General features: G+C 36.8%; 4 protein-coding genes across 15 annotated transcripts; 2 read left to right on the top strand and 2 right to left on the bottom strand.

The window, feature by feature from the left end:
• Positions 1-200: 200 nt before the first annotated feature.
• Positions 201-32,177, top strand: LOC120635767 (zinc finger protein 726-like). 5 transcript variants are annotated; one of them, XM_039906913.1, is made up of 11 exons: positions 201-498; positions 2,235-2,348; positions 5,210-5,516; positions 6,353-6,558; positions 7,375-7,577; positions 9,395-9,502; positions 11,929-12,150; positions 21,241-21,468; positions 29,601-29,712; positions 30,517-30,621; positions 31,943-32,177. In XM_039906913.1, the coding sequence occupies exons 1-11, from the start codon at positions 367-369 to the stop codon at positions 32,102-32,104; spliced, it is 1,899 nt and encodes a 632-aa protein (XP_039762847.1). In that variant the 5' UTR covers positions 201-366; the 3' UTR covers positions 32,105-32,177. The 5 variants fall into 5 exon arrangements, with proteins under 5 accessions (XP_039762847.1, XP_039762848.1, XP_039762849.1 ...); XM_039906914.1 differs by lacking the exon at positions 11,929-12,150; XM_039906915.1 differs by lacking the exons at positions 11,929-12,150; positions 21,241-21,468 and adding an exon at positions 17,789-18,013.
• A 2,529-nt stretch (positions 32,178-34,706) lies between these two features.
• LOC120635674 lies at positions 34,707-87,963 on the top strand. 8 transcript variants are annotated; one of them, XM_039906763.1, is made up of 9 exons: positions 38,869-39,247; positions 39,608-39,788; positions 60,198-60,314; positions 79,228-79,344; positions 80,357-80,509; positions 81,735-81,860; positions 82,418-83,008; positions 83,668-83,867; positions 86,530-87,963. In XM_039906763.1, exons 1-9 carry the CDS (start codon positions 39,060-39,062, stop codon positions 86,570-86,572), a joined length of 1,716 nt encoding a protein of 571 aa, XP_039762697.1. In that variant the 5' UTR covers positions 38,869-39,059; the 3' UTR covers positions 86,573-87,963. The 8 variants fall into 8 exon arrangements, with proteins under 8 accessions (XP_039762704.1, XP_039762701.1, XP_039762697.1 ...); XM_039906764.1 differs by lacking the exons at positions 38,869-39,247; positions 39,608-39,788 and adding exons at positions 41,389-41,538; positions 42,842-43,079; XM_039906770.1 differs by lacking the exons at positions 38,869-39,247; positions 39,608-39,788 and adding an exon at positions 34,707-34,809.
• Positions 87,964-90,276: 2,313 nt separating this feature from the next.
• Positions 90,277-93,164, bottom strand: LOC120635549 (probable metabolite transport protein CsbC). Its single transcript, XM_039906565.1, has 3 exons — positions 92,982-93,164; positions 92,697-92,832; positions 90,277-91,541 (listed from the first exon to the last, which is right to left on the bottom strand). The coding sequence occupies exons 1-3, from the start codon at positions 93,162-93,164 to the stop codon at positions 90,277-90,279; spliced, it is 1,584 nt and encodes a 527-aa protein (XP_039762499.1).
• A 2,178-nt stretch (positions 93,165-95,342) lies between these two features.
• LOC120635548 lies at positions 95,343-110,730 on the bottom strand. Its single transcript, XM_039906564.1, has 4 exons — positions 110,653-110,730; positions 110,346-110,455; positions 107,720-108,881; positions 95,343-95,762 (listed from the first exon to the last, which is right to left on the bottom strand). Exons 1-4 carry the CDS (start codon positions 110,728-110,730, stop codon positions 95,343-95,345), a joined length of 1,770 nt encoding a protein of 589 aa, XP_039762498.1.
• Positions 110,731-121,896: the final 11,166 nt, after the last annotated feature.

Below are 121,896 nucleotides of genomic sequence, written 5' to 3'. Positions count from 1 at the left end.
TATCTATTTAATTTAGGTTGGTTTTGACTAATACAGATAGACATAATATGGTATAATCAGTGAGCTTGGAAACATGTTAAAACAAAGATACTGAAGATTCAGCGCAGACATAAAAATGTCGGTTTTTGACTTTTCAATCTGTGAAAAAGCTCTCACCAAATTCTTTACTCTGTGTTTGACACTTTGTCAATAAAAAAAAATATCAAAATGTTAGAATCGTTTTGTTGGAAAGCGATTGTAAATCGTGTATTTATTAAATTTCTAGTAATTGTTACAGTGTGAAAACTCTCTTCACCTGCTTCTCTGGTAGTAAGAGATATGTAAAAGATGGACTATAAGTTTTAAAGTGCTAATATTAGTTGAAATATGAACGCCGTAAAAAGTGAATTGGACAATGTATGCCGCGGTTGTTTATGCGTCGATCGCATACTGATGCCGCTAAACAAGAATGTTGATTTATTTTTTATACTACTGGGCAACGAACTTTCTATATCCGAGGTAAGTCAAAGTCAAAAATATCTTTATTCAAGTAGGCCCATAGTTGGCACTTTTGATGCGTACATAAGAATTACACGGTAGAGAGATGATGGCGATAACCACATTCGTAAACTGAAAACGAGGGTTCCAAACGCGTCCTGGTCTAAGAAGAAGCCCACAGCAAACTTAGCCGGGTGTTTTTTTTTGTTATCACCATCTCACAATGTCATTTAAAATTATTAGAAGAGGTTAGAGCAATAATTCACACCCAAGCTTTTTTATACATATTACATAGTCCTTTATATTATAATAGGAGTTTTCTATAAGCTTACGTTTAATACAAACTTTGAACTTTTTAAGAAACATCTCCAAGATGTCAACGGGTAGTTTATTGTAGAATTGTATGCAATTTCCTTTTAAAGAACTATGAATTTTATGTAACCTAGTATATTGCACTGTAAGTAAAAAATCACTACAGTTTATATGTTACTTATCGTAAAAATTAGTATACCATCTTGCAAATGTTAATCAGATTCAAGATCTCTTGAATCCTTTCACAGGGACCTAGGATGCGTTGACACTTCATTTTTACCATTATTGTGAGGTTTTTGTCATAACTACATTTGTGGACTTAAAACATAAGCAATGCATTCCAAATGCACACTAACAACAAAAAAAAAATTGACAGTGAGCTAACATCACATTAACCTATTACCAGCCCACTCCAGGGCACGCTCTCCTCCCACAATAAGAAGGGGTTAAGGCTGTAATCCAAGCTGGCCCAGTGGGGATTGGTGGACATAAAGTATATGAGCATATACAGTAAGCTATAATATTACTAGCAATTTTTATCCATTTGTTATGCTATAGCTTAATATAAATAAACTGTGAGATGGTGATAACAAAAAAAAAAATTACCCGGCTAAGTTTGTTGTGGGCTCTTGTTAGACCAGGGTTTGAAACCCTCGTAGCTTTAGGTGTAAGTTGGCGTACGAAGTTATCACCATCCACTTACAATTATGTAAACATATATGTATGAACGCTTCATAAATGCCTGTGATACGACATGAATAAAGAAATTTTGAATTTGAATTTAATAAGTCTTCTATTATAATAAGGCTATTGTGTGTGTGCCTTAGTTTTAAAGAAACTTTACAAAAAAAATAAGAAATCACAAAAGTATCATGCGTCACTAAGGGAATGTAAAATGCTGGATTACATCCACAATCACTTGCATCTTGGTTATACTTTGACTCGCGACTTACTTTGACTTACTTTGTCTGGCCAAACTCTAGATGAGGGACAACTCTATCTGTGCGGGACTTGGATTGTTAAAGCCATCCTTAATATTATAATAGGAATTTTCTATAAGCTTATGTTAAATTAAATTTAAATCTGTTTATATAAATAAAAAATACATAGTTGTTTAAATCTCAATTACATTACGCTAATCTTCATAATTATCTTCATTAAATTGCGCTCGAAAGTGTTGAATAAATATATATTAATTAATGTTTAATGTAAGGAAGAAAAAAAAAAAATCAAATATTTCTATGGTGTTAATTATTAGAATTTATAGGAATGGTCCGGATGAACTTCCGCCTAGTAGTTTTTGCACGTACCCTAAATGTTATAACGTTTCAATTTGTTTCTGATTTGCTTCAGATTTTTATTTTCAATTTCTTCTAGTAAAGGTCTAGGTAATTTTTCTAAAAAAAAAAAAAAAAATGTATTAAATATTGTAAATGTTATTCCAGGATTCCAAATACTACAATATTCTCCTGTGCTGGGAATGCATCGCACTATTGAAGAAGGCTGAAGTTTTCCGCAAGAGAGTGCAGTCGGCTCACAGATATTTCGAGAGAATATTGGTAATATGTTAATTATTTTAAAAGCATTGCTTTATTCATAACTACAGTAGGCTACCTAACACTTGACTAACACTTGGCGACCTGGGCGGCCTGCTAAGCTTCTTTAGTGAGCTCGGCTGGCTGCAGTGACCCAGGGGGGAGCCGTACCAGTGGCACTACGTACAACGGAAGGTTCCGGCCGACCAAGTACGGAGACGAGCCCAGAGGAAGAAGAAGAACTACTGTAGGGTAGGTGAACCTTTTTCCATTCCATGGGAGCTCTGGTTTGGTGCTTAGCCATAGGAATAGGCTGTCAGCTGTACGTACAGGGTCCAAGTTCCAACTACTAATCATATGTCTTTATAAACAAAAAGTGGATATAAACAGTCGACTTACAAGAAATGGTCATAAATTAGTGACATCTGCATATCGTCTGCGAAAGGTGCAGAAGTCATTTGTGGAATGGAGTATACGCTTTTATAATATGATTCCTAAGGTAATTTTGGACCTACCAATGCATAAGATTCAAGAATGTGTTAAAACACATTTATTACAGCGAGGTTATTATACAATTGATGAGTTTCTTAATGACAAGGTTGCTTGGAAGCATCCAGCTCCGCTTTCATCTCTCACAAGATAGAAAAATGAATGTTAAAATGTAAAATGTAAATTTTTGATGTTGGAAAAGAGCAACTGCTGAGTTTCTTGCCGGCTTCTTCTCGGTAGAATCTGCCTTCCGAACCGGTGGTAGAGTCACTACACACGGACAGACTTGACGTTTCAAAAGTGCTTGTATTAGGCCTACTAGAAATAAATTAATTTTGAGTTTTTTGAATTTTATGAATATGACTATGTGGTCCTCATTTGTGAATTTACCAAAATACATATAATATATGATGAAATGTTGGACCTCGACTTTTAATCCCCGAGCACAACACCATCTCAGAACATCGATTTAGGCTACGTGATAATCCCTGGTGCTGATGTGAGCCTGGAGTGATAGAAGACGTGGTACATGTCAGTATCTCGTGCCCGCAATTTGCAGCGCAAAGACAAGATATGGCAGCAGAAACAGAACACGATATCACGAGAAGCCATTTAAGAAACCTTCTCACAAATGGAAAATACATGAAATTTTATTATCTTCTGTGAGGTAATAATACAAGCAGTTGGCAAATCAAATAGCAGTACTGCTAAATGGCTACCAACATTTGTAAATAAGTAGAACCTTAACCAGAGTATTTTGCAAGAAAAAAAAAAGAACAAGAATTTTTTATACATATATATGTATGAAATATATCAATATCGACTGGGAATATTTAACATTGCTAACTCTGTATTTATTTTATTACTCCTATTAATACCAATAAATGAGGGGTTTGCTGCTGTCCGCTGAGGAGTTCTGTCCTCTATCTCCAACCACTTTCATCGGATCTGCACAAAGTTTGGGCAAAATTAAACACATATTATAACCTCTATAGTACAAAAATATTTATTTCAATCGGTTATAATTTGTCGGAGTTATGGTGTAAAATCGTCAAACACTTTGATCCCCTCTCCCAAAGGAACCGAGCTTAATGTCGGGATAAAAAGTATCCTATATTACTTCTAACACTTCCAAGAATATGAGTATAAAGTTTCATGAGGATTGGTTTAGTAGTTTTCGCTTGAAAGCGTTACAAACAAACTTACATTGACATTTATAATATTAGTAGGGATACTTATTTGGATTTAATTAATTACGACAATCGTGAGCTGACAATCATGGTCTCTGCCACCATGTCAGAGGATAACTGAGTGCGAAACAAAAAAAAAAACACCAGCTCAGAGGAGAATCTTCCTATTATTATGGTCTAGCGCATCACAATAGATACTTAAAATAAGTCTTGCGTTTATTGCATTGCAACACATTTAATAAATCATAGCTACTATACAATAAGGAAAATTAGGAAGGCCACAGGAGTAACGGAAGTCCCCAGAAAAATTAAGAGGCTAAAATGGCGTTGGACTGGCCGTGTGGTTAGATCCTCGAAAGAAAAATGGACTAAAGAAATTATATCTTGGTACCCTAGAGATGGCAAGAGAAAAAAGGTGGGAAGAAGACCTGCCAAAGGGATGGCGCAGAATAGCCAGAGACAGAGCACACTGGAGAATTCTAGAGGAGGCCTATGTCCAAGGACAGCCTGACTAAGCGCGCTGGTGTTACAAAACAATTTTTTTAGGAATAAATATCACTTAATAAAATAATAGATTTAGTGACTAGTATAAGCAAAAATTTATTTAGTCCGAGAATAAAGGTTATTTTTTTTTATTTTACGATTGATGAATTTCTTATCGAAAAGGCTGCTCGGACAAAGGCCAATCCCATCTCTCTCAAAAAAAAAAAAGTCTGAAGATCGTAAACTGTAAAATAATGTTGAAAAGAGTAGTTTCTTCCGTCTCTTCTGGTTAAATCTGCCTTCCGAACTGATGTTAGTCACTACAGACAGTCTGACTTTGACTTGTTTCCAAAGTACTTATGGATTAGGCCTACTTGAAAAAAGGTCTCTAGCCATAATATATCAGTAACAACAAATATTGTGAGACGGACATTTTTCCTGTCAAAATTGGCACTTTTAGGAAATTTATTATGGCAGAATAAAAATTATAAGCTTTAAAGTTTTCGTTTTAATTTTTTATTTTTTTGTATATTTCGCTTGGTATGTATTTATTCCTAAGCAATTGTGGTTAATGTTATCGTATTATATGTATAACTAAGTTGCGGAAACTTCATTGGTTTATGTGACATAAAAATACGGCATTACTTTTATGTGTAATAGTACTGTTTGTTTCCCTTGAAAAGCTAATAAATATATAAATAACCTGTATACATCTTCTTCCAGAGCAGTCCAATCACGATACGGGCCTTAACAAATCTCAATACTCACAAGAAGGACGACTACGACTTAATATATGTGGAAAATGAGAATTTCGAACCCAAAATAAAACCTGAAGCATTAAAATTTGAAATTCCGATACCCATATCGAATGAACCTGATAACAGCTGTCATATTAAAGAGGAAAACTACGATGAAGACGATGATGACGACGACAATAACTTTGATTACGATGCGGAGGAGGCGAAACCCGATGTGTCTTCCTTCGTGAAGAAGGAGAAGAAAAAAAAGAAATACAAAATCAGCCCTTTGGGTGAGTATTTTTGATCTCATTTAGTTCTCTCAGTGCAGTTTACTAGGCTACAAAATTGCAAATTCATTTAAGGGCAATTGTATATTAATTATTTTATAACAAATTACCAAATGAAATCTTTGAGATGTCTCTCAATAAGTTCAAAGTTTATATAAAACGTAAGCTTACAGAAAAATCCTATTATAATATTAAGGATTAATTAAACGATAAAAAAGCGTGTGTGTGAATTGCTCTAGCTTCATAGCTGAATATAAATTTACTGTGAGATGGTGATAACAAAAAAAAAATTTTACCCGGCTAAGTTTGTTGTGGGCTCTTCTTAGACCAGGGCGCGTTTGGAACCCTCGTAGCTTTAGGTTTAAGTTGGCGAACGCAGTTATCACCATCCCCTTACAATAATGTAAACATTTATGTATGAACGCTTCATAAGTGCCTGTGATAGGCCTACATGAATAAAGAAAATTTGAATTTGATTTTAAATAAAATACAGTACAGTACACTAGAGTACATTACAGTACAGTACAGTACACTACAATACAATACGATACGATACGATACGATACGATACGATACAATACGATACGATACAATACTATACTGAAAGCTATAAACCCAGTTATTAAAATATAAAAAGATAAATTAAATAACAAAATAATGATAATAAGTAACAATAAAAATATTGTAAACGCACGTCTGTCATAATAATTACTCTTTCTAATAGCAAGCTTTCTAATGAATGAAAGTGTATTCATTCATTCATTCATTCATTCAAGCTCATAGTTTCTTATACCTGAACTTTACGAAATCATTAAAGAGCCATCTAATTTTATTTCTAGGTAAAAGAATAAAGACAAAATCCATCAAGTACACAGAGGAGGAAATAAATAAATACATAGAACAAGTCGACTACAGTCTGAAGGATGTGTTAGCGATGAGGCACGAAAAGAAACCCAATCGGATTAAGAACATGGAAACTCGTTGCAATGTTTACATAATGAAACTGCTGGAGACGCAGAAGAAAGATCTGAGTAAAAGACTGAAGGTGAGGAGGCACAGTACAGTGCCCGGGTCTCCTCCCACAATGAGAAGGGGGGGGGGGGGGGGGGGGGTAAGGGCCGTAGTCCGACCACGCTTATAGACTTGCGCTTGACAACGTCTCCTCCCACAGTGAGAAGGGGTTAAGGCTGTAGTCCACCACGCTGGCCCAGTGCGGATTGCTGGACTCTTTTTTTATACTTGATAGACTTGCGCTTGACAACGTTTCTCCCACAGTGAGAAGGGGTTAAGGCCGTAGTCCACCACGCTGGCCCAGTGCGGATTGCTGGCCTCTTTTTTTTTTTTAATACTTGATAGACTTGCGCTTGATAACGTCTCCTCCCACAATGAGAAGGGGTTAAGGCCGTAGTCCACCCCTTCTCATTGTGGTAGGAGACCCGTGCTCTGTAGTGGGTCGGTAAAGGTTTCATGTGAAGAATGTTCGGATATCAGATAGAAGCAGGCGTTACTTTGCGGAAATCCATGGTATATTATGAAAATTAAGCTTAATTTGCTATACTCCGCGAACAGCAGGAGGATCTGTGTGGTGTAATTTTAATTTCTTCGATCCTCATACTCCACACCGAACTGATCAATTAATCAATTATTCATTGTAAAGTCAACATCTCCTGAGGATGCTCCGGTTTCGGAGCGAAACGTGCGTAGAGGGTACATTGCCGAGGATCAGTTCGGTGTGGAGTATAAGGATCGAAGAAATTATAAATTACACCACACAGATCCGCCGCCTTTTCGCGGAGTATAGCAAATCATGGAATTCTCGAAGTGACGCCCGGCTTCCGTCCAATCGTGTTATTTACTCTAGGGCGACGGCATAACGTGCTCGGAGTGTGATGCTGTAGTGCCGGACCAGGAGTCCATGAAGATGCACTGGGAGAGCCACCCGGTTTCTCTTCTCCGCTGCCACTTCTGTGGCCTTCTCAGCAAGTCGCGCAAGAACCTCACCTACCACACTGAGGCGCGGCACTCCATCATATACAGCTGTACGCTGTGCAATATCGAGTTCAGGTAGGACTCCTTCAGAATTCACTTATTTCATACTAGCTGTTGCCCGCGACTTCGTCTGCGTTTGATTTTGTTTTTTGATGTGGCGTTCAATTTAATGTAGTTCTAAAAAATTTGAAGTACTCAGTTATTGCTAAGCCTTAAATGAAGGGTTTGCTGCTGTCCGCTGAAGAGTTCTGTTCTCTATCTCCAACCACATTCAGATCTACACAAAGTTTGGGCAAAATTAAACACATAATATAACCTCTATAGTACAAAAATAATTATTTAAATCGGTTATAATTTGTCGGAGTTACGGTGTTAAATCGTCAAACACTTTCATCCCCTCTCCCAAAGGAACCGAGCTTAATGTCGGGATAAAAAGTATCCTATATCACTTCTAACACCTCCAAGAATATGTGTGCAAAGTTTCATGAGGATCGGTTGAGTAGTTTTTGCGTGAAAGCGTAACAAACAAACTTACATTGACATTTGTAATATTAGTAAGGATAGGCCCAGTTTATAAGCACTTTTGAAACGTCAAGACAGTCTGTTTCTGGTGACTCTACCACCGGTTCGGAAAGCAGATTCCACCGAGGAGAGCCGGCAAGAAACTCAGCAGATTGCTCTTTATCAACATCATATACAGTAGTATGGTATGCCATATCGAGTTCAGGTAGGACTTTTTTCTTCGAAATTCATTTATTTCATATAGGCCCAGTTTATAAGCACTTTTGAAACGTCAAGCCAGTCTGTTTGTGGTGACTCTACCACCGGTTCGGAAGGCAGATTCCACCGAGGAGAGCCAGCAAGAAACTCAGCAGATTGCTCTTTTTCAGCATCATTTTCAAGTTTCTATGCTGCGAGAGATGACAGCGGAGCCATTGTTTTAGTTCCAATATTACCTTGGGAGTCATATTATATAATCAACGCTTCAACCGATTGAATTCCACTGCTGGACATGGGTACATAGTTTTGTTTGTTTGCCTCCAGCGGCTCCCAGCGACTCGCCTGATGACATCTGTCCACCTTGTTTGGGGCCGACCTACGCTGCGTTTACCAATGAGGGGTCGCCATTCCGGCACCTTCCCTTCTAAGCATATGAATACAATAAAAAAAATATAACATAACAACGTATACAAATTGTATACGTTCTTTTGTATTATCAAAACTAAGCTTAATTTGCTATACTCAGCGAAAAGCATGAATGAATGAATGAATGAATGAAACATATGAATGAATACACAAAACAAAAAGTACATAAAAAAAGAATAATATAACAAAAGAACGTATTGGATAGAAGCAGGCGTTACTTTTCGGAAATCCATGATATATTATCAAAACTAAGCTTAGGTTGCTATACTCCGCGAAAAGCAGGAGAATCTGTGTGGTGTAATTTATAATTTCTTCAATCCTTATACTCCACACCAAACAGATCTTCGGCAATATACCCTCTACGTACGTTTCGCTCCGAAACCGGAGCATCATCAGGAGATGTTGACTTTACAATGAATAATTGTTAGGTCATCAGGAGATGTTGACTTAACACCGGAGTCATCAGGAGATGTTGTTGGTGTGGAGTATAAGGATTGAAGAAATTATAAATTACACCACACAGATTCTCCTGCTTTTCGCTGAGTATAGCAAATTAAGCTTAGTTTTGATAATATATCATGGATTTCCGCAAAGTAACGCCTGCTTCTATCCAATACGTTCTTTTGTTATATTATTCTTTTTTTATGTACTTTTTGTTTTGTGTATTCATTCATATATTTCATTCATTCATTAATTCATTCATTCATTCAATGATTCATTAATTAACTATAATATTAATTCGACAGAGCCCTGCCGGAGTACTACCGCCACGACCGGGAGCTTCACAGGACACTAATATGCGACTACTGCGGCAAGAAGTTCCAACAGAAAAGCGGCATCGAACGGCATATCAAGTAAACATCTATCTTTATTTTGTATCGCGTTAGAGCGTGACAAAAATGTCGGAAAAAAAACAGTATTACAAAAAGCCTGCCAAGGTGTTTTGTAATATACATTAACTTTTTTTCATAGTTTAAAATATAAGCACCACAAAATATATAATATTAAACAACAGTTAAAAATCTGCTGGCGAGAGATGAGTCATTGGCCGTGGGTGCGATTCCCACAATTGGCAAATGTTTGTGTGATGAACATGAATGTTTTTCAGTGTTTAAATAATAATTAAATATATAAATATGCTACGACAATACAAACATGGCCATCTAGCCCGAAAGTAAGCGTAGCTTGTGTTATGGGTACATGTATTTATTTATGATTGTTTGTTTCATCACACATGATTTTTTTAAATGTCTGGGTATTTTAAGTATTTAAGCATCTTAGTACCCACAACACAAGCTACGCTTACTTTGGGGCTAGATGGCGTTGTGTGTATTGTCGTAGTATATTTATTTTTATATACATATATATCTTCGAAATTCCATTATTTCTTATTTATTCTTCTGACAGTTGGCCTAGACTCATCTGATCTCCAGCAATTCGTGCTGGATTAATTTCCGACAAATAGCGTAGATTACTCTTTACGAAATTCCGAACAACTACGGCATTCGGCGTAAACTTTCTCATCATCATATCAACCCATTGACGGACCACTACAGGGCACGGGCCACCTCCCACAATAAGAAGGGGTAAAGACCTTAGACCACCACGCTGGCCCAGTGCGTATTCGTGGGCTCCACACACCTTTGAGAACATTATGGAGAACTCTCAGGTGCAGGTTTCCTCACGATGTTTTCCTTCACCGTTGAAGCAAGTGATATTTTAATTGCTTAGAACGCACATAACTTAGAAAAGTTTGAGGTGCGTGCTGGGATTCGAATTCGACCCCCCGAATGTGAAGTCGAAGTCCACTGGGCTATCACCGCTAACTTTCTCAACGTTATTCTATTTATTTTTCCCGCGCGCGTGAAATCAAATCGGCGCATATATATATATATATATATATATATATATACCTATATATATATATATACCTATATATATAAAAGAAAGCTGTGTTAGTTACACCATTTATAACTCAAGAACGGCTGTACCAATTTTTATGATATTTGTTTTCATGGATTCTTAGACCGGGATAGGATAATGAATATTAAAATAAAACTATCATAAAAAAAAAATGATCCGCGTTACAAAGTTCGCCGGGACAGCTAGTATATATATATAAAAGAAAGTTGTGTTAGTTACACCATTTATAACTCAAGAACGGCTGGACCGAATGAATTTTTATGATATTTGATTTTTTGGATTCCTCTTTGACCGGCATAGGATAATAAATAGGTATTAAAATATAAAATTCATAAAAATAAAAAAAATTATCCGCGGTACGAAGTTCGCTTGGACAGCTAGTATTACAATACACAAATTTCTTGATTCAAATCATATTACAACACATTATTACTTATCCAAGTTTAATGGTTTTCAGAACAACAGACAGAACAACTTTACGTTTAGATAACAGGTACCTACTGTAATAAACGTGAGAGTGATGTAAAATTAAATGATAGGTTACCAAAAGACGCCACTTACAAATCCCCAAAAAGTATTTACATAATTCTAAAACATATATTATGATCTTTATATCAGATATAGGTATTTGCTGGAAACAAATGATGTAACGCCTAGACTGTCCTGTGACAGGGTCACAGGACAGTCTAGGCTGTCTGGGCAGTCTAGCTTGGCCGTGAGTTCGATTCCCACAACTGGAAAATGTTTGAGTGATGGACATGAATGTTTTTTAGTGTCTGGGTGTTTATATATATATTATACGTATTTATGTACATTATTAATAAAAAAATATTCATCAGTTATTTTGGTACCCATAACACAGGCCAAGCTTACTTTGGGGCTAGATGGCGATGTGTGTATCGTCGTAATTTATTCTATTGTTTATACTCTCGGAAATATTAAAAATTATAATCGCCCCTAACGGTTTTTATTTTTTTCAAAGTTTCCAGACATATAAACGTCACATAAGCATTTGACTTTATTGGTACAACCGAAAAAACATTTTATGGTATTTCGCAAAATTTTAAGAACTCAATAGGTTATCTAATTAAATGTCTTGTGAGTTACCCAAACAAATTAAATTCGCTTTAACCGAGTTGTGAATCTTTTTGGAGACGTATACATGAAATAAGTCTTGGGAATGTAATTCAAATCGAATTTAAACTTATTTTGGCATACGACCTTAATGGGTTCATTTTATATCATTTCATACATTTTCAAATCTTATATGTTATTTAATCGACTGTCGTGAGATTCACCCAAAAGAATATAAATTCGCCCTTAAAGGGTTGTGAATTTTTTTTTCCAATATTTCCAGACGTAAGCACTTACCAATGAAATGCGAGGTATGTAAGCGGAATTACAAAAAAATGGCTTTTCTGAACAACCACATGGCCGTTTGCCACCCGGAGGTGAAGTGGAAAACGGTCAAGCGCGAGTTGACATACTGCGTCGAATGCGACATGCATTTCGGTACGGAGTTCCTATATAAACGTCACCTGAGAACCGCCATTGCCCACCGACCTAAACCCAAAATCACGTAAGTTCCCGAAGAGGCGACCTAGCATGGGTTTTGGTTTTCGTACCTAAAGCTAGGTCTTGCATGTGCAAGCCTCATTATCTCATAATAGGCATGATGACTGTAACAAAGTATCGCTAACTTCATACCTCATTGAAGGTAAAAGACTGACGCGCGCATAGTACCTACATTACGCGACTTTTGTCTTCTGCATGTGATGTATCTACTCGTATTTTCTTACAGTAAAAACTTTTTTTTTTTATTTATTTCCTTAAAATGGCAATGGTTTACTTAAACATTGTTTTAATCTAATTATACAACGTGTAACGGAATTACGAAATACTGTTGAAGTTTGCATAAGTATATTTCATAAAGGAGTCATCCTATGAAATATTAAATCAAAATAAGCATATTTATTTTTTCATACAAACTAATTCAAAACATTCGAAGTGTTCACTTATGACAACCCTATTGAAGGTAAAAGACTGACGCGCGCATAGTACCTACATTACGCGACTTGTGTCTTCTGCGTGTGATGTTAGGGCTGTATCTACTCGTATTTTCTTACAGTAAAAACTTTTTTTTTTTTCATTGATTTCCTTAAAATGGCAATGGTTTACTTAAAAACTATTAGCTGTTCAATGTCACAGAGAGGGAACAGTAAATAATGTACTTTTAAGCCTCTGTAGTGTTATTTCGGTGCACATTTACACGTTGTATTTGATTCGTGTATTATGAAAAACTTAATGGACGTTGGCTGAAACACTATCGAGTGTCCTGATTTCCATATTCCATATTCGAATCGAGATTGGTATTTATTTTTAATAAATAAAACTGCCAAATCGAATCAATCGAAACCGCCTTGACAGGGGAAATGCTGAATCAAAATATAAACATAATTTTGTACCGCTTAAACTTCGAAATTCATCCGGTTAGCGGTTTCACGAAATTTATATGTAAAGAACCTTCAGTTTCTGCAAAAAAAATATATATTTTTTTAAATAATATATATATATAAATATTACATATTGTAGATACTTCCGAACATCATAGGGCAGCTTTTATAAATTCATTATTGTAACGGCACTAGATAGAATTTGTAATTTTAATACATAATTTAATTTATTTATGAATTTAGTTGCAATAAATTGCTGGTGTGTCTTATGAATAAATAAATAAAATTAAAAATAAAATGAAATTAATCATCATGCCTATTAAATTAGGCTAAGGCTAAACTAAAGTCGCTTAAATCCTGCGTCCTAGGCTTGCAGAAAACGAGAGTTTTTTTGTTTTATATATCGATATTTATTATTTCGATACATATATACACTACATTGATGTGAACTACCAAAGCTTTGTCATGCAGGCTACCTTTATTTAAATTAAGCTAAGAGTAAACCAAAGTCGCTTAAAACCTGCGTCCTAGGCGTGCAGAAAACAAGAACTATTTGTTTGATATATCGATATTTATCATTTCGATACATATACACTACATCGATGTAAAGTACCAAAGCTTTGTCATGCAGGCTACCTATATTTCTATTAAGCTAACTCTAAACCTTTTTGTCGTAGAACATGCGTCCTAGGCTTGCAGAAAATAAGATATTTATTGTTTGATATATCGATATGAATGACTAAAGCTTGGTTTTGTAGGTTTCTTATGTTTAAATTGAGCTAAGACTAAACCATGTTGTCGTAGAACATGCGTCCTAGGCTTGCAGAAAATAAGATATTTAGTTTTTGATATATCGATATTTCTGAACAATAAATATTATTATGATACATTTATCGATATAAATTACTAAAGCTTGGTTTTGCAGGCATAATATGTTTAAATTGAGCTAAGACTAAACCATGTTGTCGTAGAACATGCGTACTAGGCTTGCAGAAAATAGATATTTATTGTTTGATATATCGATATTTCTGGGCAATAAATATTATTATGATAGATTTATCGATATAAATTACTAAAGCTTTTAAATTATGTTTAAATTGAGCTAAGGCTAAACCAAAGTTGCTTAATACCTGCACCCTAGGTTTGCAGAAAACAAGATATTTATTATTTGATATATCGATATTTTTGGGCAATAAATATTATTATGATACATATATCGATATTAATTCAAGCTAAGGCTAAACCAAAGTTGCTTAATACCTGCATCCTAGGTTTGCAGAAAACAAGATATTTATTATTTGATATATCGATATTTTTGGGCAATAAATATTATTATGATACATATATCGATATTAATTCAAGCTAAGGCTAAACCAAAGTTGCTTAATACCTGCACCCTAGGTTTGCAGAAAACAAGATATTTATTATTTGATATATCGATATTTTTGGGCAATAAATATTATTATGATACATATATCGATATTAATTCAAGCTAAGGCTAAACCAAAGTTGCTTAATACCTGCATCCTAGGTTTGCAGAAAACAAGATATTTATTATTTGATATATCGATATTTTGGGGCAGTATTTATTGTTTTGACACATAAGATAATGTATCGATATAAAATATTGGGTATCGAAAACGTATTAAATACGATATAAGACGTCGTGCAATACAAAATAGGGCAGTTAGAAGGCAATATTAAGTCCTAAGAAATTTATAAAGTAATACTACTCTTATAATACATAATCGCGCTTTTGCCTGCAATTTCACTCGTTGTTTCACCTACCCCTAGTGCGAGTAGGTAGATCTCGAAAACGTTAATGGTTTTCGATCGTACTACCAATTTTGTTAAAAGTATTTGTTTAATTTGTTTAATTTCCGATATCCTTGTAAGGACGGTCCAAAATTGTTTGAAGCGTCGTTCTAGTCATGTATTAGAAGTTAAATAAAATATATAACTATTCTTGATAGTTAAACAAGAAGTTCATCTTTATTTCACTGATAAAAATATGGTTCTCTGCAATAAATGCAATACTAACTGATACAAAACGGCACAATTTTATCGTTTTCTGTCAACTATTTGTGACTAAATATCATTTATTGATATCCGAAAAATAGCTATTGTACCATAACGCGAGAGGAATAATTTTAGATTTTTGTTATGAATATTGGTGTGCTTGAGCATTTGATAGAGCTAAAACACCCTAATGGGTTATGGTTAGAATATTTGAGTTTTGATGTTGTCGAAAAGAAAGTTTAACTACACGAGAGCATTAAGAAAAGGTTTAAAACGATTAAATTAGTATGGCAGCGATTTCTCGCTAGGGGCGCTGTGAACTAAAAATAACTATCAGTACACGTATTAGGTGTTCTCCTTAAGGGGCTCGAAGAAGCTAAAAGCAATGTCAGCGAGGCGTAGTTATTTCATATTTATGTACGGTCGAGCATTGTGCAATTATTCTTTATAAAATATAATATAATTAATATTCGGAATTAAAAAAAATCCTGTTTAAAGTTACAGGATTTCTTTTTGATTATAAAGCTCTGAACTACATTTAAGAAACTAATAAAAGTATATATAAAAAAAAAATATCTGTATTGTATTAGGTACCAGGACTGTCTATGTTTTAAAGAAAATTATTGAGACACACTTACTTACGAAAATCTCTTTTTATTTTGTGTTTTTATTAATTTACTTACACTTGTTTTTATTTATTAATAAAAAAGCTTTACTCTAAAGTGCGAAGTCAAAGTCAAAAATAACTTTATTCAAGTAGGTGGCACTTTTTATGCGTACATTACATGAGAATTACACGGTAGTGAGATGATGGCGATAACCACATTCGTAAACATAAAACTTAGCCGGGTGTAGTTTTCTTATCACCATCACACAGTGTAATATATAAATTGTAAGAAGAGCAACCTGGTTAGAGCAATATTGAAAAGATTGTTTATATTATAAGGGAAGTTTTTTTGTATTCCACTACAAGTTAGCCCTTGACTGCAATCTCACCTGGTGGTAAGTGATGATGCAGTCTAAGATGATAGCGGGCTAACCTGTTAGGGAGTATGGTAGTCATATCCAGTGGCATGGGTTATAACGATTAAATGGTTATATAATCTGCATACCCTGTGCATACCCTCTATGCACGCCCTGGTCATACCCCTAATCGGATTCTCGCGACATCGCACCGGAACACTAAATCGCTTAGCGACACGTCTTTTTGGTAGGGTGGTAACTAGCCACGGCCAAAGCCTCCCACTCCCACGATTATACCCTTCCGATGGTCACGCGGTCAATGTTTATTTTCTTGAAAGATTCGGTTTGATAAAACACAACGGCGTGTTAATTTCTTAAATTAACACTCATTATGTTGTACATATTTCTAGTTTTTATCGTAATAGCACAAGTCTTTGAGTTGCTGTATTTCATATCTTAATTTAAAGCAAGTAATACAATGCAATACTTAAACAATAAAGTAAAGTAGGATGCGACCCTAGTCGCATTCTGAGCATGTCATGACAAGTCCCGACCTACCAACTACTAAATTTAGAGCAAAAAAACTCTGTATTGGTGTTTAAAGTTGGTTTATTACATTGGTGTTTAAAGTTGTTTTTAGTGGTCGTAGATAACACCTTTTTGCGTTAAGGAATATTGTCATAATCTCTACCAAAACTCTTACGAAAAAAAAAAAACGAAAAATGGCGCAATGGCGGTTCTAATATGACGCTTATATTAAAGTCCTTTACGAAATCGCCTTTAATTTTGATAATATTTTCAATTTTTTATTACAACGTTGTCGATTAAATATCGTCATAATAATAATTAAATAGTTCAAACAAACTGAAAAAACACGCTTGGTATAAAAAACTAAACTAATTTCTTTCTTTTAGTTTATTCATAATAGCGTTTTTTTTTAGTTTTTCTTGATCTATTATTTTTATTAGAGCAAAACTAATCGGTAACCCATCCACCATTAAAGGGATAATTTTTTTTTTTATTCAGTGTGCCCGTCTCTCGAAATGCAAGTTTTAATTATTATTTAAAACGGGCCATTAAAAAGTAATAGCTAACGCCCTCTACCATCTAGTAGCTTAATGTTTTCTGTGGAATTTGTTAGGTACGCGAACGCCATAGGTTTTTTACATTTGGGTCTAGATGGCGCTGTAGTAATTAGTAAAAAATCTTATTTTTTATAGTGAAAATTGGAATAATCTTTTCAGATTAGTGTATTGTCATAGGTCCTCGATATGTCTACAAAGTTTGAAAGCAATCTGACCGTTTAAAGTGGGTCAAAATCGCGCCCAAAGAAGTCGGTTACAAACAAACATACAAGTGTAGCTAATATAAAGCGTGTAATAAAATACTTGTAATTTCACACAATATAGACGAAACAATACTTCATTTTAGAATACGCTGCGAATATTCTAATTTTCTAGCTATGTTATACATGGGAATAAAATTCTAAAAAAGCTGGACAGATTTGAACATCTTTTTTCGTTGTTTGCCTGGATACAAGGGTGGGTGGTTTAAAAAAGAAAAATATCTCACATTCCAAAGAATCATCCATGATCCAATCATCATTCCAATGCATTGGATAGAAGCAGGCGTTACTTTACGAAAATCCATGATATATTATCAAAATTAAGCTCCTATACTCCGCGAGAGCAGGAGAATCTTATTTAATATACTAAACCGTCGTCCTGAAAAGAAGTTCAAGGTCATCGTCTCATTCATTCGTTATACCTTTAATATTTTCAGACGCTACCATTTACCGATACAATGTGAGATATGTAAGAACGTATATAAGCGAGAGAGTACCTTGGACAACCATATGGCTGTGCGCCACCCGGAGGTGAAATGGAAAACGGTCAAGCGTGAGTTGACCTACTGTGTCGAGTGCGACATACATTTCGCGACGGAGGATTTGTTTAAGCGACACTTGAGGCACTACGTTAGGCATCGAATTAAACCACGCAAAGAACAGTAAGTTGTCCGGAAACGGTCCAAGCTAAAAGCTGTTAAGTTTTACGGAAATAGTGCAAGCAAGTAACTGTTCTGTTTTCCGGAAATAGAGCATGCCAGTAACTGTTGAGTTTTCCGGGAATAGACTTGCAAATGACTGTTAAGCTTCCCGGAAATAAATAAAAGATTTTACCTGTAATATCACTCGATAAAAAACACCTACCCGTAAAAAGTTGGTTCGCCATAACTGGATTGCAATGATAAATACATTTTTGGTTGTAGGTTTATAATATTTCGAAAAAATATCAATTAAAAAAAAATCGCGTGTGTACTTGTATACCTACGGCAGTAATTCGTTATACTTCTTTGGCGATAATCACAAATGTTTTAGTTTAAGCATTCAAATAAATAACTGAGTAAAATGACATCAAATACTAAAAATTATTATGCCTCAAAACCCCCACACACTTGATTCCTTCAATGTAAACCAATAAAAAAAAAAAAACTATTAATTATCTTGGAGAAATACGTGGTCAAGCATACATATTCCTATATTCATAGAGTGTTTAAGTCTGTTCAAAATACTAATACACACGTGTAAAATAAATAAACTTTTTTTTAAGATTTCATAAGATTCGATTAAAAAACAGGTTTTCTTTACATCTCCAAAGACATGGTATGCGGTTTGTCCAGTAATATTTTCATTGAAAGGAAAATGGACGTGTCTCAGGTTGCCTACGTATCAACAAAATTTACTCTCTCGCACTCGAAGAGTCGTTTTCGAGTATGGAAATACTTGAACGTCGGAGTAAAATGGTTCTTATTTGTATTGTGTTAAAGCTCACATTTGCCTACAATACTTTAGCATTTGACAGAATGTTTGTTAAACATTCTTTCAAATGCCCGATAGCGCCCGAATGTAATATAAGCATATCGTCCTAGAAAAGTGCATAAAACCTTTGTGGGACTGAGTATAGTAGGAGAGATATACTTTTATAACATGATACCGATGGTGATATTAGATTTACCTTTAGTGTAAAGAATGGTTTAAAACACATTTATAACATTGAGGTCGCTATAGTATTGATGGATTTCTTAATGGCAAGATTGCTTAGAAGCAATCCGCTCCGCTTTCATCTCACAATGATTGTTAAATTGTAAAAAAATGTTGGAAAAGAGCCACTGAGTTTCTTGCCGGCTCCTCGGTAGAATCTGCCTTCCGAACTGTTGGTAGAGTCACTACAAACAGACATACTTGACGTTTCATAAGGGCTCAGGCCTAAAAGGCCTATCAAATAAATGAATTTCGTGTTTTTTTTAAACAGAATTACCGTAGTTATCTGTGACTTTAAAATGAGCGATACCCCATTTTACTATGACGAAACGAGACAAGTTTAACACTCGAAAACGATTCTTAATCGAATAAAGCTCGCCTCGCCTCTGCTAAAGTCTCCCAATATGAAATTTAAGAATTAAACTGATTTTAGAAACAAGCTTTTCGAATCGGTGTTCATCCTTATATTCGTCTTGTATTTTCTTGTAAGAACTGAAGGCCTCGTTAATACAGCGACTGCACTAACGGTTCTAATCTTTACTTAGCTTTAGTGGGTAGTTACAAAATCGGTAACTTCTTGGTACGTCTTGCAAAAACTTTATGTCGTCGCGGAAGTGAGCTGCATGTGTAGCTTTGCGCAGGTAGTCAACTGTACCTGATTGGCTGATATCGAAGTTTTTATTAGTCGTGGACCTTTTTGTTACAGAGCTCGTCCGGGTAACTGTACAGTCTAATTAAACTTTATGTCGACGCGGAAGTGAGCTGCATGTGTAGCTTTGCGCAGGTAGTCAACTGTACCTGATTGGCTGGTATCGAAGTTTTTATTAGTCGTGGAGTTTTTGTTACAGAGCTCGTCCGGGTAACTGAACAGTCTAATTAAACTTTATGTCGTCGCGGAAGTTAGCTGCGTGTGTAGCTTTGCGTAATCAAGTGCACCTGATTGGCTGATATCGAAGTTTTGTTTAGTCGTAGAGTTTTTTGTGACAGAGCTCGTCCGGGTAACTGTACAGTCTTATTAAACTTTGTCGTCGCGGAACTAAGCTGCGTGTGTAGCTTTGCGCAGGTATTCAACTGTACCTGATTGGCTAAAACCGCTGGAACCATTCTTTATGCATACCCTGGTCAAAAACCCTGTGCACGCCGCTGCATGCCCTGCGAAGTTTCACTGTGAAGTTAAGTTTCACTGTTGTTCGAAAAATCGTAATGTTTAATTCGGAGTGTAATAAGGTAACGTCTCTAACGCTAACCGCGGACTAAAGTCCTCCGGGTGCGTTCATGTACCTCAGAGTGTCCGTTGTATAATTCCGAGGACTTTCAATACTCGTTACCATTTCGCTTGAAAACCCTATAACAGTCGTAAAGGTAATTCTGAATACATAGGAATTGCGATCTTATTCTTGCGGCGGTAAGTTGCTATTTTGATTGAACAAACGTTTCGTAGGCAATTTATCAAGATAAAAGGGGTGCAACTTCTGAAAGGAGTTCTATTATCTATTCTATGTTCATACACGCGTACATATGACGCGAACGTAGCCCCTCAGTATAACAACAGTCAGTGTAAAGATTGTTGTTTAAGTGTTTCGCTTTAAATTAAAACTTATTATTATTATTGAGATACCAAAACGTGCTTATAAGAACAATGCGATGTAGCGACTGATGTATACAGGATGTTCATAAACGGGTTGATACCTTTCACTTTAAAAATAAGTGCTTATAGAAAACATAATGATACCCAGCGACTAATATATATAGGGTGCCCATAATAAATACACAGTTACAAAAACGACTACTTTTATAGCCCCAAATCGTCAGAACTGTGAGAAAAGTTAGAGTTAAAAGAAGTAGTATTGTGCTCTGTTTAAAAGTTATTCCACCCGTACTACTACCCGTACGTCGGTTTGAAGAAAAACTACTCCAATTAGCCCCATTAAGTGCCTCAAATTTTTAATATATATTTGTATATACTATACTTAGTATCTGTAAATTTGAATTTACTACGTTTGTATATTTTTCGGAGTTAGAAATTTTGAGACCATAAATTTTTAAATTCTCAACTTTAAATCAATTCAAAGGTAAATTAATTCAAATAGGCCTATAGCACTTTGTGGATATAAAACTGGTAATCGAACCGAAGGCCACCCTCCCAAAGGCGCAAGGTCTTCAAAACTACAGATGAGAAATATTTTATTTGCAGACACAACCATTTACCCGCGATGTGCTATATTTGTAACTTTGAGTTCAAACGAAAGAACTACCTGGCTGAGCACATGAAGCTATTGCACCCGGAGCATAAAGAGGTTAAGAGGAAAATAGTCAAAGAGCTAGCCTACTGTGTCGAGTGCGACCTGCAGTTCGCGAGCGAGTACTTTTACAGGCGGCACCTGAGATACGCGGTCGCGCACAAGCGCAGGATAAGAGCTAAGTAAGTTTATCCAACACCCTGTATAAGATAAGCGGCATTTAAAAAAAAAAATTAGGTTTAAATAAAAATCATCCTGTATAAAATCACAGCTTTCATAAGATTACACAGTATGAGGTAACACCCTTCGTAGGTTTTCACGATGCATAAGCTTACACCCTGTATGAGGTTACTACAATGCTACATCCTATACAGGACATTAAAGACCCGTATAAATATGACTAAGTATACCATGCTTTTAAAGACCCGTATCGAACTAAAATTCAGTCTAACGTTACATTGGTTTATAAAGGCTTTGTAGGGGTACACTCCGTATAAATTTACCCACAGTATAAAGTAACACGCTGTATAAGGTAAAACGCTCTATAAATTTACACCCGTATAAAGTAACACGCCGTATAAAATTACAACTCAAACTTACACCTGTATACATAATACTATACAAAGTCCAAAATATAAAGTAAAATTGATGAATTAGTAAAAAAAAAATGGTGTACAAAGAGCATCCTATATCGAGTGTGAGCGGTGCGGTGCGGCGTCGGCATCAATTCAAAAAATTCGAATAGGTATTTAATTTGATCAGCTTCTTCTAAATTTCTAAAACATCAATTATTCTGAATATTGTTCAATAGATCGAATAGAGTAACGGGGGTGACGATGTAAGATGATAAAAAATCACGGTATACCTTCACCAAATACGAATATGGTTCAGAGCTCAGATAATATTCCTGTAACCAATCTAATATCCATTTTCTATATTTAATCTATCCACATTATTTACGTTGCAACGTTGTTATTGTCAAAATATATCCATACAAATAACAACTTTGCAAAGCTTCCATCAACAGATAACAGGTACCTACATTGTGTATAGAAAATGGACGTAAAACATTTTCTACTTAACTTTAAATAAATATTTTTGCGTACAAACTAAATTCATAACATGTAACAACAAAAAAATTACGTTATCCTTTTATTATCAGAGATTAAAAAATAACTAGAGTAACAATTTAAAAAAAAATAATAGTCCAAAAAAACTAAAAAAAAAATGCTTCGTTTATTTATAAAAGCGTAATTGTTAGTATTTCTTAAAGTACTATTTTTATTGTAGCAAAATTAATCGGTTAACCATTCACTATAAAATTTTGTTAATATAAGAGAAATCGGCTATAGATAATGGTTGGAAATTAAAATTAACATTTGTAACATTCCAGCCTTATCGACTGTAGATGAAATTTATATTAATTAACAAAAAATATTATTTTGCAAATCGAAAAATGGAATAATTTTATCAAATTAGTGTACTGCCATCGGTTCTTAATATATCTACAAAGTTTGAGCGATCAGACTGTTTGAAGAGGGTCAAAATCGTGTCCAAAGTCGGTTACAAACATACATACAGGTGAAGCTAAAAAAAGCGTGTGAAAAGGCGTAATGTGTCGAAGGTAGGCTCACTCACTCAATAGTAAAAAGAGAGAAGAAGAAGAAACACTTTATTGCACGTAAACATACATATAGGAAAAGAAATATTAATGAAACAGTAAACAATGTAGACATGCAAAGGCGGCCTTATTGCTGCAAGCAATCTCTTACAGGCAACCTTTGTAGAAAGGAGCAAGAGAACGGGATATAGCCAAGAGTGTTGTAATATATACATAAATACTAACTGTATAGTTACTAATACATAGATAATTTAAATAAATATACGTAATATATAAGTATAAAATAAAGAGAGAGTTAACAATTTAGTAGGAAAGTGGAAAACGTAACAAATTTAACTGTTTTCGTGCATAAAATAGATTTCATAGTTTAAAATAAATTACTATAATTTCATACGTGGACACTTCATAATGTACGCGACTTAACGATTTCAATTTTGTCAGTCCTTAAAGGGCAGGTGAATAACGAGTGAAATTACAGGCAAAATCTAGTGCTTATAAAACAAAGGGTTAAGTTTAATATCGACATCTTATAATCGTTGGTAAATAAGTTAACCTTACTACGTATACAATTATGTCGTAAGGCAATATGGAAACATCGCTTTTTTTTTGCAGGAAAAACCTTGTGCAAATGCAAAGAGTAATATGAAACTAACGCCGGTGATTCGAAATCAATATAATCCTAAATATCTATAGAAAGCATATTGAATATGTTTATGATATGGGCTATCTTTTTTCCTTCCTTTCTTTAAGATAAGGACAACACGACTTTACGCAATCTGCAATCAATCATTTTGTAAGAAAACCAAGTGACCAAAATTTCCCAAACTATTACTTTCTCTTTTAAAAAATTTACTGGTTTCTGTGGACACCCTGCTAGTACATATCTGCCATATTCCAAAAAAAAAACTATTTTTGTGTAGTTAAAAAAAAAATCGAATTCAAAAAAATATTGCCAAAATCATTTCAAAATTTACTTAACCCATATTGAAGAAGTTGTGAAAAAAAATATATTTCACCATTATGTGTTGGCGGCCATCTTGGATTTGGAAGTTGTCTTACTGTATTTTATTCTACTAGTCAACCCTTTCATTTGAGTGAGAAAATATTTAATCCGTCACTATTTGACGGCAGCCATCTTGGACCGATTTTCATGAAACATACCTAAGAACCTCCTCCTTAGTCGTTCACTCGTGCCAGAGTGGTCACGGTTGACGATGATACATTTTCTTTGGCTACAGCAGCCCCCGCGATGCACCTCCACTTGATACGGTCTTCAGCGTTTTGGGAACATTGATGGAGGTTTGTGTTGCAGCTTTTATTATGTCTGTCCAACGCGAAGGTAATCGACCGCGTGACCGTTTGCCTTCCACTTTCCCCTGGACTACGAGACGTTCCATGGAGTGTTTATTCCTAGTTACATGTCCAGAGAACTTGAGGATTCGTATCTGCACAGTCTACGATAACCCCTCTTTGACTTTTAGTTTCTCCAGGATCGACACGTTAGTCTGAGAAGCTGTCCAAGGGAGCAAAAGTCGCCGCCAGCACCCCATTTCGAGTGCATCGATTTTGCGACTGTCTTTCTAGCGTACCGTCCATGTTTCTGGTCCATATAGTCCATATAGAAATATTGGGAAGACCAAACTTCTCATTCGGCGGACTTTCGTGGCCTTAGTAATATTGCGGTTGCACCACAGTTTTTCTAGCCTATTAACGCCAGATTTTGTAATAATCATCACATTAACCGATAGGCGGCCACTGCTGAACATAGGTCTTTTGTAGGGAGTTCCAAATTCCACGGTTTTGGGCCGCTTGAATCCAGCGGCTACCTGCGACGCGCCTAATGTCGTCCGTCCATCTCGTCGGGGTTCGACCAACACTGCGCTTACCAGTGCGGGGCAGCCATTCCAGCACCTTGGGACCCCAACGTCCATTCCTTCTCCGAACTATGTGCTCCGTCCACTGCCACTTCAGCTTCGCGACTAGTTGAGCTATGCCGGTAGCTCTGGTTCTTCTACAGAACTCCTCATTTCTGATTTGATCACGTAAAGATACCCCGACATAGATCTCTCCATCGCCCGCTGAGTGACTCTGAGATCTTGTAATAGCACATCTCTTTTGATCTATTCTTCACACCCGCCCATGTTAGGTAGAGCCGAGGTACACGTAGCTTTGGACAACCTCGCAGTTGCAAATCATGGGAATGACAGGGTGGTTAAGTTTTGCTCGGTTCACGATCATTATTTTGGTTTTCTCTATTGATTGCAAGTCCAAAGGAGACGCTTATTCTTTCGGGGCGTTTCACCAAATGTCTTCGGCGTATCTTAAGTTGGATATCTTCCAACCTCCTACTGAAATCCCACTGTCGCATTCCTCCAAAAACACTCCCGAATTCCTCCAAAAACACTCACTAATTCACCTTTCAAACAAAACGGTTAATCCGTCCGGGAAATACGCTGCCACAGACAGACACACAAACAAACACGTCAAACTTATAACATACCGTCGTACTAGCGTCGGGGGTTAAAAAAAATGGGTAAAGCCAAGCCAACAATTTTGGTTCTTTAATATCAAAACTAGATAAATCGTTGCCCCAAACAAAACTCTTAAACGTCCATTTTTATCAAACGTAGACCTCCTGTGGGCCCCTAGAAGTACCCATTGGCAACTTTGGGAATCACTGCTATAACCTTTACATTTCAGTAACAAACATAGTAAAGAGTGCTTTTCTTACTTAAAATTCTGTTTCTTTGCACCCAGCGCAAGGTTTTTTGCAAAAACACGATCTGTCCGATTTTCGCACGACATAATATGTTATAATCAATCTTGTACGAAGGCTAATGTCTTCGTACCAGATTTGCTTCGCAATCGCAGAGTCGTTTTCGCGCATCGAAATACTTCAACATCGTTGTAAAATGGATCTTATCTACAATAATTTAGCTTGGGTTTGTGACAGAACGTTTGTAAAACAAAAATCAGAAGTACAGGATTTGCAGCTCAAAAGCGAAGCAGATTAGGTTCATTTTACAATGACGATACATATTTTTTTAAATGCAAAACGAGTTTTCGATTGCGAGCGCGCAAGCTAATTTTGTTTGTAATTTTTTCGCTCTGACATTGAGAAGGGCTTCTCAATGTCAGAGCTAAAAAAATACTGCTTTTCTTTTGCGATATTATGCCTAATTAATTTTTAAGGCCCTCAATGTTCCGATACTACTTCAGTATCGTTAACTTTATCGATTGCTTAAAAGTAACGTTACTTTATATATGTATCGAAAAAGCGTCATCTAGCTACTGCTTGAAACTCAGCTTACTGAGTACTAACTATGGTAGCGGGCTAAACTGTTATAATCTTAATATATATAAATCTCCTGTCACGATGTTTGTCCGCGATGAACTCCTAAACTACTTAACCGATTTTAAATTAAATTGGCACACCGTGAGCAGTCTGGTCCAACTTAAGAGATAGGATAGCTAAGATCTTTAATTATAGTCGCAATTTTTCTTTTATTGCAAATTATTTGTCTTTAATTAATAGACAGTCACATGTTATATATATATATATACTACTATGATCATTTAAGGCTTAGCTATACTGAATACTTTAAAAACAAAATCAAACGCAGACGAAGTCGCGGGCAACAGCTAGTATATATATATATATATATTATAACAGTTTAGCCCGCTACTAACCTAACCTAACCTAAATTGTTTCTACGCAGCATATTGCTATGGTTTTAACATAACTGCCATACTCTTAAGTAAATACAACGTGTAACGGAATTACGAAATACTGTTAAAGGGTGCAAAAGTATATGACATAAGGAGTCACCCTGTAAAAATATTAAATCAAAAGAAGCATATTTAGTTGTTCATACAAAATAATTCAAAACATTCTAAGAGTTCACTTATGGCAACCCTATTAAAGATTAAACACCGAAACCTGCATAGTACCTACGCTGCGAGACGCGCACCTAAGTGACGTTAGGGCTGTATCTGATTTATTTCCTTAAAAAACTATGGCAATGTTTTACTCAAAAACTGTTAGCGTTTCGGATTCTAAGATAAGTCTTAGAGACATTAAATAATGTACCTCTAAAGCTTCTGAAGTGTTATTTCGGTTTTCATTTACACGTTGTATAAATTAACGGCCGATTGGCGCAGCGGGCAGCGACCCTGCTTTCTGAGACCAAGGCTGTGGGTTCTAACAACACATTTTTTGTAGCTTTTTTTGACAGAACTCGTCCGGGAAAGTAGTTTGTTGCAATACTGTGATCCGCAGGGTCATTACGTATCGCGCGACAGGCGTAAATATTACAATCACTGCTGTCAGACGTCAGTTTTGTTGGATAGAAACAGGCGTTACTTTGCGGAAATCCATGCTATGATATATTATGAAAATTAAGCTTAATTTGCTATACTCCGCGAAAAGCAGGAGAATATGTATGGTGTAATTTATAATTTCTTCAATCCTTATAGTCCACACCAAACAGATCTTCGGCAAAAAATGTTGGCTTTACAATGACAAAAATTATTCATTGTAAGTCAACATCTCCTGATGATGCTCCGGTTTCGGAGCGAAACGTGCGTAGAGGGTACATTGCCGAAGATCTGTTTGGTGTGGAGTATAAGGATTGAAGAAATTACAAATTACGCCGTAAAGATTCTCCTGCTTTTCGCGGACTATAGCAAATTAAGCTTAATTTTCATAATATGTCAGTTTTGTTTATTTATTTTGTGGAAAAGTGACGTTTGACGGCATTATTGAGATACGAGATGTAGATGTAGAGATATGTAATCACCCTGCCGGTCTGAAGGGCGTGGTTACCGGACCTACGCCTCAGTTTGAAAGACACAGGGCTGCATGTTGCAGGACGCGCTCCTTGCACGCCCTGCGAGGTATTGAACTTTTATAGGCGATGGTTATATAATATTATAATTTACATTAGTGTTTTTCACCTACACTCGGAGCAGTTATCAATTTTATAAATTTAAAATGCATATAAAAATTCTCGGAACAAACGGCATTATATTTAGGATTATTATCATAGCGACTCTTGTGGTTTAAGATCTTTATTTCTCAAAAGAATTAAAAAAAAACTCGCTTAGTTGAGAATACATTAAACTTAAAAATAAAACATGTTGTGAGCGTACACTATAGAAGGTATATACAGGTGTCCCAAAACTTGACGGTAAAATGGTACCAGCCGAGAGGCCAACTCATACCAGTTCTGGGAAAAATAAGGAAAAAAATCCATGTCACATAGTTAAGTAGTAATAGACATTTATCAAAAAAAAATTAAAAAGCGACACCCTTGATCGCATTTTTAATTACCGTATTTACAAATTTCACAATAAGGCAGTGATTTTTTTTAGTGACGTCATCTAGAATAACCGTGCTATAAATCGAAACTACAAATAAAAGTAAAAAAAATTGTTTATTGAGTAAAATAAATTAAGTTTCATTGAGTTATGGTTAACAAAAATTTTATCAGTTAACTTTGACACTTCATTTTGGAAAAAAAAAGTATGATACTACACTTGGCAACTTATTTCAAAAAATGGCCCATTTACTCAAGATTTCAAAATAGTGCAACACTTGCCACTTTTCTTTGAACTGACCTGGTATGAGTTGGCCTCTCGGCTGGGTGCGTCCTGCTATAAAATTCTAACAATTATCAATATAAAATAACAAGTCAAAATTAAATTAAATACAATTAAAAACAAAAAAAAAAAGAAATACCGAAATGAAAATCACAAATTACAAAAAATACAATGAATTAATTAATGTTTATAATTGCTAAAATTCTGCAGTCATTGATACGATAATAAAGCCCATCCAAAAGTTTGTCAAATAACACTGATTTGAAACTAATTTTCGGCATAGACGGTAGGAGACCCGTAGTTTAGAGGTTAAAGCGCACAGGCCGCTATTGCCAGAGAGTCGCAGGTTCAAATCCTGTAAGTTCCGAAAATTTTTACATGCATTTCAAAGGAGTAATATGGGATGTAATATGGGATTTGGTTTTACATAGTACTTATAAGGTGCCTTCTTGGAATTTATCTCATTTTGTAGGGTTTATTAATTACAATACATTACAAAAAACATTAAAACTCTAGTTTTCCGGATTTCAGAGATACATGCAAATGAAGTTTGTGAATTAAGGTTATTTTTGACACATGCGATTATTGTACCTACCTATTGGTGGTACTGTTCGCAATATAAATATAATATATTTTGACGGCCGATTGGCGCAGTTTGCAGCGACCCTGCTTTCTGAGTCCAAGGCCGTGGGTTCGATTCCCACAACTGGAAAAGGTTTGTGTGATGAGCATGAATGTTTTTCAGTCTGGGTGTTTATATGTATATTATAAGTATTTATGTATTATATTCATAAAAATATTCAACAGCTATCTTAGTACCCATAACACAAGCTACGCTTACTTTGGGGCTAGGTTGCGATGTGTGTATTGTCGTAGTATATTTATTTATTTATTTAATATATAAGAAACACTAATATATTTCAGAGGTTGTTTTTTTTTAAAAAAAAAAACTTAATTTTTGATACCAATTTAAATGAGGCACCAAACGAAACCATGTTCCAGCATTCTCCTTAAGGTGTTACCATATCCTTGAATTGTCAATTATGACTAGTAAAAAAGATAGTTTTTTTATTTAATTATCTCTGTTTCCAGGGTACCTTGCCCGGACTGTGGTAAGATATTCAGTCGGAAGAGCTATATGGATAATCACTATAAACTAATACACGTTAGAAAGAGTCAGCACTATTGTGAGCTCTGTGATAAGGTAAGGTACTATGTATGTATGTATGTTTCTTACCAGAGATGCATATAGCAGGAAAATATTGCAATTTTAGGGTACGCAGTGCTTTTGTGCACGTATGAAGTGCACGCCACTGGTACGGTATGTGGTAGGGACACTACAAACAGACCGACTTGACGTTGCAAAAGTTCTTATAAACTGGGCCTACTTGAAATAAATGAATTTTGTATTTTATCTTTTGAATATTGTCTTTTTTTCTCCAAAGGAAAAGGATTTTCCTAGTTTCCAGTTTAATAAATACGGTTACTTGTTTTAAAAACTAAAATACCTTTAGTTGTGATTTTTAAAAACAAATGAATGAATAGAGGATGTAAATTAGTATGGGAAAATTATAATTAAAAATATAAAAAATTATATGCGTCAGAAAATTTAACATAAATTTATAAAGTCTAAGTCAAATTCACATCCGACTGGCGCAGTCGTCAGCGACCCTGTTTTCTGAGTCCAAGGCCGTGGGTTCGATTCCCACAACTGGACAAATGTTTATGTGATGAACATGGATGATTTTCAGTGTCTGGGTGTTTATTTGTATATAATAAGTGTTAATCAGTAGTACCAATAAAACAAGCTACGCTTACTTTGGGGCTATATGGCGATGTGGGTATTGTTGTAGTATATTTATAAAAGAAAAAAAAATCTTTATTATATTTTTTGATGTGTGTACTGTCGTAGTATATTTATTTATTTATAAGCGAACAATAAACTTAGCCGGCTTTTCAAAAAAAGCCAAGGTATAATTTAAAAAAAAAAAATTTTTTTTCTTTCCAGCACTTCATAAACGGCTACGCGATACGAACACACAAGAAATTCGTCCACGAGAAATACGAGAAGCCGAAGAACAAGATATGTGATATCTGCGGAAGAGGTTTCCATGTAAGTTAAGAACTTCCGAAGTAGAGGTTTTTGTGCCAGGGCTCGTCCGGGGAGCAGTGGCATCGGCCAGGGTATTGCATAAAGCAAGAAGAAAAAGAATGGTGTAAAGTAGACAAATACTCTTCCTAATCGAGTTTCAAGCTGTCATGATCCCCTCCTCGCTACGGGAGCCCCAACAATCAAAATTCAAATTCAAAATTCAAAATTCATTTATTTCAAGTAGGCCTAATATAAGCACTTTTGAAACGTCAAGTCTGTCTGTTTGTAGTGATTCTACCACCTTCTACCACCACAATCGTTTGGGTTGGTTAATATAAATTTACTGTGAGATGGTGATAACAAAAAAAAATTGGATAGAAGCTTGCGTTACTTTGCGGAAATCCATAAACTATATATCTATATATATAAAAGAGAAAGTGTGTGGGTATGTTCCGGTTTAAGTTGGCGAACGAAGTTATCACCATCCCATTGCAATTATGTAAACATATATGTATGAACGCTTCATAAGTGCCTGTGATAGGCCTACATGAATAAATAAATTTTGAATTTTGTTAGACGTCTGGGAGGTATACAGTGGGTTCCCCGGACATATAACAAAGCCAACAAGAGGGACATGCCGTGGTGGTTTGAAGCCCAGAACAAAAAAATACTTAGATAATTAACAGAAATTAAAGCTACGTTGATTCCAAACGCGTCCTGGTCTAAGAAGAAGCCCACAACAAACTTAGCCGTGTGGTTTTTTTTTTGTCATCACCTTCTCACATTGTCATTTAAAATTATTAGAAGAGCAACCTGTTTAAAGCAATAATGTACACCCAAGCTTTTTTATCGATATAAGTAGTCCTTTATACTATAATACGACTTTTCTATAAGCTTAAACTTAATACAAACTTTGAACTTTTATTTCTTTTGAAGAGACATCTCCAAGATGTAAATGGGTAGTTTACTGTAGAATTGTATGCAATTTCCTTTAAGCGAATCATGAATTTTATGTAACCTATTATATTGCACTGTTAGCTTATTCTTACTTCTAATGTTTCGTTTCTTAAATTGTTAATCATACATGTACGGGAGCTATGGTGATATTCTCGACCGTAACAACAGGAAGAACTTCCTCCGAGCGGGGACCGAGGTCCGAACATTTATTATTGGAAGTTGTATACACAGGCATTGTTTGTGAACACTTCGCTAGCGCGATGCAGGATTTTTGTGGCGCCATCTAGTTCTGCAATGTGGAGACCGCTACAATACATGTTGTGGAGATCTCCTGGTAAGCATCAAAATACCTGTCATTATGATATCAGTGCAATTTTCATTCCAGACAAATCGCGTGCTGATTAATCACAAAAGGACACATACGGGTGAGAGGCCGCATAAGTGCTCTTACTGTCCCGCGGCCTTCGCGCAGAACGTCGCGCGGAAGACGCACGAGAAAACACAACATAAACACCTACTGCAAGAGCTCAAGGGCTTCTCGGCGTGAGGGCAGACGAATATTATGCTAATGTAAATGAATTCTCCAACAGGTCTTAACAATAAACTATCCAATCTTTGTCTATGGTCTGTATTTCCCATTCCCAATCTTTGTCTATGGTCTGTATTTCCCATCCCCAATCTTTGTCTATGGTCTATATTTCCCATGAAATACAGCTGTCTAAAAAACGCCATATATTATTAGTAAAAGACCAGATTTAGCTAACCGCAAGTGACGTCACAAGCAACCATCTTGGCGCAGAACTTGGCGCGGAAGACGCAGCGTAACCACCATTTACATATGTTAGTGTAAAGGAATTCTCCAACTGGTCTTAACAATAAGCTATCCATTCATTGTCTATGGTCTCTTATTTCCTATCCCCAATCCGTGAACTCTAAATTATTTAAAAAAAAAATTGGTTTTCTGTATAGTCGGCTTACTGACGATAGTTGAACGTGACAACGTCGTAAGAAAATACTGATGGAATGGTTGCATTTTTCAAAAGAAACTTTTAATTATATTTGTTTGATAGATATTATCGTTGCTTTAAACAATTGACACCACATTCACTTTTCACTGCACTTCATCCTTGCCGAAAACATGTAAATCTATTATTGTATAGAAGCTGTCCACGCGGACGCATCGCTCACTCAAGTAGGAGAGAGACAGATGTCGAACGCGGAGGCCGACTGTGGTAACGCCGCGTGCGTCATGTTTTTTCGTACGTGCAGCCGGCTCCATCGAATTATAAGACGTCACGTCAAAATCTACAAAATAGTCGAGTATGTCAACACATATGAAATGACACATGAGATCAGTCGTTGCATTTCTAAATACAGCTTACTTCATAAACGGCTGCATAAATGTCAAAATAAATGTTTTCCGTTCCGGTTACCTATGACCTGATGTAGGTATTCTGGTGTATTTCTCGAATTCAATTCATTTATTTAACAACTTAGTATCACTTGAAGGTTCTTAGACATATTTATAGCTAATCCTTAGAGTCCCCATTCAGTCTACATGAGCACTGTATGATTTCTCTGGTAACTACGAAGCTAATTTTATTCTGGCTTTTTGCATTACATACCTATTACACCAGAGTAGATTCTTAGAAAATATGTTTTAAGTTTACAAACCGCTAGGATGGGTTCTTCGTGTGTTTCCCGTATTTTAAATTTGTCTCATTAGTTATTTTGATTGAATGATGCAGAAAACACCTAAAGAGTATGATAATCTAGAACCAAATCCTAGAAGAATGTTGGAACTGCCGATACGATAAAATTCGCAAAGAATAATTTAAAACTAGATTTGGATGAAAAACGCCGAGGTTGCTGCTCAACTTCAAAAAAAAAATTATACTATTCGGCAAAAAAATAGGCATCTGGTGAAACTAAATGCACAAATATTAGAAATAAATACGAAACTTGATTGTGACTACCATTAGTTTGGAAGGCTGATTGATGATTCAACCGAGAATAAGCTGGCAAAAAACTCAGTCGTTGCCCTTTTCGAAAATCAACAATTTTCAATTGTAGGAGATGTTAACGGAGCCGGGTGCTTCCAAGCAACCTTGTCATTAACACGTTGGCTGCTGAAAACACAACGTTTGTGTTTTAAAACTACGTAACGCGTGTGCGGCTCGAACACGCTAGGCGTTTTAAAATAAATTTACCTACAAGGATGCGGCCGAAAACGCTGGGCGTGTTTTTCCGGCGTTCTGCGAGTGCGGCAAACACAAACGCTGTGTTGTTTAAGATATTTATCATTTGCTTAGGTTAAAAAATTAAATCAATACAGCCTCAACCTATTTCATCTTATAACCTAAACTAGGGGATTTAAAGGGGGAGCGCAGTCATTGTGGCAACGTTAAACGCAAACCTTGTCATGTGACGTCACCGTTACGTCATGTTATTTCTATCTCAGTCGCGGTTACACAGTTCATTGGTCTATCTTTATTCAGTCTATGATACTTAAGATTTCCGTTGTCGAGGAAAGGTCTTACCTAGAACCTCTTTTTTTTCTGTTATTGCCCAACAATACATAAGGCGAAATAAATTGAAGATTTGCTCGCCGTTAATATTGTTTTCGTAGGTTAAGTTAAAAAAATAATGTAAACAAATAAAAAAAAACTTCTATTATTTATTTATATTACCTTATATCACACGATTGCTTAAATAAATATAGCTTAGTTTATAACAATTAAAAAGATCAGAAGGTTTTAGGTAAACGCACTCGCACCCACGCGCCTCGCCGATTTGAAGACGTAAATAATCCTAACTAAAACATACAGATAGGTAACATTTTAAATTTCTCTATTTTATTTAGGTAATTAGTTAGTAACTAACCTAACCTAACTTTTAGTATTATCGATGAATAAAAACTCTTTACACCGTCCATTCAATCTTGACCTGACAGGCCCAGGAATGCGTTCACTCAACGGACGAATTCAAAAGTTAGTTTAGTGTGCGGAGCGACGTCTGCGGGACGTCTGTCGAGCGCGTGGTTGGTCGTAAAGTCCTTGTTTTAAAGTTCAACTGTACAGCGCCATCTATGTAGAGAACTTGTAACTACATAATAGAACGCCATCTATTGTACGCATGCGATACTTGTAAGATAGTCTTAAGTGTTGTGGATTTCAGTTTTCTACAATGAGTGATAGCGACAGTGACGACGATTTGTTGCTACTGCTTGCGTTTGCTGAGGCATATAAACATGTGCGTATTTATTATCTTTAACTGCAATCAGACTTTGAGAATATTTTCTTGCATTTTGACGCCTTTGGTCAACGCCTGTGAATCACATAAGTAAATTGTATTGCAGCTTACTTACCGTAAAATACTTGATTATAACTTGAGATGTCTACTATAATATAATACTACTAGTAGTATTATAGTACCGCTTACGTGTCATACGCGTAGTCGGTCGTCTAGCTAGTTCAAATGTACACCGCCGTCTATGTAGCGATCATGGAACTAGAATAGACAACGCCATCTTTTGTACGCATGCGGTACTTGTAAGACAGTTTGAAGTGCTGTGGATTTCAGTTTGTATATTGTGTGATACCTAACGTTGGCGTAGTAAATTGTGCCGTGCAGACATGACAAAAATCCATTAGCCCAAAGAAGAAGTAGACGAAGATTCGTTGCTGCTGCTTGCGTCAGCCCAGACCTTTAAATGAACATGTGCGTATTTATCTGTATTGACTATAGGAGATCATTTTTGCTTCAAGCTAGCAGCTAGCAGGTCTACGCTTTCGCACCACATAAATTGTATTTCGGCTTACATGTTACATAAAAAATTTAAAAACTATTTTGCAAGATAATTCTAGCCCATTGGGCGCATTAACATAAATACATTTAATTCAAACTTCATACACAAATACATGGGAATTTTGACAAATACGCGGGCGCCTGTAGGGCGTACGTTTGTAGGGCTGCCAACATCTATACTTGTAATAATTTCAAAATAAGAAGTGCAATTCACACGGGGCAAAAGTTAGGGCAGAAGTAAAACTTCTGAAAAGTAGCCGAAGCGCGACGCGCTACGAAAGCTTGAGATGGTAAAAGGGTATGAGGAAAATTGTAAGGCATATGTGAGGTTTATTTTTAACCAATTTCTTAATATTTTTTTTTGTAAGTTTCAAGATAAATTTCAAGCCATACTATACTAAGCGTTTTCTATGCGACATTGTACAGAAACGCTAAATGGTAACCAACCACGGTCAAAGCTTCCCGCCAGACTAGACCAGAGAAAATTCAGAATAGCCCTGTCGGGAATCGGACCTGGAACCTACCAATTATAATCCCGTCGATCACCGCTGCGCCCGCGCCAGCGTGGTGGTCTTTTGATTTTATCAAATATAGAACCTATCGATTTCGATTATTTTTGCTGTTTTGTATTAATAATGATAAAATTAACAATAAAAAAATATACTGTAAAGAGCGCTCAACTTTGACATGACCAAAAGTATACCTACCTTGATCACGTATTGTTTAAGACAGCTTCTTACCATAGATAAAAGATAAAAATAGCGCGTTGATATTATCTTTATATTTTTTTTCTTTTCTCGAAATTGCCACAACATAAAAATCGATGATCTTTTAAAAGAACTGAATTTACAATGGCAATTATTCTGATGGACTTAGGGCTACCAGATGAAAAAATCAAATCAAAAGCCCGGAGAAAAGGCCTTACTTTCATTGAAAATTCCTAAGATTTTTACAGTGCAGTTTGACATTTTTCTCCCAAACCATTTAAAAAACTTTTGGGGGGACCGAGCTGAATCCCCGACACGTATCACGATCTTTCCAGAGCTATGTTAATTGCAAATTCTTAATTTATGCAATTAAATATAACTTGCTTTAACGGTCAAGGAAAACATTGCAAGGAAACATGCACGCCTGTGAGTTATCCAAAAAAAAGCAAGATGGCCGTCGATAGCTGTCACTAAGGTTATCTGTTGTTTTGTGTATTTTTAATTGTTTCTGTTCGAAGCTGAACTGTAATATTTTTTTGAAAGGCCTTAAAGGACTTGAATGCATGGTCGTAAAATAAATTAAATTAAAAAAAAAATTGTTTCTGGCATTGAATCTATGGAGGGTAGAGGTAAGGAGAGTCATCTTATATGGGAGAAAAGTTGAAAAAGTGTCCAGTTGTTGCGCTAAATAACAGTTCAAAAATCCTCCACAATGGCGCTGGTGGATGCACAGGGTATGGTATGAATGTAGCAATCGTAGATGAATTGAAGTATGCCGAGTTAAAAAATTTAATGTCATTATCGACTAAAGTAGTTAATTATTGAGAATTTCAACAACTTACGTTGTACAAAATATTGTGGTAATTATAACCTTACATCCTTGTATCTCCATACTTCCTTGTTTATTTTTCAAGCCTACTCTAACAATATTTATATTTGGCGCTTCTTTTAAGAGTTACCCTGATGCAAATGTGGCGCCATCCTAATTTAATACATTTTGACGACACTTTTTCATATACACAGATGACTCTCCTTACCTCTACCCTCCATAATTGAATCTAAGTGCTGAGTTTAAAAATGGTGAACACTACATGTGCTGTGGACGGATGTGACAAAGAATCGTATCCGGGTTGCGGGATTTGCTTTCACAAGTAAGTATGTATTTACATTTTTTTTTCCTCTACAAGTAGGTACGCTCTTGAATGCAATGCCAACTGATGGTAAGTGATGATGCAGTCCAAGATGGTAACGGGCTAACATGTTGATTTTATGGCAGTAATATCCACGATCGTACCGGAACGCTTAATCGCTTGACGGCACGTGTTTTTCGGTAGGGTGGTAGTGGTATCTAGCCACGGCCGAAGCCTCCCATAAGACCAGATTAGAATAAATTTTTTTTTCGCACTTAGTTATCCTCTGACTTGGTGTCAGAGACCTTCTTTATGCGACTTTTGCTAATTCAGACTAGACGAGAAATTATAAATACTTAGATTACGCCTTTCGGGTGTCGAACCCGGATCCTGACTCATAAATCAATAGCGGTCGCCACTGCACCAGGCAGGTCGTTGAAATGTCAGTAGGGCGACCAAAACGATAGTAGTATATTTAGGACAATTCTTAGTTCGTCCGAGAATTTGAATTTGGGTCTTTTATAACAATTTTTTTATTAAGTTTGAAGTTTTTGGTTGATTTATTTAAATTTTAAACGTTTCACATTATTGTTACGTGTCTAGCTAACTCTCTTAAAATCTGTGTGAATTCGCCTACGCGTCATAAGTGCGGCCATGACAAAAAACTTTTAATTTCCAATAATATCATAGTATTTTGGCATACTATGTATATAATTCCGAACATCATATTCCAGTGTTTTAAATAGAGCGTATGACGTCACGTCTATATAAATGTAATGTACTGCTTGATTGATTAACGTTTGAGATGCGGTAATTACGAAAAATGATTAAAATATCATGTAGAGAATTCATCCTCAAACGCTCAAGTATTACGAAGGGCCAAATGCCAACGGAAACTAATGACAACCGTCATACAAAGGAAGGTTGCGTTTTTCGGTCACCTACAGAAAGGATCCCTGTTCGAGTTCCCAAGGGCGATCCTTGAGGGGAAAATTACCGGGAAAAGAGCACCTGGGAGCCCGAGGAAGAAGTGGTTCGACGATATAAGAGAGTGGACCGAACATAGCTATTTGGACTAAAACGGACGAAAATTTGTTTTCAGATTACCCTCAAATTCGGAATTAAGAAAAAAATGGATGGAGGTGATCCCCGGTAAGGTTACTTCAAGCTCTGTAATATGCAGCATGCATTTCAAAAAAGAGGATTACCTGACAGAAGCTCGGAAGAAGTTGAAACCTGGAGTGGTTCCTTCGGCTTTCTCAGAGGTATTTTTTTTGAGTTATTGTTTTGCAAGTGCAGTTATTAAGTGGTTTTGTAGCTGTCATCATAATGAACCCATAACCGGCCAAATACAGGGCACAGGTCCAATTTCAGAATGAGAATAGTTTAGTCAACCACGCTGGCCAACTGCGGATTGGAAGACTACACACGCCATTTATATATACATAAACGACGTAGAACTCTCCGGCAAGCAGGTGTCCTAAACCTTTTAAGCGAGTGAGTGATTTTAATTGCTTATTAAAACGCACATATCTCCAAAGCTTTAAAAGTACGTGCCTGTATTTCTTTACCATTGTGATAAGGAACAATACAACAATTATTTTTAACCGTTATTCGATTTTAAAAAAAAATCGTTTCCAATGTTATTAAATCCAGGCATTTTTAATTATTAAAATACAACGCTGCTACGCTGGGGGCGCCATTATCAAAGCATTACAAAAAAGTTTACATTCCAATCATTATATTATCGCTATAACATTAAAACATTACGTTACGTTTAGTAACGCGGGGAGAAGCTATTTAATATAAGCATGGATTGTATCAATGCGTTAACTGACTGGGTTAATGAAATGACAAAATGGCACCGACGCCTCAGAGCGAAGACGTCCAAAGAGCACCAAAGCCTATTCAGTCACTCAGTGTCGCACTGACTTTCGTCGCGCGTGGTCGCATTTGTGTTGCGAGAATGCCGAGTTGCGTAGTGCGAAAGTGTACTAATTCCGATAAAAAATCGAACAGGAAAAAGGATGGTGTGTCTTTCTTTCGGTAAGTAATAATCATTTTTATTTATTAGTAGTTGGATGTATGGATATGTGACAGAGAAGTACTTCCGCCAATTGCTGTGTTCCAGTTTATAGGGCGAGATTGCTAATGCAATTACAAACACATGAGGTGTGACCTACACCTGTAGGGCTAGCATGGGCTGGAGACAATTATCTCCCCGGGAGAAAGGATATAAATTTATCTTCTCCCACAGCTTTATCAACTCTCAGAGCACTGGCGCACAAGTAGGAATAATATCCAAATAATATATGTGTATTTATAATCGGGGGATATAATTTTTGTCTCCTGCCCGAGCTAGCCCTGCTGTAGGGTAATAAATAATTTTATTTATTTTTTCCTCAGGTTGCCCGCCGAGCCCCATAGAAGAAAATTATGGTATCGCTTGATAAGAAGGCAGCGGGGCGATCCGTTGTTTAAAGCGAAAAAATCCCATAGAATTTGCTCAGCGCACTTTAACGATACCGACTATTTTGTGACTTTAACCGGTTTGCGTAAGCTGTATACAACTGCAATACCTCACCTGGTAGGTATATATTAATTGAATAAATAAATATACTACGACAATACACACATCGACATCTAGTCCCAAAGTAAGCGTAGCTTGTGTTATGTCTATTCAGTTAACTGATAAAAAGTTTTATGAATAGACTACATAAATATTATTATGTCTGGGTAGACACTAAAAACATTGATGTTCATCACACAAACATTTTCCACTTGTGGGAATCGAACCCACGGCCTTTTCCCACAAGGCTATCACTATGATACTATGTCTTTGTTTCATTTCTCTAGGTACAAAAAAAAAGTTTATATCTACGATTGTTCAAGTACACTATATGAATAATAGGTGGTCTCTCAATGCTCCGTCCTCTCGCACGCCGAGTTCCGTGGAAATTAATTTTTTTTTTTTATTTTGTATACAGATGTTTAGCAGAAATTTTTAATCTATTTTACCACGCGTCTACGCTCACATATGACCAGAAACACGTGGCCGAAACAAAACGGTTTCTAAAATTTTATTTTGCATTTAGTTCAGTGCATATCGAAGATTTCTCAGAAATTGAGATACATAGGTATATTAAGTAAATGTTTTTACTAAATTTTAACATGCAAACCACATTTGTATTACGCGTCTGGGCTGACATAAGAGCATAAATATGTGGTCGCTCTAACAAAATGCTATCACTGGGATACTATGTCTTTCTTTCAATTCTTTACAAAAATAGTGTAAACGTTCACGACCTTTTAAGTATACTGTATGATAAAAAGGTGGTCTCTATATTGCCTGCGCTCTGTCCTCACGCTCGCCGAGAGCTGTTCCGTAGAAATTTAAGTTTTTTTTTTAGTTTGTATACAGATGTTTAGTAGAAACCTATTTTTATGACGCGTGTAGGCTGACATATGAGCAAAAATACGTGGCCGAAACTAAATGGTTCCTAAAATTATATTTTGCAATGATTTCACTTTATATCTAAGTCCATAATTACGCTAGGAATCAGGTTGTTAAAGCGTATACTCAATCCCGCAAAGGAGTTTTGCTGCTTTCGAAGACGATATGCAAATATCACTAATTTATGTCCGTTTCTGGTAAGTCGATTGTTAATTTCAGATTTATGTTAATAAATCGTAATATTTTGTCTCACAAAGACTATATTATTCACCGAAGGTGATATTATTATTGCGAAGCTACTGTAAGTAGTACTATCTGTTTAAATTTTTCACGTAGCTATTCGCGTGATCCAAGTTTATATATCGATCGTACAGCTCTTTTCTGTAGTATAAATATACTTTCATTATCAGCAGCTTTTCCCCACAACAAGATCCCATAGGACATTATATTGTGAAAGTATGCGAAAAAAACAAGTATACAAGTGAAATAAACAAGCCTAAAAGCATTACCTATGCTCCTCGCGACCTACCTATACCTTACAATAGTAACGCGAGCGACCGCTCGTCTCGACACGGTAGTCGGTAGCACGGAGTCCCGACTAAAATACTTCGATAATAGCTTTGGGGCCTCATAAACGCGTGCAATTGTGTGAATATGCTGTTTCGAACATTTGTTCGTAGTGTGGCCCCGCGCTCTTGAGCTAATCTCGAAGGATTTAGTCGGGGTTCACGCGTCGAGGCGAGCGGTCGCTCTCGATTCTCTTGCACCACGGACCGTTCACGATTTGAAAAATGCCAGTGCTCTGCGTATCTTACGGCTGTTTGAACTCGGTCGTTGCAAAACCGAGTCTTTCGTTTTTTAAACTGCCTACTGACTTTGAAAGGTACTCCATTTGATGAAGCTATTTGATTTGACCAATTTAATTTTTGTGAACATTGAAACTACTAATAATAAATGACTTTATTAAAGTTTCGGGGGGTTTGTCTGTCTGTTTAAATTCGTGGTGTGGCTGAGAATGCATATCATATGTGATAACCGAGAAAACGGATTTATTTGGTTTCAATCTTAGTGAATCCCGGTTTTAACCCTCAACGCAAAAACGAAGAGGTGTTACAAGTTTGACGTCTGGGCATGTGTCTGTCTGTGTCATCGTAGCTGTCCAACGGGTAAACCGATTTTAATTTTCTTTTTGTTGATACGCGAATAAGTCAGGCTTGTTCTTAGCTATGTTTGATGAAAATCGGTCCAAAAAAAAAAAACATAGTTTTATAAAATTTACTCTCATCATTTTTCGCTAACGCGCCAAAAGAAGTATAACTATATCATGAAAACTAAGCTTAATTTGCTATACTCCGCGAACAGCAGCATACATCTGTATGGTGTAATTTATAATTTCTTCAATCCGTATATTACACCAAACAGATCCTCGGCAATGTACCCTCTACGCACGTTTCGCTCCGAAACCGGGGCACCGTCAGGAGATGTTGACTTTACAATGAATAATTGTTTAGTCAATATCCAATAGAAGTATAACTTCGAAAACCAAATCGGTTCATCCGTTCGACAGCTACGATGCCACAGACAGACACGCGTACACGTCAAACTTTTAACTCCTCTTCGTTTTTGCGTTGGGGGTTAAAAACTGGCTGCAGCGTCCTATGTGCTATGTACCATCTACTGCGACCACCAACCCGTCTGCCAAGCGTGGTGGTGGAAACCCACTGTTGGGAGAGGCCTATTGCCCAGCAGTGGACTGTTATGGGCTAATCCTGATGAAAACTGTACTGGAAAATGCCAGTAAACGGACGATACTTTGTCATATTATGAAAATTAAGCTTAATTTGCTATACTCCGCGAACACCAGGAGAATCTTTATGGTGTAATTTATAATTAAATCAATCCGTATACTCCACGCCATACGTCGGTGTTGACTTTGCAATGAATAATTGTAAAGTCAACTTCTGAGGATGCTCCGGTTTCGGAGCGAAACGTGCGTAGAGGGTACATTGCCGAGGATCTGTTTGGTGTAGAGTGTACACGGATTTAAGTAATTATAAATTACACCATACAGGTTCTCCTGCTGTTCGCGGAGTATAGCAAATTAAGCTTAATTTTCATGATATACCTATTATGGATTTCCGCAAAGTAACGTCTGCTTCTATCCGATATTTTGTCATTTTTTTCAGACGTTCCAAATGGCTAAGTCTAATATCCCGCGAGGATTTAATACACAGGCCCCCACAGAATTATACTGTTTGCGAGGAGCATTTTGACGCTATGGATATTCTTGTTGGACCGAATCGCAAGCGGCTTAAAACTACTTCGCTACCGTGCCACCGTTTACCTGGTCTACCAATGAGAGTTGAAGATGCGAGACTGGTTGAAATCGGCACACAGACAGAAAATACGTTACCTTTAACGCGTGTTAGTACACTTTATTTCCACTTGATGGCGCCCTTTCTATTTTTGAAGTAAAACTTCTTTAGGCGCAACTAACTTTAGGCGGGAGTAACTCAGATTTTTTTCTGACGGAAGTAACGCGTAGATGTCCTTATAGTTTCCGCTATTTAAAAATAATAATTTGTATTGGTCGTAAGTATATGCCATATACTCCACGCTTCTTGACTTATACGCCAGCTAGTTGCAAATATCATAATCAATTAGGATTATTTATTTCCAATATTTTCAAACGGATCAATTGTGAACAGCAAAGTAAACAAAAATTCGACAGTTTTTAAAAAATATTTTAAATTGCAATTTAAAATATTAATTTACTTTTTTAATAAATAAATTATTAATAAATTTTCTGAAATTTTCAATTTTCTACTCCCAATTATTCTATTTAACAAACGAAAATATTTATAAAATGTGAAAGTGATATAAATGAATTTTAAATAGAATATAAAATGAAATGGTGAATATTAAATGAAATGGCTTAGTTCCAGGAACATTTTACTCTTCCATCAATAAATAATCATAAAAGTTTCAATCACGCGTTAATGTTACACGCACTATTTTTTTTTTTTAGTTTTTCCATAATTTTATAAAATTGTTTTATCCGTGTAGACCTTATCACAGGCACTTATGAAGCGTTCATACGTTTAACATGTAACACTAATGTTAGGGTGTAGGTGGTGACTGGATTCGTTAATTTAAAACTAAAACTAGGAGGGTACTAAATGGCTCCGGTCTAAGAAGAGCCCACATATTTGTGGCTACTAGCGTTTGGTAGAAAAATCTCAGGATTTTTCAACGGAAATCGGGCCTTTTCTCCGGACTTCATCAGCCATTGTGCGTCCACTGCTGCACATAGGCCTTTTTCAAGCAGCGCCAACTCTTCCTATTTTCGGCTTTCCTCATCGATGCCTGCCACTTTTCGGAGGTGGTCGCTCACACTCCGTTTAGAAGTAGCGGCACGAAAGTAACGGTGACCGTTATTGCGCAGAAGTCGAAAATAAGGTATCATGGGGGAGTAAGAGGGTCGCGGGGAGGAAAATTATAGCCTAGATAACAAGAAATCTTTGGAACTTGAAACTCTAAACTATAATAATATTAATAGTATGTATATACATACTTACTCATTTATTGTATGTTATAGTATTTAAATATGTAAGTGTTGTTATTATATATATTAGTTTATTTTTATATTTATTTATTAATTATATTATTTACTTTTTATCTTTTAGTGTACACTAGTTTATGTATTAGCATGTAGTTATTCGCATGTATGTATTTTAATATTTGTCCCACCAGCAGTCTATTCTCCTCTTCTTTTTTTTTTCCTAATTCTAAGGTTGCCTGGCAGAGATCGCTATTAAGCGATAAGGCCGCCTTTTGTATTACTACTTCTTTCGATATGTTTCTGTTTTTGTTATATTTTAAATATGTTAATGTTGTGGTATACAAATAAAGAGTTTAATAAATAATAAATAAATAATTACAAACACATGTACTCACACTCAAACATGCATTTACACTACACACATACACACACACATTACAATTAAATAATATCATTTACATTGGATAATAATCATTACTTTATTAATTAATGGCTAAATATAATTTATTAATTAAAGCAATTATTGTATTACCTGCGCGACAGTACCCACGCGCAGCTATCCCCTCCACGTTTCGTTCAACGCTAGACTTACTTGCCGCGACTTGTACCGACACGTAGACTCTAACGTCCATCGGTCCTCCGACAAACGTGACCAGCCCACTTCCACTTTAGTATACTAGCACGAACGGCTATGTCAGTTACCTTAGTTCTTTGACGAATCACTTCGTTACGGATCTCATCCCTTAAAGAAACACCAAGCATAGCAAGCTGAGCGACTTGAAGTATGTGAATCAGCTTCGCTGTCAGTGTCCACGTTTCGGTACCGTAAGTCATGACAGAAGGTCATAACTTTAAGTGGAATAAAAATAAATAAAAAAGATTTGATTTTTTTCATCTGGTAACCCTATGTACGCGTGACATTGTCGCCGTAAACGAGACTCTGAGAACAATAATCTGCAAGAGTCGAGTTTGGCGTCAGTAGCTCTCGAAACCTTGTCGAGGAAGGTACCATATAAAAATGGTGTTTTGTGCCATTGCTCGTTGCGGAAATTCATCAAGGACATGTAATTTTACTAATAAAGGAATCACATTTCATCAGTAAGTATTTTCTTTAAGTAATAATTCCTTTTTTGATATTAAAACTGTTTAAAACAAAATCCATCTCGAAAATTTATAATATAAAAACATTTAAAACAGATAGCGACTGTATTTTTATTTTTAAACTATATAACCTCTTACGCTTTAAAACAACTAGTGTACGCCGTTGTAAAAACAGAAATGTATGGCTACCAGTGCGTAGTTTTTCATCTCCGAACTTTTAGGAGTACGGCCGCAGGGGACCGTCGCAAGCTAGTGATGTTTTTATTTAAAAAAAAGATATACATCGTTCGATCGTTGATTATGCATTTTTGACTAACAGAATTAAGAACATACAGAAGCCGTGTACACGACTTATATTGAAGCATCAAAAACCACTCCACTTTAGTAGTGTTTCTCGATCAGGCGGTTACCACTTCATTCCATTTAGCAGTTGACGGTAGTTATTGTACTTTTAATGTCCTAAACGTTTACCATAAATTGGAATAGTGACAAAAAGTTTTTGAGCTAGCAACATTAGCGGGTTTAAAGTCAGACGTGCGCGGGGCGTTTTCACTATTTTTGGACACAATGCACAGTGGCGTGCATAGAGGATATGCACAGGGTATGCAGATGATATAAAATGAAAATAATCTGCAGTAAGAGTTTTAAAAAAATCCTAAGGAAAGGCATTGTATAGCAAATTAAGCTTAATTTTCATAATAAATGTTATTATGAAAATTAAGCTTAATTTGCTATACTCCGCGAAAAGCAGGAGAATCTATATGGTGTAATTTAAAATTTCTTCAATCCTTAAACTCCACAACGAATAGATCTTCGGAAATTTCTCTCTACGCACGTTTCGCTCCGAAACCGAATAATAGTTGTTAAGAACAACTTAATCGCTCTGTTAGAGGGTACATTGCCGAAGATCTGTTTGGTGTGGAGTATAAAGATTGTAGGAATCATAAATAACACCATACAGATTCTCGTGCCTTTCGCGGAGTATAGCAAACTTAGCTTAATTTTCATAATAAATCATGGATTTCCGCAAAGTAACGCCTGCTTCTATCCTGCGTAAGAGTTATAAAAAGCCTAACCTTAAGTATTTATAAATCATACTGGACATTTTCTTCATTTTATATCATCTGCTCTGTGCACGCCACTGACAATGCACTTCATGCAATAATGGCTGAATGAGGGTTCTGTATGTTTTAAATTCTATGTTTTACCTATATTTTTGTTTTTGTATATATTTTAGCTTCCCTCAAGATCCTGAAGTTAAGGAGAAGTGGGTATCTGTGGTCGGAAAAAAAGATTGGTTGCCCACAAAGTACAGTAAGATTTGTTCGTGTCATTTCACAGAGGACGATTTCAATATGTCAAACAAAAAGCGACGTACTCTGATAAGAGCAGCTGTACCCACTGTCGACATATGGCAACTTTGCAACATGGTAAGTTTTTTTTTTAAAACAATATTTTTTTAATTAATCTATTATCATCGTCATCATCATCACCTCAACCAATCGACGTCCACTGCTGGACATAGGTCTTTTGTAGGGAGTTCCACAATACACGGTCCTGGGCCGCTTGCCTCCAGCGGCTCCCAGCGACTCGCCTGGTGTCATCTGTCCACCTCGTTGGGGGCCGACCTAGGCCGCGTTTACCGGTGCGGGGTCGCCATTCCAGCACCTTAAGACCCCAACGTCCGTCAGTTCTCCGAGCTATGTGCCCCGTCCATTGCCACTTCAGTTTCGCGACTCGCTGAGATATGCCGGTGACTCTAGTTCCTCTACGGATCTCCTCATTTCTGATTTGATCACGTAGATATACTCCTATCATAGCTCTCTCCATCGCCCGCTGAGTGACTCTGAGCCTTCTTCTCTGGGCCTCATCCCATATTTACCGACCATGTCTCAGTCTGTCATCTATCTATCTTCTATATATATAAAAAAGAAACTGTGTGGGTATGTTCCGTATAGGCTCCGAAACGGCTGAATCGATTTCAATGAAACTTTCAGGGAATCTCCGGATTGACCTGGCGAGTAATCCTGTAAAGTTTGGTGACGATCGGAGCACTCCTATTTTTGAACTGTCGAACTGTCAAATACAGCTTTTGTTAAAAATTTAATGATGTAAGTTTATTGTTTAAATAAAATAAAGCAAAATCTAGCCCGGCGAAGCGGGCTGGGTGCGCTAGTAATTTATGTATAAATATTTATATTTATTTCATATAGTTTACTATTACTTAGGCACATAAGACCCTGTCAGTTATTTCATCATATTACCAGCCCACTAAAGGGCATGGGTCTCACTCTCTCATGGGCCTCCCACAATTAGAAGGAGGGGTTACAGAAACAGTTATTTACTTTTCTTTAATCGAACATAATTAGTTTATCCATTGGGCACGGAACCCTATTACAGAAGCTACGTTCTCCGTGCGTCTGTCTATCTGTCCGTATCTCATAAACCGTAAGACGGTCGAAACTTTCACAGAGGTATTTCTGTGCCGCAATAACTAAAATTACTATAAACAATATAATAAATATTGACGTGGGCTCCCGTTCAACCAACGTGATTTTGAATGCTCGTTTTTACTCGATATCTATAAATGCAACACGCAGCTTGAAATATTCACGGAATATTTAGTTATCTTTTTTCTTAATCATCGCATGCTGTTCTGAATATCGTAACTGAATGTTTTTTATATTTTGTACTTGCACCTATTACTGTCAAAGTCAAAGTCAAAAATGTCTTTATTCAAGTAGGCCCAAGTGGCACTTTGTATTGCAGTCACGCAAATTCAAACGTTAGAAGTAAGAATAAACTTACAGTGCAATATACTAGGTTACATAAAAGTCATAATTCGTTTAAAGGAAATTGCATACAATTCTCAAATAAATTACCCATTGACATCTTGGACTTGTCTCTTAAAAAAGTTCAAAGTTTGTATTAAACGTAACCTTATGGAAAAGTCCTATTATAGTATAAAGGACTACGTAATCGATAAAAAGGCTTGGGTGTGAATTATTGCTCTAACCAGGTTGCTCTTCTAATAAATTTAAATGACAATGTGAGTTGGTAATAACAAAAAAAAAAAATAACAACCGGCTAAGTTTGTTGCTGGCTTCTTCTTGGACCTGGACTCGTTTGGAACCCTCTTTAGTTTTAAGTCGACCAATTTAGTTATCGCCATCAACTCACTTCTATGTTATATTTTACATGTAATGTACGCATCAAAAGTGCCATATATGTGCCTATTTGAATAAATAAGTATTTGACATTCACTTTGACATAAAACATGACGCAATAGACATGATTCTTGTTTGTTTATCATTCCTCTTCGCCCTAACTAAGCCACCAATAAACTTTATTTTTCGCACAGAGGTAAGTAGTAACAACTAGACCTTTCAACGGGACTTTCAAGGGATTTGGTAAAATAAACGTACTAAACGGTGAGGGAGGCAGCTAGTAATATTGTATTAAAGAAATAATATTTAATTTGCAGTCCGCAAGTAATGACCATCCTAAAGCCGAGGTATTACCTGCAGGTTCATCAGCGGTGACACCGAGTACAGACAATGTTGTAAGTGACGATTGATTAATGCATTTTTGGCCTATTAGCACACACACATTCAAACAACCACACACCCACACATACATACACACATACAGCCACAGATACACACAAATACACACACGAATAGTATTGGTTTAAATTTCACCATAAAAATTCACACACACACGCACACACTCAAACAACCACGCACCCACACATACATAAACAAGCGATAATCCAATAGTATTCGTTTAGACTAAAAATTTCACCATAAATATTTCCTATGGAAGGGCGGGACATCCTTTTTTTTTCAGACGCCGCGAAATGCCTTGAAAAAAAAAAAAAAAATCCCTTGATTGTCGCATCTTCATCTTCATCTTTCGGAAACAGGGCACTCGGAGGTGCACCGGAGGGGTATGTGGGACTCACTGGCTGAAAGGCAGCCAGAAAACCCAAACCTAACCTACTGGTCGCCCGGTATTAGGGACACGGGTGGGCGGGACATCCTAGCACAGTGACGTTACTTAAAAGGGTGTCTCAACAGCGGATTTGTTGTAAAACCTTTTTATGAATTTATCAATATATCAACATCATCATATCAACCCGTTACCAGCCCACACAAAGGGCACGGGTCTCCCATAACGAGAAGGGGTTAAGGCCGTAGTCCACCACGCTGGCCAAGTGCGGATTGGTGGACTCCACACGCCTTCCAGAACGTTATGGAGAACTCTCAGGCATGCAGGTTTCCACACGTTCTGTTATATAAAGCAAGTGATATTTTTATTACTTAAAACGGACGTACTAGCTTAGAAATTTTGAGGTGCGTGTTGGGATTCGAACGCTTAATTTGGGGCTAGATGGCGATGTGTATTGTTCTAATATATTCATTAATAACATTAATTATAAATTAAAAAACCTTTGTACATAATATTTCTCTTCATTTAACACATTTTGAGGAAGTCCACGCACCTTTGAGAACGTTATGAATGAATTCAAATTCAAAATTCATTTATTTCAAGTAGGCCTACTGTATAAGCACTTTTGAAACGTCAAGTATGTATGTTTGTAGTGACTCTACCACCGGTTCGGAAAGCAGATTCTACCGAGAAGAAACTCAGTAGATAACTCTCAGACATGCAGGTTTCCACACGATGTTATCCTTCACCGTTGAAGCGAGTGATATTTTAATTGCTTAAAATTACCGTTATATAGAAGAGTTAGAGGTGTGTGCTGGGATTCGAACTCGGTCCCCCGAAACTGAGGTCGAAGTCCTTCCTACTGTCTGTGGCGTGCAAAGAGGATATGTACAGAGTATGCAGATGATATAAAATGAAGAAAACCTCTAGTATAAAAAACTTAAGAATAGGCATTGTAAGAGTTATATAAAGCCTACCCGCAATTATTTATAACTCGTACTGGAGATTTACTTCATTTTATATATAATCTGCATACCCTGTGCATACCTTCTTTGCACGCCACTGCTCAGTGGGATATTATATTTGCTTATTCAATATACGACTTAGTTCTATTATATAGTATTAAGGACTACGTCAACGATAAAAACGCCTGGGTGTAAATTATTGCTCTAACCAGGTTGCTTCTTTAATAGTTTTTATATGACAATGTGAGATGATGATAACGTAAAAGAAAATAACAACCGTCTAAGTTTGTTGTGGGCTGCTTCTTGGACCGGGGCGCGTTTAGAACCCTCGTAGCTTTAGTTTTAAGTTGACGAATTTATTTATCGCCATCAACTCACTCCTATTTAAATTTTTTATATGTAATGTACGCATCAAAAGTGCCATCTATGTGCATATTTGAATAAAGAAATATTTGACTTTGACTTTGACTTTAAGTAATTGTTTTTTTTAGTCCACAGATAATCATTTCGTTGCGCCAAGAGCGGCGTTAGCAGATACTCCGAGCGCAAAAAGACTACGTGCTGAAATTCAGAGAAACATACAAGTTATAACCGAGCAAAGAAAAAAAATAAAGAGCCTACAGTGTAAAACTCGGCGATACCGCAAGACAGTAATACAATCCAAGGCCATTATTCAAAATCTAGAAGATTTGCGATGTAACAGACGGGATCCAGCTTCGGTCTTAGATATGGACATTAAAACGCAAGATTTGGTATGCAGAATGAAACAAAAAGAAAAATCACTAATAAAGGTTTTAATATTCGATAGAAGCAGGCTTTACTTTGCGGAAATCCATAATATATTATGGAAATTAAGCTTAATTTGCTATACTCCGCGAACAGCAGGAGAATCTGTATGGTGTTATTTATAATTAGGTAACTAGCCACAGAAAAATTCAGAAATTATAAGTTCTCAAATTGCCCTTCCGGGGATCGAACCCGGTACCTCCTAATTAAATTCACAGCGCTAACCGCCGCGCCAGGGAGCCCGTCGCTAGTAGTATAGTAAATTGAGCTTAATTTTCATAATACATATATCAATCCCATATGTAATGTCATAATCTGTTACAAAAATATTATATAAATAGCTGTTGCCCGCGACTTCGTCTGCGTTTTGATGTGGCATTAAATTTAATTGTAGATCTAAAAAAATTAAACTATGTAGTATTGCTAAGCCTTAAATGAGGGGTTTGCTGCTCTGCTGTCCGCTGAGACGTTCTGTCCTCTATCTCAAACCACAGTTTGGGCAAAATTAAACACATTATAACCTCTATAGTACAAAAATAATTATTTAAATCGGCTATAATTTGTCGGAGTTATGGTGTAAAATCGTCAAACACTCATCCCCTCTCCCAAAGGAACCGAGCTTAATGTCGGAATAAAAAGTATTCTATATTACTTCTAACACTTCCAAGAATATGTGTACAAAGTTTCATGAGGATCGGTTAAGCAGTTTTTGCGTGAAAGCGTAACAAAAAAACTTACATTCACATTTATAATATTAGTAGGGATCAGTAGGGATGTAGGTAGACGTAGAATAAGCTAGTTTGTAAGGTAGTTAGTACAAGAGCTACATAGTCACTTTAGTGACTCAGCTCTTTAAAAGAGATAAAAAAAAAATATATACGGTCCTTCAGGAGTTCCAACCAGATATAAGCAAACATAGATTATTAAAATTAAATTAAAAAAAAAAAAATAAAAATATTTATTTCGTTTCGTACAGCAACATAATACATTGAAATTGGGGTAATCCTAGTAAGTTACTAGTATCACTACTAGTACTTGTGGCAGGCGGCCCCGCTCTTCCATAACATAATATACAAATTGAAATAAATAAGTAGATCAAAGTTATATAAATCAAAATTAAGTATAGTTAAAAATTATAAAGGTTAACCAAAGATAATTACAACATGTGTGTATTTCTGTGTGTGTGTGTGTGTGTGTGTGTGTGTGTGTGTGTGCGTGTGTGTGTGTGTGTGCGTGTGTGCGTGTGTGTGTGGTCGTGTGCGTGTGTGTGTATATGAATGTATGTATAAGTGTGTTATAAACCTGAAATTATTATTATCTAAATTGACGGCCGACTGGCGCAGTGGGCAGCGACCCTGCTTTCTGAGTCCAAGACCGTGGGTTCGATTCCCACTACTGGAAAATGTTTGTGTGATGAGCATTAAGTGTTTTTCAATGTCTGGGTGTTTATATGTATTTTCTAAGTATTTATGTATATATAATTCATAAAAATATTCATCAGTCATCTAAGTACCCATAACACAAGCTACGCTTACTTTGGGGCTAGATGGCGATGTGTGTATTGTCGTAGTATATTTATTATTATTATTTATTAAAATAGATTGATATGTGAACATACCATCATCATCAAATTAATCGATAGACGTCCACTGCTGGACATAGGTCTTTTGTAGGGAGTTCCAAACTCCACGATTCTGGGCCGTTTGTATCCAGCGGCTCCCCGCTATTCGCTTGATGTCGTCTGTCCATCTGGTTGGGGGTCGACCAACGCTTCGCTTACTGGTACGGGGTTGCCATTCCAACACCTTGGAACCCCGACGTCCATCGGTTCTCCGAGCTATGTGCCCCGCCCATTGCCACTTCAGCTTCGACACTTGTGAACTTATAAAAAATAGAATTAACATCACTCAAAAGATTACGACATGGTCGCGTCTTCGTATCTAACACCATACAAATCCAAATTATATAGGTACAGTAAAAGGGTTTTTGTTTAAAATACTTAAGACGATAAGTTTACTTATTGCAAGATAAGAATTCACAATTTCTGATATTATGACCAATAAACATGACCTACCTGGACTAATATTATAAAAGTGAATGTAAGTTTGTTTGTTACGCTTTCACGCGAAAACTACTGAACCGATCTTCATGATACTTTTTATACATATTCTTGGAGGTATTAGAAATAATATAGTACATTATTCATAAAAAAAAAAAACCGTAAGATAAAAATAAGTTTGCGAAAAAATCTAAAAATCTCATATATGACTATAGGTGTAGACTATGTAGCAGTACGCTTCCTCCCAAAATTACGCGGGCAAAGCCGCAGGGCAAATCTAGTTAATAATGATTTAAATTATATTTTTAATATAAAAAACTACTTTTGCCACTTAAATATAATATACGAAAGCTGTCGTGGACTTTTTTGTACGCATAAGCTTGTAGAGTTTTCTATAGAACTCACACATCATATATCTCTCAGCGTTAAGGCAGCCTTCGTAAGAAACATTTTGGTTCGACCGTTTTTTCTCAGACTTTGCAAATCCGACTACCACGAAATGTTCTTTTCAGTTTTCAGGTTTTATATAATACTAGCGGACCCCAGCGCCATCTGTCGGGCTGATTTGTGAATCTAAACCATCCAGTGTGTCACCCCAACGCATACCCAAAAATTAATTCAAATCGCTCCAGCCGTTTAGGAGGAGTTCAGTGACAACACACGCACACAAGAAATATATATATAAAGATGGCCTATGGCACACAACTAATTTGGCTTTATATTGATGACAGAATTTTCAATATCGAATCAGTAGATCGCGAGATTACCGCCGACAGTGTCACAAACTCACAAACTTTACTTCTTTATAATATTAGGTTCCTATCTTCAATTCAGTTCATCTTAGTACCCATAACTCAAGATACGCTTAATTTAGGGCTACATGGCGATGTGTGTATTGTCTTAATATATTTATTATTTAATTTATTTATAAATAACATTAATTATAAATTAAAAAAAACCCCGATACATAATGTTTCCTTCATTGAGTACACATTTTGAGGGAAATGTAAAAAGAAAACTTAGTTCGCCATTTTGGATTTGAAATCTATTATAAGTTGCGTAAAAATAATTATTCTTCTGTATATGACTTATCAACCCATTACCGGCCCACTACAGGGTCTCCTACCACAATGTCAAAGTCAAAGTCAAAAATATCTTTATTCAAGTGTAACAGGTGGCACTTTTGATGCGTACATAAGAACCACAGGGTAGTGAGATGATGGCGATAACCACATTAGTAAACTTAAAACTAAAGCTACGAGGGTTCCAAACGCGTCCTGGTCTAAGAAGAAGCCCACAACAAACTTAGCCGGGTGTTTTTTTTTTTTTTGTGATCACCATCTCACAATGTCATTTTAAATTATTAGAAGAGCAACCTGGTTAGAGCAATAATTTACACCCAAGCTTTTTTATCGTTTACGTAGTCCTTTATACTATAATAGGACTTTTCTATAAGCTTACGTTTAATACAAACTTTGAACTTTTTAAGAGACATCTCCAAGATGACAATTGGTAGTTTATTGTAGAATTGTATGCAATTTCCTTTAAACGAATTATGAATTTTATGTAACCTAGTATATTGCACTGTAAGTTTATTCTTACTTCTAATGTTTAAATTATTGCAGTCACATTTTTTCTTAAATTTAGAAATGTTTTTATGAACGTACATTAAATTTTCAAATAGGTATGAACTGACTATACACTGTCATTATTTTAAAATCTTTAAATTTATCATTTCGTTCTAATTGAATGAAAAGGGTTAAAGCCGTAGTCCGCCACGCTGGCCCAGTGCGGATTGGTGGACTTCACACGCCTTTGAGAACATTATGAAGAACTCGCAGGCATGCAGGTTTCCTCACAATGTTTTCCTGCACCGTTGAAGCAAGTGATATTTAAAATACTTAAAACGCACATAACTCAGAAAAATTTAATGTGCGTTCCGGGGCTCGAACTCGGCCCTCCGAAAGCGAAATACTATCACGGCTTCTCATAAACATCGCTTAAAACTATCTATACTATTTTACAATTGAAACAAAAAAAAAACAAAATCATAATTTGTTTATCCTTTCGGCCGCTACGATGCCCCAAACAGTCTAACAACACACCCTCGAACACGGCAAACTTATCCTAACTTCCGACACAAAAACGACACCCCGTCGAGTTGAAATTAAAATATACAGCAAGACGGCATTTTATTTCGCCAAAGGCGTATGAATTTTCAACACAAAAGTTTAATAAATGCTTGCCAAATGTAAGAACTATTATTTGTTCCAATCTCTTTGTAGGTACCTATATTTATTTAATTTTTCGATTTAGGCTTAATTGAGCGCTTATGAATGAATTGACAGTTACCAAAATAATTACTTAAAATAACATATCTATCTAAATTTATATAAAGTAAATGAAATAGCCAATAAATGACATGTCGCAATTTTCAAGTTCAAGTTACAATAAATAGTAGTTTATGCATCAAGTGTGGTTATATTGCATTTTACAGTCGAGGGAGGCGCGAGAGCTAAAAGCGAATGCGCTAAGAAAGCCGAAAGTTTGACATCTTGGATAATTAGCCTTATAACGATGTGATAAGGTCCACGTTACGAGCAAGTACGACAGAATATTTAACTTCATAGCGTATACAGTGCCAGATAGTCCACATACATACACATACTATATTGTGTCTACGGTACGTAGACTGCGTGTTCATAACTCTAAAACGCCGCACAAATTTTGTTCTCAACGTTCAACTGGGAGCAACCGTTCGATAGAAGCTTATTCACAGTCTATCGATGCGGTCGTGTGACGCTACACGTGTAATAGAACGAAATGCCGGGTTGTGTTTTTAAAAAGTGTCTAAATAACATGCGAAAAATAAAAAAAGTGGATGGGATTACATATCACACGTTAGTTATCACATTTAGTTTAAATTTTAAATTATAAAATGCCACTTGTTATAATAACGCCATCTTCATTTCGCACTTGTTCATTTTGTACGACGGACCAGGGCCGCATTTGTGTGTAAATTTATTGGGTGCTGTCTTTTCACTATGTTGTCTATCTTTTATTATTAAGTATGTACTTATCAGTTAACATTATGGTTAATAATATTTATTATTATATTTTTAGGTTTCCGGTTCAAACTGATATAAGAGAAAAGTGGATACGTCTAGTTCAATTAGAACGAAATGATAAATATTGGTTACCGCTTAAAGGTTCGAGAATCTGTTCAGTTCACTTTAATAAAGATGACATATATTTGACTCAAAGAGGACGAAGCTACTTGAAAAAGCAGGTCGTACCTTCTATTGAGGTTGGTCCAATACTTTGTAATCAAGTTTTGACTTAAGTGTTGCTTTATAGTTAAAGTGAAGTTTGAGATACCTTTTATAAAAGAATAATTGTTGCCCGCAACATAGTCCGCGTTTGTTATTGTTTTTAAAGCATCCCGTAGGAACAGCATATAAATTCTAGCCTATATAATAGTGACAGTTTAGTTTTCTTTAGGCGAAGAAATGGTTAAAATCGGTCCAGTACTTTCGAAGCCTATTCGGTACAAACAAACATTTTATATTAGTTTTGATTGCAATTTTAATGTCGCCACTGATCTTTTCATACATGTGGGTTCAAATGTCGTAGAAAATAATACCGTGCTTAGCACAAAATTGCATCGTAAAAGTCCGCCTAAGCCATGGGTTACACCTGCTACATTGAGATGTTTAAAAAATCGAGATAAATTACATATGAAGACAAAAATCCAGATGATAATTCTCTAAAAATTATGTATCGTAGATATAGCAACGTCAAAAAAGCACCTTATGTAATATACACAAACCCGCGCCTCCTTTTCTCAAAAATTTGTTTCCTTAGTAGGATCATATACATGAGGCCAATAAAATTCTTTATATTCACTCACTATCATCGTTTAGATGTAAAAAGCATGACCATGACTGGCTTCTTTACTTGATTATGATAGCATAGATACTCATTATCTCAAATGTACCTAGTGCTTTATATATACATCCATGCATTATATATACACAATACACATTCCTCCACACACGTTTACACACACACGTTTACACACACACACACACACACACACACACACACACATACACACACACATACACAAACACATATACCTGTACGCACACACATCCACTTATTTCATTACCCTGACACATAATTTAAATCACTATTAAGCTACCTTATCTCCAAAAATAGTTTTTCTTCAATCGTTATTTGCATGTCGCATGATAAGTTTAAATCGTTTTGTTTATCCAAAATAATATACTTGTCGTAAGACTGTTTTTGTATAAAAATAATTATACAGAGGAGAGCACAGATAACTATACTGCGAGTTTTTACTCAGTTTAGATATCAGTGATTCCACTAAACCTAGTATTTAGCTTTTATTCCTGTTACTATCTCATAATCCTGTGAATAAATGATATTATTTATATATTTGTACATTACATTTGTCCACTAAGCTTTCTTTTTTAACTTCTCTTAATTAATTTATTTTTAAAGTTACTTTTATCTTAATTCTTTAATAACTGTTATAACATCTTTGGTACTTAGTTAATTTTAAGAAATAAGTTATGTGTTTTAACAGTACACTTTGCCAGTACATTATTTATAATTCTCAACTGTTCATGCCACTAGTACGCGGTAGAATATGTGATATCCTCAATACAGTAATAACTAATTAGGAGTCCGATACTCACACACACCATGGCCAAATTTAGAATTTTTACCTTAATGTATCCAAATATTTGTGGGTCAGAGTAAACCTTGTTTTTATATAAATAAATAAACAAAAATCCTTATTTTAGTTGGGGTCAACATCACCAGGAAGAGAAATCACTTCTCCTCCCGTTAGCCCGATTAATTTTGTAGGGAATTCGGATTTACAGTCTTTATTATTAGACACCCCTAGAAAGATAGCTATGCACACGAGAGAGAGATATTATCTTTTGCTAAAATTAATGCACCGCAAAGAAAAAACCAACGACTTAGAAAAAAATGTAATATAATCAAACACAGGGTATGCAGATGATATAAAATGAAGTAAATCTCCAGTTCGAGTCAACAACTCGTTCGTGAAACACTTAAGGAAAGGCTTTGTAAGAGTTATAAAAAGCCTACCCTTAAGTATTTATAACTCGTACTGGAGATTTTCTTCATTTTATATCATCTGCATACCCTGTGCATACCCTCTATGCACGCCACTGTTCGAAGGAGCACCTACTTAGGGACTCCTTTTAATTTCTTCACTGTTTAAAAACCTTGAGTAGTAAGCCGCTTGAGAACAAGCGGACTGCTGGAATTTTTGTCCATCCGTCAAACACTGCTGCTATTGCTACTATTTTTAAATATAATCCCGTTTTGAATCAGAAACAATCAATGTAATTTAATATATAAAACGATATAGGCATTTATTACCATTTTATATAGATTCACTTTGATGGAAAACCATGCAAACATTTAAATAATTAAAATATCAAAGTAGAGTGCGGCCCTGGTGTCAACCCTGACGATCGATGCGGGCTCGCGCTTTCGGGCGCGATCGGCCATTTTCGTATACTGTGTATTGATTTATTAGGTTACCATGGTAACGTTACGAGCGTCGCGTCGTGCGATTCAAAGTGATCATTGCCTGTATGTAGGTACCGCAGGTAGGTACAGTACATGTCGGTGACAATGATGTGATTAAGTATTTGTATAACATCAGAATATTTACTTGCAATCAATCAATTTATTTAAAAAAAAATAATGACAGTGTATAGTCAGTACATATTTGAAAATTTAATGTACGTTCATAAAAACATTTCTAAATTTAAGAAAAAATGCGACTGCAATAATTTAAACATTAGAAGTAAGAATAAACTTACAGTGCAATTCATAATTCGTTTAAAGGAAATTGCATACAATTCTACAATGAACTACCAATTGACATCTTGGAGATGTCTCTTAAAAAGTTCAAAGTTTGTATTAAACGTAAGCTTATAGAAAAGTCCTATTATAGTATAAAGGACTACGTAAAAGGTTGGGTGTAAATTATTGCTCTAACCAGGTTGCTCTTCTAATAATTTAAACTGACATTGTGAGATGGTGATAACATAAAAAAAAACACCCGGCTAAGTTTGTTGTGGGCTTCTTCTTAGACCAGGACGCGTTTGGAACCCTCGTAGCTTTAGTTTTAAGTTTACGAATGTGGTTATCGCCATCATCTCACTACCGTGTGGTTCTTATGTACGCATCAAAAGTGCCACCTGTGGGCCTACTTGAATAAAGATATTTTTGACTTTGACTTTTCTTGATATATGTATTATGAAAATAAAGTTTAATTTGCTATACTCCGCGACTGACTTTACAATGAATAATTGTTAAGGCATAATTGTTGACTTAACAATTATATATTGTAAAATCAACATCTCCTGAGGATGCTCCGGTTTCGGAGCGAAACGTGCGTAGAGGGTACATTGCCGAAAATCTGTTTGGTGTGGAGTATAAGGATTGAAGAAATTATAAATTACACCATACATATTCTCCTGCTTTTCGCGGAGTATAGCAAATTAAACTTTTTTGCACAATAAATCACATTTCTGCCAAGAACCGTATTCTTTGACAGAAATCGGATTGTAAAAAAAAAGTTAAATGTCTTAAAGACCTTATAACTTATGACGGCCGAGTGGCGCAGTGGGCAGAGTTGTTTATCTGTATATTATAAGTATTTATGTGTATTATATTCATCAGCTATCTTAGTACCCATAACACAAGCTACGCTTACTTTGGGACAAGATGGCGATGTGTGTATTGTCACAGTATATTTATTTATTTATTTGAAGCGGGTTCACGCGATTCTATATTACTTGACAAACATTTGTTGCGACCAAATTGATTCAACATTCTCATTATTTCAAGTGTTTTTCAGTGTTTATCTATATATTAAAAGTATTGCTGTACCTATATCATTCATAATTTTTTTTTTTAAATACGCTTACTTCGGGTTTAGATGGCGATGTGTGTATTGTCGTAGTATATTTATTAATAATTAAAAAAAAAAAAGTTATCCGATGTCGGGGCGTCATAACTAACAATGTAAATCTTTGTTGCAGGTCGATTCCGTCGCGTCAGGAGCCAGTATCGCGTCCGACGATGAGAGCACGTACAGCGACGACCACATCGACGACCGCGTCGACGACCCAGCAGATGACGCAGATGTCTCCAATTATGTGAGTCAATTTACTGTTTTTAGTATTTCTTTCATTTGAAGTCCGACTGGCGCAGTGCGCAGCGACCCCGCTTTCTGAGTCCATAGCCGTGGGTTCTATTCCCACGACTGGAACATGTGTGATGAGCACGAATGTTTTTCAGTGTCCGGGTGTTTATTTTTATAATAAATACTTTTATTTATATCTATATATATAAAAGAGAAAGTGTATGGTCCGTATAGGCTCCGAAACGGCTGGACCGATTCCAATGAAACTTTCAGGGAATCTCCGGATTGACCTGTAAAGTTAAAGTTAAAACCTGTAAAGTTTTGTGACGATCGGAGCACTCCTATTTTTGAACTGTGAAACTGTCAAATACAGCTTTTATTTACTATGATGATATAGAATGTTGGGTGTACATCGGTGTAGATAATGATCTTCATCCGCTCGAGAAGAGAAAAGAAGAGAATGAATACGGAGAGAGATAAATGATTTAATATATCATGAGACTTAAATTAAAAATTTAATGATGTAAGTTTATTGGTTAAATAAAATAAAGCAATATCTAGCCCGGCGAAGCGGGCTGGGTACGCTAGTTATGCATAAAAATAAGCTACGCTTACTTTGGCGCTTATGTGTGTATTGTAGTACTATATTTTTTTATGAATATAATTCACAATGCGCAGAATGTTGTCAATAATATCGACGTGTGTGCGGGCAGCCTAACGGTTTATGCATCGTACGCCAAGAAAGCTCTCAGCAGGGCTAGCATATGCAGGAGACAAAAATTATATCCCCCGATTATATCTCCCGATTATATCCCCTTATTATATCCCCCGACAGGGGATATAACTAACGTAACCTGCTAAAGGACGGGTAAATGGAACAGGAGAAGTTTACCCCCGTTTTTGTATTATTCTATGATTTATTCTTTTTCATTGTTTTTTTTTTTAATTCTTAACAATGCTTAAAAAAAATATAAAAAACACTATTAAAAATTTATAAAAAAACATCCACCCTCCGCTTGCGGGGCTTTCGAATGCCCAAGCAACCGGCGGTCAGGGCTCCAGAGTGAGGAACCTCCTCACAATACGCGCCGTTTCAAGGACTACTGCCTTCTGTATCCGAACCTCGATCCAATAACCAAGCGAAAGCTTCTTAAGATGTTGGTCGAAGCTTTTCGCGAGAAGACCATTGACTGAAACGACGATCGGGACAATAACGGTCGACTCAAAATTCCACATGGCGGTAATCGTGGGCAAGGGCCAAGTATTTAGATACTTTTTCTTTTTCAGCTTTCACCAGATTATCGTCACTTCCCCCGTTTTTTATAACACATATATTATTTGGATATTATTTCCACTTGTGCGCCAGTGCTCTGAGAGTTGATGAAGCTGTGGGTGAGGTTACATTTTTATTCTTTCCCCGGGGAGATAAATGTCTCCTGCCTATGCAATCCTTGCAGCTGATGTATTTTTTTTTTTAGATTTAGATAGGTACTTTGGAGCTTCAATGGGTTTCAAGTACCTATTATTTATATTTTGACCAAATTATAGCGTATGTGTTATTCTGATCTATATAACCTGATTCTGTTTTGATTGTATATATATTACTGCAAAGATTTTCAAATCCGTTTAGCAGTTTTGCGTGAAAGAGTAACAAACATCGATCCATACAAACTTCCACATTTATAATATTAGATTTCGCGACCAATACAGACCATATACAGATGTAAATAAACTATAGAGCGGCCTTATTTTCAACAGACTATAAAAAAAGGATTAGGTTCTCATCTCCATTCTACTGTAGCTTATTTTTTTTTTGTATATTTGCTTCTCGTTTACTCCGCCAACGATTATAAATCTTAAACCTGTTAGGGGGTATGGCAGTAATGTAAAGCCTAAGCCCGTAATAGCGCGACATTGGAACGCTAATTGGCTTTGAGTCACATCTTTGTCGGAAGATGGTTAATAGCCACGACCAAAGCCTCCCACCAGACCAGACCAGAGTAAAAATCTGAAATTATAAATACCCAAAACGCCTCTGCCGGGAATCGGCAGACGTACGCTTACGTGGGGAATCCTCATGGATACCAGTAACCACTGCCCCGGGGTAGTTTGTTATGCCAGACTGGAGCGGCCAACTTAATGGAAAAAGCTACCGCCTTCCCGCCATTTTTCCAGCCGTCGTACCACCCGTTTTTCGTTTAAGCCCGCGCCGAGCGCGCCTATGGAGGGTAGAGGTAAGGAGAGTCATCTTATATGGGAGAAAAGTTGAAAAAGTGTCCAGTTGTATGCGCTAAATAACAGTTCAAAAATCCTCCACAATGGCGCTGGTGGATGCACAGGGTATGGTATGAATGTAGCAATCGTAGATGAATTGAAGTATGCCGAGTTAAAAAAATTAATGTCATTATCGACTAAAGTAGTTAATTATTGAGAATTTCAACAACTTACGTTGTACAAAATATTGTGGTAAATATAACCTTACTTCCTTGTTTATTTTTCAAGCCTACTCTAACAATATTTATATTTGGCGCTTCTTTTAAGAGTTACCCTGATACAAATGTGGCGTCTACCCTCCATAGGGTAGAGGTAAGGAGGATCATCTGTGTATATGAAAAAGTGTCGTCAAAATGTATTAAATTAGGATGGCGCCACATTTGCATCAGGGTAACTCTTAAAAGAAGCGCCAAATATAAATATTGTTAGAGTAGGCTTGAAAAATAAACAAGGAAGTAAGGTTATATTTACCACAATATTTTGTACAACGTAAGTTGTTGAAATTCTCAATAATTAACTACTTTAGTCGATAATGACATTAATTTTTTTAACTCGGCATACTTCAATTCATCTACGATTGCTACATTCATACCATACCCTGTGCATCCACCAGCGCCATTGTGGAGGATTTTTGAACTGTTATTTAGCGCATACAACTGGACACTTTTTCAACTTTTCTCCCATATAAGATGACTCTCCTTACCTCTACACTCCACACTCTACCCTCTATAAGCGCGCCGCTAGTCCAACGCTGCCACCCACGTGACCACAGATAACGCACAATATCCATGGACGTGAATATAATGAGTTAGATATGCTGTAATTATACAAACTAAAATGATAATACGTTTTAAGATATTAATATGGAGTTTCTTTTACAAAGTAACACCAGAAATTTTATTTATCATCAAATAGTAGTGAAAAACGTTTTTAGATATTTTTTCCTTTTATTATAGTACTTTTACAACCCTGATGCAAGAATATAGCTGGCGCCGGCATCATTAGTTCAAGGTCACGACTGAGTTGAATAACCGTTATTTATTTACGTAAAGACGATTGCGACATTTTGAACAGAGTTGGTGAATTGCTTTCATAATTTTACTTTTACATAATATTTAAATCGAGTTCATTACTTCCCAGCCTAGAATGCAACAAAAAAATAACATCCTGTTGCTCTTTCGCTGCGTGAAAGTAGAAAAAAAACAAAAACAAAAATGGATCTTTTAATATTAAGTGCAGATTAGACTACACGATAAATAGGACACTCAAGGGTCCTAGCGTGACTTCTGCTAGAGAAATGGTATTCAGCATAAAGTACTATTATTATTATTAATTTATGATTTATTGTTTATTATTATGACGGCCAACTGGCGCAGTGGGCAGCGACCCTGCTTTCTGAGTCCTAGGCCGTGGGTTCGATTCCCACAACTGGAAAATGTTTGTGTGATGAACATAATTGTTTTCAGTGTCTGGGTGTTTATCTGTATATTATAAGTATTTATGTGTATCATATTCATAAAAATATTCATCAGCTATCTTGGTACCCATAACACAAGCTACGCTTACTTTGGGACTAGATTGCGATGTGTGTATTGTCGTAGTATATTTATTTATTTATTTATTATTAATTATTATTGTAATAAAAATAAATATACTACGACAATACAGACATCGCCATCTAGCCCCAAAGTAAGCGTAACTTGTGTTATGGGTACTAAGATGACTGATGTATATTTTTATGAATGATATACATAAATACTTATAATAAACAGATAAACACCCAATGACTGAAAGCCATTCGTGTTCATCACACTAACATGTCCCAGTTGTGGGAAACGAACCCACGGCTAGGGACTAGGGAAAGTGCCATCTATGTGCCTATTTGAATAAAGAAATATTTGACTTTGACTTTGACTTTGGACTCAGAAAGCAGGGTCGCAGCCAACTGCGCCAGTCGGCCGTCAAATTAAATTAAAGTACACTAACTGCATTTTTACACGCTTTATATTAGCTTCACTTGTATGTTTGTTTGTAACCGACTTCTTTGGGCGCGATTTTGACCCACTTTAAACGGTCAGATTTCTTTCAAACTTTGTAGACATATCGAGGACCGATGACAATACACTAATCTGAAAAGATTATTCCAATTTTCACTATAAAAATAAGATTTTTTACTAATTACTACAGCGCCATCTAGACCCAAATGTAAAAAAAACCTATGGCGTTCGCATACCTAACAAATTCCACAGAAAACATTAAGCTACTAGATGGTAGAGGGCGTTAGCTATTACTTTTTAATGGCCTGTTTTAAATAATAATTAGAACTTGCATTTCGAGAGACGGGCACACTGAATAAATAAAAATATATTTTATCTCTTTAATGGTGGATGGGTTACCGATTAATTTTGCTCTAATAAAAATAATAGATCAAGAAAAACTAAAAAAAATCGCTATTATGAATAAACTAAAAGAAAGAAATTAGTTTAGTTTTTTATACCAAGCGTGTTTTTTTAGTTTGTTTGAACTATTTAATTATCACTTATTTAGATACCTAACCGTGTCAGTGCTCTGTATATCGCATAGTCAGCGAACGAAAAAAGCATAGAAGCATTTCTCGTACTCAAAAATAGCGTAACGGAAACTATCCCGTGGTGGGAGGGGCTTATAAACTGTACCGCAAACGAATCTAGTTGACTCGCGACATTCGTGCGTAGTGGCGGCTAAACGAATTGCGTAAAACTAGATTTTAATAATTCAAAATGCCTTCATGTGTTGTGAAATGGTGTCGAAATCATACGGATCATCACCACAAGGATAGTGGAATAACTTTTCACGTGTAAGTACACCGATAACTATACTAAAATCTAAATAATTACAATTACGTATTATCCTTATGGATGGTGTTATGCCATATGTAGTTAAGTAATTATAATACAATTATTTCGACTCAGATAGTATTTATTACATACTTTTAATTTTTGCTTTGAATGGGATAGCGTTATACAAAACTAACTGCATTTAATTTACAATGCTCAGATGTAATTATTTTTTGAAAATATAGTATTTTTTTTTAAACTTTTGTAATTATATCGTTTTTCAAAATTATTAGTGACAAATAATATGATTTTCTTATTTGATTTTCTTTTTTTTTATTTAGATTCCCACAAAACCCTTGTCGAAGAGAACAATGGGTAAAAGCTGTTCAGTTAGAGAGACAAGAAAATGATTGGATGCCTAGCAAAAGCTCGAGAATATGTTCCATTCATTTTAGAGATGATGATTTTTATCTGTCAAAGAAGGGGTTCAGAATGATTAAAAAAGTCGCTACACCTAGTTGTACTGTAAGTATTTAAAAATATATTTATATATTTAAGTATGTATTAAAAATTTAGTCTGAGATGATGCTTTAATTTGGTGTTGACTGTGAGCCTGGTTTCACAGAGGAATCATTTAGAGCGATCAAGTCCAAACTTGAATATACTGATAAAAATCTTGCTTGCCTTATTGTCGATGAAATGGCAATAAGGCAGCAAAAAAAATTTAATGGGAAAAAAATGGATGGAGTTGTATCACTCGGATGTGGCTCGGATGAGATCGCCACTCAAGCCTACGTTCTCATGTTAGTTTCCTTAAATGACTCATGGAAGATGCCATTAGGCTATTTTCTCATAAATGGCATTACAGCGGAACAAAGGGCAAACATAATTAAAACGTGCCTTAAAAAATGTGCTACTGTGGGAATAGATGTAGTTAGTTTGACGTTTGATGGCTGCGCATCAAATTTAGCTACCGCTAATGTACTTGGGTGCAACTTGGATTATCCCGCTGATTTAAAAACTACTTTTACTCACCCATCTACCGGTCAACCCGTAGCTATAATACTTGACCCATGCCATATGGTCAAATTAATACGAAAACAAGGTAACAAACAAACAGACACACTTTCACATTCATAATAACAGAATGTTGTTAATAGAGTGCATTTAGTTTGGAGTAAATCGGCGTTTATTATGACGCTATTTTAATCTAATTTATTTTGCTTTCCTTATTGCATAAAATCATCCAACGATTCAGAGACTGCTGATTGGTCCTGCGCAGCCGCGGCACTACGTAACTACCGGCCAATCACGCTTGGTCCCGTGTCGTACGACAAATAGAAGAACCTATTAAGAGCTCTTTGCGACTCAAGTTCCTTCTTTTAAAGGGCGTGCGTTTATTGACTAATTAACTACTACTAGTTTCGAAAGACAATTTCTTAGAAACGCGTCTTCTATGCTTTTTTCGTTCGCTGCGCATAGTCTATTCGCCACTTTATACCTAGATATCTTAGTAGGGTAGAAGGGATCCTAGGAAATCGCCTCATATTTTTATTGCTCAGCCAGAGTCGAGAAAGCTTTCAAACATCTACTTTATTCCCAAAGGATAAGATCGAAGTTCGCATCAGTGAAATAATTGTAGATAGGTAGTAAGAGCGGCAACGCCGCATTTACGGGGCATAAATCGGAACTTGGGAACTGAGTAATTCATGCCGTATCCCGAATTGTTGAATGGAAAAAAAAAAGTAAGCAATTCAATAGTATGTTTATTAAACATTTGCTGACATTCCCTTGCGTTATACCAGCGTTAACTAAGGTGGAAAATAATGGAACTCATGGGAACCGATAAAGGGAGACAGATATATTTTATTTACGTTGTTTGTATTTTCTGCATGTTAAGCCGCTTCCACATGCTTGGCATACAAGGGCAAATAGGGTTCACCACGTACAAACACGAACGTGTTAATGGTTGTTTTTGTGTGTGTTTGCGAGTGTTTGGCAACGGTGTCGGTTTTTGTGAACACATCAAAAGTGGTTCGACAAACGTGTTAGCGATTTATCCAAACGCTAGTGGAGTTGCTAGTGTAGGTGCTGTCTACTACACTCAGCCATTTTGTATCTAGGTTCTTAGTTAAAATTCATTTTGTGTTTTGTAACCGACTTTAAAAAAGGAGGAGGTTCTCAATTCGGGTAAATAATTATTTTTTTATGTTTCTTACTTCAGAAGAATGAGAACATTATCTTGGAGAATGCGAGGGAACTCTTCAAATATAGCTAGGTGCACTTATTGCGATTTGAGTATTTTTGAAATAACTTTTCCATTTTATTTCGATACATCTGGATCATCTGTCAAGGTGGTCAAGTTAAACTGATGATGAAGATCACGGATGGTCACCGGCACTTCACAATAATAGGTTGCGCTTCGATATTGATATACGCTTGGGAAATGCTCGTCATAATAAAGGAACTGATGGTGGAATGCCGGGCGAACTCAAACATTAACGTCTGGCTTCGATAAGCATCATTCTAAATAATTAGACTATTTAACAGCAAAAATTAAATATTTTCTACAACATTTTTAAGTTAAGTCGGTGAATGAATGAATGAATGAATACACTTTTATTGTACAACAAAGAAAAAAAGTAAATACCTACAGAGCAAGAGAGTACAATTTGGTGGCCCTATCGCTACATAGTGATTTCAATCAAAGGCGTGAAAGGAAAAAACATAGAAAAGAGGTAGGTGGTGCAATTATACAAATACAGTGTAAACTCTTTATAACGTTATCCTTTATAACGATAAACTCCCTATAACGTTGGAGTGAGCCCAAGTTGGTTGGTTTGCGTTAAAACTCACATATTGAAACACTCTTAATAGCGATACGCCATTCTCTATTACGAAGAAATGTGTTCATATTTGTAGACAGTAAATATTTATTATCGGTATTATTGTTTATGTTATGTTATCAGGTAACAAAAGACTTTGAAGCTCCGAAACATCCGAGGTCGGTCTAGCTTTTGTTATCCTTAATTGCCTTGTACACGTGCAGTATGACGCATTGTTTTCTCGGAAGTGATGGTCTTCGACCAAGCATACTGGGTACCTATCGTATTATCAGTCGTAAACCTACTTTGAAACTGTTAACATGGCCAGTAAACGGAAAGCGATTAGTGTTGATGAAAAAATTTGTGTGATACGTGCGATTGAAAAGGGAGAAAAGAAAAGTGACGTTGGAAGGCGTTTTGAACTAAGTCAATCCACTGTTGCTACCATTTGGAAAAACCAAAAAACAATTCAACAGGCGGCGCTGGAAGGAAACTTGTCTAAAAAATTAAGAAAGCCAAAATTCGAAGACTTAGATCAGGCAATGTTGTCGTGGTTTAACAATCAGCGCCAGAATAATGTACCCATCTCAGGGCCAATTGTAAAAGCTAAGGCTAAAAAGTTTGCCAACCAACTTGGCATAATTGACTTTAAAGCATCTGAAGGTTGGCTCGGAAAATTTAAGCACCGTCATCAAATTACGTACGGTAAAATGAACGGAGAGGCGCGGGATGTCGATATGAATGTGACTAACAATGAAAGGAAAAAACATAGAAAAGAGGTAGGTGGTGCAATTATACAAATATGTATATAAATAAAATATATTACTATAATATATTTATATATTAATATATTACTATATTATATATAAATAATACTAATAATTACATATATATAAATATGCATGAAATTACCCATAATTATTAAACTACTAACAATTATATACAACATATATAAATATATTAATACATATATAACATAAATACTAATATCAATATATAACATATAACATCCTCGATTTTTATGAAATACACAAATAATTAAAATTACACACTTAAAATGATCCGCTTCATCTATGTTCGGCTGATAGAGACAAATAATGATCCTCGGTCGGTGCCAAGTTAAATGTAAAAATTTCCTTGCTGTTATATAAAATGGAACGGTTTACAAAGTATATCTGTACGCAGTAATTATTGTTTTATTAATTAACGCAAGTAATCGCTGCCATTCTCTCCCGCCATGTTTAATCCATCCGGAATATAGCAACAGGTTTGTGTGTTTTTGTTGGATGAATGTCGTTTGTTCCTTGTTTGCCTTGGTGGCCAACAACAAGCATGTAGAAGCGGCATTATACTATTGATCGGCGATGAAACCGAGAAAGAACAGTAGAACCGTATGCTAGAGCGAGATAGATAGACGAGGTTTTAATCAGAACGCCGTAACGTATGGGCCTGTAAGGACTGCGTTGGCAGCGATATTAGCCAGTGACCGAATTAAATCACGTGTACCCACTTCTAAAATCATAGTTTTAGTATTCTATGGGAGACCCATAATTATCAGAGAATTATAAACCACCAAAGATTTACTTCAAGCTACCCACTCGACATTGCGCGAAGTAAACTGTGCCGTGCAGGCATGACAAAAAGCCATTAACCCAAAGAAGAAGAAGAAGTGTTCTATGGTGTTTGTTTGACGTGAGTTACTATGGTTACGTGCTCAGTGCCTGGATGTAACTCATCAAAAAAAGAAAAAACTCAAAATTATACATTTCACATGTGAGTTCCATCGGAATGTTTTATGAAATGCTCTTAATAAAAGTGCAATATTTTAGAACTACGACAATAGTTTTGCATATAGATTGATAGGCAAATTGATTGCATCCAATTAAACTAGCGTTTTATAAGCATTAGATTTCAATTTATAAAGTTATTAAATCAATATTTTGTTCTATTTATAACCATCTAGAGATTGACACCATTGGTAATAATATTATCGATGAATACCATTTTAGTTATCGATAGCAATATTTTCGATAGATTCGGTATATCTCCAACTAAGGAGAGTAAAAGTAGATATTGTTTATATTCCATTACCTAATATCATGAAAATTTACTTCTATGAGAAAGAGATTCAGTTTGGTTCATCTATATTCTATAATATATATAATTTCTATAAGATTTTATTGCGTGATTCTTTTTTTTCTATAAAGAATTGTTTTATAAACCCTCGGATATATTAGTAGTGATCACAGAATAAAGAACATACAGAACCGTCATTCAGCAATTATTGCATGCAGTGCATTGTGTCCAAAAACAGACAGTTTCATTTGGTTTACCTATATAGACCTAGTAGTGGAAGTTCATTGGTTGACACGATGATGATGACTAATATTATACAAGATAATAAGTGTTTGTTTGTTTGTTTGTTTGTTCTTACAGAACATATATCACCCTCACTCAAGCATTATTGCATGCAGTGCATTGTGTCCAAAAACAGTGAAAACGCCCCGCGCACGTCTCACATACGTTTAGAACATTAGGGGTGAAATCATAACGTCAACTGCTAAATGGAGTGAAGTGAATAACCGTCTGTTGGAGTAACTCTACCAAAGTGAAGTGGTTTTTCAAGCTTCAGTAATAGTCGTGTACACGGTTTCCGTATGTTCGTTATTATGTGTTAGTGATGATAAATGAGAATGACAGACACGATCTCCAATTTATTAAACAATTCCAACTCAAGTCTCATATTGAAGTATTAATATTTTCGAAAGATAAACTTGATTGGTATATACCAACCAATAATCACTAATCAGTCCGACATGACCTGGTTAGAAATACTTTAAGTACCGTATACCGAGTATTTGAGGATACATATATGTCACATCATTAATGTTGTAACTCCCGGAGGGATGTGAATTAAGTTTTCCTAATACATAATATAATTTGTTTATTTTAATTATGTTTTAGATTTCCTCAGAATGAACGTGTCCGACAAAAATGGCTTAACATGTTAAAAAGAAAAGACTGGGTTCCTAGAAAGTATTCGAAAGTATGTAGCAAACATTTTGAAAGAAAATGTTTTTTTTTTAGGGGCACGCAAAGAGTAAAGCTGCGACCCGATTCCGTACCCACGTTATTCATGCGGGTATGTTATTTTAAAATTCATGAATAGAATAGAATAGAATATTTATCTGCATATAGGAAATAACAGAGTCATAACAACCCATTACCGGCCCACTGCAGCACGGCTGGGCGATTAGGTATCTCGCGACAGGCTTGCGAAAGGCGTGAATCTCACGATCACTCAGTCATACGTCACTTTAAAAAAAAAAATACTTAAGGATATAGGATACAGTAATGAAGGCCCGTACACGCTTTGCCTGAAATTAGGCGTGCAAATATTGTTATAAATATAGTTACCTACCTACTAACGTCTCAATATTAACAGACACAAAATAAAATTATGTTGAACCAACATTTATTTGTTGCTATTGTCATTGCATATTAAAAATAACCTTTTACTCTACCAGTGTTGCAAGTCGGTAGTGTCAAGAGTCCAAAATGTCCTTAGCCTATACCAGTTTTCTCTCTTATGAAAGAGGCGTAAAAGTATTTACAAAACTAAGATAGACGGCATAACGACATCTCCACTGTCCGAAAGCACATTTGGCTTAAAACCTTCGCCTTAGGTTGACGGACCCAAAAACAGAGCAATAGTGTTGCTCTGTTTTTGGGCGACTCCGATAGAGGACCTATAGAGTGATAGCATTTGCTGTGATGGCTATTATATTTATAGACAAAGAAAGTTTATTACGTAATACACCCACTTCACGCTCGTGCGAGCCACTGAGCGAGTGACGTGAATTGCGAGAGGTAGCTCTTGACACTCTCGGATAACACAGTTGTCAAAAAACCGTCTAACGGTTAAAAGAACTTAAACTTGTTAATAATCTCTATGTAGTTTTAAACAGCAAAAATAAAATATGTTATTGTTGATTTAATGTTGACACGATTCAGTTAAATTTATAGAAATGAATGTTCTTCTTGTTATTTGTTAATAATAAAAAAAAAAAAGTGTATAGATATATGTAGACATTACTGATTAATATACATAGTAGTCTTGTTAAACACAAAAGTACGTAAGCAGTTTGTGGATGGGCCGCTCGCGCTCGCTAATTTAATCTTTTCCAAAAAACCGCCTTCCTCGGCGAGTCAATCTTCACGCTCGCACTCGCTACCGCTGGGTTCCACCTCGCGAGCGTATGTACGTAACATAAAGTATAAGAAAGAAAGAGATGCCAAATATTACCTTAGTGTTGCCTTGGTATTTGTCTCTACATAGCCCGTAGACAGAGAAGTAAATAGACAAATGGATAGCATCCGTCGCATTCACACTAGTAAGAGAACAACTTATGTATACGTCTTGTAAAGAAACGAGATAAAGCTATAGGGTCATTTGTCTTATATCGCGTGCCGGTTTTTTCATGGATCAGCATAGCACTGTGCGAAGCAAGTTAGTAGATATCGTTTTATTAGCTTAGTGTTTTTTTTTTGTAAGAAATACGAGATAAACGGATTGTGTGCACAAAAATACAGATCTTGAACAGAATTGTGTGCGAAAACATGGTTCGGTGCAGTGTTTTAGGATGTAAAAGTGATAGTGAACGTAAAGTTCCGGATTTGTCGTTCCACTCGTAAGTACAATACTTTTGATTTCTTAATAGCATAAATAAATATCGTTTATTATATTTCTATAAAATTACACAATTTACAATAGAAAATAGATCGTTTATATCGTTTTATGCTAATTTCAATCATACTTAACCTCTAGAGTCTAGTAGAGTGCAGTGTTGCCTATATTCGACATGAAAATTGCCCAAACTGCGCAATATATTTTTTTTTATTATAAAATTTCTTGATTTTGAAATTTCAATTAATTTATTTATTATATTTTATAATATTTTTCATGTGACTGAATGTTAAACTTAAAAGTTACCCTCTGCAGAGAAACTAATCTCCCAACTATAATTAAAAATGATGTTTGAAACATTTTGTTACAGTTTTCCTACGAACCATAATTTATTGACGCCATGGGTTGAATCCACAGGTCGCAATAATTGGACACCCAAAAAGAGTTCAAAGATTTGCAGCAAACATTTTCAAAAAAATATGCTCATTAAGAAGGACAAGCTAACTATTTTATATCCTAATGCTGTTCCAATACGGGTCAGTGAATAATTTAGATTTTGATATAATTATGTCACTCTTTGTTTATTAGACAGATTTAACTACCAATAAAACTTACCTATTATTTTTTTATTTTTTCCATTTATATCCGGAATCCATATTGAGTCGAGCAAATCAGCGTTTTCTTTCACCTATCATTATAGAACTCATGAAGCACCAGGTAGATTCTTTACCTGGATTCCGGATATTAATGGAAAAAATAATAGGTAAGTTTTATTGGTAGTTCAAACTCTCTATTATTTGTTTCGTATCAATATCCAGAATCCATCTTGAGTGATGTGTTTGTTATCACCTGGTGCTGTAAAGGTGACGCTATAATGTCTATAGGTACTGAAATATATAATAGGGCACGGCACGCTTTCCTATTGTTTTTCATGGATCTATCGATGGTAAAAATGCCGTACAAAAATATATGACCAAAATGTACTCACTCTTCGTGCACTTATGAATTCTCACCAGCACTCAGTTGGACAGCTTACAAGTGACGGCATAGTGCTGAATCTTATTATTTTATGCTCTTATATCGTCCTGTATACGTCACCTGGTGGTTCATATGACCCATCCATCTTTTGGACATGGGCCTGTAGTCTAGTGGGTGCCTGTTCTCGTATCTAACAGAGTGTACTCCAGTAGGGCTAGCACGGGCAGGAGACAAAAATTATATCCCCTGAAAAGGGTTTAATTAATCTGATAAAACACGGGAACTGGGCTGCAAATGAGACTTCTTTGTCTTTTTCTTATCGCGTTGCTTCGTCTGACTTGTGTTTGGTTTCATCGGGAAGCAGTTTGTTTTTGCTTTTGCCGAGGTATCACGTAGAAAAAACCTATGATCTGATTGCTTACTAGATGATGGATTTGGATTTGTGTTAAAGTTTTTTTTGTTGTGAGTGCGGGAGCTGGTAGAATTATTTTGTTTACCCCTATTTTTTGAAAATAGCTTTGAATAGACTCATCGTTGGTAAGGACTGTGAACTAGGAGGGATTTTATGTAAAAAGTCTCTATGATAATCCTCAGTAATTTAACGCTTTTGCGTTAAATTACTGAGGATTATCATAGAGACTTTTTACATAAAATCCCTCCTAGTATTAGTAGTATTAGTATTAGTAGTAGTATAGAGCTTCCCGGCGCAAATTAATTAAATCAGGTCTCCTGCCACACACTATTTGTAATAAATCATTGGTCACTTTAATATACTCCAAATCTTTTGAAAATAACGCTTGTATCTTATCAAAGAAAGAGTTAGGATAGGATAGTTAAGGGTTTTGAAACATTAGACCAATCCACTAATGCTTGCAACGTTTTTTGCAATTCATCTTTTTGACAAAGCAAGGCATTGATTAAAGCAGCGCATGAACGCTCTAACTACAACGGGAATCTTCTTTTAAGGCGGCTTCAAATCGTTTAAATTAAAAATTATTATGCAGTTCCTTTAGGATATGTTTCTAAATGCAGCTGCTGTTAATGAAACAAATGCCTAGATTTTGTATGTACCATTATAAGTCAGGACTTATAATGGTACATAGGTCCCAGATTTCAGGTCTTCTACAGGTAGAAGACCTGAAATCTGGGACCTTAGAATCGGGGTAAAAAATGTTGTATGGCAACACTTCTCAAACATGCTTTGTCTCACAAGCGGCACGCCAACCATTCTATTATTTTAGTATATACTTCTCCGTCTACGACATAGCCTGTTTTTGAGCCCAATAAAAGTCAAGTGTGACATAAGTGAGTCAAACAATAAACTTTGATGAAGCTTGCTTGTTTATTTCGTTTATTAAGCAGTTTTCTGTGATATTTAATTTTCTGTCAAGTTAATAAGTTTTGTGGTACACTATGGGATATTGCTGTGTTTTGAGCTGCAAAAGCCGCAGCTCAGGTAAAGAAGCTGGTGTAACATTTCACTCGTAAGAAGTCATATTTAAAATTAATTGAGTTTTGCTTGTAGATTAATAACGTTGGAGATTAATCTGTATTAGAATAGGAACTGACTTCTCTTTGTTGAATAACCGATATAATTATTTAATACCTTTGCTTATTATTGGTAAATAAGCCTCATACCTAAAACATTAGTGTATTCTTTTCAAATGCCTTGCTATCATTTCCCAGACAATATTAAAAAAAAAATATTGATGAATTTGTATTTGTAAATTTCCCAATGAACCTGAAATTAAAAAAAAAATGGATCAAAGCCACGGTAGTAGCTGTAGGGAGTAGGGCTGTAATTCACCACTCTGGCCCAGTATGGATTGGTGGGCTCCACAAAACTTTGAGAACAATTATGGAGAACCTTCAGGTAAAATGAGCTATAAATACTTAAGCGTAGGCTTTCTATAACTCTTACAATGCCTATCCTTAAGTTTTTTATAACTCTTATTGGAGATTTTCTTCATTTTATATCATCTGCATACTGAGGGCACGTCACTGAATGCAGGTTTCCTGACGCTTTTTTCATTCACAGTTTAAGCAAGTGATATTTTAATTGATAAAAACGCACATAACTTTAAATAAAAGTTAGAGGTGCGTGCTGGAATTTGAACTCACCATCCCGAAAGGGAAGTGGAATTCCCACCCACTGGGCTATCACATTTTCAAACTTAACTTTTTTAAAACATATTCATATTTATTAATTGTTGTCTTCATAGACAATTTTAAATTTTGGTAAAAATAGGAACATAATTAAGAAAAACGAGGGGGTATTTATTAAATAAAAAGAAAATATACTACAACAATACACACATTGCCATCTCGCCAAAAAGTAACTTTAGCTTGTGTTATGGGTACTGAGATAACTGATGAATATTTTTATGAATAATATACATAAATACTTATAATATACAAATAAACGTTGGTTTCTTATATTATATATATTTATATCTATAGTTACAATAAAACTGTAAATGGAAGATTTTTCTACATTAAATATATTTTGAAAATTTTGAAGGGGGTATGCTTTATAATTGATACTGAGTCCAAAACAGACTTTTATATAGTTTTTGTCTGTTTGTCTGTCAGGGCACTTGAAACTATTAATACTGCTTTTTCTTGTTAGGTTTAATAGGTTTTTTTGTAACATTGTATGTCCTAATTACAAAGTGTTAAAGACAAAGTTTTTGTACTTCAATTAACTGAAGCAATAATTAGTAATATTGAAAATATTATCTACGTTGAACACCACAAAATTTAAAAAGAAAATGGAATGTAACAATATGAATATTAGACATAAAAACAAACTCATTATGCAGTTTTTTTTTCCTCCCTCCTTTCTTTTATAGCTGTAACTCGGCAATGTGTCTTGAGACATTGGGCCGTTCGTTTTTGAGTTAAGGTAATTTGAGTGGGCCTGCTTCCTGAGTTGAACCTACAAGGTTGTGGGTTCGATTCCCACAACTGGACAATGTTTATGTGATGAACATGAATGTTTATCAACATCTGGGTGTTTATCTTTATATCATGAGTATCAGTACCATTAAAAGTCAAAAATATCTTTATTCAAGTAGGCCCATTGGTGGCACTTTTAATGCGTACATCTAGCCTCAAAGTAAGCGTAGTTTGTGTTGTGTTATGACTCATGAATATTTTAATGAATAATATACTCTGAAAAACTTTGATGTTCATCACATGAACATTTTCCACTTGTGGGAAACGAACCCACGGCCTTGGACTCAGAAAGCAGGGTCGATGCCCACTGCGCCAGTCGGCCGTCGAATTTTGCATTTCGCACATTGGCATATTATATTTATTTGCATGCACCACCTACCTACCTATTTTTCATTAAATTTGGGTTGCACGCACAGATCTTTTGTTTGTGTGTGAATACCTGTCATAGGTCCGAACATCAATAGAAGCGCTCTTGTTTAGATTGGTGTGTCGGTATTGTTATTTTTCACTGTTGTAAAATTGCAGGCCCTTCTCGGGACACACTAAAATGTCCCTACAATCGCCGAAGGCGCACCGGGAACACAAGGACTTATCTCCAAAGGGTGACGGAATCCCCGTAGCCATCGCCCAGCGATAGATTTTAATCTGGATTAACATAGGCGGATTTATATCTAGGGAAAAAGTACGGTTCCCGCAGGATTTATGAAAAATAAAAAAAACGCGTATGAAGCCGCGGAAAACAGCTGATGTTAAATAATACAGTCAAAACTGTTTATGGCGACATCGTTTAGAACCACATACCGGTTAAATTCACCAAAATCAAAAGTCCTGGCTGAATGTTAATATGACCGCCTTATCTAAAACATTGGTTTTTACGACATTGTTTACTACGACATACCGCATTAAGCGACCACATTTGGTTAATGTTTTCGGAGAATTATATCTGTAGAACGACCGGCTCAGCTGTATTGTAAACAATTTGAATAGGTAACTGTATCCACATCTGGCACAGTATAATAGTCAATGGCTATTATCGTAAAAGTAAACAAAGTTTAGGGTCTTTTGTAATTCTTAGAAACAAAGCACATGCATGCCGTAGCCTCAAGGCCCGCTTCGTCATATCTCTTAAGTCAGTTTGTTACTTATCTTTACACAAGTCGCACCAAAACATTATTGTTGAGTTAACTGTGAAAATTGTAAAATGTCGCAAAAAAGAAAACAAATCAGTATCGAAGAAAAATCGCATATTATTTCAAAGCTAGAGAAAGGAATTCCAAACAAAGACCTGGCAAAAGAATATGGTGTATCCCACTCGACAATTTCAACCATTTGGAAAGAAAGGGAGAAAATTCAAATCCTTTACGACAAGAATTTTTTGAAAATGAAACGAGCCAGAACAACGCGACATATGAAGATTGAGGAAGCTTTGTTAAAGTGGTTTAAATATCAAAGGACAAATAATGTGCCAATAAATGGACCAATTCTTCAACAAAAAGCAAACGATTTTGCTCAACGTTTTGGTGAAGATTTTGTTTGCTCGTCTAGTTGGATTCAACGTTTCCGGGCTTCGACATGGCATTGTCGGCGGGAAAATGAGTGGTGAAGCTGCCAGTGTGGATAAAGATGCTGTAGACGAATGGATTACGCAAAAGTGGCCTACATTATGCGAAGGCTACAGTCCAGTATATAACTATAATTTTTAAGCTTAATAAGAAATAAGAAACCTTACGTTTATCCTTAAACTCTTTTGACTCTATAACTATCCTAATCTGGTCAGAAGTTTAAACAATTAAATAAATATACTACGACAATATACATATACACATCGCCATCTAGCCCCAAAGTAAGCGTAGCTTGTGTTAGGGTACTAAGATGACTCATGAATTATTTAAATAAATACTTATAATAAAAACATAGGTACGTTTATTAGCTGTAGCCCGCGGTTTTGTCCTCGTGTTTATGGTGTTTCATGAATCCAACGGGAACTGTACATTTTTCCGGGATAAAAAGTAGCCTATCTGTTATATACCTACCAGGGTATAATCTATTTCCAAATTTTAGACATATTAGTTCAGCAGTTTTTGTCTGAGAAAGTAACAAACAACCACCCATGCAGACTTTCGCATTTATAATATTAGTAGGACAATAATAGTTACATATATGTTGAAATATATCTTATAATATACATATAAACATCAAGACACTGAAAAAAATTAATGTTCATTACACAAAGACTTTCCAGTTGTGGGAATCGAACACACGCCTTAGACTCAGAAAGCAGGGTCGCTGCCCACTGCGCCAATCGGCCGTCTGATACCGTGTGTGAATTGATTGCAGAAAGTATTTCTTTCAAATTTTGTAGCTGATTTTGTTTTTTTTCTTCCCCAGTTGGTGTTCGAGACTGATCCAAAAGCCACAGTCAGCCCACCTATCGGGTCGACTGCAATTAAATCGGAATACGGGAGCCCTAGGTACATAATCGTCGAAGGTACCGCTGGCGGGGAAGTACGTATACTGTTATCATTTGTTTTCCAATGGAAATATTCTTCAGCTGTTCTACACAATGTACCCGCACCCACCCGGCCCCTTTGTGGCGTAATGTTAAATATTTCTAATATAAACATTAATTATTTGCATTTTTTGATGTGAAACATCTATAGGCGGAGGGTAAACGTGATTGTTGGCGTGGCGTTACAGGCCGTGGCGACGCTTTGCAACGCTATATTTAGAGTAGAGTGTATTTATTCGATAAATTGATATTGTCGTCTCTAATAATTTTGTGACATATTTCAGCTACCAATTGTCACAGTAATACCGAAGTAACTAATGAAAATGGTAGATTAGAGGTATAGGTAAAGGTAGATTGGAAACAGCCAGCCTCGCTCTCATCTCCCGCAAGATAGAAAAATGATTGTAAATGTTGATCTTGGAAAAGAGCGACTACTGAGTTACTTGCCGGCTCTTCTCGGTAGAATCAGCTTTCCAAACCGGTGGTAGAGTCACTAAAAACACACATACTTGACGTTTCAAAAGTGCTTATAAAGTAACAATTAAAACATTTCTGTATATGAAGAAAATAAATGTATGTTAAATAAACTGTCATCATTTTCTGAAGAAAATTCTTAAAATTGTATTTTTTTTTTTTCACACCATGTTTAGTTCCTTTTATAATCTGTGCTATTGTGTCTTTTACGGTTCACATTTAAAAAAAAAATATTTTTTCTTGTTTTCTGTGTTGTGCGGCCTTAACCTCTTCTCATTATGGGGGGAGACTCATGCCCAGTAGTGGGCCGGAAATGGGTTGATATGATGATGACGATGTTATTGAAATAATGTCCAAATAATAAACAAAAAATAATTACCAAATTACTTATTAAAAATAATTAAAAATTATTGAAATAATGTCGAATAATAAATAAAAAATAATTATATGATATTAGTAAATAAAATATGCAAACATTTAAAAAATAAACATTCATAAAATATGCAAACATTTTAAAATGGCAACATTACACAGCGCGGAGAATTAGAAGAGGTAGTAATAAAGGAAGAAGTTACCGAAGAAGAGGAGAAGCAATGTCGTCTCTGTCTCAGTTTTGGCAGGAGAATGCAGGAGTTGGGTGACCTAGCTCACTTTTATAGAAAACTGGTGTTTGAGAACCTTTACCAGGTGAGTGTATATATAGACGCATGCATTCGACCGTTGTCCCATACGCCTTGCAACTTGATGTTATGTTATGAAAATTAAGCTTAATTTGCCATACTCCGCGAAAAGCAGGAGAATCTGTGTGGTGTAATTTATAATTTCTTCAATCCTTATACTCCACACCAAACAGATCTTCGGCAATGCACGTTTCGCTCCGAAACCGGAGCATCCTAGGAGATGGTGACTTTCTTTCTTGCAGCTGTATCTGTGAATAGTTATGTGTCATTTAACTCCGACAATATTTATCAGATCTTCATTAAAATAAGATAATACATGCTTGATAGTATACACTTTCAAATAAAAAGAGAATTGTTAAAATGGGTTTAAACTTAAAGGAGCTGAATGAAGTAAAATGGATAAAAAATATCTATCATCTACTCCTGCCAATCGCGGGCTTCTCCCAATCTTTGGGAATAACTCAGAATCAAGAACATACAGAAACCGTACACGAATAATATTGAAGCATCAAAAACCACTCCATGCGTGCAAGGTCCAAAGAGACCTTTACTCCAGCTATGGAATTTTATAGACTACTAGCTGTTGCCCGCGACTTCGTCTGCGTTTGATTTTGTTTTTAAAGTATTCAGTATCGCTTAGCCTTAAGTGAGTATTGTAGTATATATATACATATTATATATATAACATGTGACAAATAATTTGCAATAAAATAAAATTGCGACTATAATTAAAGATCTAAGATATCCTATCTCTTAAGTTGGACCAGACTGCTCACGGTGAGCCAATTTTATTTAAAATCGGATATATATATTAAGATTGACGATTCACGAGGATGATATCAGAAAAAAAAATATACATAATCTTCGAATCCCAGCACGCACTTCTAACTTTTCTAAGTCATCGTCAAGTCAAAATATCACTTGCTTAAACGGGTTTTTTGTTATCACCATCTCACAATGTCATTTTAAATTATTAGAAGAGCCACCTGGTTAGAGCAATAATTCACACCCAAGCTTTTTTATCGATTACGTAGTCCTTTATACTATAATAGGACTTTTCTATAAGCTTATGTTTAATACAGCCGTGGTGGACTACGGCCAATGCCCTTCTCATTGTGGGCGGATACGCAAGCCCTGTGGGCCGGTAATAGGTTGTTTTGATGTGATGATGACACACGTCCTTCAAGTCATAATATACCTGGTGTCCTAATATTTTTCTCCGTGGTCTCAAGAACTCCACCATCCCCCGCTTCATGTTCGAGATGCTGGCGTGCTGGGAGTGCATCGCCGAGCTGCGCAGAGTGCGACGCTTCCAACAGCGAGTGCGGCGCGCAAACGAGGCCTTCGAGAGCAACCAGGTGGGGGCACGTCTTATACAGCGTTTTCTGGAAGGGGGCACCAAGCCATCGGGGTATCGTAGTGTTCGCGATAAAGAAAAAATTTTTAATGGCCGTTCGGCGCAGTTTGCAGTGACCCTGCTTTCCGAGTCCAAGGCCGTGGGTTCGATTCCCACTACTGGAAAATGTTTGTGTGATGAGCATGAATGTTTCTCAGTGTCCGGGTGTTTATATGTATATTGCTATTTATTTATGTATATTATTCATAAAAATATTCATCAGTCATCTTAGTACCTATAACACAAGCTACGCTTACTTTGGGGCTAGGTGGCGATGTGTGTATTGTCGTAGTATATTTATTTATTATTATTACTATTATACTTTTGCTCAGCAACTCTGTCCAAAGTTCAATACTTTGATAGCTATATCAAATTTACATAAAGAACTACGCGGTGACAACCAAAACAACTTGGTCGAATCAGAAATGAGGAGATCCGTAGTGTTACTAGATTAATGATTGACACATTAGGTATGTTTAATGCATTCGAATACCCTAAGTGGCGACATTTTGTTTGCAGAACCTCAGCTGCGACAGCCTGTCAAACCTATCCGTCGTAGCCACGGCCAAAGTGGCATCAGGTTCTGCAACAGATCAGCCGACAAGTATAGAAGATTGCGCGCAGATAATAAAAGAGGAAACTTGCGTAGTGAATTTCCAAAAAACCGCTTTAGCAGATCCTCTGGCCTTCAACAAAGAATCAGTGAATCCGAAGAAGAAAGTAAGAATGAACCAAAAAGATCCGAAAAAACGAAATATCAGAAAATCCTCGAAGAACCTGGCACAAGTGAAGAAGACAGCCGTTAAACGTCCAGTAACCGAGAAGAAGAAACCACAGAGCAAACCAAAACGTGCAAGAATAGAAGATAATGCAGCAGAGAAACCTGAAGAACCTTCAACGTCAACTGAAGAAAGAGTTTCTAGCGTGATTATAGATTCTGATACAATTTTCGGTAAAGTGAAAATAGAGTTTGAAGAATTGCAGAACATTCTAGAGGAGAGACGGAAGAAGGAAACGTTTGTGAATATGAAGTACAAATGCGACTCTTGCGTGCTTGGTTTCTCGAATGAGAATCGCTTGCAGGAGCACAACACAAATTTTCACAACGAGGTACGTATCTATACTGATATTACGAAGAAGAAAGGTTTTTTTTCGTTTTTAATCGATGAAAGTTAAAGGCAAAGTCAAAATTGGACGGCCAAATGACGCAGTAGGTAGCGACCCTGCTTTTCGAGTCCAAAGCCGTGGGTTCGATTCCCACTACTGGAAAATGTTTGCGTGATGAGCAAGAATGGTTTTAAGTGCCTGGGTGTTTATAAGTATTTATTTATATTATTCATAACAATATTCGTCAGTCATCTTAGTACCCATAACACAAGCTACGCTTACTTTGGGACTAGGTGGCGATGTGTGTCCCTCCCTGGCGCAACGGTGAGCGCTGTGAATTCAAGTAGGAGGTCCCGCTTTCGATTCCTGGCAGGGAAAATATGGGAATTTAAAATTTCTGAATTTTCTCTGTTCTGGTCCGGTGGGAGGCTTTGGCCGTGGCTAGTTACCACCCTACCGACCAAGACGAGCCGCTAAGCGATTTAGTGTTTCGGTGCGATGTCGCGTACAAACCGATTAGGGGTATAACTACCATACTCCCTAACAGGTTAGCCCGCTACCATCTTAGCCTGCAGCATCACTTAACACCAGGTGAGATTGCAGTCAAGGGCTAACCTGTAGTGGAACAAAAAAAAAAACTATTTTTAACGTTTTTTTCACAGGAAGCTGGCAGTTGTCCATGCGACGTTTGCGACAGGAGGTTCAGCGACGAGATACAACTGTCTGCACACTATCGCACACATTTCGTGAAGTTTGTGTGCAAACTGTGCAACTTTGAGTGCTTCACGAAAACCGGACGGGCGATGCATTTCAAACGGCACCAGGGCGTTTTAGAGGGAATAGATGCGAATTCTTTATTGTGGTGAGTGACATTTTTTGTCTCAGACATTTTTCATTTTATTTATTCATAAGACACACCAGCAATTAGTTGTACCTACATTCATAAAAAAAAAAAATTGTGTTAGAATTACAAATTCTGTCTAGTGCCATTATAGGTGTATACAGTATACATTATCGTTGTTATCTCCGGTCAAAATAAAAAAAAAAATTAAAATCTTAAATAAGTGTTTAACATATTATAACGATAGGTCTTAAATCTACACAAAAGGAGTCGTTTGATATGTTATTTACCGAACTATTCACATAATATTGTAAGGATAGTAGGGCGATACAATATACAGCGTGTAAATGAAAACCGTAATAATACTCTTCAGGGTATAGAGGTACATAACGTACTGTCTCAGAGACTTATCTGTGAAACCGAAAACCTAATAGTTTTTGGTTGTTTTTAGTTTTTATTGAAAGAAATCAGATACAGCCCTAACACTACATGCAAAACTAAAATCAAGTGACTCCTGTTAGGTACGCGTCGCGTAGCGTAGGTAATATGCGCGTGTCGATCTTGTATCTTCAATAGGGTTGTCATAAAAACTTAGAATGTTTTGAATTCGTTTGTATGGAAAAATAAATATTTTTATTTTGTTTTTATATTTTTACTGGGTGATTCGTTATATAATATACTAATGCATCATTCAATATTATTTCGTAATTCTGTTACACGTTGTATATACAAGTTACACTTACTATGGCAGATATTCTTAACTGTAGGTACCTAAAGTACCTAACCAAAAATCTAAATTAGCTCTCATAGCAAGTTAATGCAAAAATCTTTTCAAAATTCAAAATTCAAAATTCATTTATTTCAAGTAGGCCTAATACACACTTTTGAAACGCCAAGTCTGTCTGTGTGTAGTGACTCTACCACCGGTTCGGAAGGCAGATTATACCGAGAAGAAGCCGGCAAGAAACTCAGCAGTTGCTCTTTTCCAACATCAAAAATTTACATTTTACATTTTAACATTCGTTTTTCTATCTTGTGAGAGATGAAAGCGGAGCCGGATGCTTGCAAGCAACCTTGTCATTAAGAAACTCATCAATTTTATAATAACCTCGCTGTAATTAATGTGTTTTAACACATTCGTTAAACTTATGCATTGGTAGGTCCAAAATTACCTTAGGAATCATATTATAAAAGCGTATACTCAATCCCACAAATGACTTCTGCACCTTTCGCAGACGATATGCAGATGTCACTAATTTATGACCATTTCTTGTAAGTCGACTGTTTATATCCACTTTTTGTTTATAAAGACTAATATGTTGTCTTACGAATACTTGCTTTGCAAAGTGTTTTTTTTTATCCAAGAACATCGTCTGTGCTGTCAATCTAGACACACATAGTTTACACAGCCGGCTTCTGCAACGGTCCAGAGAGATTTTCCAACTGCGCGGGGAGATTCTGATGCACAAGTGTGATGCAATTTGTACTCTCTTGCTCTATTTCTATCTATATTATATCTATTTAATTACTTTTTTTCTTTGGTGTACAGTAAAAGTGTACTTATTCATTCAGTCAATCACACACTCCGATTTTCATTTATCCATTCTTTCAATAATTTGTTCATTCATTCATTCTTACATTCATTCTATCACTCATTCAAGTGTGAGCGTAAACCCAGGCGCACTCTCAATTGTCTCACCCTCATTGTTCGACGGGGGTAACGTGCTCTCCGAGGCACGGGGCTGAATCATATGAAGAATATTTGATAGAAGACCCTAATACGTTGACCCGACCCTGAGATTGAACCCGGAAACTCTGCAGTCAATAATCAAGACAAAAAAGCAGCCCCACCAGTTGGTGGGGGGTGGGTGGGACTGGTTTTATTAGTGAACGCTTTTAATATGCATAGGAATCTTCTCCGATTAGACGTTAGGTACTTTTTAAAGCATTGCCTAGTTCTACTTAAGTGAAAACTTTGCCGAAGACCTGTTTGGTGTGGAGTGTAAAGATTGAAGAAATTATAAATTACAACAAACAGATTGACTCTTGCTTTTCGCCGAGTATAGCAAATTAAGCTTAATTTTCATAATATACTAGCTGTTGCCCGCGACTTCGTCTGCGTTTGATTTTGTTTTTAAAGTATTCAGTATCGCTAAGCCTTAAATGAGTATAGTAGTATATATATATAACATGTGACTGTCAATTAATTATAGACAAAAAATTTGCAATAAAATAAAATTGCGACTATAATTAAAGATCTAAGCTATCCTATCTCTTAAGTCGGACCAGACTGCTCACGGAGTGCCATTTTAATTTAAAAGCGGTTAAGTAGTTTAAGAGTCCATCGCGGACAAACATCGTGACAGGAGATTTATATATATTAAGATGTCAACAACATTACTTAAATGGAGTGGTTATTGATGCTTCAATGTTAGTTATGTACACGGTTTCTGTGAGATCTTCATTCTTTGTAGCCTGTGTTACTCTCAGTCCGTTTAAGTCTATATCATATATCAAGTTAACAACCTAAACCGTCCTCGTTCTGGGAGAAGACCCGTGCCCTGTAGTGGACCCATATAAGTTGATAATGACGAATATGACGTCACTTTAAGGTCCAGAGTAAAAAGAATAAATTCTTACTTTGTTCTAATTTTAAATTATATCTTTTATGTTTCTCTTACAGGCAAAAGATTACTTCGCAAGCAACAGCAAGTTCGTGCGAGTAAGGTACACGAGCCATACGGCTTGCAACGTTTGCTCGCCTTGATCTTCATTTATTTGGTATTTATTTAAACATTCCTAGAAAGAACACTGTCAACTTTTTAGTCTGTAATTTGGCCGTTACTCTATTACAAAAAGAACACTGTCAACTTTTTAGTCTGTAATTTGACCGTTACTCTATTACAAAAAGAACACTGACAACTTTTTAGTCTGTAATTTGACCGTTACTCTATTACAAAAAGAACACTATCAACTTTTTAGTCTGTTATTTGGCAGTAACTGTATTACTTAAAGAACATTGTAAAATTTCACTATGTAATTTGGCCGTTACTGTTTGACTTAAAGAACGCTGTCAACTTTTCACTCTGTAATTTGGCCGTTAATCTATTACTTAATAGTTATTCTATGTCCGAAGTTAATGTAATTTTTTTTTGTTTGTAAATTTGGTGGTAATAGCTAAAATACAACCTTCTTGAAAGAAAAACGTCAATTTGTTTGTAATTTCGTAATTTGCCAGTTAGTCTGGCCGAAAGAACAATATTATAGCATTTATTGTATTGCCAAAACAATAACGTCTAATGATCTTGTTAACAGGAATTCTATTGCCCTGTTGGCAATATAATTCTTTGACAATTTTTTTTTGTTCATTTGACAGTTACTCAGAGAATACAAACGAGGCTTAGAGAATACAAACGAGGTTTTTGTTTGTAATTCAGCAGTTATTTTATTGCCGAAGCAATAATGACAACTGGTTTGTGCTATTTAAAAAAAAAAAAAGGAAAATTTATCTTGCTACAATTTGTTACATTGGAGTCATTAAGTTAAGACGATTACCTAGGTTAAGAAACGAAAAGTTTCATAAACTCTAATAAACGTTGTTCATTAGGATTTTTCTCTTTCTGTCATCAGTAATTTGATATTCGAAAGAAGAAGACGAAACATTGTGTGCTTGTTTATAATTTTATTATAAGTGTAGATGAAACAAGACGTTTAATTTAATAAATAAATAAATATTTATGTCACTGGTTTAACTAAAACCTATTGTAACATCTGTCAAACTCTGATTTTGGCGGGCTGTCAAATGCTAGTGCTGTACACACATGCTTTGTCTAATTTAGGAATATAATTGGGCCGTAAAGTTTCGTAAATTTTTTCCGGTAAAATATAATACAAATAATGTCGTATTTCATTTATGGGTCTTCTTTGTAAATGCCGCGCATAAAAAAAAACTACTAACTTCGACAGTCAGTAGTTTAATTTTTTTTTTATGTGCGGCAATCGGTTTTGAAATAAAATAAAACGAACATTCAACCAATAGAATTATCTCATAATATTCTTCTTTTTTTGTAAACGTTATAAGTATTTGCAATTACAAATAGAACAAACTATTTTATTTTTAACTATTTTATTGAGTTTTTATACGATTATATAATACCTCGGCCCTAACAAGCTGTCAAAATTATCATCCTAAATTAGACGAAGCATACCGAACTAAATAAAATATTATATCGATTATGTACTTAGTGTATATTGAAATGACATTTTATTTCTTGAAAATGAGTGTTTTAAAGAGTCTCGCTGTGATTTAATTATTGTAATTAAATGTTAAATTAATTGAGCGAGAGTTTTTATTTACTTCCTACCGGACCTTTTTATATTTGGTTTTAGGGCTACGTTAGCAAAATATCGTAAAACGCACCTTTTTGATGCGGCTAGGCTGTCTATCACAAGTTATAATATCGAAGTAAAGTATGTAAGGGGGCGACCATAATTTACGTAAGGAGTAAAATAAAATAAAATAAAAAACATCACTCGCTTCGACAGAGAAGGAAAACATCGTGAGGAAACCTGCATGCCTGAGAGTACACAATGCCTGAGAGTACACACAATGTTTAAAGGAAATTGCATACAATTCTACAATAAACTACCTATTGACATCTTGGAGATGTCGCTTAAAAAGTTCAAAGTTTGTGTTAAACGTACGCTTATAGAAAAGTCCTATTATAGTATAAAGGACTACGTAATCGATAAAAAAGCTTGGGTGTGAATTATTGATCTAACCAGGTTGCTCTTCTAATAATTTTAAATGACATTGTGAGATGGTGATAACATAAAAAAAAAACCCGGCTAAGTTTGTTGTGGGTTTTTTAGACCAGGACGCGTTTGGAACCCTCGTAGCTTTAGTTTTAAGTTAACGAATGTGGTTATCGCCATCATCTCACTACCGTGAAATTCTTATGTACGCATCAAAGTGCCACCTCTGGGCCTACTTGAATAAAGATATTTTTGACTTTGACGTTCTCAAAGGTATGTGTAGTCCACCAATCCGAACTGGGCCAGCGTAGTGGACTCGCCTTAACCCCTTCTCATTGTGGGAGGAGACCCGTGGCCTGTAGTGGGCCGGAAACGGATTGATATGATGATGTATATAATAAGGTAAATAAAAATAAACTTTGGGTACTATAATCACACTATATTTACAGCTTACATTGATAAAATACGCTTACATTTACGGCCGACTGGCGCAGTGGGCAGCCATCCTGCTTTCTAAGCCCAAGGCCGTGGGTTCGATTCCCACAACTGGAAAATGTTTGCGTGATGAACATGAATGTTTTTCAGCGTCTGGGTGTTTATCTTTATATTATAAGTATTTATGTATATTATTCATAAAAATAGTTTAGTACCCATAACATAACGTTGCGCCAGGGAGTCCACCGCTGGAATAAGCCACCTCCCAACTGGAGGAGTGGACGCCCGACTGGCGCAGTGTGCAGCGACCCTGCTTTCTGAGTCCATGGCCGTGGGTTTGTGTGATGAACATAAATGTATGACATCTATAGGCGGAGGGTAAACCTGATTGTTGGCGTGGCGACACAGGCCGTGGCGACGCAACGCCGATTGAATTTTTGTATTACGTATGTAACAATAAAAATGATTTTTTTTTCTTCTTATAAATTTTTAATTGTGTTTTTTGTTTTTATAAGCATTGTTTAGAATTAAAAAAAAAAGAAAATGAAAATCAATAAATGATAGAATAGTAAAAATGAATATTAATTTTGTAATAAAACAGTTATTATTAACCGGCTTACAAAAGGGAGTGGTTATCCATTTAGTTGTATTTTTTTTTTAATTTGTGGAACAAATTTGTTAAAATCTTTTCATTATGCAATATCTGCATTAAATTACAGAAAACCATTTAGTTGTTTCACATCTGGCAGGCGTCCCGTGACGTCACACACGTTTTTTTCAGTGTCTGGGTTTTTATCTGTATATTATAAGTTTTTATGTTACATTCATACAAATATTCATTATTAATCTTAGTACCCATAACACAAGCTTCGCTTACTTTGGGGCTAGATTGCGATGTGTGTATTGTCGAGCAGGGTATGCATAAAGCAGGTATATGGACAAATTCAATGCAAAATTTCCCTCCAATACGAGTTATATATAAAATAATTCGGGTGGCAGTGCTTTTGTGCTTGTATGAAGTGTTCTCCATTGATTGTCGTAGTATATTTATTTATTTAATCACCATGCTGGGCAGGCGGATTCCAATAATATTAACAATCATTTTCTTTATTATTGATTTGTTATTTACGATATATGTCATAAACTTGAGATGTTAAACAAGTCAGTGTGTTTAACGTTAAACTTCAAAACTTAATATACTTTACTTAATATATCTTATATAGTATTATGAGTATATATGCTAAATCAAAGCCTTCGATTGCTCCTTCGTGATTACTTCATCAATATCAAAATTGTTGGTCTTCAGGTACATCTCAATTTCTTGGAGAGTTCTACCCTTCGTTTCCGGCAACTTCAGCCATATAAAACCCAGACTCACAGACATTATTCCCGCATTCAACAAAAACAATCCGTGATAACCGATAGAACTAACCATAACAGGCAATAAAACTATAGTTAACGTCAAAGATCCGATAAGTATGACACCGGATAACGTAAAAGTGTACACTTTTAATTCCAATGGAAACATTTCACTGAATATAGCCTCCAGTAAAGGGTACGGACCTGCGTTAATGGTTATAAAATAGAATGCCAGCAAGGTCACGTTGATCCAGTTAAAGTAACTTTCGCCATTTTGGAAATAAAAGCAAGCGCTGAAAACAACCAGTATAGCATTTGCAATGAAACCAGTTGAAAACAGCAAAGCTCTCATAGAAGTCTTCCTGATCAATACACAAGACAAACACGATCCAATAATAATGAATCCATCAACTAATAATGTGTAAAGCAACACATCCGACGTACCAGTGATTTCTTTCAATATAACAGTTGCTAATGTACTGAAAATTAATTTTCCAGCGGCAGCGAAATACGCGTGTATGAACACGCTCAATAATATCAACCCCCAGAAGTATTTCTTCTTGAACGCCAGTAGCAACCTTTTTAATGTTGCTTGACTGTTGGTTTCGTTTGCTGTCTTCAATTTGCTGGTCTCCATTTTGATTATCATCCCTAATTCCTTCTCGGAGTTTAACTTCTCGCCGTGCAATAGTCGAAATGCGGTTTCGCATTCGTCGAACCTCCCTTTCGAGGCCAACCAGTGCGGGCTTTCCACCCAGAAGTAAGGAAGTATAATTCCCAACGCGGCTGGTATAATACCGATCAATGCTACTATTCTCCAATGTAAAATAATGCCCAAAGAATGCCCCAGAGTAGTTCCAATGGCGGGCGCAACAGTTGTCACCATATTTAAGTAAAAAGCTCTGGTTACCGGTGGAGTATACTCAGATGGCACAAATATAGTCAAGCTAACCAAACCGCCCACTGAAATGCCCCCGATAACCCTCGACAGCATGAACTGGTACATTTCGTATGAGTGGTACAGGATGATCCAGTTGAGCACAGTTGTTGTTGAGAAGATTATAAACGGCCATCGCCTACCGATTTTATCTGTTGCGTAAGCAGCTAAACCGAAGCCTATTAGGCACGTAATGGTTAATGACGAAGCTGGAAAAGATAAAATTCTAGTCAGGCTTTAGCTGCTACAAAAGTTGACGGGGAGTGCTATGTGCCAGCCGATGGATAACGGGCAAAACTTTGCGGATATTCAGCTAAGGGACATGTATGTAGTTTGCACACATTTTACATTAAATTTAAAAGTAATAAACATCATACATAGATAAAAAACATACTAAAATATAATTATACTATTTTCTATATCACACAGCACACTTCACATACTTCCTGTTTAACATTATTTAAAAAAAAGCTTTAGAAATGCTTTTGGAAAAAGGGGATTCACGAGTCATCCTAAAACCCGAAAAAAAAGTAGGTCACTAGTCTGTACTGGACTTCTGTACCATCAAAAATAAGTCATATTTAACTAATACCTAATGTAAACAAGTATAGTGGATATATTTGGCGACCGTGTCCCGCTAGGGAGGCTGTGTAGTCTTACAAGTGCGTACAAGGTTATAATTTTTGAATTATCAAATATATATATATTTATTCAATATTAATCTTATTATTCAATAAACTTAGCTGGGGAACTACTAAAATAAAAGTTTGAAAACTTTTGTTATTTTGCTTCTATCGTTTTGTAATTTAAACACTAAAATGACATTCTAGCAAAATATCCATTATAAATTATAGCTCCAATAATCTTGACTGTAACGCTCTGACATTTTTATGATAAACAAGCAGACATTTAATTACTATATTATAATATACTTGTAGAAATTTAAAATTATTTATCTATTTGTTCTCACTCTTGTTGCCCTAATTGTAAGGTAAGGCAGAGATCGCTTCTAAGCGATAAGGCTGCCTTTTGTATTCTACTCCAGTCTTTGTGTATCTCTCTATTCGTCCTTTATTTTCCCAACTGTGTAGTGATACAAATAAAGAGTTTAAATAAATAATAAATGAAATAGGTATAATAAGTTTATTCATATTATTAAAAAAAAAACTGTCTATCTAAAATAAGGTTCCCAAACTTACAATCTTGTTAAAACAGAAAAAATTAATAATCTTTTTTTGGTTTGATTTTTTAATAATTTCAACCATATTGCAAAGCCCGGGTTTCATGTTCATATGCCTATCTAATCAACAATATGTATTGTGAACAACAAATAAATGAATTCAATAAAAAAAAAACATCGGTACCTATCAATGATATTTGTCCCTCGCTGAGGTCAATGCCTTCGTCTTTCTTCTGCAGAGCATCGATGACACCAGCCACTTGCCCGTACATGAATCCATTAGAGCACGATATCACGCTGAGACCTCCGATAGCTAATGCCTGGAATCAAAATTCAAGTCTTTCATACTGTTTTTTCTCACACTAAGCTTACAAACTTAAAATCTTGTAAAAACCGTCAAGGTTGAGGCCCAGATCTTTCATCTGGGCCTTTATTTCCACCTGAACACCCTGGACGGTGATGTGGGCACCTCGTAGTGGACCTCTCGTGGCCCATGGAAAAGGAGGGCCTCAGTTTTAGGAACCGAAACCCTTAGACCCAAGGCCTGGATCCTCTTTACCACGGGGGACGTGCCAACCGTAGCCAGGCGGGACGCCTCCGAGAAGGTGCTCCCGCGGGCCTTGACACGAGTGTCATCCTCATAGCATAACATCCTCGTCCCAGGCAGCATGGGGCCCGCAGGAGCCAGTCGAAGCCGTTGTTCCACAATACTGGCTTAAAAACCAACACCTGCGGGACCCCGTTGAGCACCTTCCACCGGTCTTGTTGCCTATGATACCCCGTTCAAGATACCCACCTATCCTGAAGGTATGACTCCAACAGCCTTCTGAGATATGGAGGAACTCCATGGTACCGGACTGCCTCTAAAAGAGTCTCATCAGCTATCTCAGTACCCATAACACAACCTACGCTTACTTTGGGGCTGGATGGCGATGTGTGTATTGTCGTAGTATATTTATTTATTTAACTGCCTCATCCGTTAGGGCCTTCAACGACTCTACGTACTGCACCACCGAGTGCCCTGGACTGACAGTTTCCAGATACCCAACGAGCCGGTAAGTAAGGATCTTCTCAAAGACAATCCCGATCTCGTTGAGCAAGACTATCGGTCGGTACGCCGATGGAGCGTCCAGCATGATGAGGCACAGCAGTCCATCCTTCCAAGACTTGGGGAACTGTCCAGCTAGTAGACACTGGTTGACCAGTTTCCGATGTCGTGCCTCAAGGAACTCCCGGGTCATGTATAAGACCCGACCCGGGATACCGTCTGGTCCAGGTGCCGTCTTCTTGGACCGGAGGTGACCAAAGGCTACGTCCATCTCCTCCTCGATAACCAGAGGGACAGAACCGCTATCGGCCAGTGGGGCGGATGCACGCCCCACCTTAGGTACCGGGGAGGTCATCGTTAAGAGGACGTGTGCCTGGGAGTACGGGAAGAGTCCCTGCGGGCTCCAGTACACCCGTTTACGGCGGTGCCATCCACGGGCCCTCGGCATTGAGGAGTCGCAGACCTCAGCAACCGTTCCCCCTATTGAGTGGGGAGAGCCTTAGGTGCTCAGCCCACACCAGCATGGCCCTGCCTGAAGTCTCCAAGAACCAGGGTACGCCCTCCGCTGTGCCGGCAAACGGCTTCGCTGACAGAGTCGAGGAAATACTCCAATTACTGGGGGAAAATACAGGCCGACAACGGTTTACGGTCCCCATCCCGCAACCACAAACCCGAAACCCCTTTCGAGAGGAGAGAGGGGCGGACCGGGCAGCTTTTCCCCCCCACGATGCCCTGATGGCTGAGATGCATCCGCTCAGATGGCGCAGCGCAGGGGCCTCTCGCATCCTATGTGTCTGTGTCGGTTTTCTCCACACCGGTATTACATCTTGCTCGGTTTTGGAGGGAGGTGGGCATGGGACGCCGTGTTTCCCTTGCCCATGCACCTAAAACAGCGCAATGGGCGGTGCTCCAGTGCCTGAACTTCCGCAGCCCACCAGCAGACGCCCGGCATGCAGGCACGAACCACCGCCTCCGCTACCTTTACAGCCGTGTCAGAATCGTCCAGACTCATGTTTTTGCTTTGCGGCGCCAGTAACTCGGCCTGGTCTTGGGTGTGCTCTTTGGGTAACTCCAAGAGCCTGGCCCCCAGTGGCATAGCAAAGATTCCGCATTCCCGCGCCATTTCTGAGTTCCAACCTCAAGGAGCCAGGATTGGCGCGGGAATGCGGATTGAGAACCCTGTTGATGCGGAACCCTTCTCTCAGCCTGCTCTTAGACCAGAGCGTAGGTCACGCTTTCACTGGCCGCCTCCGGAGCCAGGGTAATTACGCCGGCTGCAGTCTTGGGCGCAGCCAAATTGGGCTTTGGCTTGGGCTTAGAGGCCGTCGCGAAGGGGGCCTCTATGTTGCCGTCGGGAAATTACCAGTGGGATCTTTTTGGCCCTATTATTTCGGCTCACCACCTCCGACCAGGTTCCTTCCTGCGGATCTGCTCGGCTGGCGCCTGTCGCCGGGGGTGCCCCAGGTGACGCTGAGGCCGGTCTTGCTCCGAGCCCACCTGAAAGGCTCCGAGCTGCCTGTGAGGTCCCAGCTGAGCGGCAAGGAGCAGGGCCCCTTCTGTCTGAGGACAGTGGTGGGCGGATGACCTTCTCAGGCAGGAGACGCTATTCAATCCCTGCAAAACGGGCGTTCAACATCCTGCCATCAGCGGCCACTATGGAGGCTTTTAATTCCTCCAAAACGACCGCATGTTGGGCCGAAACAGGTGGCGTACCCGTTTCCGCTTCCTTTGACGCAGTTCCCTTTGCTTCCATCTTCAAAGCCTTCTCGGTCATTGCGGTCTTCATTTCGGTGAAGTCCCGCCGATACGCCTTCTACTCCGCCCTGATAAGCTCCGAGCTAGCTCAGAGCGGAGGCAGTTGTTATCCACCTGCAGACGGCGGGTTTCTTCGGCCTTGTTCCGCGTGGTTAGGGCTCCCACTATGCCCTGGAACTCTGAGGCCTCCTCCTTTAACCCGCTAACTCCTCTTTTCACGTATGTCCCTTTGAGATGGCTGGACTTGGTAGCCAACTGAATAATGGATGCCGTGCTCCTTCCCGCCCAAGCCCGCGACTCTTGTGTGCCGAGTTTGGTGGGGTCCCGTCGGCAAGATTCTTCGCTCACCATCCCCTGCCCTAGGTCCAGAACCGCGCCGCCCGCCCCACCACGCAGTCCCGGAGAAACCGACTCAAGGCGGTCTCCATCGTGTCCTCCTCCGCCGCCCTAAGTTTTGCCATCGTGCTCCCTAAACCATAGTTCTCCCTAGGAATCGCGGTTGAACCCCGTGACACCGATGAATTGCGTGAGCTTGGCGAAACCAAGTCCTCCCGGCGCGAGTATCTTGCCACAACAGTGGTACGATCAGAAGCTCCTCCCATCACCGAGACTACCCTGTGACGAGGGCGCGTCTCAGGACCAGGGGCGCCATGCCTTCCGGATAAGCCCAAATGATCTGCCATCTCCGATGGGCCACCCGTCTGGAAAGCCAGGTGGGCCAACAATCAGAGACAGCAAAGCAAAGCGACCGCCAACGTAACTTTTAATAAATACTTAAAATTAAACAACAACAGCGTAAGGCCAAAACAGTAACAATAGGAAAGCAGAAACAACGACAGGTAAGAAATAGCAACAACAATTAGCAAGTGGCTCTTAAAAGGGTCCTTTAACGATTTTCCCGAGGGGTGGAACCCATAACGGCACCGGTAACGAACAGAGCCGTTTGAATGTCTGACCGTTTAAAAACAAGCAATCAAACAGTACCTTACGTCTGGTGACCGAAGCGTTGGCAGATTTCATTATTCAGCTTAACGGCTAAGTCTAGCAATTCAAAGGGGCAATTACGCCAGAATTTTTTGGGTACCATGCCCATAAGTGAACAGTTAGACGGCTTATATTTATTGCAAATATTAATTTTAGTTTGTAATTATTTCCCTAGAAAAATATATTTTTCGTTGGTTTTGTAAATAAATGATTTTATTCCAATGAAAAAAAAACAGTATCAGAATTGAACAACAATAACAACCACAACAATAATTACAACCACTGGCCCTAAAAAGGGCCTTTGAATGCCTCGAGCCGCCCTGCCCTAGACGTGGTATGGTATATTTACTATATATATTTGCTCCACAACTACTGAAACAACATAACAATAAAGGACTTGGAATTTAAATAAACAATGGTTGTTTATTTAAATTTGGTATGAAATCGGAACCTAGATCTCTAGCGATAGCCTCTAGAGTAAAATATTAATGCACTTTTAAGATGAAACGTGGTGACATTTAGATTTACGAGCGACTGTTTGCGAGGCAGATAAACAGTGCGTCACGTAAAATGATCTTTTGAGATAGATTTGACCACCTTCTCTGCGCAGCGGTGAGATTGCAGTCAAGGGCTAACTTGTAGTAAAAAATAAAAATAAAACGCGTGTGTACTTATGTACTCGCGTTAGAAGTTATACTCCTTTGGCGTAACGAGATAAAAATTTAAAATCTTTTCAAAAATTTCATCTTTCGCCTTATTCTACGTTTGTAGAAAAAGGTATTTAATACATTGAAAGTTTTATTATAACGCAATATCATTTAGTTTATTAAATATCACTGATATGATATGATGATAACATCAAAAATATTTCTAATACTATTAAAGAAATGGACATAATAAACATAATTAAATTTGGAATACTAATAGACTCATTATCAGACAACCAACATTAAAATTTGAGATTTATGTACAATTGAATCAATTGAATCACCCGAATGCGCCCGCAGACTTTGATAATTGAAAGTGTACACCTTATTGCTAACTTCAGGGTGTCGGTTTTTTGTGACGGCGTGTGCGCGCATCGTAAAAAAATACTCTCATTATTTTCCCTAACGCGCCAAAAGAAGTTTAACTTCAAAAACTAAAATAATTCCACTGTGTAATTTATGCAAAACTAGCTGCTAAAAACGCGTTAACTTTTTTTTAAATTACTAGTTCACAGGTTGCACCTTACCATGATAACGGACTAACCCAGGGGTTCTCAACCCTATTAAGCTCGCGGCACACTTACAAGTTAAGAAAATCCACGCACTCGCGCCCTAGTACAGTGTCCGGACATGAACTAGCGATATTTTTAACACTCATATAACCACTATTTTTCATTACAAATACACTCTACCAATCCCAGTCCTAACTGTGTGGCAGCCATTTTGTTTTTTTTGTAGAAATATTCTTAAACGTAAAAAAAATCATATCTCTCAAAGTTTTTGTCTTACTGAGATAAAAATGGGCTTATTCGAATAATGATTTCCTATTTAGTTTAGACAAAGGCCTTTTTTTGTCTTGCGTATGCGCTATTTTTAAACAACAAAAACTCTTAAAGTGTCTATTAAATGTTGTATTATAACTTAGCTCAAAATCTCTGGTAAGTTAGGCAGATAGGCGCAAAAAACTAAAGCTAGTGCAACTAATAAAACCAGAATAAATATTAAATTTTAACAGATAAAGTGTTATAAAGAATTAGGAATAAATAAACATAAATTGTTCAGTTTATGTAGTTTATTTTCAAATTAAAATATATTGTAAAAAATAATTATTTATTTTACATCTCGTTAGTACGGCGGGGCCACTTACACTAACTAGATAGAACTACATAATTTATGGATAACTATAAGACAAATGTTTTGACATTTAAGATGACATTATAGTATATTGTGCAACTAGTGCGACAAGTTGTTGTGAGTTGGGTAATCGATGTCGCACTTGTTGCACATACTATTTTGTATTACTCATGCGGGGAAAGTAGAACGCTCGCTCTTGTGGTTGAAAAAGAACCGTTTGCCCATTTTAAAATTTGAGTGCGACAAGTTTACTTGTCGCATTAAATTATTGTTTGAGTTTACTTGTCGCACTCAAATTATTGTTTGAGTTTACTTGTCGCACTCAAATTTTAAAATGGGCAAATGGTTCTTTTTCAACCGCAACAGGGAGCGTCAAGATACTACTTTCCCCGCATGAGTGATACAAAACATTACAGTGATACTCTGCGAATATTGACGAAAAGGTCATTCAATATTCTCAGAGTAGGTACCTCAACAATTCACGGGACAATGCACCCGTCATGGAATAGATCTCATACAACAGTGAACGCGGTATTACGCAATGCTTCGTGCAACAGTGTTACAGGAAGGAACCACGAATAATTTGTTTTTTCGTAGAGGAAAATATTGCCCTTTCATTTGATACCTATCTGGGTGTTGTGAAAAAAATGTAATCCGCCGTAATGCAATCGGCGTCCATCTTGTACTGATTTTCATAGAACAGCAAAAACACTCCCGTCTAATTCACCTTTCAAACACAAAAAAAAACCTGCGCTATTTATTCACACACGGCGGAAGTGTAACTTCTGAAAAGTAGCCTACGAGAGATTGAGGTGGAGGTAGAGTATCAGAACTATTAGGATAAATGTAAGATTTATTATTTAGTTTCCACGGTAACTAGAATAGGTAAAAAAATGTATAATGTTTTCTATCTCACCCTGTCCTATACATTTATGTGTTTGTTTGTTTATACTATTCGGTTTCTTTGGTAACTTAAATAGGAAAAAAACAGATAAAATAGTATGTATATTTCAGTCTCATTCTTTGCCACCTTCATTTTTTTATTTGTGTCTCTTACCTGTCGTTTTTTCCGTAGCATCCGGTTTAAAAATTACAACGATTCTAAAGAAGTTTTACTTCAAAAAAACGAGTCCGTTCCGTCGCGAATATGGAGGGTAGAGGTAAGGAGAGTCATCTTATATGGGAGAAAAGTTGAAAAAGTGTCCAGTTGTTGCGCTAAATAACAGTTTAAAAATCCTCCACAATGGCGCTGGTGGATGCACAGGGTATGGTATGAATGTAGCAATCGTAGATGAATTGAAGTATACCGAGTTAAAAAATTTAATGTCATTATCGACTAAAGTAGTTAATTATTGAGAATTTCAACAACTTACGTTGTATAAAATATTGTGGTAAATATAACCTTACTTCCTTGTATCTCCATACTTCCTTGTTTATTTTTCAAGCCTACTCTAACAATATTTATATTTGGCGCTTCTTTTAAGAGTTACCCTGATGCAAATGTTGCGCCATCCTAATTTAATACATTTTGACGACACTTTTTCATATACACAGATGACTCTCCTTACCTCTACCCTCCATAGTCGCGAACCACGATACCACAGATACACACACAGCAATCTTATAACATTTGTGCGTAACGTAATAAAAACTGCATTATTAAGAGGCATTTCAAGAAGTATCCAATTAGCAACCTTTTACATAAATCAATCAGCTTATTATAAAAACTAATTGATTTATAAATAATAACTACCTCATTGGTCTCGTAGTTAGAATTTTTGCAATGCCTTCATCCGCATTAATTTGAAGAACCCTTTAAATAAATATACCCGGAGTGGGCTTCTTCTTGGACCAGGACGCGTTTGGAACCCTCGTAGCTTTAGTTTTAAGTTTACGAATGTGGTTATCGCCATCATCGCACTACCGTGTAATTCTTATGTAGGTACGCATCACTCTAATAAAGATATTTTTGACTTTGACTTTATTTCCATAAATCACTTATATTAAATTTAAAAAACGTGTGTGTGTACTTATGTTATGTACACGCGTTAGAAGTTATACTTATTTAGCGTAACAAGAAAAATAAACTATTGTTTTTACAAAGCAAAATTTCATGCAATAACCTTACAACATGTTATGTTGTTTTTTATTATATTATGTTCTTGCATATTATGCTATTTTCGCGCTACAATCTCCATTTTATTATCTGTCTAATGAATACATTTAAGAAATTGATCTTTTCTAAATCTTTTATTACACTATAAAATAAATTATTTATTTTGTGTTTTGTTTTTCTATAATCTAAAGTAATAAAAAAGCTGAATGGGTTTGTTTTAGGGTTCCGTACTCAAGCGGTAAAACGGGACCCTATTACTTAGACTCCGCTGTCCGTTCGTCTGCCTGTTTGTCTGTCACCTGAATCTCATGAACCGTTATAGTAAGCCAGTTGAATTTTTTACAGATTATGTATTTCTTTTGCCGCTTTATCAAGAAATTTTGACGCCCTCCCTGGTGCAACGCAAATTTTTAGAAATTTCTCATGGTCTGGTGGGAGGCTTTGGCTGTGGCTAGTTACCACCCTACCGACAAACACGTGCCGCTGAGCGATTTAGTGTTACGGTGCGATGTCGCGTATAAACCGATTAGGGGTATGACTACCGTACTTCCTAACAGGTTACCCCGCTACCATTTTGAACAGCATCTTCACTTATCACCAAGTGAGATTGCAGTCAAGGGCTAACTTGTAGAGGAGTAAAAAAAAATGAAATGCCAAAAAAGATTTGTTTGTTTGTTTGTGTACCCAGCCCGCTTCCCCGGGCTAGATTTTGCTTTATTTTATTAAAACAATAAACTTACATCATTAAATTATTAATTTAAGTCTCATAATATATTAAATCATTTATTTCTCTCCGTATTCATTCTCTTCTATTCTCTTCTCGAGCGGGTGAAGATCATTATCTACACCATGTACACCCAACAATAGAATATCATCAAAGTAAATAAAAGCTGTATTAGACAGTTTGACAGTTTTAAAATATTAGTGCTCTGATCGTCACGAAACTTTACAGGATTACTCGCCACGTCAATCCAGAGATTCCCTGAAAGTTTCATTGAAATCGGTCCAGCCGTTTCGGAGCCTATATGGAACATACCCACACACTTTCTCTTTTATATATATAGACAGATGGTACGTAAACCTTTGTGCGCGAGTCAGACACGCACTTGGTCGGTTTTTCTTTGTTTTGACCCGCTAAACTCAGGAACTACTCGCCGAAGTTCAAAAAAACAATTCTTTCATTTGATATTTATCTTTTTTTAATAATTTTTATCTTTTTTTTGTAGGAAAACAATACGCTATCACCGCTTCACAGTAAGTTAGTGTGCCGATAAACAAATAATAAGTGAGTCAATGAAATTGTTGATAATCAACAAATAAAAATTAAAAATAAAATAGAAGAAAAAAAACACTCTAAATACCTTGTGAATCATTTTTGTTGCTTCCGCGTAATGTCACGACAGCTGTCACCCTGTATCTCCTAGGACGTTTATTCGCAAACTAACTTTATAAAGATCCAGTCATCAGATTAAAAATGCAGGTTTAACGACTTATATACTAAAGTTACACCGTGGGTTTTGCTTTCTTAAATGCCACTTATCTTACAAAACTCTGAAACGTGCGCTAACTGTTTCCCTTACAAGAAGGCTCAGGGTCACTTAGCGAACGATGGAGAGAGCTCTGCTTGGAGTATCTCTACGCGATCAATTTAGGAATGGGGAGATCTGTAGAGGAACCGAGTTACCGACATTGACATCGATCCGGTAAACTGGAACTCAACGGAACAGCTGACTTAGAAAACATAAATGTTGGTTATTTGAATCAACCTGCGGTACAGCAGGTCCTCAACAATTACAGGTACTGGGGAGAAAAATAAACGCACAAATCATGCAGCGGAGTGAAAACAAATTTAATTCAAATTTAAACATTTGATCATAAACAATATAGAATAATAGAATTAGGCACTTTTTGCACTATCTAGTTACAAACATAGTTGGTCCACACTAGCTTAATCGTGCTGCATGCCTTTGGCGTTGACAATAAACGATTTTATTTTTCCGGGCTCCAATATCAGCAACAAGGTGGTTGTGAAACAGAAGTTCTTTAATGGGAAAGAGTGCTATGTCACAGCTCTCTAAATTATGGAAAGATCGAAAGATTTCACGACGTACGTGGAGACGGCGAGAATGCTACCTAGTACGCATACTCATCTTGTCCATCTTTCTTTATGGAGCTGAGACATCGACTCTTAAGGCCACCGACAGGAAGAGGATTGACGCTTTTGAGATGTGGTGCTGGAGACGGATTCTGAACATCACCTCGATCAACACAAGACCAACGTTTCAATATTAAAAACGCTGGGCGTGCAAACTCCACCATCTGTTTGCGGAAAACACTTCAGTACTTCGGTCACATAGCCAGGAAAGACTCTAGCAGTATAGAAAAGCTGATGCTCACAGGGAACATCGAAGGAAAGAGGCAACGCGGACATAGCCCGAGACGTTGGATGGACCAGGTGAGGGAAACTGTCGACTGTCTCGTCTACAGTACTTTTTATGAGGTGGAGAATCGGAGGAGATGAAGAAACATAGTGAAGTGGGCAATATCAGTTAGGAGCCACGATCCTCAGTAATGGGGAAGCGGCTCAGGAAGATCTTACACCACTCTGAAACGTGTGCTAACTATGGCTCTCATAAGAAGACTAAGGGTCACTCAGCGGGCGATGGAGAGAGCTCTGCTTGGAGTGATCAATTTAGGAGTGAGGAAATCAGTAGAGGAACCGAGTTACCGAAATTGGGTTTTGCTTTATTAAATAACGCTTATCTTAGACCGCCCTGAAACGTCGTCGCTAGCTATGGATCTCATAAGAAGGCTCAGGGTCACTCAGAGCTTGGAGTGTCCCTACCAAATCGTGTGACCAAATCAAGAATGAGGAGATCCGTAGAAGAACCAGATTTTCCGACATAGCTAAACGAGTCGCGAAGCTAAAGTGACAGTGGGGGTGCACATAGCTCGGAGAACCGATGAACGTTGGGGTCCCGAGGTGCTGGAATGGCGACCTCGCACCGGTAAACGTAGCGTTGGTAGACCCCACGAGGTGTGGACGGATGACATCAAGCCAGTCGCTGGCAACTGCTGTACCCAAGCCGCACAAGACCGTGGTATTTGGAACTCCCTACAAAAGACATATGTCCAGCAGTGGACGTCTATTGGTTGACATGATGATATTACACCGAAACTTTCCGTGTGGTGACGGCAGATCGGAGTTTAGGTGTCACCAACCGTCTTCCCGCGGGTGTCGTACGAGGCGACTAAGGGAATATAATGGAGAGCGGGCAGCAGCGTCCTCTGTGCTAGTACTAGCATGTACTCCGATCACCAAACTTTCTGCCCAGCGAGCTGCGGAACACCCTCCCGTTGGCAGAGTAAAGTTTAAGGCTTATAATGACACTGAAACCTTTAATTTATAGAACAGAGAAACTTCGCAGGGCATGCAAAGAACACGTCCAGCAAAGTTTGTGAGACACCATCTTGTGTCCAATAACCTGAGGCGTAGGTGTTAAGCCTGTAATTACTCCGGCAACCACGCCCTTCAGACCGGAACAAAATAATGCTGCTTAGCGGAAGAAATAAGCGTGGTTGTAAAAACCTCTACTTCTGTTGTAGTACAGACCGGACAGGAGACAATATCTCCCCGGGGAAGGGATAAAAAATAATCTTCTCCCACAGCTGAAATTCAAATTCAAAATTTCTTTATTCATGTCGGCCTATCACAGGCACTTATGAAGCGTTCATACATATATGTTTACGTAATTGTAAGGGGATGGTGATAACTTCGTACGCCAACTCAAACCTAAAGCTACGAATGTTCCAAACGCGCACTGGTCTAAGAAGAGCCGATATTTTCACTTAATCAACTCTCAGAGCACTGAAGCATAAGTGGAAATAAAATCCACATAATATATGAGTAATAATTAATTTATTTCTCATTCGCCTATTCCATATTCCCGTGCTTTAGCAGGGGAATATGGAAGGTGATTCCCCTACACGGTAATTATATTACTTGTCTAGGGGGATATAATTTTTGTCTCCTGCCTCTTGCTAGCCCTTCTGAAGCATCTCGTAGCAGGCTTTAGCCGTGGTTAGTCACCACATTTGTACATTATTTCTCTATCATTTATTATTATTATTTTTTCTTTATTTTTTTAATTATTAACAATGCTTAAAAATAAAATAAAAAACACTATTAAAAATTTATAAAAAAAAACATCCACCCTCCGCTTGCGGGGCTTTTGAATGCCCAAGCAACCGGCGGTCAGGGCTCCAGAGTGAGGAACCTCCTCACAATACGCGCCGTTTCAAGGACTACTGCCTTCTGTATCCTACCCTTGATCCAACAACCAAGCGTAAGCTTGTAAGTACATTATTATTCTTAGAGACATTATGTACTGTCTCTGAGACTTATCTGTGAAACCGAAAACCCAATAGTTTTAGAGTTAACCACTGCCATAGTTTTTAATGAAAGAATTCAGATACATCCCTGACATCAAATACAATATTAAAATCATATGACTCCTGTTAAAATAATAAAATAAATAATAAATAAATATACTACGACAATACACACATCACCATCTAGCCCCAAAGTAAGCGTAGCTTGTGTTATGGGTACTAAGATCGCTGTTGAATATTATTTATTTTTATGAATATAATACACATAAATACTAAAAGACCGCATTAGGTGATATAAGACGAGAGACCAAAGCAAGAGACGCCATAAAGCTAAATTATGCAACTTAAATGGAGATGGGCGGGTCACATTCAAAGATGTCAAGATAGTAAGATGGACAAAAATTGTTACCAACTGGCATCCCATGGATTGGAAGAGAAAACCCGGTAGGCCATTGAAAAGATGGGAGGACGACATCGCGAAAGCTGCGGGTAAGACATGGAGTACTCTTGCAAAGGACAGGTGCAAATGGAAAAATAAGGAGGAGGCTTTTACCGCCGCTGGCGGTCCTTACGTATATTAGATAGTATAAGTACAATAAGGGCAATATATTACTTAGCTATGAAAACATTAAAATAGAAAATAAGAATTTAGGATTAAGGAAAATTGTATTTAACTCTATTATATTTAGCCAGTAATGTACTTAATTGTAAGAAATGTAAATAAAGCTTTAATATTATTATTAAATACTTATTATATACAGATAAACACCCAGTCACTGAAAAACAATCATGTACTTCATCACACAAACATTTTCCAGTTGTGGGAATCGAACCCACGGCCTAGGACTCAGAAAGCAGGGTCGCTGCCCACTGCGCCAGTCGGCCGTCAAAATGTTTTGAATTTGTTTGTATGGAAAAATAAATATGCCTTTGATTTAATATTTTTACAGGGTGATTCTTTATGAAGAATACTTTTTCATCCTTACTAAGACTTAGTAACACGATTTATATCTTATATACATAAACTTAGACACATTTTTTTATTTATTTCAACATCTTTATTGCGTAGTAAAGGAGAAATTACAAATATACTTAAAAAAAATTAAAAGCAAAAGGCGACCTTATCACTAAAAGTGATCTCTGCCAGGTAACCTTAACGATAGTACACAATAATACATGAGAGACGGGAAATCGCAATTACTATAAACAATACATAAATTTACACACTTAAGTACATACTACTAATAACTAATATAATAAATTATTAAAGGAGATAAATAAAATAAGATATATAAATATATATGCATATATACAATAATAAATATTTATATAAATTTACTATAGATATATAAGTACACATATACGAACAACAAAATTATAATGACAAATAGTGATGTCTAACACGGCTTTTGAAAATAGGGATTAAAAGCGCTAGGGATTTAAAGCGACGAATATCGTCAGAGTGCATTCCACAGCGTTGCAGCTTTTATTGTGAAGGATTCCGAGTAACTTTGGGACTTACATTTCATCATTCGGAGAATATTCTCCCTAGCAGAACGCTGTGATCCTTGAGACGGACACTGGCCAAGGAAATTAAAACGTTGTCCAAGGATGAAAAAGAGTAGAATACAGGATTGAAAGGACATGCAGATTACGCCGATGCCTAATAGGAAGCTACTTAAATTTGCGATACTCAGAGATGTGATCATATTTCCTGAGACCAAATATGGATCTTATGCATAAGTTTTGTAGTCGCTCCAGCTTATTTAGAAGGTCCTCGGTCAAGTCTAAATAACAGGCATCTGCATAATCTAAAATAGGAAGAAGAGTATTTGATATTTTAAGAGATTTTTCCATCTTTTTAAGGACCCAAAGGCACTAAAAACTTTCTGGCTTACATGACTTACAATATTACTAGCTAGCCCCAGCGCCATCTGTCGGGCTGATTTGTTAATCTAAACCATCCAGGGTGCCACCCAAACGCATACCGAAAAATTCATTCAAATCGGTCCAGCCGTCTAGGAGGAGTTCAGTGACATACACACGCACGCAAGAAATATATATATAAAGATATGTGTTTTAAGCGATTATTTCTCACTTGCTTTAACGGCGAAGGAAAACATCGTGTGGAAACCTGCGTCGATAATAATATATTAGCCTGAACAAACTTACAGAGTAAAATATTTAAATTGTGAATTCTATAATCGTCATACAAAAAATCATATTCAGTGTTTAATAGGAGGCATTATTTAAAATTGTTTGGATTATGCTATTCATATTAATAAAAAATCTGGTTTGATCACAAATGACAGTCGATTTGCGCAGTGGGCTGTGTCTATGCTTTCTGATTAAAAAGGCTGTAGGTTCGATTCCTACAACTGGAAAATGTTTGTGTGTTGAATCTGAATGTTTTTCAGTGCTGGGTGTTTATTGTTGTTTTTATCTGTACCCATATTATAAGCGTGAATGGATGAATGGATGATTGTATATACTTTTATTTCACACCACAAAAAGAAAATAAAGTACACCGAACACTTATCGGTAAAAAAATAACAATAAATTAAATTTAACTCACCGATAAGTGTTCAAAACTTCAACTTCAACTTTTGTTTATGGCAACCGGGTCACTTTTAAGATAGCGACCATTACTGCCAATGACTCCTGAAAATAGCACAGTATATTATGGTGAGATTGATCGGTTATAAAAATGAACCCGTACGGACTCTACAGAGTGGTTTTGATGTGCACGATGGGAAAAACAACACAAGACAAATAAACATCACAAAACAGTACAAAACATACAGGTTACATCTATAAACACAGACTATAAAAAACAAAGGGAAAAAACAGAAGCGGAGCAAGCAATCGGCAGTTTAGAGTTTAATTTTTTGTGAATGAATAAATTTAATTAAGGAATTTAGAACTTTTTTGTTGATTGATGAAAGGAACAGAAGAGATTTAAGATCTATGGGTTTGGGCACACAGGAAGGCAGAATGTTGTACAGGGAAACTGATCTGTTTGGGCAATTGAAAAGGATGTGGTCTGCGGTGCCTTCCTCAAGGCCACATACACAGATGGGGGATTGGATAATACCCCATCTGTGCAGGCGTGAGGGTGTACATGTGTGACCAATACGAAGTCTGCAGATGACCGACGTCGTCTGTTTGTCGACAAGGCGGTAGCGGAAGAACCATGGCTTAGTTGGGATGGAGGGTTGGATGTCACTGTAATAGCGACCTTTAATTAATTTCGAACGGTCGTAATGGCGCTGCCAGCCCGAATCAAGTTCGGATTTGGCCATGGAAAAAAGATCGTAAAAGAAGCAGTGGTAATGTTCCAGACTGCCTGTTTCTACGGCTTCTTTAGCATAAGAGTCGACAGTCTCATTGCCTTGGATCCCCGAGTGCCCGGGGATCCAAGCCAACGTGACCTTAATGTTGCGAAGATGGCAATCTAAAAGAGACTGCCTGATAAGCAGAACAAGGGGGTAAGTGTTTTTAGATGCAAACTGATTGGAGTTAATGGTCTGAAGGCCACTCAGTGAATCCGAGAAAATAATTGCTCTGTTTATCCCGTGAGAGACTACATACTTTATAGCTTCTAGAATAGCCACCAACTCTCCAGTGAATACCGATGTATGAGGGGGGCATTTGAAGTTCAGAATATTGGAGTCCTTAGGAATCCATACTGCCGAGCCTACAGCGCCACTTATCGTGAGCTTAGAAGAATCGGTGAATATCATCGTCCATTCACGCCAAAACCTGTCGATGATACTGTAGAAAAGTTCATTGGCCCCGGGTTGTTTTTTTGCAATTCCGAAATCAAGAACAATATTCGGTTGAAAAATTAAGGCGTCATAGGGAGTGCAATAAAGAGGACACATTGAGCCAGAGAAAGTTGGATCAGGTAGATTGTTGTATTTGCGGAAGCTATTTATTAGACACGGTACAGGCTTGTTTGACCAGAATCCATTACCAGGAATCAAAGAGGAGAGTTCACAAAGTTTGGGTATCAGAGGATGGCCAGAGAGTGAAGCTAATCTGTAAAAGAAACGATCAGCCAAGTATTGTCTACGAAGAAAAAGGGGAGAATCCACTGCTTCTACTTGAAGAGAGTTAGTTGGAGATGATTTCATAGCTCCCAGGATAGTTCTAAGAGACTGATACTGAATTTTGTCCATTTTGCCTATTGCAACCTTGGGTTCCAAGATAAAGGCACCATAATCCAGTACACTGCGAACAATGGAATTATATAGCAGTTTCTGGGAGTATGGGTGGGCCCCCCACCACACCCCTGATAGGCACCTCAGGATATTAATGTTTGATTGACATTTATGAACTGTATAATTTATGTGATGGGTCCCGGAAAGACGCGAGTCCAAGATAACTCCCAAAAATTTAACTTTGTTGCTAGTGGGGATCAGTTCATTGTTAAAGGCTATTTCTATAGGGGGAATGACTCTCTTCCTAGTAAAAATTACCACAATGCTTTTGGAAATCGATAATGATAGACCATGTGAAGATAGCCACTCTCCTAAATAAAAAAGAGCTTGGTTGAGACTGTTAGAAGCAACCTCGACCGAGAGGGAAGAGGAGTACAGGGCTAAGTCATCAGCATATTGTAATACATTGCATAACGGGATGACGGACTCTTCAAGGTCGTGAGTATAAAGACTATATAGTAGAGGGCTTAACACAGAACCCTGAGGGAGTCCTTTCCAAATAAGTCTTGGACGAGAATGAGAGTCACCGTGCCGTACCTCTATAGTTCTTTCCATCAAGAAGTTGCATATAAAATGAGTCAACTTCTCAGGCAAACTCAGCTTAGATAGTTTATCTCTGAGTAAGGAGAGTATCACATTGTCATACGCCGAAGATATGTCGAGAAACACCCCAACAAGAAACTCATTCTTAGTCAGAGCGATCCTGATATCAGTGGTCAAAATAGACAAGCTATCCATAGTACCCATTCCTTTGCGGAATCCAAATTGGCTTCTGGCCAATAACTTTTTGGACTCTACAAACCATTCCAACCGTTTCTTTATCATGTGTTCCATTATTTTTAATAAACAGCAAGACAAAGCAATGGGACGATAGGAGGAAGGAGAAAGAGGATCTTTTCCAGGTTTTCGAATGGGGAGAACAATTTGTTTTTTCCATGAATCCGGAACAAATCCCCGATCAAAAAAGCTATTAACCATGTCTAAAAACATTTTTTTAGTGAGTGGCCCGGAGTTAGATAGAAGTGAGTAGGGGATATTATCTGGACCAGGGGAGGAATGTCTCAAGTGGTTCAGAGAAGCCAGGAGTTCCGACCATGAAAATGGTTCGTCGAATCTATTAGGACGGCTATTAGCATAAGAGGAGGGAAGAGAATTTAAGCAAGGGACGGAAGAAGGAGCCAGGTTATCAATAAATGTCTTAAGCCAAACAGACGTATCATTACTGGAATAGTCGCAGGGAAGGAAGGATCCTCGAAAGCGTTTAATAGCTTTCCATAATAAAGTCGCAGGTGTCCGGGGAGATAAGTTTTGGCAAAATCGAATCCATCCTTTCCTCTTTTTTTTTTTGAACATTCGCTTAGCTAAAGCCAAGATTCTTTTATATAGGAGGAAATTATCGATGGTCATACAGTTACAATAATCTTTTTCGGCTTCTTTTCTGCGGCGGATCATGTCCGAACATTCCGAATCCCACCAGGGGGGAGAGGGTTTAGACGATTTACCCCTTTGTCTAATAGGGATGTTTTTGTCAGCGGCAGCTTTGAGGGAGGTCACCAATTTCTCGTGACAATCTAGTGCATTATCCTGCGACAATACAGGGAATTTATTGACAAAAGCGTCACAATCTTTGGCAAATTGTTCCCAACCTGCCTTAGAAAGGAGGTAACTACGAGAACTTAATTGGGATTTGGGTTGAGTAAAAGAGGTGGGACAGGAAATTAGTATAGGGAGGTGATCACTACCGTAGGAGTCGTGCAAAACAGACCAAGAAAGAAGAGTACCGAAATTGGGGGAGCAAAGGGAAAGATCAACCGCACTGGCATTCTTTCCTGGGGCAGTCCTGCGAGTTGGGGAGCCATCATTGAGGAGACAGATATTTTTATCCTCCATAAGGTCCACTAAATCACAAGCAAGGATGTCATAATCTGCGCTTCCCCACATAAGGTGGTGGCAGTTGAAGTCGCCTAAGATAAGAAAAGAGCCGGAAAGAGAGGATAATATGGGTTCAAGATCAGATATATGAACAGCGTGAGAGTCCGAAATGTAGATAGAAAGAACAGATATATCCCTGATTTTGGCAGCAACAGCGTTGATGCTCGTCGGAAAGGGAGGAAGAGAAAGACGGGTAAATGTGACAGAAGATTTAATAAGAAGAGCTGCTCCAGCATATCCATCGCCTCTGTCATCCCGGAGACATGAGTACCCAGAAACCCGAAACCGTGATCCCGGGACTAACCAAGTCTCCGAAATAGCAAAGGCAACAGGATCATACGAGGCAATCATATGTAAAATTTCATGTTTTTTTGGGCGTAGACTGTGGCTATTCCATTGGATGAAGTGGAATTTTAATAATATTTAGGAATTCAGACATTTTATTGGCGACGTTGGGCGGTAGAGGGAAGTCATTCATCTTGCTAAACATATTAATCAAAAGGGTCAGCAAAACATCCAACAGATTGTCACTAGATGAAGGAAGAGAGAAAGTAGGGAGAGCGGGACCCTGGGGCTGAAGAACGGTTCCATTACTCGAGGGAGGAGGGTCACGGTCGGCGATGATTGACTGGTGAGCCAAACGGTCGTAACCTTGTGGTGACGGGCGACGGGGAGATCTTGGAGTTGTTGTAGTTTTCCTATAGGAATGAGTGGAAGGGGGAGCTGGGGAAGAAATTGTTGGATTTTGAGATGGATTACTTCGGGCAGCATCTGAGTAGGTTCTTGAGACAGGGGGATATCTTTCACAGGCTTCCGAGTAGGAGATATTTTCTTGTGACATAGTACTTTTGATGGACTTCTGCCGGGTTTGCTCGGGGCAGGACTGACTCGTGGCAAAGTGCTTACCCGAGCAAAACAGGCACCGAGCTAACGACTCTGTGGTAGAGCAATTTTTGCCAACGTGTTCTTGGGCACATTTGTAACATTTCGGCTTAGAACGACACTGGTCTGCGACATGTCCAAATCTGCAGCAACTATGGCATTGGATAGTAGGGAGCTGGTATATTTCCACAGACATGGCAGTGTAACAACAAAATATTCTATGCGGCAGAACTTGGCCACTAAAAGTTATCACCACTGTCCCCGTAGGGACCCATTCTACACGACCTTCTTTGGAAACCTTCCGGTTCAGTCGTCTAGCTTTGAGTATCTCCCCACAACCGGATGGGACCTCAGCATCCTTGACGAAGTCCGCCAGGGAGAGGTCAGAGGGAACTCCCCTCACAATACCCATACGCGTGATGTTGAAAGAGGGGATCACAGCCTCATACTGATTAGCGGCCAGAAGTGGGTTGTTCAAAAATGAATTAGCTGCTGCTGGTGAGTTAAATTCGACACATATCCGATTTCTACCAACTTTCTTGATTCCTCCGCGTAAAATATCTTGCACCCTGGAATTTACCATGACCTGGCCGAACTTAATTGGATTTAGGGTAGTGCCGGCAGAAGGGGCAGACTCGACGCGCGAAACGTGAACAAGAAACGGGCCCTCATCCTTGTTGGAGTATTTTCTGCCTTCTTTAAGGTTGGGATGGATGTACAACGAATTAATGGGATCAGATGGAGCCCTGTTTGATAATTTAGCCGGTGGCTGAGCGTCCACCTGCTCTGAGGATCTTTTGTTGGCTCTGCGGGAAGGGTCGGAGGTATCCATCGATTCCCCAGCCACCGCGTCTTGCGACCCAGAAGCCTGAGAGCCCATAGCAAAGCCCACATTGCTACTCAGGTCCGGGGGCTTAGGCGGGATAGGAGGCATTGCAGGATTGTTAGCGGCGTACAAGATAGGTTAAAACACTTACTGTCGACCGATGTACCGAGTTACACAACAAACCACAAAAACTTTGCAATCAAAATCGAAAATTCGCAGAAAAAATACAGGCACGTGCTATCTCCTAGGAAGCCAAATGGCCACTGGACCGATAAGTGTTCGGTGTACTTTATTTTCTTTTAGTGGTGTGCAATAAAAGTATATACAATCATCCATTACATGTGCACTTGTAATTGGCATGCATATCAGTCCATGTTTTTGTGTGTGTGCTATGTTTAAAAACGTGTAATATGCATGTTGTTAGTGCTCTGAATACAAAATAAAAAAAAAAATTAAGAAGAAAAGTGTAACAAAGCATCCTATACTGTTTGGCGGCTTTATAGCTTTTTTTTTTTAAATTTTTTTTAAATTTTACTTTTTTTTAAATTTAGTTTTATTTATTTTTGACATGCATTTATTTTAATTGCATTTAATTTTATGTCGTAACTGTACTTAAATTTTATGGGTAAAGCCTGAAATAAATGATTATTATTATTATTATTATTATTGCGATTTCTTCCAGGCAACCGATGGCGAAGAAAGCAAATACAGAAAATAGTTAGGTGGTGCATATATACATATACCCAAAAAAAATATATATATAAATATATTTCTATGGCACTTACAGAATCCCAATCAGGCCGGTCCACCAGTCGCCGTCGCGCCTCATCACCTCGAACCTCTCACCAGGCTCGAAGGTCAGGTCATATATTTATTTATGTACCTCGAAATGTAGACATATCCTGTCGCAGACTTTTTAATTGAACTTTTTAAAAGGAACAAATCCGGCCTACATTATTGTGTTGCTCTCAAAAAGATTCCAGGTCTCAGTAACATTTTTCATTGACGCTCCGTTACTATTGGTCGTAGCGTGTTTTTATACATAATAAAAATCATCTTTTATTTTATTGTGGTTTTTCTTGGCTCGTGTTTGGTGGAGAGCGTAGAGCAAACCCTTTGAAATCGTAAGCTTACTGAGCCTGAAGTCGACGGTCAGTATCGGTAAAGCCAATCAACCCATATTGGAGCAGCGTCTTGAACTTTAATTTTATCTTTACTTTCTGTTTAATTTAATTCCAAGTTGTGTACACATACTTTGGGTTGTAGCTTAGAACAAAACTTGTTATTACTTATATATAGATCTACTTTTAGTTATTACCAGTTTTGTGTACCTAATAACAATAAACAATAAACAATAAACAAGATATATATACGAAAAAAAATAATTAAGATGATATCATATTATCATTATTTTTCTTATAGATATTTGTTTCATTTCTGGCATTTTATTTTATGTTAATATATTACTCGTTTGTTATAGACTTATCATTGTCATCGGAATTACTCGTATTACCCAAAATAGATGCGATTTTTATTTGATTAGAAGCTTTTAGTTTCGAGGACGGCCTTACTTCCTCACTAATATATTAAGTGCGAAAGTATGCTCGTCTCTTTGTATTTCCTTCACGCTCAAAATAGGCAACAAATCTGACCTTTTTTTTTATAGTTAGTTGAAAGGCCGAAGAGTGACATAGATAGTTTTTTATGCCAGAGGAATAAACAGTTCCCGTGGGGCCGTGAGTTTTGTAAAAAAATGTTATGAACGCGGACGAAGAACTACCTAATATTAAATATGTTTGATTGTTTGTTTGTTAGTCTTTCCTTCATACTCTATCTTAGCAAGCAACCGACTGGATTTTAAGCATATCAATAGTCGATAGGCTGGAAAGTAACATAGGCTGCAAAGTAACATAGGCTATTTTTGGTCCTGCGAAAATATAAAATTCCTAAGGGAGGGAAACTGCTCCTCCCTGTAAATTGCATGAACTCTCTTAATCACGAATCAAAGTGTAAATGGGGTTATGTGCTTACGTTTGAAGAAACCGCGTAATAGACACTAGCAAAATGCACGGTGCAATTGCCATAAAAAACCGAGCAGTGAGCAAGCGCTACTGACGGCGACGATGGCGGACAACTCTTTGGTTATTTAACTATCCATAAATTAATTAAATCCATAAAAGCAGGATCATTTGCGACTGTTTTCGTCAGTATAGTACTATTGCATTCTTTGGTTTGCCCTAAACAGTCATACAACTCTACCAATGTTTCACAACTTAATTTTTCGTGTATATGTCTGTGATTACAGTGTATGACAAAACATATACCTAACTAAACCCGGAGGACAGAAGCTGGGTACGCCAATGCTTATTTAAGCTAAGTATTAAATTATAAGTTGCTCCGTATGTAAGTCTGTATGTGTTGTTTTAACCAATAGGCTATTAAATATGGTTTTTTTTTCCTTATAAGTTAGCCCTAGACTACAATCTGACCTGATTGAAAATAATGAAATTGTATCTTCTCACACAGCTTTGTTCAATCTCTGAGCACAAGTGGAAATAATATGCAAATAATATAGGTACTTGTAATTGTAAACGGAGATAAATTTATTTTATTCATTGAGGGATAAATTTAAAGGGTGCCATTAAGGTATACATTGACAGCCGATTGGCGCAGTGGGCAGTGACCCCCTGCTTTCTGAGTCCAAGGCCGTGGGTTCGATTCCCACAACTGGACTATATTTGTGTGATGAACATGAATGTTTTTCATTGTCTGGGTGTTTATCTATATATTATAAGCACATATTTATGTATATTATTCATAAAAAAATATTCATCAGTTATCTTAGTACCCATAACACCAGCTACGCTTACTTTGGGACTAGATAGCGATGTGTGTATTGTCGTTGTATATTTATTTATTTATTTATACATTGAAAGAAGTTAAAATAATGACGGTGCATAGTCAGTACATTTTTGAAAATTTAAATTATGTAAAAATATAAAAACATTTATAAAGAAAATGGACTGTAACAATATTAATATTAGAAGCAAAAATAAGCTCGAAGTGCAGTTTACTAGGCTACATTAAATAGCTAATTCATTCAAGGGAAATTGTATATTAATTTGGAACCCCGTAGCTTTAGGTTTATGTTGGCTTACGAAGTTATCACCAGTATCACCAGTTTAAGTATTCAGTATCGCTAAGCCTTAAATGAGGGGTTTGCTGCAGTTCTGTCCTCTACCTCCAACCACAGTTTGGGCAAAATTAAAAACATATTATAACCTCTATAGAACAAAAATAATTATTTAAATCGGTTATAATTTGTCGGAGTTATGGTGAAAAATCGTCAAACACTCATCCCATCTCCCAAAAGAACTGAGCTTAATGTCGGGATAAAAACTATCCCATATTACTTCTAACACTTCCAAGAATATGTGTACAAAGTTTCATGAGGATCGGTTAAGTAGTTTTTGCGTGAAAGCGTAACAAACAAACTTACATTCACATTTATAATATTAGTAGGGATAGGGATATATGTGTGAACGCATCATAAGTGCCTGTGATAGGCCTACATGAATAAATACATTTTGAAAATTTATTCCCCTGTTTCCTTGCTGACACGTGAGTTCTATCCATTAGAGGATATTACGAGGGATGTACATTTTGTCTCCTGTGTGAGGCGTTTGGTAATATACTCTAAGATGGTAGCGGGCTAAACTGTTAATGACAGTTAAAATCCACCCATGCCTCTATGGTTTCTACACGACATCGCACGGGACCGCGGCTGAATCGTTTGGCGGTACATCTTTCCCGGTAGAGTGGTAACTTGCTACGGCCGCAGCCTTCACCAGAACAATTTTAATTATAAATATCCAAACTACCCACGCCTGGAATCAAACCCGGGACTTTCCAGTTAAGACCGCAGCACTAAACACTGTAAGCGTAGCCTTGCGTTATGGAAATTAACATGACTGACGAATATTTTTTTTATAAATAAAAAATATAAATACCTATAATATACATATCATATTTATATGTATATTATAAGTGTTTATGTATATTATTCATAAAAATATTCATCACGTATCTTAGTACCCATAACACAAGCTACGCTTGCTTTGGGACTAGATGGCGGTGTGTGTATTGTCGTAGTATATTTATTTTATTATATAAACACCCAGGCAATGAAAACCACTCATGTTCACCACACAAACATTTTCCAGTTGTGGGAATCGAACCCACGGCCTTGGACTCAAAAAGTAGGGACGCTGCCCACAGCGCTAATCCGGAATCACTAAATAATAGTAATAATAATAAAAAAAATGTAACAAGCGTTTATCTTTTGCCAAGAGAAGTGACAAAACGTCATAATCAAGAAAATATGTGGACAACAAAACGCGTCCCTATACTACTTAAAAATGTGTAATAATAAATGTGTCTATGTACGCATCAAAAGTGCCATCTATGTGCCTATTTGAATAAAGAAATATTTGACTTTGACTTTGTGGAATTGAACGGCGTGGATACAACTGTTCTATAGGAATAACGTTAGATGCTAAACTTCAATGGGGCCCTCATGTAAATAATTTATCGAACAGGCTTAGTTCTGCTGCCTATGCGGCAAAGAAGATACGCCATATGACCGACGTACAGCATTATGTCATTTGGAATTTTACTATGGGGTAATGCTGCTGATATTAGCACTATTTTCGTGCTGCAGAAGAGGGCTGCGATCTCCAAAATGGGTCCCAGCGAGTCAGTGAGAGATATTTCTTAATTTAAGAAAAAATGTTACTAAACGTAACTAAGTATTTTGATAAAAAATGTGTTATGATGTATATTAAAGTATATAATAAAATACCTAATTATATGAAATCATTAGCAATTAATCAATTTAAAACTAAATTATTTAAATGGCTTAATGTGTACAATTTTTATGACATCACAGAATTTTTTGAATTAAAACTTAATAATGACGTATAATTTGGTAATAATGACATTAAATTTGAAAATATTATGTTTATGTTTATTCCTAGACATTATATGATGTAATAAATTTGACAATAAAAATATTGTTCATTATGGTGGAATTTATTTATTTATTATTTTTGCATGCCATTGTGTGGCTGATTGTAAATTGAACAATTCAAATTGACTATACTACCTTGTATACTTTCAATCTGGAAATAAAGATTATTATTATTATTATAATTATAATAATTTCAACATTAGAAGTAAGAAGAAAGAATAACCTCGTAGTGCAATATACAAGGTTACATAAAGTTCATACTTCGCTTAAAGGGATACAATTTTACAATAAACTACCGATTCCGATCACTGACATCTCGGAGATGTCAGTGTGTGAGTGTGAGTGCCATCTATATGCCTACTTGAATAACGATATATTTTGACTTTGACTTATAAGAATTCCATAACAGCGACAGTGGAAGGGATGTAAAGCGAAAGAGATTAGGATCAGAAATAGAAAAAAAAACAGGATTTATGCAAATGCTTTAAACAAGAATATATTTCTTTATCATATGACAAAATACGTTTTAATCTAATATGTGTACAGGACAACAGGTTCAACAAATCATAAAATTCTAACAATTTTTTAGTTTCTACATGCCAACAAGTTTATTTTAGGTTAAATAAATTAAAAATTATATTGGGCTTTCAATTGTATAATAAAATTTATTTTAAGTCTTGCACTGACGTAATTATTTTAGTGAAGCATTGCATTCATTATTAATGTTACATAGAACGTGCTGAATTAAAAGATTGAATTGAATTTAAGAAATTATTTTCCTGTGAATAAAAATATATAGAAAAAACCATCATGTTACGATGAATAAAATGTATAAACAAATAAACAAATCCGTCACGGACTCCCGGTCTACAGATAAAGAAAATCTAACAATAAATATCGTTTATTTTAACGATCTTAACATGATCAGTTCCTTGCCACTTTTCATATAAATTACCATGTTTTTACAATCTTGTAGGTACGTAATAGTATGAATAGAAAAAATAAGATAAACTAACGTTTTTAAATAAGATAAACGTCTTCTTCTTAGGGTGCCGTCTCCTTACGAAGGTTGGCAATCATTAGGGCTATCTCTACCTTGGACACCGCTGCTCTAAATAATGATTTGGTGCTCTTTCCAAACCATTGTCGTAGATTTTTGAGCCATGATATTCTTCTTCGGCCAGGCCTTCTTCTGCCTGCCACTTTACCTTGTACGATAATCTGAAGAAGTTCATACTTTTTGGTGTTCCGCATCACATGACCAAAATATTGTAACTTTCTTTTTTTAATTGTTAAGAGTACCTCTGGAACCTTACCCTCTGCAATACAGTGCTATTCCGTACACGATCTGTCCGAGATATTTTTAACATGCGTCTGTACACCCACATCTCGAACGCTTCGAGTTTCCTGGACATGGTCTCTGTTAGAGTCCAAGCTTCTACGCCATATAGGAGTACAGAGAACACATAACACCGCGCCATGCGTGTTCGAAGAGCAATGCTTAGGTTTCGGTCACAGAGAACTCTTTTTAGTCTAGAAAAGGTGTTGCGTGCTTGCTCTATTCTGCAGCGTACTTCAAGACTATGATCCCCTTTGTCGTCAACCATTGTGCCTAGATATCCGAACTTGGATACCCGTTCAAGAACCTGACCATTAAGGTACAAAGAATTGATTAGCTCAGGTGTTCGGCTAATTTCCATAAATTTTGTCTTTTTGGTATTGATGTTAATACCATACTCAGCACTAACGGAAGCTACAGAATTGACTATGTTTTGAAGCCCTTCAAGACTATCCGCGATTAATATGGTATCATCTGCGTATCTGATGTTATTTAACGTCTTACCATTAATTGATATGCCGTCTGAAATGTTATCTAGCGCTTCCGAAAATATAGCTTCAGCATACAAATTGAATAGTAAGGGTGATAAAATGCAGCCTTGTCTTACGCCTCTTTCTATCTCAATGTAAGAAGACAAGTTTCTGTTCACCCTTATATTTGCACTCTGATTCCAGTACAGATTTTTTATGAATCGGCAGTCTTTGAAGTCCAAACCTATCTTCTGAAGAACTTGCATCAATTTTACATGGCGCACTCTATCGAAGGCCTTCTCATAATCGATAAAGCAGACAAAAAGATTTCTATTCATATCCCAAAATCTTTGTACCAGCACTTGATAGCCGAAAAGTGCGTCTCTCGTACCTAGCCCGTTTCTAAAACCAAACTGGGTGTATGACAATTGTGATTCACATTTTGAGTAAATTCTGTTGTGAATGACTTTCAAGAACAGCTTCTAAACATGGCTCATGAGTGATATAGTGCGATAATCGCTACATTTCTTTGGATTTTTGATTTTTGGTAAGGTGATAAATGTTGATTTGAGCCAATCGGATGGAATATTACCAGAGTCATAAATAGCATTGAAGAGCTTCACCAGATAATCTAGGTTAAACTCCTCAATTTCCTTAATAATCTCAACTGGTATCTCATCGGGACCAACAGCTTTTCTTGTTTTTGCAGTTTTAATGGCATGATAGACTTCACTCCTGGTAATGGCTGGTCCCACGTCTTTACAAATAAAATCGACCGGATCACACCGCGTATCATGAAAGAGTTCTTTTACATATTGTTCCCAAGTAACTAGTATTTCATTCGTGCAGGTTGTGTAATTGCCATCATTATTAACAAGAGTTGTTTGGGAACATCCTTGGTGTTTAGGGGCTATAAACTCTTTAATCTTCTTATGCATGTTGAACGAGTCAAATTTTAAGATAAACGTACGATTTTAAATTTTATATTTATAAGTTATTGATGCAACTTATTTTATTAATATTATAAGCTTCATCTAAAACGTTGATGATAGTGACGATGATAAAATAAATAAAAAAATGGTTAAAACAAATAAAGATGAAAACTCAATGATTAAATAAATCATATTTTAAAAGACAAATTATCGACACTTTTGCACCCTATTATCTATATCTATCTTTATTTATAATAAAACTGTAACTGGAAGATTTCTGTACATTTAATATATTTTAAAAATTTTGACCGGGGGATGCTTTATAATATACTGGGGGATACTGAGTCCAAAACAGATTTTTATTTAATTTTTGTCTGCCTGTCTGTCTGTCTGTCCGGGCATCACGTGAAAACTACTGAACAGCACAGCACAGCTCAGCACAGCACAGCACAGGCTTGATATTGATATTGATACCCAATGCAATTATGATTGCGACGTGATATTGATTCCGATTGCAATTGTGATTGCGACTTGATATTGATTACGACTGCAATTGTGATTGCGATTTATTATTGATTGCAATTGCAATTGTGATAGACACTTGATATTGATTACGACTGCAATTGTGATTATGACTTATTATTGATTCCGATTGCGATTGCAATTGTGATTGCGACTTGATATTAATAACGATAGCAATTGTGATTGTGAATTATTATTGATTCTAATTTGATTGCAATTATGATTGCGACTTAAAATTGATTCACAGCACAGGCTTGATATTGATATTGATTCCCAATGCAACTATGATTGCGACGTGATATTGATTACGACTGCAATTGTGATTGCGACGTGATATTGATTACGACTGCAATTGTGATTAAGACTTATTATTGATTCCGGTTGCAATTGTGATCGATACTTGATATTGATTAGGACTGCAATTGTGATTGCGACTTATTAATGATTGCGATTCCGAGTGCAATTGTGATTGAGACTTGATATTGATTCCGACTACAATTGTGATTGTGACTTTATATTGATTCCGATTGTAATTGTGATTGCGACTTGATATTGATTACGATTCCGATTGCATTTGTGATTGCGACTTGATATTGATTAAGATTCCGATTGCAATTGTGATTGCGGCTTGATATTAATAACGACTGCAATTGTGATTGAGACTTGATTTTGATTACGACTGCAATTTTAATTGCGACATATTATTGATTCCGATTGCAATTGTGATAGAGACTTGATATTGATTACAACTGCAATTGTGATTGCGACTTATTATTGATTCCGATTCCGATTGGAATTGTGATTGAGACTTGATATTGATTCCGACTGCAATTGTGATTGCGACTTGATATTGCTTACGGCTGCAACTGTGATTGAGACCTTGAATTGATTCCGATTCCGATTGCAATTGTGATTGAGACTTGATATTGATTCAGCACAGCACAGCACAGCACATCACAGCACAGCAAAGCGCAGCACAGACTCGATATTGATATTGATTCCGAATGCAATTGTGATTGCGACTTATAAATGATTGCGATTCCGAGTGCAATTGTGATTGAGACTTGATATTGATTCCGACTACAATTGTGAT

This window comes from Pararge aegeria, chromosome 27, assembly GCF_905163445.1.
Source record: "Pararge aegeria chromosome 27, ilParAegt1.1, whole genome shotgun sequence".
Classification (NCBI taxonomy): Eukaryota; Metazoa; Arthropoda; class Insecta; order Lepidoptera; family Nymphalidae; genus Pararge; species Pararge aegeria.
Note: the sequence above shows the minus strand (reverse complement) of the source record. Positions and strands in the feature narration are given on the sequence as shown.

Bases quoted from the DNA above. Each gene is read 5' to 3' on its own strand.
- LOC120635549 (XM_039906565.1), bottom strand. From the start codon at position 93,164: ATGTTATGCTATGAGGATGACACTCGTGTCAAGGCCCGCGGGAGCACC. The intron at 92,833-92,981 runs GTGCCCACATCA...TTTTGATTCCAG, and splicing joins CACGAGAGGTCCACTACGAG to GCATTAGCTATCGGAGGTCT. The intron at 91,542-92,696 runs GTACCGATGTTT...TATCTTTTCCAG, and splicing joins GGGACAAATATCATTGATAG to CTTCGTCATTAACCATTACG.
- LOC120635548 (XM_039906564.1), bottom strand. From the start codon at position 110,730: ATGGCTCCCCAACTCGCAGGACTGCCCCAGGAAAGAATGCCAGTGCGG. The intron at 110,456-110,652 runs GTACTCTTCTTT...GTATTGTCGCAG, and splicing joins CCTTTGCTCCCCCAATTTCG to GATAATGCACTAGATTGTCA. The intron at 108,882-110,345 runs GTGGGATTCGGA...CATTGTTCGCAG, and splicing joins TCTAAACCCTCTCCCCCCTG to TGTACTGGATTATGGTGCCT.
- LOC120635767 (XM_039906913.1), top strand. From the start codon at position 367: ATGAACGCCGTAAAAAGTGAATTGGACAATGTATGCCGCGGTTGTTTA. The intron at 2,349-5,209 runs GTAATATGTTAA...ATCTTCTTCCAG, and splicing joins GATATTTCGAGAGAATATTG to AGCAGTCCAATCACGATACG. The intron at 9,503-11,928 runs GTAAACATCTAT...CAATATTTCCAG, and splicing joins GGCATCGAACGGCATATCAA to ACGTAAGCACTTACCAATGA.
- LOC120635674 (XM_039906763.1), top strand. From the start codon at position 39,060: ATGGCACCGACGCCTCAGAGCGAAGACGTCCAAAGAGCACCAAAGCCT. The intron at 39,789-60,197 runs GTAGGTATATAT...TCTTTGTTGCAG, and splicing joins CAACTGCAATACCTCACCTG to GTCGATTCCGTCGCGTCAGG. The intron at 81,861-82,417 runs GTGGGGGCACGT...TTTTGTTTGCAG, and splicing joins AGGCCTTCGAGAGCAACCAG to AACCTCAGCTGCGACAGCCT.